The sequence below is a fragment of the Lissotriton helveticus genome, chromosome 10, assembly GCF_964261635.1.
Source record: "Lissotriton helveticus chromosome 10, aLisHel1.1, whole genome shotgun sequence".
Classification (NCBI taxonomy): Eukaryota; Metazoa; Chordata; class Amphibia; order Caudata; family Salamandridae; genus Lissotriton; species Lissotriton helveticus.
The window spans coordinates 595,454,798-595,598,976 of record NC_136071.1 but is presented as its reverse complement, the minus strand read 5'-3'; the positions used below and the strand labels follow the sequence as shown (position 1 = coordinate 595,598,976).

Below are 144,179 nucleotides of genomic sequence, written 5' to 3'. Positions count from 1 at the left end.
TATAACCTATGGTTTTTTCAGTGAATTTTCAAGGTTTTGTAAATGCTAATTCCTAACTATATATGGTCTATAACCTATGGTTTTTTCAGTGAATATATATATATATATATATATATATATATATATATATATATAAATATATATATATATATATATGTATGTATATATATATATATATATATATATATATATATATATATATATATATATATATATATATATATATATATATATATATATATATATATATATATATATATATATATATAAATCCAAGCACAAGCAGCCCCCGACCCTACAGGGCAGTCTCTTTATCAAAGGGCATGGAGCAGCCCATCCTTAGTCAACACGACAAGGAAAACAGAGAGGCCCATTTCAGGATACAAAGCATTTATTCCGAAGGCAAAGCAGCACATATTTCCAAATCCTTACGCGTTTCGGCAGTTGCCTTGATGATCACAGGTGGAAATCCTTAAAGTGCAAAGTGCATGCTTTTTTGTACTTAAAGTCACATGACCAGTTCTTGAAAAATACACATCCCATAATGCACTGTGCTGTTACTAGTGAAGTGTCACATGGAAGCTCAATAGATCCTCATTTTTCTTTAATATTTTCAGTTCTTTCTCTGTACCTGCATTGTTGTAACAGGGCTATTGTTCATGCATGTTGTGCTCACCGCAATAATCATCATATTTTGTACAACATAATATGTCATAATATACATTTCCATTTCATCACAAAGTACTATGAGTCATTCCACTGAAAAACATCACAGCAATGTTAATAGGTAGGCGTGACCCAGCAAGTAAAAAACTGCAATTGTTTGATTGTCACCACTATCGGTGTGGGTCTTACCGCTTCCCTGGCGCTTTATGTGCACCATGTTATGCTCCCTAGCAACAATCGCAATGTGCATATATCGCCAGAGGCTTGATATTAAAGGCCTCTGGATTTTTATGTTAGCATATTCTGCAATAATATTCTCCATGATGTGTCTTGTGCATAGACATATGATAGTACAACTTTACATCATGTGAGGGCTAGGATCTCCCATTTGACTCCATTGAGATGAAATGTGTTTATTTGTATATGATTTTCCTTTACACATAATGTTTGCCTCTTAAGCACCATGATAAGCCAAGGCTCGATTATGGAGGTATTTGAACTAGTAATAATGTAATCATTGTGGACCCCTCTATTGGTAGAAGTGCGTTCCACTCCTCCATAGCCCCCATTCCATCTCATCAACAGTGTGGAAAGAACAGCATGCGCCCATCAGATCGCTTGCTGAACTAAGCCGGACAAATCGGAGTCCAAAGTTCTTCGGAATGTAAAATCAGAGTCCAAAAATCCTCCAAAATGGCATTTCTAAAATCAGTAGCATTGGTGCTGAGGGATATTTACCCCCTTTGTTGTACTGAGGATGTTTGTACTCCGATTTTGCCGAACCAGAGAACGTTAGACTTCAATTTAGCCCTAAATATCAACCCTGAGATTTGTTCCAGCTTAATTCAATGTCGGGCTCGAATTGAAAGTGAAGGTTTTTGCGCTGGGCTGTGCTTTAACTTGATGGCACTAGGAAACCCAGGGGGGCATATTACCAAGGGCCTTATCGCCGCTTTAGCGGGAATCTTTCCCGCTAAAGCCGCGATAATTTAATCGCCCTATTACCTAGCTGTTGCTAACACCAGTTAGCAACAGCTAGTAGGAGATAGTGAGATTCTGGGGGCCCACTTTGCATGTCAGCGATATATATCGCTAATGACATGCAAAGTGGGCGTGCCAAGATGTTAGCGACTGGAAACAGTCGCTAACATCGCTAACTCCTATTACCAACTTTTGGAAATAATCGCGCTAAGCGCGATTATCTCCAAAAGCTAACGCCTGCCCAGAGCAGTTCTTAGCCATGTTATCCAATGGTAGGTGGATAACATGGCTAAGAGCATTTGCTTGGTAATGCATGAATATCGCTGACTTTTCAGAGCTATTCATGCATTTTGGCTGATTTTTATCGCTTAGGAGATAAACCTTGATAATAGCAAGGCTCCTAAGCGATAAAAATAGGCGAAGCACGGCGATATAAATATAGCCGCTAACCAAGCTTAGCGATATTTTTCGCTTATGCTTGGTAATATGCCCCAGGATTTCCTATCATTGCTGTAAGTCTCATGCTAGGACGTTGACTCGTTCTAGCTTAATGGTCAACCATTTCAACCAGTCCTGTGAGGCCTTGAATACATCAAAGGCTGAAACACGTCGACCAGTTGTCATTTGAAGAAGAAAATATCAAGACAAACATAACAAATGTATTGTTGCTTTGGGGAATACATATTAGTTGAAAGTTGTCCTGTGTGACTTTTGGTGGATTACATATTTTTGTGAGAGTTTATTAGAACCACCCATTATCAGTTGTTATGGAAGATGTGGTCAGGAGAGCCCAACCTTGACCTTATTTCTGCTTTATGTTAACAGCTGTGTGTATGTATATATTAGTCGTGTATATTAATCTTTTTTGTATGTGATCATTTGGTATTTGGAATGCAACATATACACATTCTGAAAAAGAACTGTTTCACAAAAATGTAAAAAATCAAATAAATGGTGTCTACAATTTTTGCATGGAATAAATATGTGGTTTTGAGAGTAGTTGTTTAGTGTAATATTGCCATAATTGATTGAGTTGGCTTTCCAAGAAAATGTATATTGTTTGGTTTAATTCATTTTGCTCAAAAGTATTTTTACTGCACCCACTTTCTTCTCTTTGTGTAATTTGTTGTCCAAGAGCAGCAGTACATTTTGGGCACTCTCCAACTTTTTTGTAGCAAGTGGGTAGGCAGTAGAATTTTTTACTATTTCCACCGTGGAAAGTAACTCTGCAAACAGAAAGAAAACATTAAAAGCAATTTTAAAAATTACAATATATTTCAACATTACAAACAAGAAATTCAAATTCATTCAAAGCAAAACTTATCCATAGTTACAAATGTGTGTACATCTCTTCATCGCATTTTAATCCGATTGGTTCTTCAGTATCTAGTAACAGGATATGCATAGACTTCAGTCTTCATCGACTTTCTCTCTGTCTCCGCCACTTACACTTTCAGGGATAGAGCTCAATTCACTGTATTTTATTTCCCCCCATGTGTCACGTGAAAGTGTCTAGCAACTACATGACTGGTGTCATTATTTTTTATAGCCCTGAGATGCTGTAAGGTTTTCTTGTCTACTGAGAGTATTGTACTTCATATATAGATTTTAGGACAGGATAATTTTAACATGTAGACTACATGGTCACTTTGACAAGTAAGAGACCCCTTGACTATACGCCCAAATTAGGAATCAAAGTCACTGATACTTCGATATGCCTTACATTTATAACATTTGGCAAATTTTTCACTGTGATTGAGCCAGATCTCTGTTTCATCTTTATTCTCACTCTTAAAAAATTGATCTCCTGTGGACCTAGACCTCTTGAATGTTATCTACAGTCTTCTGGTTTTACTGACATCTATGGTAGTTTTGCTTCTCAACAGCAATGTTCACTCAGTATCAATCTTTCTGATTCATGCTGCCACTGATAGGTAGTAATAAAGTGACAAACATTGTAATCGTCTTTTGATTTTCTGTTAGTAAAGTGGGCCTCTTCATCCCACTTTTTCATGCTTTCTTGTGCTACACAGTATCTCATTTGTGTGTCCTCTTGCTCTAAACATGGATAGCATTTCACCCTCTATAGACTAATACTGAAGTTCTGTGCTACAAAATCTTTTTGCTCTGAGGAGCTCCCAAAGGGTGTACTCTTTTTAAGTGCTTCTGGGTGGAAGGTACTGGTGTGTAAAGTACTATTCCCCACTGTAGGCTTCTTGTAGAGGGTAGTCACTGCTCTGCTGCCCTCTATCCAAGAAACTCAAGTTGGCTTATGGTACAGATTCAGATTTTTCTCATTTATCTCCATTACAAACTCTTCTGACTCCTCCAAGCTCCCCTCTCAAATCACGAACAGGTGATATATGGAGTGAACCCAAGGGACAATATGGTCGGCCCACTTTTCTATTTTTGGGCCATTGACCTGCTCCTCTCACCAGCCCATATGCAAATTAGCAAAGCAGGAGCAAAGCAGTAGGCCATCACTGTCCCTCTCTTTTGTTCATACAGCTCATTACTGTATGATTTTTAAGAGCATGCCAGTACATTGATAAAGATTTAAAGGACTACTCTCAAATCATTTGCATGCTGCATGCAAGTATATAAAGTTTAGTCTTTAAACAAAAGTTTTTTGAACAGCAGATATGCCGAACTCACATATTTGATAGTGATCTCATATTTAATAACGAAGAAAAAGGCAACTGGGTTAAATAAAACATTTGCCTAGGATCACACAATTTGAGACCAGTTTATGGGTCAATCGCTTTACAGTTCGGTTGAGTAGAATTTTCAAGTCACTGGACCTGCAGATGTAATAATGTTTTATGATTTTTTGAGGCCTGACAAATAATTGATTGAATGTCAATTTCTATGGGGAGCAGCAAACCGAAATCATAAAATAGACAGTGGCGCAAATCCATTTTATAGAAGGCTCCTGAACATTATGAGAATGCACATGCTCACTGCTAATGACCATTTATCTCTTTTGCCTACAAAGACAGATTCACCAAAAGACGGTGTAGCTTGCTGCTACAGGCAAGTGATGGTCGGGTGTTTAGTAACTGCACAGGCTCGGAACTAATATCTTAAGCCTTGAACTTTAAAAGAGCAAGAAAAAAGTGTAAGTTATGTTTTGTCAATTTTTCCTCTTTTTACATGAAAACTAGGTACAGTCTGCAGAAGTATGCACTCGAATATCTATATTAAAATCTAAGGATTAGAAATCAGAATAGAAACACTCATGTAAGCTGTAATTTTCATTTCTACTGTTTATGCCACATACCAACAAACAATCTGACTTCTATCGGCACAATGCCATGAATCATTCTCACTTCAAATGTTTTTCCCAATGTTTGCTCGGAAAGACATGAAGAGGTGCCCCAGATGCAAGCCATATATGCAAGCTGGCAGCCATGGGAGTTGTAATTTAATAAATTGCTCCAGTGCTGAATCTATCCTACAACAGCGAGGAATGCTGGTCATTGTAGTGTCCATATCATGTCTTTAAACAAAATGTCAGTTCACGAAATATAGTGTGTGCGTAGTGGGAAGCTAAGGAGCAGGAAAAGGAAAACAATACACAAACATGTATTAATACATAGAAACAAATCAAATGAGAAGCACAATGGTTTGAAATGCAACCGATTATGGCCAACACTATCAAATATGTAATAAGAAAACCACATAGCACATAGTTTTCTAGGAGCAAAATACAGAAAGCTGTGACATGGAATACTTAACACGTTGCTGAGCAGCAAGACAAGAGGCTATTACTTCCTGTTGACTGCAATATAAAGACTAAGCTAAAGACTGATTGTAGTTTGTGATTGAGGGTTTGCTGCAGAGTATAGATTTTGTGATCCGTGGCTGCTATAAAAAAAATTAGGGTTGTGTGGAACTTGCGAACTTCCTCACTGTGGAATTCCGCGGAGTTACATAAAACTCTGCGACATTCCATCGAGTTGTGTGCATGGGCGGAATCTAGCACGTTGTACTGACTTTTAGAGCCGGGAGCTTGTTCTGAGCTGCAAAAGCAGCTCGAACGGCACAGACAGCACTCCAAGGGGTGCTGCTTTCTTCTGCTGCTCGAGTGGATTTTCTACTTGAGCTGCTGCTTTCTCACTGCAAATTGTCACAACCGCACACGTTGAGAAAATCTGGCTGGGTACCGACCTAGCACCGAAAATTGCGCTAGGGGCTGCAAAATCTCGCTCTTTGTGTGTACGAGAAGGAGGTGGCGCTGATAAGGGAACCATAAAAAGTTGGGCTGGGAGCCCTGCATTTTTGTTTGGATGCACATATAACTGTGGCTGACATCCAGTTGGGAACTCTTGTCAATCCCATGACCTGTGTTGAGGGACTATCATATTTGGAGTCACTCCTGCTGTGACAGACAGCCTTTCAAAAGGGAGAGGTAGAGGAGAAGGGTGTACTTCAAAAGAAGCAGACACCCAACATAAGACTTTAAAGTACCAGATCCTAAATTGCATCTGGTATCTGGAAATGGACTATAAGAAGGTCAGGTCAAGATCCCAAACATTTTTCATCTGCCAAGCAGCCATATGAACTGTGTGATGAGGGGAAGCTCTGCAAGACTTCTGCCTGTGACTAGGTCTGATGTTCTCCCTGCTGGGTGAGGGGTTACCACCCAGGGAAACCAAGACCACCTGCTCTGGAGCCTGAAGCACCAGTGCCTGCCTGCTTGCCAAGACCAGTGTGCCCTGTGAGAAAGAGGAGAGCATTGGAATGAACAAGGTCCAGTTGGGAGCCCAGCCGAGTAGACTCCCGGCGCAAGGTGCGAAGAGATGGCTGCTGTATCGATCGGGTCATTGCCTGTGTGCAGGTTCAAGTTGGCAACCCCCGTATGCCAGGAGAGGGCCGCCATCAAGACAGTAATGAGCGGAGTGCCATGTGGGGCAAGTAAAGCCTGTGCTGAGCTGGTTACAGTGACCCTGTACACCAGCAGGGACTGCTGTGAAAGACATTGCCAGATATCGAAGACCAAAGCGTGTGCGGAGCCTAGATGCGAACCCGTATGACAGGAGGGGTCGCTGTGGCATGGACTACCATGTGGTATGGACTGGTGCTGTGGTTCATTGTGTTGCGGCAACCCCATATGCCAGGAGGGGCTGCTGATATATAAATTGCTGTGAGGATCTAGCCATCGCGCGAGAACTGTAAAGTTGCATGACTCCTAGGCCACAATGAAGCATTGAGGATTGTACCCGAAATATCCCCGTGAACTATGGAAGTCGCTCTGGGTACATCTCCACATCACTGGGTCCTGGTTTGGAGCATTGGAAACCAAACCTCCCGTCCGTTGGGAAGCACAGAACTTACAGTGCAGGAGGAGCACCTCTGATCGCTTTTGCAGCCGGTTGCGTAAGCTCAGTGGAGAGCCTGTGTGCATGGGAATGCAATGCGTCCCTCATGCCGCTGACTCTTAGGAACAGGATATGAGCAGTGTGTCCATAGGTGGGGTACTCGCAATGCTCCATGCACACGTGCAACATTCACAACACTGCAAGCTTCTTCACTGCTGGAGCGGGAAAGACTGGTTTTCGGGACTTGGGGCGCTCGCCACTAAGGGTGTTGCAGCACCAAGACACTTTTGACTATCTTCCTAAGAATCAGAGCAGACCTTTTGAGTTAAGGCCTACTAGTCCCAACTAGAGCCTTTGAATGCTCGTCCACAGCTACCACTGAAGTGCAGAAGGGGTTCTTGGTCCGGTTGCTCAGGATCCATAGTAGGTCGGGCCTAGTAAAAGGTCAGGAGTAAAAAGCCTCAATCACCACGGTTAGGCTCACTAATCCCTACATGCCCCGTGGCCCTCTAAAAGGGGGTTAGACAGTAAGCTATTCACTAGATCTGTTTTTAAGACATCTGCAAAGGTGGGTTAATGAAAACATTGTCTTCCCTCTAGAACACCTGGTCTTCCACGGTAAGCAATCTGGTTTAGTAACATTACTGCTATTCATTTAGAACCAGAGATATACATATTTGTCAATAACTGGACAAAGTGAAGCTTTCTTGTTTGCTTTGCAATTGCCTGAATAATGGGGTACTCCTCGCAGTACCCACTTTTCCATCCTGCATTTAACTTATACATGAAATGTGTCATCATATGACTCCTTAAGAGGGTACAAGTTAGAATGTAAGAGCCACATAGGCCAAAAAGGCATCTCTTTGGCAATATGAAAAGTTCTTAGTTGAAGATTAGGAGGTTTACAAGTTGTAGGAAGCAAGAAAACAAAACTACCCTGAGATAGAGTATGGTAACTCTCTTTGCTGTCGATTCTCTGGTCTCCATCCCCCTAGCATTTAGTTACGGCTTTTTTTGTAACCTGCATACTTCAAACCTTTTACGCATCCGTTCCTCCCTTCCTTCTTTCGGTGGTCAACTGTCCTGCAATCTTGTCTTCTGCCCTGCTGTCTACACAGAAGCAAAAACAACAATTGATGAACAGAATGCAGAACAATGTCATACAGTCACCCCAGTACAGAGATCTGGGCCTAAATCCATCGTTTTTTGCTCACCATGCCTTCCAGTTTGAACCCAGCCATATGCAAATCAGTCTTGACCCTGTGCCGCAAGGGAACAGTCCAGCCCGAACTGCCAAGTCAGGTACACAGAAGCAGCAGCACTATGGAATGCCAATTTTTCTGCATTTTGGCTCCCATGACTCCAGATCACCCACCCCACAGGATGAGGAAAAGAGAAGGACTGGGGCTGGAGTTGCAAGACCTTGAATGGTTTGGCAATTGTCTAACTCTCACCCTTTCAGTCCTTTATGAGCTGCAAAAGTGGTGCCTGTCGGTAGCTGGTGAGGAGGAGCTGCAGCACAGGTGAGGCCCTGCACATTGCAGCCTCAGGCGCATGTTCAGCTATAGAGATGCAATTGCAGCCATTTGCTGTTAGAAAGAGCTGAATGTGTGATGAAAATGAAATGATGCTGAGGTACTGGGAATATGCCTTTAGATTTTTTCTTTCTTTCATTAAACCTATTTCAAAGTGCTAAGATATTTTTTAGATTAGAGCACAAAAATACAGCAAGTGTGTATTTTGGCCACGATCAAACAGTTCGTTAAAGTAGGAGAGCCGAGAGTGAAAGCCCATTTCTGCTTGATCTGAAGGCTGTAAAGGTACCCTCAAATTGCGTTTTTGTGATTATACCTTGATACTGGGCACTGTTATTTCTCCCCCGGGTACAGTCCATTTTAACCACACACTTACCAGCAACATTCATGTTCATTAAATATTCCAAATCTTATGAAATGGGGCGCAGAGTAATACGTTCAAAAAGTGATTGCCTAAGAGTACACATTTAGGTCAAACGGGGAGACCATGGGTAAAAACCATGGGGCAGATTTACAAGCGCCTTGCGCCACTTTTGCGTCAATTTTAACATGGGAATAATGACGCAAAAGTGGTGCAAGGGGCTTGTAAATCTACCCCCCTGTCCCTGGGTCCAGATTCACAAGTTAGTCTACTAAACCACAACTGGGGTGACAATGATTCTGATGGCAACACCAAGAGACTACATTTCTCAAGCTGTAATTTCTGTTTTGGTGACCATTACCATGACCTATTGACTTATTTTTGCTTCTGGGCCCTCTCAAAGTCCACATTTATTTGTGTGCTTATTATCATTTCCATATATTTTACAACGCATGATGTTTGCTATTTCATTTATGTGTATTCACAGTGTAGCAGTATTTTGTTCTAGGTCCATAGTTGTTTCAAAAGTTCATATATTGTGTGTTCTTGCTATGTGTATTTGCATTGAAGTGGAATGGCTGTGGGAGTGTAGGAGAGTGTGCACGCTTTTGTTGACTCTACATCACAGATCACAAGTTTAATGCTGGAAAATGTTACATAAGTCTGTTCTCGAGCCTCTTGCGAGAGACTTATTCCAGGCATTCCAGGAGGCACGTCCACGTTACAGCTTACATCAAGGTCCACCAGCAACGTGCTATCAGCACCTATGCAGAAAAATGACAAAATGAAGACTTAGAGTGGTCTGCTATGCAGGGAGCAGATAGCATAAGGATGAACACGATGGAAAAGTATGCATGTGCACCATTTCGGAAGGGGAAACAACCTTTACAAAGCAACCATTACATTGCACTACACTTACAACGCAGGCATTACATCGCAACAACCTTTACAACGCATGACACTACAATGCAGGCATTACAACACATACCATTCCAACGCATGACACTACATCGCATGTCACTACAACGCAGGCATTACAACGCATACCATTACAACGCATACCATTGGAGTTAGAACAGTAATATTTAACCCCTACATTATCCAACACTTACCCTACTTTTGCACCCCCTGGAGTTAAAATAGTAATGTTTACCCCTACACTATCCAACACTTACCCTACTGTTGCACCCCTTGGAGTTAAAATAGTAATTTATATCCCTATACTATCCAATACTTACCTTAAATGCAATGCAATGGTATGCGTTGTAAAGGTAGTATGTGATGTAATGGAATGAATTGTAAAGGTCGTATTTTAAAATGCGCTGTAGTGTCATGCGATGAAATGGAATGCGTTGTAGTGGATGTTGCGATGTAAAAACTGTGCTGTAAGAGCATGCGTTGTAACTGTATGCATTGAAACATACATGCTTTAGGAAGCTCCTAATTTTGGCACGATTTGGGTGCTATTGTAGACATTAGCTAGAATCAGGGAAGAACGTAACTGAGTGAACTGATTCCAACTCCGGTTTTATTAAAGAGTGTCATCAATCATGCAGCCAGTTTTCAAAATATTCGCATGTATTGCCTTCATTTTACTTCCTACAATGCGTATATCTGCAGCTACGCCTTTTCACACATCCCACACTAAAACTAGGCATTAATACATATTTAAAGCCTTTTAAAATTATATTGTGGATTTCTTATGTGTATGTCCATCAGGGAAAGGTGGTCCAGTTACCTACATCTAAATAAAATGTATTCCTGACCGTCTCTGGCAGGATTTTATTGTTACCCAATGCACATTATCTCCAGGTAAATAATGGGAAATGCGCGAGTCGCAGCCTGTATTTCTCTCCCACCCAATCTGGAAACATTTGTTCACCTCTATCCTGAGAGCCATGCAGAATCTACTGGGCTGCCTTTGGAAGAAGAGGAACTTGCAAAAATCGTGTATCAGTGGGCCTTAAGGGTTCTGTTAAGGTTGGGTTTTTAGAGTACTCAGTACCTGTATTAAGCCTGCTAACATGATTCCCTAATATTTCTATAAAACGGGGAAAAGAGAAATAGATTGTGAGACCCTTACTTTCGTTTCAGTAGCAGAAGTTGGTTACTGCATGGCTGCCAATTAGGAGTCGCAGCTGTGACTCCTGGCATGCCACTGGGGATCCCTTGGACAGGCTTCATGACCACTGGCCCAGAGGTGACACAATAAGTGCCAACCACATTGGGGGTATGGGTTCCAACCTCCCTGCACTTTTTTTTTAATACACACACAGTTAATAATATTGTATTATTAACTGTTAGTGTAGTAAACAAGGAGCACCAGGAACTGAAAGGAGACCCTCACTGGCGGCTAAGTAAACAAAAATAAAACAATAAATGTAGGTTGCGTGTGTGCTTGCAGGTGAGGGTGTGTTTGAGAGAAAGCATGTGTATGCGAGAGAGCATGCAAATGTAAGTGAACATGTGTGAGCATGTGTGTGTGAAAGTGATTGTGAGTGACAGGTAGTGAGTGAAAATGAGTGTGATTGATTGGCAGTGATTCTAATTGAATCAGGCGAAGTGAGAATGAGTGAAAGTTAGAGGGACTGCACGTGAGAGAGTGGCTGCCTGACAATAAATAAGGAGTAGTGTGAGGAGTGTTAGGGAGTGTGAGTGAGAATGAGTGAGGGCTAGTGAGTGTATGCTTGAGTCAATAAGAGTTTGTCAGAGCAAGTGAGAATGAATATGAGAGAAAGTGAGTGCGAGAAAGTATGACTGAGAACACGATTTAATGTGACTGAAAGACAAGTGAGCAAGTGTAAATAAATAAGTGACAATTATTGAGTCAGAGTGAGCAAAAATACAGAATTGAGAATGAGTGGGTACAAGTGTGAGTGAGAAAGTATGAGTGAGTCAGAATATGAACGAGTGTGAGAGTCAAAATGAGTGAGAATGAGTGCGTAACTTTGAATGAAAATAAATGAGTGTGAGTGAGTGAATATAAGTGTGCTTGAGTGAGAATGAGGTGTTAATCTTGCAATTTTGCTATTGGCCATGGCATACTGAAATTCATTCTTGGCTTATACAGTCACCCATGGCAAAATACTGGTGTTGGCATACTAGAGGCAATTCTTAGCATGACAGGATCCTGTGACAAAATACTGTCGTTGGCATAGTGGAGATAATTCTTGACATAGTAGGCACCAATCATAAAACAACGGCGAAGCAGATAAAATTCTTGGCATATGGGCACGCTTGAAAAATGCCGGAGCCGGCATATTTGAGGGCATTTTTTTGCATGGTGTCACCCGTGACAAAAAACTAGCCCTATCACATTGGATGACACTCTTGGCATAAGGGAGAACAATTGTGCTATATGGAAGTGGGCAACCATAACAAAATGATGGCCCTGGCATACTAGAGCTCATTCTTGACAGATGGGTTACTGACATATGGATCGCATTAATGGCAAAATACTAGCACTTGCATATTGTATGTAATAGTTGGCATGGAGGCATCTACGTAAAAAATGCTGGCCTGGGCACAATGAAGTTAAGGGGGTACCCACAGCACATTTTGAAGAAAGAAAATATAGGATCAACTCCTGGAGAGCTTCAGGTTTCGTCAGCTTGGCACACTAAAAAGGGCATGAATATTTAATAAGAGCCCTATCACAGCTTGGGATGTCTGAGCAATTTATTCGAAAATGTTCCTTTATAATGCACTATCTGCATTAAAGCATTAAACCCAATCACTTTCAAAGATCATGTCAGCACTGTGCTATAGGCGGTATCTAAAACAGACATCTATCTGTATTTTGTTGTTATAATAACCATACGGTTATTATGAACTTCATTGATGCCAATTACAGTCATGCCGTCAGGGTAAGGCTCATGTGACCACACTTCCTTGAACGATTCAGGGTCAAAGATCATATGCTGTTGTTATTAACGTTCATGGATTACTGGGCAATATCAATTGTGGTGAACCCTGTTATTTACTGTTGGTGTTTTGGGAGTTAAGACTATTTCATTCCATTCGACAACAGAGTTGCTGACTTTGTAAACGAGGTCTTAATGTCCTCCTACGTCGACGACACTCACATTCAGTCAGTCAGTCAAAAAACTTTATTCGATGGGTAGCATTAAAAGACAAGACTTAAAAGCATAAAAACAATCATATTTAAAAAGATAAAATAATAAGTAAATTTATGGATATCAAAATTCAAATTTGGGGCGCAAATTCACTTGATATATAGCTCCATAATGACACAAAAATTACAAGATATTAATAATACACCATTTATACTTCAAATATTGCTTTAAGATAAAAAAAAACCAAAAAAAAAGCTACTTTAAGTCATAGATTTTATCATTTTAAAACCTTGACAAATGTGGCCTATAACAGAGGAACAGTACCACTTAGGCCCCATTAGGATGTTGGGCGGATCGCTACCGCCCGCATGGCGGTGGCAATCCGCCCGACATCCTTCCCCGCCAGCCACCCATTTCCCCCCCCACCATATTAGTATGGCGGAGGGACAAGTCGACTGGGCAGAAAAAAGTTTAATATGGTGGCGGTGTCTGCTAGACACCACCATCCATATTAGGATGGGGCGAACACATGCCTTTCGGCATGCGGGAATCTCTTGCGGGGGCCCGTTGCGGGCCCACAGGGATTCTGGGGGTGGGGAGTGCACATGGGGGGTATCTATGGTAACCACCTGCAGTTCCATGTACAACATGGCAAGCACCGCGCGGTGCCTGCCACGTTGGGCATGGAAGTGCACAACATGCCTTCCTGGCATTGCAGCAGGCGGTGCTGAGAGCACCGCCCGCCGCAATGTCAGGAGTGCAGGATGCGCCCGCCAGTGTGTGCCGGGGCATCCTAATGTCAGTAACGGGAACCACGCACCAATGGCGGGCGGTCCCAATGATAGGATGGCGGGCGGACTTTGTCTGCCTGCCATCCTAATGACCCCCTTAGTCTCTAAAAGTAGGAGGCGATGCAAGCAAGTAATATGGGAACTGGAGCCAAAAGAACACAACAGAGTCTGTAAAAAATAAAGTCTGGGCTCAATATAAAAGCCACAGAAAAACAGGAAGTGAGCAAGTGTTTGTTTGGAAGTGCTATCACAAGGGCAAGATGGTAGGCTGTGAAACCATGTGCCCTGTTGGGGATGGGCTACCAAAAAGTGCGAGGTGCCTAGTCTAAGACTAGGTCAGATAAAAACCATGCTCTGGGTTAGAAACCCCAAGGAGATAACGTTCAAGTCCCTCCACTTGTTTAAGATTCACATAGCGGGCTACTGTAGACAAAATTCAAATTACCTTTAGTAGCCAAGGGAATTAAAGCCGCACCGCCCTATGCGTCACATCAAAGTATAATCAAGTAGTAATTGACAATGTTGCCCACCTCAATGGTCCGCTGCTCGTAGACCATACCCTATGATAAACAACTCATAAACAGAGAGGCAACAAAAGCAACAAGACAATAAGTACAATTATAATTCTAGAGGCTTCGGTGTTGAAGATGTATGCTTCTTTATTGCATGAAGTCAGAAAACAACAGCGCAGCCAACGCGCTTCACCCTGAACAGGGCTTTATCAGGGCATAAAAAAATCACACTCAATTAACTTTTTTAGGCAAAACCGTCATTCAAAAGGTACCAATGGCATTTCACTAATCATGCCTTGTAATCGGAAGAGTCACATCTACCATCCAGGCGTGAAGTAAACCTAGCACGGTCCTAAGTTACCAGGACACGATGCCTGTTCCATACAGGAGCAGGGACCAATCTGTCCTATCCTGTGGTCCTAAAATCCCTAAGGTCACAGGGATAATGGTTTGGTACCCAAGCCGTGTTCGGCCAAAGTACATGTTTCTATCAGATCCGGAATAGACCACGGGATAGGCCATTCCAGGAATTGCTTTTGTTACCGTGTTAACCTCAATGGCATTTCTTAGGGCTAAGGTTTCAACAGAGGACAGGGATAGTGTCTCTTCAACACATTGAGGTGGACTATCATCGCAATATTTTTAGAAGAATGGATAACCTACTCCTCAGCTGTAATAAGACATTCTAACTTGGGCAGATTGTTGTCAGTAAAATGGGGCCTGTTGATAACTTCACAAAAATCCCTTGGGTCTCTAGGTGCAGAGGCAACTTGTAAGTCATTCCAGGCCTGCTTCACGACCTCCACTTTATTGGATTGCACGATGGCTTTTGAATGCTGACGTAAGCAGTCTCACTTGTGCCATATTTCATGGAGAAGCTTTAAGGGCCTCTTTTAACTGTTTTAGGGCTGCAGTGCAGTTGGGACTACACCAATTAAAAGTGCGGGGTTCTTTAGGTTTCAACTGAACAACCAGCAGGCTGGATGCATGTTCGCAGATAACGCTTCACCACATCCACAGGGTTAGCACCCTCCAACAAACAGGCCATACTATCTGAATAACTCTGAGGAATTACGTTTTGAAGGAATTTGCTATGGTCAACATTATCCCATTTAAGGCGAATGCTCTTATTTTAGAGAACTTTAGTTGGACAATTTTACCCTTGAGGTTTCAAAATAGGATATGATAAAACTATAACACACTTACGGTAGAGGGGAAAATGTAGGACTTAATTATATATGGGGCTATGTTGTGAGAAGAATGATAAAGTCAATTGTGGAACCACTTCCTTTGCCAGTAAATTTAGGCAGGTAGGGTCCACCGGGCACATGCATCATTCTCAATTGTATTGGCAAACGGTGCGAATAGCAATTTTCGGCCGTTTGCGAATGCAATTGACAAAATTGGGATGCATCATGTTTTTCGCAATTTTAGAAATCGCAATCATGTTACGATTTCTAAAATTGCGATTGCATTTAAGAAATCGCAATTTCAGATTTCTTAAATGCAATGCATGAACATTTTAAATTTGCGAATTCGCCAATAGGGAGAGGTAAATTACCATGAAGTTGACCTTCATGGTAATTTGCGAAAACTTTCAAAAATGCACAAAAGTGCATTTTTGAAAGTTTCATTTTACACACACACATGCCCTTGGGGCATGTGTGTGTGAAAAATGCACTTAAAGTTATATTTCAGGGGTGCAGGGGGGTGTCCTTTGGACCCCCCCTGCACCCTTGAAATTGCATTCTCAATTTGCGAATCGCAAAATGCTAATCGCAAATTGAGAATGACTTCCCATTCATTCCTATGGGCCTCTAGGCCCATAGGAATCAATGGGAAGGGATTCCTTAATTGTGATTCGCAAATTGTGAATCGCAATTAAGGAAACTTAAGAAATCGCAAAAAAAATGCGATTTCTTCATGAATAGCCTTTTGCGATTTCTTAATTGCGATTCCTTAATTTTCGCAATTAAGAAATCACAAACGGCAACAATGATGCATGTGGCCGCACTTTCCTTAGAATAATCAGAACTAAAGAGTAAATTGAACTTCGTGATGCTTTGATTCAAAATATCCGTGAACGAGGTGTGCAAAAAATGTGTTTTATTATTGTCCGACTCATCGGAATTCCCGCACATTCCCGATAGGGCAGGTGGAGCCGTTAAAGTCACCCATCCAGAGAATGGCCTCCCTATTCAGATGTCTCATAAGGTAATCTGAAACAAATTCATGCAAGTCCCTTACCAAGTCGGTGGGGTGATTAACAAAATAGCTGAAATAAAAGTTGATCAATAAAGTGTCCAAAAACCTGAGGATTGCAAGTCGCAAAATTTGAGAGCAAGGTGAACACCACAGCTTTTCCACTTTCAGATGAGGATTCCTTTGGGAGACAGAATCCTTAAACTTCCCTTTGATCTGTCTGAGACAGATGACAAAGCCGGTGAGCAAAAAAATTGAAACCCATCTATGTGCTAGTCCTCAAGGGCCCAAGTCTCTTGGCAACGTACATCAAAGTCCTTGATGAGCTCCAACCAGTCATTGTTATACAATTTATTCCTGATGCCGGCAATATTCCAGGACATAAAACAAAGGTGTCCAGCATGGATGCATGGATGCATATTCCAGGGTAGATAATGTGCCTGAAAGATCTTCAGTGTCAGGAACAAAGCTCACCATCGAACAAAGAGACAATGGTGCCCCTAGATCACCCAGTCAATCAACCTCTGAAGGCCCCTCTAAAACAGCAAAGCAATTGGGGTGAGTGAATGCAGGAGCAAATCAAGTACAGACACGACCTGGGGCTTCTGCAACAATGAGAACAACAAATGTTGTCGGTAAAAGTTACCAAGTGGTAATGCATGAATCAAGCCTGGACCTTTTGCGTGTTGGTCAAACCTGTGTAAAAGTTGACCTACCAGGCGCTGGTTTTGGAGGTTTATTACTACACAGTCACCTCTGGTGGTCTTCTGAGAATGCCCTATCCACCCAACCCTCCTAACCATGATAATTTCATCTGCAAGATTTGTGGGCCAGCCAGAGTTTGTGTTACACCAGAGAGCGACTATTCCAGTTCTCTTGTTCAGCTTCGGTGGAATGCTTTCATGGATAATGATGTATGATGTACACTCCCGGGGGAGTTGCAAACGTTCCCTGCACTCTGACCTCAAAACCGAGCTGCGTCTTGTGGGGGCTGTCACATGAGAGAAATCCCCATTGGCCAGGTCAGGTAAAACGCGGCTCCGGTTAGGTATGACTGGAACCAAAGAGGTTTCACTGGTAGGTAACATACCCATTTGATTTGGGGAGGGAGTTTATCGGAGGCAGAGAGTAAAGTTGAAGAGGTTGATGAGACATTTTTTGAGATGACTGGTGTTGCATAGAGATCACTTGCAAATGGTCCCCTAACGACTTGAGCTGGGAGAGGATCTCTTTGCAAAAGTCCAACATAAAAGATTCCAGGTTGGCAAAAAAGTGTTTGCACACCTCCAGTAGCGCAGCTTTAGTGCCTGAGCCAGTATTGGGATCGATATTCAAAGGGGGGCCTTCAGGCTACGTAGGTAGTTTCTTCGCTCCTACCAATTTATTTGTGGTTGTATTATTACATCTTTTCCTCTTTGCTTGTAAAGAGTTAGGGGCCTGTGAAGGAGCATTATTTGCGCTGCTGAAAGAGTTATTAATGGCAGCAAACAGTAAACTTTACATGACAGCCCAAGTCAATGACATACCTTGAAGTGTTGCGGGGATTCTGCCCAGGAACAGAACTAAGCTTGGGACCACAGAACCTTGGCATTTAGGGACGGAGTTACCATATCAACGCGGTATCTATGAGCTCATGTCCAACTAGTTATAGTGCCTCACGTGCGCTCCTAACCTTACCAGAGGAAGAAGTGTATTGGCACCCCAGACACACCACACTCGACCCTCTCAGGGATCGCGGTAATAGGACACACCCTTTCGCTCTCCCACTCGTACTTTTCCACAATAAGATCTAAAGACCTACAATGTAACCCTTACTACTCCAACTTCAAAAAAGACATCAAACTGTACCTCCTCAACAAATATTAGGGTCCATAATACCTACCTCTGACACTGTCTCCCACTCTATGCCCCCGCCAGGCTCACCTCTATTGCCCTTCAATCCTCTCCCCTCCCCATTCACCCTCCTAACTCCCCTCCCTCACGCTACTCTTCCCCTCCCCCTAAAACTCCTCCCTGCCTCTATCTTTACATATGACATCTAGCCTTACGCACGGCCTCCCACTGATCTCCTATTCTCCTAACTCCTACTCTCTTTGTCCCCCACCTTTATCTTTTCTTTTTCACTTTCACCAACCCACCCTAGCCTAATTACTCACTACCCACTTTAGCTTAATATAGTACTTTTGTAAATAGCACTCGTACGTATCTTCTTTCTTTATAATAATGGTACATATTGCAATGTTTTTGATCAAATGTTTTGAGTACCGTACCTCCTCACACTACTGTAAAGCGCACTGTTACCCCTGGGTCTAGCCAGTGCCATATAAAACCTTTAAAATAACTAAATAAATAAAGATAAACAAGACGACAAAGGAAGTTTAGAATATTTATTTAAACTATTGTGCTCTAAAATGCAGTATTCGTGCCACACTTAGAAAACAAACACATACTAAAAATACTGTTAGCATGGTCAATAAGTGGTGTACCATTAAAAGCCCTGTCATGTTATAAGACAGATCTAACTCCCCTCCCCTTCTACTGAAGCTAAGTGATTATATATTAAAGATCTCTGGGACTCGTGGTGAACCCCGTAGCTTAGCATACATAGCTGGATGCTCTACATTTTGGTTGACGCAGTGCTCTTGTCTCTGAACTCTCTCTCCGTGTGTCTTTTTTGGACTTCTATGCTCATCTGTATGACAAGACATATGTGCTCACAATCAACAGCTGCATTCTCATGTTATGTCTAGGTGCTAGTGCCTGACCAGAGGAAAAAACAAGGGATATTGATATTTTACCTTGTCTGTGGTGTGCAGACTAAATCCAGGTAAAAGAACAGAACACAAAAACATACACAGGTTCTGTGTGAAAATACGATGTGGCACAAAAGCAAGAGTAAATATATAGTAACATGTGCAAAAGAAAATGCTGCCTATAACATGCACACTTTGGCTAACATAAGGAAAACTACAATGGGCCATGCAGGAATCACACAACAGAAGATGCTGAGGGAAACTTCAAATGGCTCCTGAACAGCACCCGTAAAACCGTAATGCATGCCCTCATCTCTGACAAACTGGACTGCAGGAACCCACTCTATGCCAGAATTAACAAACACCTCAGCAGGTTACTGCAAAGCATCCAGAACTAAGCAGCCAAAACCTCCCACGTAACATGCATATCAGACTGGACGTCTAGGAGCTCCACTGGCTTCCTATACACAAACATGCACAATTCAAACTCCTCACTCTCACCTTCAAAGCATTATACAACATTGGGCCAGCCTACCTCAATAGTCGCTGTCTCCTTTCACAAACCACACATATATCTCTGCTTGACCAGACTCTTATTTTAGACATCTCATGAATACACAGAACCAAATCCGCAGGTCAGGTCTTCTCCTACATCATTCCTAAATGGTTGGAACATCTAACGCTACACTTCAGACCTGGCTCTTCGAATAGCCCGTCCACCTGGCCTAGGCAAGGCCAGACCCTTTTTGTGTCAGAGGGGAGTTTCTGGATTGAAGGAAGTGCACCAATGATGAGAGGGTCAGTGGTAGTCGCAGAGGCCAAAACCTTCCGCATGTTGAGGGAGTTGTGTTCGCCTGACGTGATGTCAGGCATTCAATAAAAAAGGCCTGCCCTCTTGTTCACATCGGTTATTAGGAGAATTAGAACTGTGTGGTGTACCAATATTTTATATGCCTATGAGGCATACGAAGAGGACCTCACACATGGCAACTAGAACTGCTCTGTGGCTCCAGCGCACGTGCCAGAGATACATTGAACCCTGCTTCACGGTGCAATGGCGGTACGAGCACGCCCGGTGTTTTGGGCTGAAAGGTGCTGGCATGGCAGCCCGGGTGAGACCCGGCCAAGGTGCGGGGGGACTCATGGTGAGCCCCTCCCCGGCACCCCTCGAAGATAGTAAGTGGGTGCGGGGTGGGTACAGAAAGAGTGGGCCCCATATTTACGACCTTTCATGATGCCGCCGAGAGGCATCTCCAGCAGCACCTGGAGGACAGAGAGTGAGGTACCAAAAGAATAAGCTAATACAGCACACCCATAATCAATATACAGTAGGTCCTAGACATAACACAATATTGTGGACCAATATTACTCCAAATTCAATAAACAATTCCAATAGTCTTGTAGTGACATAAAGTAATCCAAAGTTCCACAGGACAAGATGAACAGGTCACGAAGCTTCAGTATAAAACGTTCCTTTTATTATTTTGCAAACTCATATCCAAATGAAAAGAACAGCCAACACATGTTTCGTCTGTACTAGATCAGTACTAAGACTTTCTCAAGGCTATTAGTTGATTATTTGGTAGTTCCAGAATCATATCAAGAGTGAAGAACAGTCGGTCACTATTACGTAAAAACTCTCCACGGCGTAATAAACTAGGTATCAGGGCAATCACCATTGATGGATAAATGTGGTGAGCTGACCATATGATCCAATCTTAGAAACGCAGTCTAGGGCCGCCCCAGCCCGAAACCAAATCCGTTGAAAAAGTTGTATTATACAAAAACTCCTAAATGCGGTGAAAAATCCTCTTATGTAAACGCCACTTTGGGGTAAGAAGATAGGGAGCCCGTGGATATCCTCCTAGAACAAGTGGGTGTCAGGTAGCACCAAATTAAAGTTGACACGAGGATGGACCGACCGTAATACGTCGAGTCCTCTAATACTATTGGGTTTGTTTATCGAATTTGGAGTAATATTGGTCCACAATATTGTGTTATGTCGCGGACCTACTGTATATTGATTATGGGTGTGCTGTATTAGCTTATTCTTTTGGTATTTGTACTGGCAGGTTGATTTTTCAACTTGTTAATAGCACTTCTGGGTAGTGAGTGCCTTTAGCTTGCTAAGCACCCCGCTGTACATACAGCAACTGTTTATTTAACACGCCATTAATTGTGTTTGCAATATATGTTCTTTTTTATGTGCAGTTTTTCCCTATTAGGGAGCACTACTACCTTTTTGTGTAATTGGAGAGAGAGTGAGGTGTTTAGATGAGGAAGAGGCCCATGCTCTGTTGGAGCATTTTATGGTGTGACAAGTTGGGACATGCTGCACTGTCGTCCTGCACGAAGTGAGAGTGTGCCCCTCAATAAAATGGAAAGCTCTTGCACTGCAGGGACCTACATACAGGCCACTTCTGTCCTATGCAGCGTTGCATAAGAGGGGAAAAAGCTGGTCAGGTGCAGGTGGTCATCCCAGCGAGAGCCCCAGATTTCCAAGTACCAAGCAGCTACCAAAGGAGGCGCAGAGCTGATGCCCCTTCCTGGGGACGAGGGGGAGTTCGAGATAGCACGACTGCTCCCTACATGTAGGACCACATGACCCCAGCACATCAGTTTGGTGTGATCATCCCCAGTATATGCTCATTGCGCACATCAAGCCATTGAGCCTTTCATTGTTGAGGGACTGCTGTCGGCCCAAGGACCTAAATGGAAGTTATAGTGGAACGGTCCAACCTGTACTTCACAGTGAATGGGCTGGAGGAAGAACAAAAGAGGGCCATGCTGCTTCACAGGGCTGTTTCTGGGATCTACAAGCTGTAATGCTTTCTGACGGAGGTTGGTCCCCGAAACACACCAACCACACTATGGTGAAGGTACTCAATTCCCATTTTGGGGAGATGGCCAATCTGGACTATGAACGGTTCATATTCAGGAAGACCCACCAATAGCCTGGAGAATACATTGAAGGGTTCCATGCTCATCTAATGGAACCGGCAATTATCTGCTCATTTATCGATGAGACTGAGGAGATTGGAGTGCAGATAATCCAATGGAGCCGCTCCAACAAACTAAATGAACAGATGCTACAAGAACCTGTGAAGCCTCTACCTGACATGCTCACCCTAGGACAGCCAAAGAGCTCTCACGAGCCAGGGTCCTCCACATAGAAGCTGCACTCCACAAGTGTAGGAAGGTGGATACCTGACTATAGTTACCCCAGATTTTTTGCCTAGTGTTTAGCTGGTTTTCGACTTAGTTGGCCTGGGATCCTGCTAACCAGGGTCCCAGGTTATCTGCTCTCTCCTTAAAATGGACTCCATGTACCCTAGGTACATCACCAATTTGGTACTGGACACCTTATCCGCCCCTGTACAATGCACTATAGGTGCCCAGGGCATAGGTGCATCCAAGGCCTACCAGGGGCTGCAGCATATCTTTTGCCACCCCTGGCTGGCCATTCAAAACTACACAACTGGCTGATCACTCAGCTGGGGCAAGGTGGTGTAATCACCCCTTGCTTAGATATAGTATACCTGTATCTAAACCTATATCTAGACACATATATACCTATCAGTCACTCCTATGGCAGGCCTTAACAATCCTGGAGGCAGAGTTCTTGGTTTTATGTGAGATGGTGCTCTAGCATGAGCTGAGCCTGTCTGCAGAGTTCGGAACCATTTCCTTACTGCTGTTCCTGGATATTGCCATACCATATACTCTTAAGTGCATTATAATCCTCGCGGTTATTGCTAACTTTGGTTTGGCTTTATCAAAACATGTTGCGTAAGGTGTCATACACTTTGGAATACTACCCCCTCGCCAGTTCTGGCGACGGGGGTAGCATTCCACCCTTCTAGAGGGAGAAGACATGTTACTTTGCTTAAACACGGTTAATCCTAACCAGAGCCTAAGCATCACAAAATGGATGATACTGCCCCGACACAAGTCTGGTCTCCTGCTGCTGACCGAAACCTGGCAGGGGAGGCTTGGACAAAGAGTTTCCTGTCACAGGGAGGTGCTACACCACCCCAGACAGGAGATAGTGGATTGGAGCAGGGAGGGTTGAAAGAAACTAGACTGCCTGGGGCACACAAGGTGTCCCATGCAAAATCCAGTCAAACCGGTTCTGGGGCACTCCAGGCCCAGCTCTGGCGTGAAACTGGACAAAGGGAAAGGGGTGTAACCACCCCCTTCCAGGGTCCCAACCACCCCCTCCCAGGGTCCCACCCATAGGAGGGACCTAGCAGGTAATCCAGCCCCTGGATTTGGAATAAAGGTAGGAGCTGTGCCAATGCACATCAGATTATCCTGACTGAAACTTATGAAACAAAACTCTGGACCCTTCGACATCCTACTCGACGTAGAAGACTGAAGAATCTCCCTTGTGGTCAAGGAGTGACCACCCTGTGCAAACAGGTACCATCCAGCGCCCAACGGTTTGCTCTGTTCCAGTTCCCGCTGGACAAGGTGCCCCCAGAATTGGAGACATCATACATCAGGCCAACTTCTCACAACAAGCCAGTGCAGACCGAACTGGTCAACCTGGTCATCCAGGGACGAACCAGAAATAAACCAAAAGGTTGCCTTGCACCCCAAGGATTGTGCAGATACTACGGAGGGCCTCAACATTGACAATCTATATGCCTCACTCGAGGCAAGAAGTGAACAGTATGTGGCAAGAACAGCCACTTCGCAAGAGTCAGCAGGATCATGTAAACTGCCACCGTAAAATGTGTAGACGCATACACTGGTGAGCTAGATAGAGGAGAAGACATGGTTGATGTCACCATGAATGCTACTGTTCACACAATACAAGATGTAGGTGCCCGGTTTTTCTCTATTACCAACCCATCAAGGTGCTCAGTATGAGTGGGGGATGCGGAAGCACTAGTGATCTGTAACAAGGAGGCTGCACGGTGTAACAAGGAGGCTGCACGGGGGTATAGGGACTCCCCGGTAGTGGACTGGTGGGTTGTTGACTCTGATGTTCCCCCCTCTCTCCCACCTACCCAGAACGAATGGAGCTCGGACGATCAACTCCTGTGGCCCACGCATGAGGAGGAATTAGGGAACGGCTCCTTTAAATGGGCGTATGAGGAAGACGAAGACACACCTCGGGATGACGTACACATGGTAGGATTGGCCAAAAAGGAGGAAGACGAAAAACCAGCGTGTGACATCACCTTGGAGGAGTTTGGAGTGGCGAGAGGAGTTCGAGCGGTGTCGGAAGAAGGAGAATACCGGAGCAGAGAGACGAGAGGAGAGCCGGGCGGGAGTGTTGCAGTGCCAGGAGGCCAATGTCTCCACGAGTCGCCGAGCCACACTCCTGGAGGACTGTGGCTTCAGCAGGTACGACAGCGAGTGTTGGGTTGGGTGGGGAGACGGGGAAACTCGTCTCGTTAGCCGCTCAACCGTCGTGCATCTGTTGAACTGTTTGTAAATAGCCTCTCCTAATCCCCCCCCTGTACTTCCCCCTCCTCTACCCAAACACGCTGTCCTCACTACCGCTCCCTGCACTTGTTTTGTATATAGTCATTGAGTGCAAACACCTATTCAGCGGTGCTCCCCTCACCCCCTGGTACCCTCTGGGAAAACACATGCAGAGAACCGATTTCTGATCAGTGCTATATTTCTTTCTACATCTTTGCGGTGACGGAACCGAGGAGAAGTAGAAGTGGTTCAAGCCAGCGAGAAGAGCCAAGCCTAAGAAGATCCCTACGGGACCACAGTAACCACGTATCCCGCAGCTTATTCCCGGGATAGACTCACAACTCGCAGTAAAAAAACCTTTACTGAAATAAAACCATACTTACCCAGATCGAGACTCTGACCCCTTACTACAACCCCGCCACATGATCACAGATAGACTCACAACTCGCAGTAAAAAAACCTTTACTAAAATAAAACCATACTTACCCAGATCGAGACTCCGACCCCTTACTACAACCCTGCCACATGATCACAGGCTCAATCAATTCAGGGAAGTCCAAGTAAAACTGAAACTCTGAATGGCGCTGCCTCCAGCCAAAGTTGAAGCCTTTGCGTATGGACAAAGGAAACCACTCGCCATGGTCGGACAGTTCACAGTTACGATCTCCGATGGGGCGCATCAGACATCTGCACCAGTGTATGTCACACAGGATTGAGTGGGCACGCTCCTGAGCTGTCTCACAGCTGAATAACTGGGGCTGGTACAGTTCACACTTAGAGTACACAAGGGGCAATCAAAAACATTCAGGAAGAATTCCAGGACCTCTTAGAAGGAACAAGGTCCCTGAAGAAAAAGCCAGTTTCACTTCACATAAATCGATCAGTTTAGCCGGTAGTTCTAAGATACCGACGTATTGCATTTAACCTCGGGCTGAAGGTGGAGGCTGAGTTACACAAAGTCGAATGAGCAGACATAATAGAATGAGTGGAAAGTCCTACGCTGTTGATTTCCCCTACCGTGGTCACCCCAATACCCAAGAAACTGGAAAAGTGCGACTGCACATCAACATGCGCCTCACCAATGTTGTCATCAGGGAGAGGCATTTGACGGCCACAGTTGATGACAACATCGAAGAATTAAGTAGAGCGGGGTATTGTGGAAGATGGGTCTCTGACCAAGGTACAATCAGCTCATTCTAAACCCTGTCTCTAGATACATCACAACCTTCTCCACACACGGGATTCAGTCAGTTCAAATGGCTCAATTTTGGTATTTCGAGCGTGGTGGAGGTAATTCAAAACGCTATTTGTGAGGTGCTGGCTGGGTTGGACGGGTCTTAAATGTCAGCAATCACATCCTGGGTATGCCAGAACCCTGGAAGAGCAATAGAAGGTCCTCCAATGCCTCAGAGAGAAATGTTTGACACTGCACTGAGAGAAAGATGCCCTCATGCAGAATGGAATTAAATTCTTCAGATATCAATTTTTGGCAGAGGGTGTGGACCGTGATCCTGAGAAGGTGAGACATGTCAAGACAGCGCCTGCCCCCACCAACATCTCCTAACTGTTAAGCTTTCTAGGGATGGCAAATTACTGTGAGAGATTGATTAAGGTTCTTGCCACTCTGACTCAACCCATGCAAGAACGTACAAAATCGACCACACCATGGGTCTTGGGTGATGCTCAGGAAGAGGAGTATCAATACACAAAAATTGCATTGTTGGCCAGCACCACCTTGGCCAACTCTGACAACGCAAGTCACCAGCCATTTGCCTGAATGCCAGTCCAATGGGGCTGGAAGCTGTACGGTCGCATCAACCCCTGTGAAGGGATTGGGCTCCAGTAACCTATGCCAGTTGGATGCTGACCTCAAATGAGCAGAGATATTCACAGATTGAAAGGGAGGTGATTGCGGTCCACTTGGGGTGCCAACACTTCCACCTCTACATGTATGGGCACCTGTTACTGATCTACACCGACCACAAGCCTCTGGTACCCCTGTTCTAGGGGTCATCCTGTCACCCCCTAGCCCACATTGAGGAATGGATACTTCAACTGCAAGAGTACAACTTTGAACTGGAATATCAGCCGGACCCTCCCCGCCTGTCCCCGAACTGACACAAACGTCGAGCCTTATCTATAGGACTTGGCAATTTCTGCCGTCCTGGGACACATTTTTAAAATAAAAAAGTTGGGGAACGGATTGCATAAAATTAAAGAAGAAGGGGCACGACATGCCCACTTCAACTACTTTTAAAACCAAAGGGGATGATGGACGGAGTGTTGAACAGTACAAGCACTCACCGCCAGTCACCTGATCTGGATTTAATCCATTATCATTCTTTAGCTCACTCCGCCACCCCAGTTCAGACATGGCCATATGCAAATCAGTCTGACCCTGTGCCTCATGGGAACAGTCCAGCCAGAACTGCCAAGCTGTGTCTTCCCTGGACCGGAAACAAGCATCCTGGGACCGGTTTCTGGCTAATCAGCCGTCATCAGCCAGGCTAGCTTGAATCCAGTGACAAAGTGAGCAAGGGACCCACGTCTGGGCATACCCTGCCAACTTAGGGTGAACAAAGCAAAATCAAAGGGGATGTGGACTGAGTGTTGAACATTGCAAGCACTCACCCCCAGTCAACTGATCTGGGTTTAATCCATCATCATTCTTTAGCTCACTCCGCCACCCCATTTCAGACATGGCCATATGAAAATCAGTCTGACCCTGTGCCTCATGGGAACAGTCCAGCCTGAACTGCCAAGCCATGTCTTCCCTGGACCGTGAACAAGCATCCTGGGACTGGTGCTCTCCATGCCACTGTAGTCAAGCTATCCTGGCTGATGAGGGCGGAAAGCCCGAAACCGGTCCTAGGGTGCTTGTTTCCAGTCCAGGGAGGACCTGGCCTGGCAGTTCGGGCTGGAATGTTCCCATTGGGCGCAGGGTCAAGACTGATTTGCATATGGCTGGGTCCAAACTGGGATGGCATGGTGAGCAAAAAAACGATGGATTTAGGCCCGATCTCTGTACTGGGTTGAATGTATGACATTGTTCTGCACAGTGGCGGCTGGTGACATTTGAAAGTGGTGAGGCATAAAAGTTAGGCAAGTGAAGCGAGCAAGCATAATAAACATATGTGTGGTCCAGGTTGGATCTTCCTCCCAAGAAAAAGATTGAAAGGTATTGGGGAATGGTGCATTTTAAAGCAAACAAATTTAGTGTGAAAGCAAAGTATTTAAAGCAGTGGAACGTATAGTCTTGTAACATTAAACACATTAAAATCTGCCTCATATTTTACTGAATTATTATGTTTAACAGTTACTTGTAGTGTGCAAATTGTACAGCACAACTACTTCAGCCCTTTATAGTGTGTTCTTGCCCAGTGTCTTGCACTGCATGGGCACCAACGTTAGAAGAAAAAGCTCTAACCAGGCTTCAGAAAGCAAGCACAGCTGCTGGCAGCAATAAGTCTTATAGAAATATGTGCAGACAGGTCTTAAGTCTGATGAAAAAGTGGAAGCTCTCCCAAAGAGCAATTGTAGCTCCTTATGTTGCCCATTAAATACTGTGCATTACTGTAAAATAGGCTAAGGGCCCTGGGAAGCACTGAATTAGAATTCATCGGTATAAAATGCAGAAACCCGCGAGGAGAAGTAATTTACATACTTTGAGCTTTTTACACAGAATAAATAAAAAGGGAAAACAAGGCCACTGTACAACATTGTTGTTACACCCCAGATGAGTTAATATGAAACCCATGAGCTTGTTGAATTGATTTTGTGGCAGATATTGGGCACAATTAATCACTGTGAAATCAAGGAAGAGCTGTATTGAAAAATTAACCTGGAGGTGCATCCACGACATGTTCAATGAGAAATATTTGTTTCAGTAAACCAGCACCGCGCTCTTATCTTGTTAAAACAGAGCAGATATGTCGCAGATCAAAATCTAGTTTTAACTTTCCATTTTCACCTCTCGTACTGAAATTACTGATGAGCAAAATCGTTTTAAAACACAAGGCTGGGAGATAATGACAAGAGACTCATGTGGTGCCTAGAAGGATCGAACAATACGGTAGTTATGCAAATACCTCCTTCATCACAGTGAAGGGGCCTATTTATGATATGACATCTTGTGATAGGCACTAACTTAACGTGATCTGGCACACACATTATCCTAGTTTGTTTTCACAGTAATTCTGCTCAGAAACTACAAATGCAGGTTCTTTGAGGGCATTATTTATGTATAATCAAGATTGTTTGTAGCTAAGATATATATTTTCTAAGTTGATTCGTTTTGCAAAAGATTTTTTTGGCAGTTTCACTTTTCGCACAGATCCCATGTGCGTGTTCCATGTCATACCACCCACCATCCTGGTATTTTCAACCCCTCGTAATGTGCATTTTCGGCCACCTAGTTTGTGCCTCCACTTCGCTGCCACCCAGACTAATGCATGGTAAAATGCCCTGAATATATATTTCAATAAACTAATGGTAACTTACTCTACATCAAATAAACCTTTGTTACAACAAGTGAGGAACCAGAAGTGAGAAACCAAGCAAAGCCACCCACCTGCTCTACATAGACCGTACCTCAAAAAGGAGGAGTTCAGATTACCAATACTGAAGGTAACTTTGCAAGCATCGGCCGCCCAAGGACACTAATACCTTACTTAAATTCTGCCAGGTGCTCGCTTCTAGGCGCTTGGCTCGGTGTAAACTGGCGTCGTTCAGCCCGATCGAGGAAGCAAATAAAATTAAATAAACTTAATAAAGTCAGTATCCGACCGAGTTAAATGTATAAATATTGTCTGACTTAGAGAAAGTGGGTTCAGATTGACACCCCTAAAATCCGCGTTGAGATTTATAGTCACTCAACCTAAAAAACCCACACAGAGACGCTGATGTTTTAGCGTACGCAAAGCGTGACATTCATGGCTTTAGCTGTACTGCGAAGTAATAAAGACGTCTGCAATCCTATTAGTGCCACACTTATGTCCTACTTCATAGCCCGAAGGTCCGATTACACTTCGCACCTTTCTTTTCGCCTCTTGTCGGCCGCGCCTCCCGTCTCATTCGTCCCTTCTATTCCTGCCTTGTAATCGCCCCGCCCTCCTTTCGGCTGGCCACGCCCTTTCCTCTTTCTCCGCCTTCCCTCAGTCCTCCGCTCCTCCTCTGTTGCTAAAGATGGCGGCTCTTCTGACGCGCTCGGTGTCTGTCCTCCGTGCAGGTGCGCTCCTCTCCTTTAAAGTTCTTCGTGCATGGTAACGGGGCTGGACTTTCGGGGGACCTTCATTGCTTTCCTGGAGGTCGCATGGGGCCGCGCGGTGCCTCGAGAGGGTCAAAGGGAATGTTGTCACTGGGAAGCATATCCAGGGTCACCGCTTCCACACTGCCAGCCTTGATCAGCTTCCTGCCAGTGACCCGTGCTGCGAAGATCCACCCTGTAGACGCGGGTTGCAGTGCCTGGTTGGTGTACCTGTCCAACCCTATGCCATGGTGTCTGAAATAAGTCACTGATTATTTTCAGTGAAGTAGAAACGCACACAACGTTTCCTTAAAGGCTTCCCACCTTCTCAGAAACAAACACCGTTCGGATGTTAAACGTTTTCTTATGTGTAGGGTGCAGCAACTTGCACACGAATTTTTTATAAACTCTTATTATTTTTTAATATGGCCAGCTCTCCCACAGTTTGCTTTAAAATAATTGGGGAAAAGGGCATGTAAAGCAATCTGCTCGTCAGATTGTTTCTGTTAGAGACAAATATGTTTTTGATTTGTATTACCAAATGTTTTATGGCCTTGAAATAAAAATAGTGGACAGGTGTCATCCCCGTCCCAATGTCCACTGGCAAAGCGCACTTATGACCCCTTGATATTCGAGGGATCCTCCCGCTCTCGGGTAAATTGAATATGAAGCGAATTCTTTGTTATGTGATGGGTCTGCAAGGTGTATATTTTGTGTGGTAGCCGTATATACCCAGCATTTAAGAAAATGAAAAGCCGAGGTTTGAGGGCCAGTGTGTTCATTTGTTGAAATAAAAAAAGCTGGTGTATCCGCTTGCAATTTTTTTTATTTTGACAAAGTTAAGTGCGGGGAATGGTTTGTTTTTCAAAAGTTAAAAGCATGTATTTCACAGCTAAATGTGGCTTTTCTCCAGCTTATAAATCCAAGGAGGTGTCTGGTGGCAGAGGGCTGGATTTCATAATATATTCAAATAGAATATTTGCGTTATAATTGATGTTTACACTAGAAGAGCTATTGCTTATGCATTTTCGTTGCGCCTGTGACTTCAGTTTCTAGACTTCTGTGGAGAAATGTCGTCATGAATGTTGATAAACCTTTGTATGACCTTATCCCCAGGGTTCCCGAAGGCAGACAGTTCTTAGATTTGTGCAACCTATCTGCTGATGTACCTCTACACCCTATATAACCCAAGTGGTAAAACTGCTTTACAACCCTGTTCAATCAGGACAACTGATGTCAACTGCTTGGGATTGTGAGAGACCTTTGTAACCTTAACTGTCTCTCCCCCCCCCCCCATTTCTCCTCAGTAGTTCCTCCCTGTATAAGATGAGGCGTAGAACGTATACACAAACCCTATAAATCTGTCTAGCGATGGTGGATACAGTCGGGACTGTAAGATCTGTTTATTTGAGCTTTTCTAGAGTGTAAAGCACGTGAAGTCACCATCAGACCCCTGTGCAGTTAGTGAAAAAGACTTGTGTGTCAACATCACTCAACTGTGCATATAATACAAAATATGCATAGATTTAGTGGATTTTTTAGATATAAGTTGTAAAGTACATGTATATTAAGAGAAGCATAGCAATACTATATAATATACATCTGTAAACTAACACTTGTTAACCAGTGTCTAGATAAGGGACTGTGCCATGTTAGAGTATACTGTTTTTTTTTCTTGAACCCGAAGACTACATTTTAGATAACATAGGCATTCTGGGACGCCTGTGAGTTTAGTTTTAAACAGAACAGTGCTATATATTTCCCCTGGTCCATACAAGCATTTTGAATAATTTTTTAAGACTGAGGAGAGGATGGAAAAAATGAAAGTAAGTGGAATGCAAGAAGTGAAGAAAAATGCCTTGTAGCATTTGAAAACAGTGTAATGTGTGTTTTGGACTCACCAGCTCTATAGTTCACCAGCAAGCCTCCTTTTCTGCATCTGCAGCTAAATAAATGCTACCTTCCCCCACGGAAGAACAACCTATACTTGCTTCCCCAACAATAATTGCTACTCACTTTTCCTGGGTGCCCACCTCCCTTATGATTAGTCGTACTATCGCTGGTAAAAGAAATGGTTGTCTTATTCCCTTAACTTTTCTAACATCCCCAGCCAGTATGAGTGCGCTATAGTTTCTGAAGCAAAAACGGAGTACTGGCAAAATAGTGATGAGGCCTCCAGGAGCCTTCCTCACCCCTAAAAATAAAGATCTACAAGCAGCAGTGGGCTCTCTTGCAACTGACTTCATAAAGGGGGCCGTACCTTAATCACTTGTTTAATTTTATAGCTGCGGGAGCTGAAATGCCTGCTTCATGGAGGGGGGCAGAAATTATTTGTATCTATAAAAAGGGGGATAGGAGAGATCCTGCCAATTACCGCCCTATCAGCTTGATAGACCTACTGCAAAAAATTTATGCAAGGCACCTTTTAAATAGAATACATTTATGGATCAAAGAAGGGAATGTACTTTCTAAATTCCAAGCGGGATTCAGAACGAAAATCAGCACAATAGATCAAGTGTTCAGGTTTTGTTGTTTGAGCTGGAAATACATCAGTCTAAAGAAGGGCCATTTGTATGTGGCATTTATTGACTTAAGAGCTGCTTTCGACCTCATCCCCAGGCATCTGCTGGGGAAAGCACTTGACTAACAGGGATTACCCGCCAATATCTTAGAGCAGTTAATAAGATTACACCATGATAACTTCGCTAGGGTAAGGTGGAGCCCAGGGGGTGAATTAACGAGTCCTATCCCCATAAAAAGAGGAGTGCGCCAGGCGCCTACCCTCTTTTCTTTGTTAATGATGTTCCCTTTTATTTAAGTAAATGCAGAAATGATTCACCTAAACGGGGGGGGGGGTGTCGTCCCTATTGTTTGCGGATGACACCATTCTAATATCCCAAACTGAAAATAGTTTACAGTGTCTCCTCAATTCCTTTGCCTCTTATTGCAGTGATAAAGGATTAGAGATAAATGCCAGCAAGACCAAATATATGGCCATAAATCCCCACAGCTCTTTTAGAGGAAATCTGGTCCTAGGCAACCAAAAATTGGAATACGTACAACATTTTAACTATTTGGGTGTCTCACTCGATTCCAAAATGCAGTGCAAAACTCAAATCGAAAAAAGCAAGCTACTCCTAATACAGAATAGCCGCCCAATACTAAAAAGGCACGGGGATAGCCAGGACAAAGCAGTGCTACCTCCACTCGAGGTGTACAGAGCCAAAGCACCAGCAGCGGCCTTATATGGGGCTGAATTGTGGGGCCCTGTATGTAAAACATCATTTGAGGTGAAAGAAAACATATTCTACAGATCTCTCCTAAAGATACCTGTGCGTACCCCTACAATCCTGATGATGTTAGACCTTAAGATGAGGCGTACTGACCATCACGCAATACTCAGACCACTAATGTTCTGGGTACGGTTATGGACCACACCGGCACTCCTTCATTATAGAGCAGCTTTAGAGGAGTTAAAAGACCTGGATATCTCCAACTGCATCACATGGTTCACGCACATAAGAGTATGGTTTGAGAGGGTAGGACTGTCACATTTTTGGAATAGTCCTAATGTATTAACCCCTAATTCAAGAAGGACATTAAAAGCTATTTTTTGGGTCCATATGAATGAACCCCAGCTGCTCTGTCCTGACCAGACGGTGGGGGTAGGTGTTAGCGGCAGTGACCGCACGCTATCCGGGTCCCTGACCTAATTGTGCAGGTCCCACAAGAGCAGTCTGCGGAGCACCTTCTTATCTCCCTTAGGGTCACTTCAACCCAAGCAGGACGTTTTTGCCTGCTCCAATACGACCGCATGGTTTAAGGTTGTATGAACACCCATTTTCATAATCTTGATTTATTTTCACTGTGTAGTACGTTTCACAATAGGTCCTGACGAATTGCCATCCTGGCAAGAAACATGTTGGCCTGACCAGGGGGTCGTAGGTAGTTTGCTTCGTACCTCCGTAAGCATTTACTTCCCCCCCCCCCCCCACTATTTTAACCAAGGGCGTTAGCCACCGGAATAAAATTTATTGTGGACTGACCCACCTTTTTTAATTTCACCACCTCTCCACGACTACACCCCTTTTCTTTACCCCGCACACCCGCACGCACCATATGGCAGGAACAAAAGATCTCCGTTAAAGAGCCCCTTTACGGGTGCCCGTCGGACATTGCAGCGCCAGTCTGACGAGGAGCAAAACCCATATGATGAAGCATGACCTCTAGCTTGCTAGATGTGTGAGGGTTTTAGTTCCAACAAGGGTACTTCCCCTTCTTTGGTTCTGTTCTTCTTTCTTCTACTCTCCACACTTCACGCGACAACTCTACGCTTCACTACCCCACCTGGGGAACTTTGTACATTGTTTTGTTAACCAGTCCATATGATTGAACACAGCACTAATGATATATCAAATGGCTCTCTAACTAGAGAATTTCTTTTGTTCAAAGTAGTCCCTCAGTATGAATCCTTCCTGAATGAAGTGAATCCACCACCAGCTAAAACCCTATACCTTAAATTTAGGTATAGAATACTCTTGTTAAAAAGTTGTGTTGCAAGGTGGAGCAAAAACAGCGATGATAAATGTACCATGTGTAGTGAAGGTGGGAGGGAGGACATTACGCATGTTCTGTTCTTCTGCCCTGCCTACAAGGCCCAAAGGATAAAGTGGATTAAACCTCTTTGTATAAATCTAGGAGTGCGGAGGTTCAGAGAAGCAGAAAGAATCCTATTAACAGATACGCACCAGGCTTTAGTATTTGGCATTAGCAGGTATCTGCTAGCAGTGTATTTCATAAGGAAAAAACCGGGAGAAAAAATATGAATTGCTATAATCTTACTGAACATAGCTGGAATTGATTATGTCACTAGGAAATGTTTACATAGCGCTTTTTAATTTTGTTCAAATTTTAACCCAAAAACCTATTTTAAATTATATCCTATACTGCAATAAATTTGATTAATCAAGACATATTGTAACACTTGTATTTAGGCTAGTAGTGATTCATATAATGGTTTTATAACACTTTTATGACTTTATTTTACTGTACTGCCTATGTACTTATATGATACTTCGTGTCGAAATAAAGTTATTGAATTGAATTGATTTATAAAGGGTATGGAAAGTATAGGGGGGTGTAGGGGAGTGAGTTTCTTAGGTGGGCTGTTGAACTATATTTTTACTTCCCCTGATCCACTCTTCCCTTCCGTTGATGCTCCCTCTCGACTCCAGGTTCTAGCGCCGGGATGCTCCAGGGTTACTGCGCGCTCTACAAAAACCTTAATAATAATAATAATAATATTGCACCCCCACAACTCCTTGAGCACACAATGTGCCCATCAAAGGCAGAAGAATCAACATTTCAAAAAGTGCAGCATCTACGAGGACGACTTAACTTGGAGGGCAGGACAGCATGTTGGCCCTTGTTTTTGTCCCCAACTGAATGGTTGAAACTGAGACATGCTGCTTGGTCCCCGCAGGACGATTTTGGTCCTTTGACTTGAACAACATCACATAGCAGGCGCTTCAGATCGGCTGTTAGTGTGTTCATTACTCTGTTTTTTATGGAAGTGCACCGAGAGTGATCATTTGTTTACTTCAACTGAACTTACATAGTCCTTGTGTTTGTATTTTAGGTGCCTTTCAGAAACATGGAGTCGGCTCCGCACAGGTCGCGCGCCTTTTCTCCACCAACAAGCTAATGTTCAGCAACAAAATTTCAGTCGAGTTGGATAGCACAACAGGTAATTTGAGTGGTCTGCCTTTTTCTTTAACACACACAGTATTTGAATGAGGAATAGAACCACAGGGAATCGGAAATCCCCATTCACGACATTTAGTGGGCCTATTTTTCCTTCCACTCAAGAAGAGCGCCACCTGTAATGTACTGAAGGTGAGCGCGCAGCTGTATGAATGAAGTGTTCCAGAGCTCGGCTGAGCTATAAAGGACATGTAGATGTATGAACTTGGATTTTCTACCACTCTTTGGTCACTGCAACCACAGAAGTCTCCACCTTAATACCCAAACTCTCTTAGCAGCTTTAATTGTTTTACACGTTAAAAAGTGCTTACTTCACATAATATATCTCTCGCAACCTTCTGTACCAGATGTTTGTTTAAAAGATGCAAAAAGAACTATTGATGGACAGAATGCAGAACAATGTCATACATTCACCCCAGTACAGAGATCTGGGCCTAAATCCATAATTTTTTTGCTCACCATGCCATTCTGATTTGGACCCAGCCATGTGCAAATCAGTCTTGACCCTGCGCCCAATGGGAACAGTCCAGCCCAAACTGCCAGGCCAGGTCCTCCCTGGACTGGAAACAAGCATCTTAGGACCGGTTTCGGGGTTTCACCCCTCTTCAGCCAGGATAGCTTGATTCCAGTTGCATGGACAGCACGGGACTCGTGTCTGAGCATACCCGTCCCACTCGGGGTGACAACTGCAAAAAGAACTATTGATGGACAGAATGCAGAACAATGTCATACATTCACCCCAGTGCAGAGAGAATCAGGCCTAAATCCATAGTTTTTTTGCTCACCATGCCATTTCAATTTGGACCCAGCCATATGCATATCAGTCTTGACCCTGCGCCCAATGGGAACAGTCCAGCCCGAACTGCCAGGCCAGGTCCTCCCTGGACTGGAAAGAAGCATCCCAGGACCGGTTTCGGGGTTTCACCCCTCTTCAGCCAGGATAGCTTGATTCCAGTGGCATGGAGAGCACGGGACTCACGCCTGAGGATACCCGTCCCACTTGGGGTGACAACTGCAAAAAGAACTATTAATGGACAGAATGCAGAACAATGTCATACATTCACCCCAGTGCAGAGAGAATCAGGCCTAAATCCATAGTTTTTTTGCTCACCATGCCATTTCAATTTGGACCCAGCCATATGCATATCAGTCTTGACCCTGCGCCCAATGGGAACAGTCCAGCCCGAACTGCCAGGCCAGGTCTTCCCTGGACTGGAAAGAAGCATCCCAGGACCAGTTTCGGGGTTTCACCCCTCTTCAGCCAGGATAGCTTGATTCCAGTGGCATGGAGAGCACAGGACTCACGCCTGAGGATACCCGTCCCACTTGGGTTGACAAATGCAAAAAGAACTATTGATGGACAGAATGCAGAACAAATGTCATACATTCACCCCAGTACAGAGGTCTAAGCGTAAATCCATCGTTTTTTTGCTCACCATGCCGTTTGCTGGACTGTTCCCATGAGGCACAGGGTCAGACTGATTTGTATATGGCCATGTCTGAACTGGGGTGGCACAGTGAGCTAAAGAACGATGATGGATTAAACCCAGATCAGTTGACTGGGGTGAGTGCTTGCAATGCTCAACTCTCCGTCCATCATCCCCTTTGGTTTTGCTTTGTTTGCCCCAAGTTGGCAGGGTATGCCCAGACGTGGGTCCCTTGCTTACTTTGCCACTGTATTCAAGCTAGACTGGCTGATGACTGCTGATTAACCAGAAACCGGTCCCAGGATGCTTGCTTCCGGTCCAGTGAAGACATGGCTTGGCAGTTTGGGCTGGACTGTTCCCATGAGGCCCATGGTCAGACTGATTTGCATATGGCCATGTCTGAACTGGGGTGGCAGAGTGAGCTAAAGAATGATGATGGATTAAACCCAGATCAGTTGACTGGGGGTGAGTGCTTGCAATGTTCAACTCTCCGTCCATCATCCCCTTTGGTTTTGCTTTGTTTGCCCTAAGTTGGCAGGGTATGCCCAGACGTGGGTCCCTTGCTCACTTTGCCACTGGATTCAAGCTAGCCTGGCTGAACGCAAAGACAAGGGTGAGCAGAGGAAACACTGGTCCCATACACCTTAGGGGGACAGATCGACATCGAAAGTACCCTTGTGCTCTCCTTCAGTGTAGAAGTCGACGTCGAGGCACCATTCGCAGGAGAAGCGAACAACTTCAGGTATGAAGTCCCATCCTAGGCCGACGTTGACACTATCTCGTAGGCGGTCCAGTTCTAGCTCGCCTACGACGGCGGGAGGCAGTCGCTCGATGTCAACTTTTCAACGTCGACAGAACAGCCCGCCTCCGACAGGCCCTGTGGCGACGTCGACAAGCATCGACGTCAAGCCGGACACCGAGAAGCTCAACGCTGGTAAGACGCAGTCATTCTCCAACTGAGCGTCATAGCAGGCGATCGCCGTTAAGGAGGTAGACGTCGCCTAGGAGAAAGTCGCCGCCGAGGCACTCTGTCGAAGCATCCGTCACCGAGAAGGTTGACGTCGAAGCATCCGTCACCGAGAAGGTTGACGTCGAAGCATCCGTCACCGAGAAGGTTGACGTCGAAGCATCCGTCACCGAGAAGGTTGACGTCGAAGCATCCGTCACCGAGAAGGTTGGCGTCGAAGCATCCGTCACGGAGAAGGTCGACGTCGAGACCACATGGATCTCCCTCGGGGCATAGGCGGTCACCGCGGAAAACATCGCTCTAGATCGACGACGAAGAGATTGACATCGGAAGTCGCAGTCACGGGTCTCCTCCTGCCAAGAGACCTAGGGCGACGTCGAGGGACGAATCAATGCCGCAGGATGTCCAGGTCGTGATGTAGTGTAGTGCCTATATTCCCAATAGGCTCTGCGCATTGGAATAATATATACTATAGATTAGACGGAGGACTGAGGTCTACTAGGTCTCTATCGAATATATTCGACTTAATTGTGAGCGTCAGCTAGCTCAGAGGTCACTAGAAACTTTCTCGAATTCACAAGAAGGGATTAGTTTCTGACAACCGCATAAACATGACAACTTTGCTCCCTCAAGAATAAGGAGTATATCTCCAGAGTCGTGGAAACAATAGATAGATATTTCACTCAGTTAATCATGCATGTTTCGTTTCACCAGAGGTGCAGAGAAATAGAGAGACGGGCGTTTTCAATAAAAAGTATTTATTGAACCGTCTTCTTTCTCATGCAGAGGAAATGAACTGCTACTGGTTGCAAAGTACAATGCGGACAGTACGAAGAGTATTATAAAATAATACTGTAAAAGCATGATATGGTTTTTAAGCCATACAATACATGGAATACATGCACTAATAAATAAAGACTAAAAGTACTCAACTGGGGCTTCTAAAATACGCCTACCCCGGTGTACCTAACCTAGGTCTAGTACTAGGGAAGAAGTAAGTGAGGTGTAGCTTAGTTTCAGTATTCTTTTGCCAAGAACCTATCCAAGAATTCTCTATGGGTCTAATCAGCGCCGTTCCTTGGTTTAGAATGAAGGAGGTCTGGCATCTCTCTCTCAGGACTCGATTTCCCAACAACCCGCAAGGGTAGCTTGGAAACACTGGAGCTGGATTTCTCGGCAAGAGCAAAGACAGCGTCTCTCTCAGTGCGTCTGCTGGAGGGTCGGCTTCCTTCGGCACTTGCTTCGGCGAGCTGTGTCGTGCAGGTAGATAGTCGAACTGCTCCAAACCACCGTGTGTTTGCCTGGGCAAGAGAGGGCATATTTATACCTTAAAGGTGCCGAGTTTGACGTATGGTTGGACATAATAATGTCATCAAAGACTCGGTTCTTTAAAAACTCCATGAGTTCTTGGTTAAATCAATATTCAAGCAAGGGGAAGTCCCTGACTGCTGAAGGCGGGTTTTTCCAAGAAATCGTTGTGGATTTTCCGAACTAGTGGAAGTAGCCATACCGTATTTGGACTGCATAGGCTAAGTCTAAATATGGTTATGATTTCTATGTCTATATAAGGATAGGGTGATTTATACCTATATATGGGCATGAATCGGGAAAATTACACTAGTGTCCTAAATTCATATACAACACCCACTCCACTTCATTATGTTTAACATTACTAAATTATAAGCACTAAAACATATCTAAAGCATGTGTTTACAATCCCACCCAAAATACACAAAAATGCATTTCAACATGGTTGCACACGAAAAATGACCATTTGTACAGTACGCATATAAAAGGAATGCTTTCATCCTAAGCATATAGTATGATATTGGCAATGCTAACTGAATGAATCACGAGTTTACATTTTTATGAAATGGCTCTAGGTTTACAGAAGAAAAAGGTCGAGACCATTCCATAGCAGAATATATGTTATTGTTTTTGAGGCCAAGGTAAAATATTGTCTCTAGGAAGTGTTAGAAAAGAATGTCCTGTTCTCTAAGAATAGTTCTACATTAAGCAGATTACTTTGTGCCAAAAAAACGTAATTTTTGAAAAAGTCAAATCAAAATAGTAGAAAAAATAGAGTTCCAAAGTTAGAAGCTTTGTATTTGAAAAACGAAGGCCGAATTCGGAGTTCATGGAACGCTGTGAGCAGATTTCAAAAGTTATTCTTGGTGTCAGGAGAACATCAAATCGTCTAGGCTGGCAAAGAAATCGTCTACCACAGTAGGTGAAAGTGGAACTACTTCATTAAGTAGATCAATTGTGCACAGATGAGAAGCATCGCCGTCAGCGTCATTCGCATTAGCAATGTTCGCAGCAGATGGTACCTGTGTGCCTGTTGTTCCACGTAACTCGCCATTAGCTGTAGTTGCTGGTGAGATCTCTACGAATGCCGTCATCAGGATTGGGAGCCATTGGGGGCCACACGATGCATGAGCCGTTACCGGACCTAGCAAAGCGTCAACATCCGTTGGCAGTGCTGATGGAAGTGTAAGACCAACATCCAACACACATACTTCTCCGCAAAGGAGGCATCGTAGAACAGGTAAGATGCAATCTTGCCAGATTGGTCTGAATGAGAGAAACCATGTGGTATTCAGATCTCTTAAACGAGCCGAGCCAAGCCAAGAATCTGTGTAATTCTGTCACGGTACCGCATGGCTTGGAGAGCATTCTCCTTGGTAGTCTGGGTATCGTTTGCGACTGGACTTGCCATATCGAAGCAGAAGAAACAAAAATAGAATTCCTGCAAAGAGTTCCAAAATAAGAGGCAGGCCGCCGAACACAGAGTGCATTAAATTTGGAAAAATGCCTAGGACTGCTTCAAAGGGTGCTAACAGTCCCAAAAAAACTGCCTTAAATACATGTACAATACCACTGGTATCAGACATGTTTAAGATACGACCTAACATTTCTGCGAAATGTATGGGACAGTTTGTTGATAATAGGGCATGTATCTCCGCAGAAGTCCCTGCGACTTGCAGATCATAAGTTTCTCTGGACGAGGTCAGTGGCGCAGTTTTTTGCAAAAGAATGGCTTTCATTCTGCTTAAAGTATCTATTCGTATAGAAGAGATATTCAGTGAAGGCCATAACCGCGACTCCCAGTCCGTCTTGCTTCGAGGAAACAATACTTGCATACAACAAGTGACCCTGGCTGACACACTAACTAGATAGGCTATGCCTGACATCATTCCACAACAGCTGTGATCACTCGACATTATGTAGCTACCATTGGATAGCTGCCTAAAAACTGGGTCTATCACTGCTGCTGGAGAACCGTGCAGGTGGCAAGAAAGGTTATTAGAAGAACCCTCGCAAGCTCCGTGTAAATTAATACCTTGACACAAAAGTGTACCGCTTAGCGAGTTCTTACAATTTTTCCACTAAGAAATACCTCCAGGTCGACTTAATGTATTCTTTACCCAACCTTTCATACAGGCCCGCTGGTATGTGTTTTAAGCAATGCTGAAACTGAAAAATTGTCACTGGCTTCGTGATTGTGCCATGTATTATCCATTCCACGACTGGTTTCTTAGAAACAGTTAATGGTAATCTTTCCAGTTTTTCTATGCTCAGCACCGTATAGTCTGCTCCTCTTTGTGCCAAAGAGATTTGTTTATCTGCAAGGTTAAATACAGTAAACAGTGACATGGTGTTGATTAGACGCCATGGCATGTAGCCTGAACGGAGATTTTGTAATGTCCAGCCTTGCAGCATTATAGAACGTAATTAAGACTGGCCATGTTGTAACATTAGCAAGTCCTGCTCTATTATGTCAATGGCAGAGGATACAATGCTGTCCTAAGAATAAATTCTGGAGGACAGAGTCGTTAACCTATTGTCCACTACAGAGGGAGCTTTCTCTAAATTAATACGATCAATTTCTCGTAATTTTTCTGCAGTTTCCATTTGCGTGACTTTCCATGCTTCATTGAAAGCAGAGTATATACCGGCGTATATGAAACATTTTTGACTTGGTTTACGAGGTCCAAGTAGGAAGTCTCGTAAATCAACGCCTTCTTTAAGTAAAGTTAAATGTTTAATTTCTGGAAGTGTGGATTTCTGTAGCCACTCAAGGCATAGTTTTCCTTCACTGTATGTTGTAACTATCCCTGGATGTTGTCTCTGGGAATATCTTGGATCTGGCCTGGTTACTGTCAACCCTTGTGTTTTGTTCAGGAATCTATCTTGACATTTATTCTTGTCTGTGGGCCAGATTAACCATTTTTTCCAATCGGGATTAGTTCTGTTGTAAAATCTGTTTTAGCTCTGCCTCCTCATCTGCAGTGCTATTACTGTCAGTTGTGGGCTTAGGTATGGACGGTTTATTTAACTCTTTTATCTTAGCCATGACAAGGTGTTTGTTGAATAGTATCATTTAAAAACAATATTTGTTCTGGCATAATGCAGGCTCTGAATAAGACTTCTAAACCTTGTACCTGCCAGTCTTTTGTGCCCCAGACAGTTTTTGTCTCAATGTTGTCTTTCCAAAAGTTAAAACCTAATGTAGACAGCTGAGCATAAAAGTTCGCAGAATAAATTTGTTTAGTATTGGTCAACATGTTTTTCATTTCTGTCTTATTTATATTTTTGAAATAAAACGTTTCTGGATTTGTGACATTAAAACCTGAGAAGTATGGAAACTTTTCATAAAATGTTTTAGAGTTGCCCTTTGGCGGCGTTGGACAATGTTCCCATTGATTGATTGTAAGTAAAAACATTTCTCGGATGTGCAAATTTGTGCAAATAATGGTGACCATAATGATTAAAACAATACATTTGTTCATAATCTGATGAACCTTCTAAGTATTCATGTTTAGTGAATTTAACTGCCATTTCTAAATCTGTCATCATATTATTAATAGTTTCAAAGCCCCAATCATCAGAAAATGTGCTGGGTGAAACAAAGTCACTCAAAGAAACCTTAAACTGGTGTGGAATCTTCAACAGTTCCACCGGGCCATAAATGTCATAATCAGTTGTGTCCCATGCTATACCACCAGGTATAGGAACGGCTGTGATGTTCACTGATGACAGGCCTCTTCGCTCACGATGAGATGATTTGTGAGGTTTCAGGAGCAAGTTGATGTTCTTACTTGCTGTGTCCATTGTACTGTATTTTCCATCTATCATCTTTCCCAAACTTAAATCAAGAATGAGCAAAAGTAGGAGAAAAAGTACACCTAACACAATCCAAAATTCAACCCATGGTGAAACCAGATATGTATTTTCAAGCTGATAAATGAGCTCTGTGATTTTTTTCTTTGAAAGTTTTATTTGCTGGCGTAGTTTCAGGTTCACTGGGATCCTCAGAAAATTTATCAAAGTTGATGAAATAGCCAGAGGCAGTTCTGTCAATTGTTGGAATTGCATCAGGATTGTTTAGAATCGTTGGAGCTGCTTCTTCCTTTGTCATATTTGTATAGTCAGAGGCTATATCATTGTAGACGGGATTTTCTTGACAAACTGTTATTTGGGTCTCAAGAGGCACAAGTTCCATGCATTAGTTGCATAGCCCTTCTTTTCTTACTGCAGGCTTATCAAAGGTGATGAGTCTTTCAGTTTGAACCTCTTGTATTGTAGCAAGATTTGGTCGTCTGCTACATCTCGGGTGTCCACTGGGCCTACTACTTATTATCGGCCACATGATGTGGTTTTACCAGGTCGATGGATACGGACCTGTTCTCCTTTCTTCCAGCAAGGGGCGGCAGTAACACTGTTCTTGATCCGTAGTTTGCTAGTACAGGTACTGGTTTTCTGTAAGAAGGCCCAAATTCCTTCTTATCCGCAATCTTTTCTCTGACTAGATCCCAATCTTTGGAATCCAGACAGGCCTTTCTGTGACAGGTGGTTTTTCTTCAGTGGTCGTTGACTTTTGTGTTGTGTTGCTCAGACTTCTTCTTGTTTTATTTAAGTCCTGTAAAACAGCCAAATGGTCTTTAATATCAAAGGGTTTTTGTACCACCACTGAAGTTTGACGATCAAGATCCTGGATGATCATTCTAGTACCAAATAGTAATTCATATGGAGTGATTCCACCCAGAGATTTTCTCGGCAGATTATTAAGACTACGTTGGACACTTATTAGACGTTTGACCCACCCGTCACCCGAACCTAATACCCTAGCTGTTATAGATTGCTTTATGTCAGTTTTTTCTTTTCACTACCGCATTTCCTTCAGGATGGAATGGACTTGAGTACCGCAATGCAACGCTCAAACTAGTCTTGGCCTCTTTGTAAGCTCTAGAGCTAAACGCAGGACCCTGGTCAGAATGCAGCGTGCCGATTGCGTATGTGCCGATAAAGACTCTCAAATCTTTTATAACAGTTCGGGCGTCAGCCGAGCGCTGAGGCCACATCCAAATGAATCTTGTGCAGGAATCCACTGTGACCATGATGTATTTATAGTTGCCATCCTTTGTAAGGGACCACAGTGGTCCAGGTAAACACTCGCTAATGGTTTATCTGAAATTAGAAGGGGCGACTGCGCAGGTCGTTTAACTGTAGAAACTTTCATTTAGATTTCACATTCTAGAACATAGTTTCTAGTTTGTTTCCTCATGCGCGGCCACCAATATCTCTGTTTTAATAATGATACTGTGGCGGAAACTCCTGCGTGTGCAGAGGCGAGTCCTTCATGTGCTGCTAAGATTAGTCCTAACCTATGTTCCATGTTTGGGATTGCCCTATCCCCTACTCCAGGGATTTGAGCAAAAGGAACATTATTTGTATCAGTTATATATGAGTACTTTACTGGAAAGCCTTTTGGGAGTGTTTTACCACTGTCTTTTACTGAGGCAGTGACAGTCTATTTTTGTTTTTGAACGAGTGATTGCAGCTACGGAGGCCGTTTGCACAGCTACCTTCGCGGCTTCATCAGTCAATGAATTCCCTGCAACGTGAACGCCATCACGCTGATGACTCAGTGTATGTATCGCGTGAGTCTTTTGTAGTTCTTTCTGTAATAGAACTACCTGTTCCCAAAGCATTTTATGCTTGATTGTGCTACCTCTTGCGTCTTTGAAACCGTTTTGAACCCAGTTCTGCAGATATTTATTGTAAGACTTGATGCAGTAATACGAATCGCACACTATGAGTGTGGGGAATTCGCAGTCGATATTTTCAAGCGCCATCTTGAAAGCCTGTAGTTCAGCTCGCTGAGCTGTACAGTCTCCGAGTGATTGAGTTTTAGTGACTATTGGTCTAAATTTACCTTCGCGCCAGCGACCTTTAACAATCACGCAGGCAGCACTATAAGCTTGTTTACCCCCAATTGCGGGCTGTGCTGATCCATCTGTATAAATTAAACAACCGTAATGTTCTAGAGGCAGAATCTCGGTTGGCAGAGGAATTCTTGTGTCTTTAAGTAGGGGTCAAAAACGTATTCAATGTCTGTTGCAGCAAGAGAATTAACCCATTGTATCCATCTCGGATGTAAAGCCTTCGCATTTGGAATGCTCGCTTTTGTTACTGCCTCTAAGGCAGGTACAGGTGTAACGATCATTATGCGTTTACCCTGCGCGAGAGCTCTCTTTTGCTACTGCAGTTTGAAGCGCTGTCTGAATCTTTTCTGTTGAAGTGAATTTCATTTCAGCCTGTGTGTACAAGTGTGATTTGTAAGCTATTGGTACCTTTTCACCTTCATTAAAGGTTAGGTATGTGAATCCGCATCTCCCTGGGATGATCCGAATCACAAGGTTGCGTACGTTGTCGCGTGTCTGTAATTGTGTTTTTGCTTACATGTCTGTCTGCACTGAACTCAAACTTTCTGTGTGTTTTTGAGTCCAATTAGTTGATTTGAAATCAGGTTTTATTAGTTCGTAGAGAGGTTTAACCCTTTCTGTGTAATTTAGAACATAAGTTCTTCCAAAATTCAGGAAACCTAGAATGGACTGTAAGTTTTTCAGCGTTTTTGGAGGTTGGAGCAGCGCACATTTTTCTAGAAAGTTGGCTGCTGGGCTTTTGCCTTCACTTGATAATTCGTAGCCTAAGAATAGGACGTTGAGGTGGGCAATCGTGATTTCTTGAAATTGAATTTATACCCTTCAGAAGCAAACCCAAGTATTATGGTGTTCACTCTTTTCAAGTGTACGTCCAAATCATCATCTGTAAGATAGATGTCGTCGACATAAGATAATGCCTCATCATCATACGTTTGTAGTAACTTTGTTACTCTGGCTGAAAATAAACCTGGACTATTCTTGAATCCCTGGGGGAGGCGGCAAAATTGTCGCTATTGAGAAAGCGGTCCAGTACCTACTTTCTGGTGCAATGTTTTGACAGAAGAAACCGTTGGAAATATCTAATGTGGTTTTATATTTTTTCTGCACGATGTTATTCATCAGTACTGCACTGTGTGTTTTGTAGTGCAAAAGTTTTGCAACAAGTGTTTAAATGTCTATAGTCCAAAACTAGACGATATGAATTGTCTGGTTTGAAGACAGGAAACAAAGGATTGTTCATAGATGAGGTGCATGTTTCAATCACCCCTTGGTATTCAAGTTGATCTAAGATCTCCCTGGCCTGTTTTTTAGCTTCTTGCTTAACTGGATACTGCCTCTGTGCAGTAGGTTGATTTTTTTTTTTAACTGGATTTTATGATGAGGAGAGTCCTCATCCTATCCTACGTGATTTTTGTATAATGCTGGAGCCTGGGCTACAGCCCATTTTCTGGCATAGGTGTATTTTTTATGAATTGGAATGTGATTAGAGAAGGCTGACATAATTATCTCTTCACCATGTGGGCACTCCCCGACACATTCAGGTGGCCAGTCTTGTTCAGGTAGAAAAATGTCATAACCCTTAGATAGCTTCTCCCAAAAGAGTGCTTTTATTTTCCTAGTTATGTCCCCCTCCATCCGGAGTGTTACATCGTATAACTTATGCAGTACACTAACCCTGGTGTCGACAGTTTCAACTTGAATGCATTCATTCAAGTCCACTGTCTCCAGATGATCCTTCAAGATCTTGCGAGCTATGGTGACTTCTGCTGCGCTGTCTAGCATTGTCTGGGCCCACTCCCTGTTCTTTAGTTGTGTCCTCAAGATCCTCGGCACGTCTGATCTTTAGACTTGCTACCTTCTCTTTGGTGAATTGGGTCTTTTTATTTTTCAGAACGTGCTGTTCGTCTTTGGACTAAGCGCGTTCTTCCTTTTTGTTCTGATCGTCCTCTTCTTTCAGATTTCTGCGAGGAAGTCTGAAAGGTACGAGAGGAACTTGTATCAATATCTTGATATCTATCAGGTTTTCCCAAATTATCCCTATTTCTGAGGTTATACCTCTTTTCAGAGGGCTCCTTTTTAGGAGACCTGCCTCTGGACTGGGAGCGCTTCTCTTTAGGAAGCGTCTGTTTACTATTTTCCCACTTCTTTTTAGGAGTAGTGAGATTATTATTATTATTATTTTTTTTTCAAACAGATTTTATTATTTTCCACATCAAAAGACTCAAGGCACAATCAGTGAGATTATTTTTAATAAAAACCTTTTCAGTATTTTCTGTTAGTTTGGGGGGAAAACCAGTAAAACCCGAACTATCTCTTCCTAGTTCTTCATAGGATTTTTCAATAATTCTTGCTAGTTCATATGCCTGCTCTTTTATATCATTTTCATTTTAGTTTTTGGCAGATTGCCACGGATGCTGCTTCACCTTTGATGTTAGCTAATAGTATACCCGAGACCTGTTTGAAATCTTTTAGTAACTTCTTACCAAGATTTAAGGCCGGTTCTGGTCCGTATTCATTTTGAATCTGCCTTAGGACGTCTGGCATTACCGCCATAGACGGAACACCATGTGTTTTTGTGTAGATTGAAGCAAAGACTGTACCCCAAGTGTCCCAGTCCTCTATGTGCGGTGCAATCCCCATTGGTAAACAGATTGTTAGAATCCTGTGTTTCTCATGAGGTGTACTATTGGGAAATACTGCCTCTATTTGAGTAAATTTTTGAGCTAACCAGAACGGAATTTGTTTCTTTTTTACGGGCAATTTACCAATGACTGATTGTATAGTCTGTGGTGTAATTTTGTTCGTGTTCCCCTGATGAGGGGTGTGCTGTGGAATCCTTATAGCAGGTTGGACTGTTAAAGTCCGCACAACATATTGAACCAACTGTCTATGTATTTTAATTAATTGTTTTAGCTGAGCTAATAGTTCTGGACCTGTCATTTGTTCAATGGCAGGATGTGATGTATAGCTGGCTAATACCGGCCATGTTGCTCCTGGTCTACCTAGTGGACCGAGCCTGGTAATGTGATTTAGATGTTGTAGGGCGCCTTTAAACCAGCGCTGATTCTCTTGGTAAGTTAGTGGAATTTCAACGTCCTCGAAAGGAACGTATTCCACTGGAGGTTCCTCTACTTTGTAGTAGTGGAACTTGTGTGTTACTGGATTTGCTGCAGGAAACCGAATCCATGAATAGAATACCTCTGTCTGCCGATATTCATGTCCTCCTGACTCGGTCATCGTACCAGCAGCACGGAAGAACCAGACGGGGGCATCATAAGTGCTGCAGCGGATGCCTCTGATGTCGCTGCCCAGTGATATTCACATGGGATCTGTGCCTGCCGCTCTTACTGGCAGAGACTGACGGGTTTGAAGCCAGAGGCTCAACATAGGATCCTAAATCTCCCCTTCAATGGGACATCGCTTTTCGGTTCTCATGCTGACGACGAAATGTCTAGAATGAAGACCGAACTAGACACTGTAAAGGTGGTTGTGCGGGAAAAAAGGAAAGACTTCAGACAACGCTATCGTCCCTATGACCGACGACCATACCACCAGAGGGTTCAAACCCCACAGTGGTCTTCCAAACAACATCAGGGAAGATCCCAGTCAAACCAGCATCGTCCTGGTAGAGGACAAGGAGGAATCTCCAGCCAATCCACACCTGCTGCCAAGCAACAACAGAAGCAGCGAGTGCTTGCTTCCCCTAGCTCCGTTACCCACTCCTGTTGAGGGGGGGAGCATCCAATTTTACTGGTAAGAGTGGACCAAAATCACACTAGACAAGTGGGAGCTCATTATTGTGTGGAATGGGTACTCCATCAGGTTCAAGTCTCCGCCACCTTCTATTCCTCCTTGAAAGACTGGCATACATCACATAAGTCTTCTGAGAGAAGAGGTTTCCGCTCTACTCCTATATGAGGCCATCGAGGAGGTCCCATGGCATCAACGTCGACAGGGAATCTATTCCCGATAATTCTTGGTCCCAAAGAAAGGTCCAAACAAGGAGTTCAGGCCTACACAAGATCCCAAATAAGGAGTTCAGGCCTATACTGGATCTAAGGCTTCTCAACAAGTTCGTTCTGAGAGAGAGGTTCAGAATGCTGGCGTTACATCAAATAATCCTGCACTTACATCAAGGGGATTGGATGTGCTCTATAGATCTTCAAGATGCCCATTTCCACATCCCAGTCTCTCGAAGGCATCAGAAGTTTCTAAGGTTCCAGATTCAATCAGGACACTTCCAGTTCACGGTCCTGCCTTTCGGGCTAAAGTCGTCCCCTCGCACATTCTCGAAGTGAATGACAGTTATAGCTGCGTTCTTAAGGAGGAAACAAATCTTCGTCTACCCTTACCTAGACGATTGGCTTCTCAAGAGTGCGTCTCCAACTCTTCTGCAGAAACACCTCGCTTGCTGCATTAATTTTCTGCATCAGTTAGCTCTGCACAATAAATTTAAAAAAATCCAACTCTGAGGATACATTACCTGGGCACAACTTTCGATACTGTAAACACAAGAGCTTATCCTTCGGAGGAGAGACTATCATCCCTTCTCCACAAGTGTCAGGCTCTCCTGAAGATACCTCATGCCACTGCCAGTCAGGTTTAATCTCTACTGGGTTCGATGGCCTCGTGCATTTTCTAGTCCCAAACGCCAGACTTCACATGAGACCCCTGCAGCAGACTCTAGAGGATCAATGGTTTCAAATCTCCAAACGCTGGGAGGACACTATAACCCTCCCTCTGTCTGTCTGGCTCTCCATCAGGTGGTGGATGCGACAGACTCATCTTCTGATCGGAGTTCTCATTCAAGAGGAAGTGCCCAAGCAGACCCTGGTGACGGATGCATCCCTTCAGGGATGGGCGCTTACATGGGGTCCCTACATATTCAAGGTCAGAGAGAGAACAGCTATACCACATAAACATGCTGGTGCTCAGAGCGGTGCATCTGGCTCTTAAGGTGTTTTTTCCTTCCATCAAATTGACTGCTCTGCTTGTTCAGACGGACAATACAACAACAATGTATTACCTGAACAAGCAGGGGGCACCAGGTCCAGACCCCTGTCACTGGAAGCGCAGGCGATTTGAAAGTGGCTTCTAGCATGAGACATGAAGATCTCCGCAATTCACTTACCAGGCGTCCTTAACGTCCGAGCAGACGGCCTAAGCAGGCATTTCGCAGAAGCACACAACTGGGTGCTAAAACAAAGTGGCGCAAGACATTTTTCACAGCTGGGGAACACCAGACCTAGATCTCTTTGCGGACGCCGAAAATGCAAAATGCCCGTCTTTGCCTCCAGGAACCCTCAACCAGGCTCCAAGGGGAATGCTCTGTTGATAGACTGGTCAGAGCCATTACTCTATGCCTTTCCACCAGTCCCCCTCATTCCCCTAGTGATAAGGAAACTGTACCAATCCAAGACAGAGATGATCCTGGTTACGCCAGAGTGGCCTCGCCAATGGTGGTACCCGGACCTCCTTCATCTGTCCAAAGTACCACACAGGAGGTTACCATGTCATCTGGATCTACTGACCAAGGCGAGTGGCAAGGTGTTCCATCCCAACCTGCCGTCCCTGAGTTTACCAGCATGGCTCCCGAGTTCATCCAATATGGACATTTATGTCTCTCTCAAGACTGCATGCAGATCTTGAACTGCATGGAGACCTTCTACGAGAAAGTCTTAGGCTTTTAAGTGGAAGCGTTTTTATATGTGGTGTACTGCTGAGGGTCACAACCCTATTCGAGGTCAGGAACAGGTACTGTTACCCTACTTACTGTATTTGGCCAAAGCAGGTTTGCAATATTCCTCCATAAAGGTTCACCTGGCTGCGATAAAAACATATAGAAAGTCCCTCACACAGGCTTCTTTCTTTCAGATGCCAGTTGTTAAGGACTTCTGGAGGGTCTAAAAAAGGACTACCCACCAGTTAGGTCTCCTTCTCCTTCCTGGGAGCTTAATCTGGTCCTCTCTAAGTTAATGGGTCCCCTATTCAAACCTATCAACAAAGCCTCCCTGCAACATCTTTCGTGGAAGACTGCATTTCTCGTGGCAATCACATCTGCTCGCAGGGTGAGCGAGATACGAGCCTTGTGCTCTTCAGAGCCTTATCTCGTTATCACGTTTTTCATGCGAACAGAGTGGTGCTTAGAACTCACCCGAGGTTCATTCCTAAGGTGGTCTCGGAGTTTCACATCAACCAGTCAATAACTCTTCCTACTTTCTTTGCAAACCCTGTCACTCCTGCTGAGAGCATTGCACTCTCTAGATATGAAAATGTTACAATTTTATCTAGATAAAACAAAGAGTGTACGAAAGGTGGACACGCTGTTTGTTAATTATGGTCCATTGAACACTGGTTTTCCTGCCTCCAAAAGGTCCATTGCTAGATGGATAGTGTCATGTATCATGTTATCCTATCAGCTGGCACACAAACAGCTCCCGGGCAAGCCGAGAGCTCATTCTACTCAGGGAAAAGCTGTTACGAGAGCGATGTGTAGTAATGTACCTATTCAGGAAATATGTAAAACGTCCAAATGGCGTTCGGTGCACACTTTTGCACGCTATTATTGCCTGGATTCTGACACTCCAGCTGATGCTAGGTTTGGACAAGCATCCTTGAGAAACTTGTTTGGGTAATATGTTTTGTTAGCAGGTTATGATATGCTGGTATTCGTCCGCAGGGTATGGGGATGGGCTTGCTACTCTAATAATTGCTTATGACGATTGATAAGTATCCCCTGGCAGAGAAGGATAAGTTACTTACCTGTAATCCTAGTTCTCTTCCTGGGGTATACTCATCAAAGTCATAAGCGACCCTCCCTCCTCCGATGACGAATACCATGGCCATTAATATGTATCTGTTACCCATGCTGTGCTTACACTGTTATAAGCCGTCCAAAAAGAACTGACCTAACTGTCACCTGTGGTGCATGATGGGAGCCTGGGGACTCCTGGAGGTCTTAAAGGCACAGCGCCAGTTTTTTCCAACTGTTCTATATGCAGCCTCTCTAGGCTAATCTGCCTCTGATCTTGCCTTTTTACTTTTGAAAATAAAGGCTGTGTTTTCAAAGCAAACTGAAAGGTTTCTTTCTCTGTATCATGAAAATATCATGATTTATGTTTCTTTATTAATTTCAAATGTAAAAGATTTACAATGCAATTGTGGCATTTTTGAGCCTAGTAATATGTTTTTAGACTGCATGTGTGTATATATGCATATTACCTATATATATGTAGTGTGTGTGTGTATATATATGTATGTAGGTATATGCATATAATTTGTTGTTGCTCCGTGGGTCCACATGTGGGCGGGACTATTCAGTGCTTATGACTTTTGAGTATACCCCTGGAAGAGAACTAGTATTACAGGTAAGTAACTTATCCTTTGTGTTCTTGTATGGATGGTCCACTTTGGGAGTGATATTGGAGTTGGGGTTTTAGTTTTCTGACTTGTATTGATTTGCATTCTGCTAAAGAGTCACACCTCTAATAATATCTGAATGTAGGTGGCTGAAATTCCTTTTTGATCTCCAACACACTGAACCTATGCTTTTGCTGTCTTCCAGGAGTTGCTTTACTGACCATGAAAAGCCCTCCTGTCAACAGCCTGAGCATGGACTTCCTGACGGAGTTCACCATCGGCTTGGAGAAGTTGGAGATGGACAAAGCTTGCCGTGGAGTCATCATAACGTCGGTAGGACTGGTGTGCCTTCGGACCACGAAGGGGGATATGGGGGATGTTCAAGCAGCCACACTGCAGCTCATTGATAGAACCCCCTCAGAGTCATTATTTGCTATTTGTAGCAGTTCGTTTAAAAATGTTTCTTTCAAGACCTTTATCTTTTTAGTTTGGTTTAAAGCAAAACATTTTAGATAACGCTAAAGAGAAAATGGAAATGAGCCATGTAATTCAAGACCTCTTGTGCTTTTTACTAAAAAGGGTTAGTGTGAAAGATTCAACACTTACATTGGGTGCATACCCTCCTCCTTCAGAGTGAGGTACTTCAAGAGAATGCAGGGTTTCACTGCTTGGTGAGTGAGAGGGCGTCGTCACTTCATCATTTCACACCGAGGGTCCAGTTTTCTGCGAATGTGGGAAGTAAATAGGGGATTTTGTGAACATGAAAAGCATACTGCACTTCCACTCTTTCTTGATCTCCTCTTGGCGATAGCACAATCCAGTAGTTCGATTAGCTTTGCCTTAGTGTCCCATCAACCGAAAGCATGGGTCACGTGTCTTTCGGCACCAGTCAAAAACGTAATTGTTGATCATTACCCCTTGCATCTTCTAGTACCCCAGTAAATGCACTTTGCTACAAAGCAAGGAGCAGAGCCTAAACTGTGAACTCCGTATTTACTGGACACAAGATATTTGATTATTCTTTATTTGTTGCATTCATCTTTAGTAAGACTGAGTATGCACCTGACACACGTTTCAACGGCTTTGCATCCGCAGAACCATCCATTTCATAAGGACTATTCTACCCATAATATTCTTGTTCAAGCATGGTCCATTTTCTGACAGGCTCTTAAGAGCATTCAGTGACCCCATAATATTGTGTGCACTGGTGTATTCAATTTTTTTTAGAATAGATATCCCCAGATATTTGAGTGCTTGTCGCAGTGCAACAGTAACTTAGATGGTCTCAGGAGATAGGGCTAATGTTTTTTTTCTTCTTTTTTTCTTTATTGTCCTCATTTGCCTTTCCTTGAAAAAAATAAAATAAAAAGGGCGATACCAACCACCTTGCACGGCTTAAAGGCGTGATTTGATATTTTGGTAGTAGAGATGTCCCAAAAGAAGCAAGGGTGCTTGCTTTTAACTCAATCTAGTAGGGCTAATGTTTACCCCAATTACCTTGGAATATAGCTATCTGGTCAATCCTGTTTATCAAAATAAGCATCTTTGAAATGACAACACATGGTTCCCTTAAATACCATAAGATAATATCGACCACCGGAGGGATAATATAGCCCTGTTTAGGAAGGTAGAGCTAATCCTCACCTTTCATCTCTATCGGCAGTTGTTTTAGCAGCTTTTACAAATAAGCAAATGAAGTGGGAGACAGTGGATATTCCTGTCTGAAGCGTCATTAAACCTGTCATGTCTCTTGAGTAAACTCTTGTGTCTTCAGCTTCGCTTTTAGCCTCTTGTACAGTTTAACCCACTCCTGCATGTCAGAACCAGAATATATAATTTTTAAGATATAAAAAAGATGTCCTCAAGCTAGGGATTTGCTATCCAAGGAAGTCTGCCTTTTCCCTGACTTCGTCCATTATGTGGTTGAGGAATCTAATTTTAGCATATTTGCGGTGCACGGGAGTAAATCCCAGTTGGTCACTGTGTTCCATTTGTGCCACATTTTGTTTTCGGTGTTGGTGGAGCATAGAACAAGGTCTGTATTAAGAGCAATTGTGAAGTGTTTGAATTTGCCAATTTGTTGATATGCTTTGTAGTCAATCTGCCAGGTTCCAAATTTCATTATAGATCTTCATTTCGAGTGTCCTCGCATTGCATTCTACTGCTGTCCACTTAGCAAACAAACTTTCCTTGGCCCAAGAGAGGTAGGTGCCCTTTCATGCCCCAAACAGCACCACCTTAAATATTTCCTACTTCAGTTCAGTGTCCTCCAAACTACCCTTATTTTCCCTAATTTTGTTATTGGCATTTAACAATGACCGTGATTTGTGCACAAATTGACAAACTCATTGTTATGAGCACTACAATCAGATTAGGAACATGTACATTGAGGAATATGACCTATCCATATGATAGCCTCATACGTTATAACTTCAGATATTATTCTATGAAATGCAACACTGCTCCCACCAAGAGTAATTTGCTTCTACTCCTTTTCCATAGGCGAATAGGAGTTTAAAACCCTTGAGTGAAGTACTTGAATTGAATCTGGCATAGCTTGGCCAATAACGCCTGCTCCAGTTATTCCATTTGTAGTTCTAGCCAGTGCCCATTATCTAAAGGACAGAGCTATCCTACTCGAGTAGACTTAAGGGTCATTGTTAACGTTATCTTAAACAAGTCTTTATATTGTCGTGCCACATAAGAGGATTGTAGGAATGACCTTTCTCAGGCGTATCTTAAATCTTTGAAGAGTGGGTTAATCTCATCCTTTCAAGATGTTCTATTTGCCCCGGCATCTGCAAGATTTATGGTATTTTTAAAAAAATTAGCAGGACGGGTTTTGCTATAATATGGATGTGATCTTAAGCAGGGTAGTGTGTTATGTTCGTTTTGTAAGTGAATTTTGTATATGTGCCAGATGTGACTAATATTTTCAACTCTTGTACGTCAGGCCTGTTGAATTTAACTGCTATCAACAGTATTGTTTGCAATAAATAAATTTGTGTTAGACCAATATTGGAATTGCATCAGCTCTGTTTGACTTTCCAAATAAAGAACTGTTAACTGAATCTTTTGTTGTATATTCTGCATATTAGTAGAATTAAGTTTAATTCCTGCAAGTAATATTTCAGTGCCCATAAAAACACTTCAAATGAGTATTTTCATTTGCTGAATTAGACATTTTTGGAGCACTGGCAAACCCACTATTGACATTTTCGGTAAATGGTGAATTGTATCTGCGGACCGGAGGTGAAAATTATGCTTTGCTTCCTTCGTTTTTATTTGACAGCAGCCAATTCTGAGTACCATCACATAACTATCTTTCCCATGAATCTTAGGGAAAGAGAAATAGAACATTTTCCAATCAACACAGGGTAAGTCTCCTCAGAGTCCATTTTCTGTGTTCAGGCCCCCTCTTTCTTCTTTAATCTACAGAGGTAAGTGCCTCCTCAGCTCTATGCATGTTTTTAGGCCATTACATTGTTTTGGGGGCTTTGTTTTGTGTTTGCTAACCTTTTCTCCCACTTGCTTTGCAAAGGGTTACACAGGATCGCGATTCAGCGTTGCTCATTCGGTGCTGGTATTATAATACTTTTGCGGACGTGTGTGCATTTTCAAAGGGGTCCTCCACACACACTAGAGGGTGCGTTTTTCGTCTATTGGGACCAAAGAGTCCCTGGTAAACACCACGTTTGTGGTGCAGAATTCAGTTGTTTCTGCTGGTATGGCTGCCTCTTGAACCTTGTAAACTCTCTGCAAATCACTTCAGCCCGCACCTTTTGGAAGGATTACGTCCCCACTGGGGTCTGTGTAAGCAAGTCTGCCTCTGTTAGCATGTGGATGCTCCCAACAGTGGTATGTACTGCTCTTCGGACTCCTAAGCCCAAATGCTATTGCAATTGACGCCGTATTATTGGCAGGTTCAGCACCTGCTTTCACACCGTGGGGACATCCCAGACGCTCTGCCCCTATTAACAAAGGGCTTTATGCCCTAGGGATTACCCCTCTGGAGAGCATTTGATCTCCAGTCGCTGTTTACCGTGCCCAAAATGCTGCAGAGCCCGCAGCTGCCTTATAAAGTATACTGAGTCTTCTTGGCCATAATAATGCACCACTCTGGCCGAAGAGTGAAATCCTACACATTTCTCCTCTGATGAAGAGTTTTGCGATGCTGTGGACACGTCTTTCCACCAGGGATGGCCTAAGCTGTAGCATCTATAGAGCACAAGCTCATGATAATGGCGCTTCAGTAGTCTACTGCTTCTTGCCTAATGGACCCTTCGCCCCATGCACAAGATCCCGCACTGCGGGCAGCTATGCCTGTTAATCTCTCACAAAAGATAGGGGCTTTAATGCATTTGATCCTTTAAAGAGAGTGTTCCTATTCCAGCCATTGCTCACAGACGTCCCAGTCACAAGCTTCGACTCATTCCCCCCCCCCCCCCCTAACCCCTCCAGGGTTCTTTCAGGGGTTGCCTCACCCCAGTCTGTGAACGCATTCTCTCCTCTCCTTCACAGGTTGAATCCCAGGCAGAGGATTCTCGTAGGGATTCTGATGGAGACTCGAGCCCCTTTTGGCCATGGCGTCCATCCCCAGAACTGGATGTATCCCTACCACAATCTCACCCCACGGGCACCTCAGATATGCTGAACCCCCGATGAGTTGATGCACCCCCGATGAGTGGATGCACCCTTGTTCCTCCGAGTGGGCTCCAGCAGCCAAAGTGATGAACTATGTCGTAGGACAGCTTAGAAAGTTGCTAGAAAAGAGACCCGAGTACCCCTCCCGGCAGAATGCCCCCACCCTTCCCTGGAATGCAAAGTAGCCTTAACCAGCTAAATAGATGCGAGGATGGCTACCTTAGGCAAGTGTATCAAAGATCCTAAGAAGGGTATATATTGTTCCTGGCGCTTATGCCAGGACAAATTACTGGATGTGGCAGGCCCTGTTACTAAGATCCTCGATATGGTGGAGGAAGCGAAACAGTCTGGTTCTCCTATTTCCCCGGACTCTCTCCAAATGGGCACAGCATGCAATATGTTCCTGGGCAATGCTAATTGCTCCCTGTCCACCGAATACCGATGATCCCTACAAATAAAAGTAGATCCCAAGCTGGGAGATCTTGCTTCATCTGAAGCGGGCCCTGTGACACCAGGGGGACCCGTCAGAGACCTCTTTGTGAAAGAACTGTGCAAGTTTGTGGGAAAAAGTTACGTCCCTGGAGAAGGCCCAAGTTTCGTTGAAACTCATTTTTCACCCTCAGATTTTCTCCGGGGCTGGTCGAGGTAGAGGGCGCTCTGCCTGCTGCACGGCCTCCATCCACCCCTCCAGAGGTCAAGGCTGTCAACGTGGTCAATAGCAAGACCAATAAAAGTACAGCAATTTCTACCCGTCCAGAGAACCTTGCCATAGGAGCGGTAGAGGAGGATCATGTGGAAACATCCATTCCACTGACTCCGGTAAATGTTCTCCCTTCTTCCCACCTAAGAGTGGGAGGTTGCTTGGCTCAGTGCTCAAACAGAAAAGCCTCACATAGAACGCATGGGTCCTACAAACCATTATGGGTTTCCATATCGAATTCTTCGTTACCCCGGGACAAAGGCAACTTCCTCAACCTCTCAGGTTATCGGAACAAGACTATGCCGTGATATTCCAGGAGGTGGAGGAACTGCTATCCAAAGGGGCGGTTAATCGTACCTCCCTTCCTCCCAGGGGATTTGTGTGCAACCTATTTCTAGTGGACAGGAGGGTCCAGAGAGTTCTTCAATTCATCTGGATGGCCAAACTTACGAGTTTGCTTCCCTGCCCTTCTATCTATCATTTGCGCCTTGGTGCTTCACCCAGGTTTTGAGACCAACCATGGAACAGTTGCCATCCCAAGGGATACAGCCGATATTCTACCTGGACGATATCCTTATTATGGATCAGTGCTGGGAGAACCTCTGGACACATTTTCAAACATTGCAGCTGTTGGGAACTCTGGGGTTTTGTCATCAACACGAAGCAGTCGATGCCCTTTCAAACGACTACCTTTCTAGGGCTTGTCATAGATTCTCGCCAGCCTACTCTGAGCCTTCCGACAAAGTGGCAAAAAAATCAGGCATGAGCTCCCCAAGACACTTGTGAAAGAACGAACCGCCTTGAGGCAAGTAGCATGGCAGGTGGGCCTCTTTTCCTTGTCAATTCAGGCAATTTTTGAGTCCTCTACACTACAGGGCCCTTCAACGCATGAAGGCGCAACATCTCTTCTGACGGTTCAGTTGAGACAGGAGGTAGACGAAGAAATTAGGTGGTGGCACTCGCACATGGAGTCGTAGAATGGGAGAGTGATCTTCGGTTCGCGCCCGGACATCATTATCGAGTCGGGCGCCAGCAGAGAGGGCCGGAGTGCTTGCACTGCCAAGTTATCAATGGGGAGGAAAGTGGTCCTCTCAAAATCGACAGTTCCACATCAACTATCTGAAACTCCTGGCAGGTTCATTCGCAGGACCTGCTGGACCAAAGATAAGACTCAATGCTGCGTGTTGTTGAAGATGGACAACGTGTCAAGCTGTCTGTTATATCTGTCACCTAAGCGGGACACGTTCGAGGATGTTGGTGAAACTGTCCACGGGTTTTGTCACACTATTGTCTGGACCGGAACATCTCATTAGTCGTGGAACATTTCCCCAGGAAGGCAAATGTGGTAGACCATAATTACAGATATTTCCAAGACTCGAGGCTACGGAAACTTCCGGTTGATTTTAAAAGCCAATCACAAGAGATGGGGTCCTTTCTCTGTGAACCTGTATGCTTCTCAGGTGGATCACCCGTTGGAGAGATTCTTCCGCTGGAGACCGGATCCCATGGCAGGGCAAAGAATGCATCCCCCAGGATTGGAATTGGGAGAAGGAATACGCATCTCTCCCATTCATTACGATCTTTCTCCTGTCGGCACAGACGAGGTGGGCAATCAAAAAGGAGTTAAAGGGGGAAAAAATATACAGGGGAGGCCGCCCCCCCACTCAAACAGATTCCAACAATAGAAGGCCCCACCTAAATTGCACCTATCTAGACTCGTACGTAGGATCTGACAATAGTATTTTCACCTTGTCCTCTTAGTGTGTTGATTTTCACTACTATGCTTCATCGTGGTGCCCTTTCAACACTTAACAAACTGTCATCACAGGTCTATACTAACTCGTGAAGAAATGTGTTGTGTAAAGAGAGAGTACCTCACGGTAGCAACACCCGAGGGGGTAACTGACCAATAATTGCCAGTCTACCCACTTCTCTCTTTTTTTGTGTGCGGGAAAAGATATACAAAAAGAACTAATGTGCTCCCTTTTAACAAAACTCATATAGTGAAGAAAAAAGCGGACACCGTAAAGTGTGCCCACTGCACTGACCACTAATGTGCTCTCAGAACCCCAGTGAAAACCCCCAAAAATAAAGTTTTCAGAATTCTCACTTATTAAAACCGGGTGACGCTTACTGGCCATCCAATTTTATTCCTGGCTGAAAGCATTCCCGCTTAAAAATGGTTACCAATACACCACAGATGAGGTGCCAATTGGCAGATCTTGTGGTAATAACCCTGATCTAGAGATCGCAAGTCTAATATTCAGTTCTTCTGGAACTCTGTTAGTGTTACCCAGTCCTTCTTCTGGATCCCCAAGGGAACCCTCACCCTCTGTTATCGTGGGTCACTTGTTTCATATGGTGTGGAAGATTATTGGAAACAATGGAAAGTCCCAGGACTTTCGTGGAAAGCTCAGTGCCTCTTATCAAAGGCATGAGCAGACGGCACCACCAAGACATCTCGCTCAACATGGTCGAAATGGTTGGGTTGGTGTCTCCGGAGAGACTTGGATCCCATGGGATCAAGAGTTGTTTCAGTTCTGAATTTCTTGTCATCCCTGGCATCCAAAGGTATGGCTTATAGATCTGTGAGCACTTTCCGTTCAGCTATATCTGCTGGACATCCCCCTATTGATGGCTATCAAGTTGGGAAACATTCTTTAGTCTGTAACTTTGAGAGGTTTACCCCGTTCACTTCTGCCAGAACCAAGGTATTCAGTTCTTTGGGATGTGAATGTTGTCCTCCACCTTTTTTCTCTCTTGGAAAAGTATTAAATACCTTTCCACAAAAGAACTTTCGGGAAAACTGACTATGCTGCTGTGCCTTATCTCCTGAAGGGGTGTTTCCTATGTTAAAGCACAAGAGATTACAGATGGTGTTTACCCCGGAAGGGAATACTTTTCATGTGTCTAGACGCAGAAAGTGCCATTCACGGCTAATCTCTCAGCCGCCATGTGATGACCATCTACAATTTTGTGTTGTGAGGTGTATTACACCATTCGAGCCCATGACTAAGAAGTTCACGCCTCCTGGTGAATGACAACTTCTCATTGGCTTGCGGAAAGCGTTCCATGCAATTTCTTCCCGTACCATTGCTAGATGAGTTAAATGGATAATGCAGGAGGCTGGAACTGACATTTCTAAATTTGGTGCTCATTCTGTTAGAGGGGCCCTGGTGTCGAAAGCCTTCTCTCTGGGGGCTAGATTGGAGGACATTTTTAATTCGCCAGATTGGTCCTCAGATTCTACCTTTTTTAAAAGGTTTTATTTAAAACCAGTGGTAAATATGGCCTCCCTCATCGATAGAAAGCTTGAACAAGCATACGCTTGCACCACAGATCCTGACATAGAATGAAAAATGTCCTAGCTAACGTAACGGAAAGCTTGAATTCTATTAAGAACACAACGGCAAGGATTATCTCACCCTGGAGTTACTCTAGGTCCCACCCAGTATAGTGGGGACACATTAAAAATGTTTTCCTGAACAGTGTATGGTAGGAAGTATCAATTTCTCTAGGAATTTTGCAATCAGTTGTTTCTGGTATGTGATTATGAACAGTATTGATGATATGGAGTAGTATTGGTTAATCTTACTGTGTATAGTTAATCTTACTGTATATAGACATGCTGGAATTTAACGGAGGTCAGATTAGTTTCAAGAAATGGATTTATTCTCCAGGGAATGAATCAATCATACAGGAATAACTTCGGAGAATGAATGGACCTTGGTCACGGAAAGGAAGAGGGGACGTGAACATAGGGAAAGGTCTATGAGGGGAATTACCTTGTGTTGATTGGACAAAGTTCTATTTCTCTTTCACCAAGGTTCATGGGAAAGAGAGTTTTTTGATAGTATTGTGAAATGGCTGCTGTAAAATGAAAGCGAGGAAAGCAAAGTATAATCCTCGCCTCCGTATCCTCCATAGAATTGAAACTTTGTTACGTTAGGACTTTTTTCATTACGTTCGGAGTCTAGGAAGGTGCACTTTATCACAAATGCTTCTGGTCATCATACTGGTGATCCTAAGGACTCGGAATCTTGAAGTTGCAAAGGTCACGTGTCATTTGTTTTGGAGAATCTATCTTCTACATCAGATGGAGCTATTGCCTGCCTTGTGTCCTTGGTCCCATGCCTTCCTGTTAGACACTTTTGAAGCACACTGAAGTTGAGTGTACTGTAAACATGAATTTTCCGTTTAACTTATTCTTTTTTAAACATTCAGAGGAATGTCCAAGGCCAAGAGGTCTCAAGGGGATGTCTTATGCCTCTCCTAAAGCTTATTTAGAATTAATGAACTGAAAATATATGAAACTGACAAAAAATAATACAATAAACTCATAAAAAAACCTGCTAAATAAAATGAAAACACAATATGCAAGCCGGTTGTTTACAAAAAATAAAAATGTTATAAAGGTCTTAGATTGCTTATCTTATAGGAGTGCCATGCAGTGTAAATATAGGGGTTGATCGCACCACAGCTCTTGGCAGTGCACAGGAGACTAACATGTTAGAGGGATCTACACACACCGAAACATCTTGGTAGCGCAAATGTGACCACAAGTGGAGCTCAGGTACAACGAGGTATTGAGCACCATGAGCGGTGTAAGGTAGCTAAAGGGAATACTTTGCAGGTAAGACTGGCGGCAAAGTGGGGCAGATGGAGTTGCATTTCTCCAAGAAGAAGAGAAAGAGAAAGTCTTACAGCGAGATGAGAAATCAAAATACAGGAAGAGCTTCCAGTAGTATTTGTTAAAAATAATGTAAGCAGTCTGGAGTAATCCCCCGATAGCACTTATGTCAATTAGTAATATAATAATATTGATTGAATTTTGTTTCTTTCAAGAAACTTGGTTGTACCTTCCATTACAGTGTGTTTATTTCCATCCCCGATTGAATGTGGTTTGTTACTAGACTGTTTTTCTGCTTTTTTTCAGGTCACATGTTCATCTGCAGATAGAGAAGCTTTGCTTTTCAAAATGTTCACCTCAGTCTCTCAGAATGAGTTGGTGTGCGCTTGAGCAGTAATGCCTCAGATGCTTTCAGAAAATAGCTGCTAATTTCCTTTTTGTGTATTAGTCATGTCCTGCCCCACATGACCATCACTGCACTTGAATACCTGTTGTATGACAAATGTCCACATAGTACAGATATAAGAATTCCGTATTCTCGTTTCATTCCGGCAGGTAAAGTTAACAATTTTCATAGTTGGTAAGATTTGTGGAGAGACATTTCCATAAAGGTAATTTATTCCCAAGTTTAGAGTTTCCTCGTTGGGCATTTCTTTTCTTCCTCTTGGTGTAGTTATGCTAGTGCTATTGACCACTAGCCTGTCCTCCAAGACCGCAGTCCCAGTTAATCTTGACTGGGTTGCCAGTGAATTGAGAATTACGAATGCGCGAGGAGGCATTAGTGTTGAAAAACAAAACGAATGCACAAGCTTTATTTTTCCCTGCTTTGCAATAGCTTGAGAACAGTCCCCGCTCTGTAAATATGATGGTGCTGGAAGGTATGCCAACTGGGTTTCCCTCGTTGTCTTTTTTTATTTTTCCACATTACTGCAGTGTGAGCTCCTCATAGTGATCATCTCTTAGCACACACCATACTAATAATATTCTTCCTTTATGTTGCAGGCACTTCCCAGGGTCTTCTCAGCTGGCCTGGATATCACAGAGATGTGTGGAAAGAGTGCTGAGCACTATGCAGCGTTCTGGAGAGCCGTGCAGGAGTTTTGGCTGAAGCTCTACGCCTCCAACATGGTCACCATCGCTGCCATTAATGCAAGTGGCTTTCACGGTTTCTGAAATTTACAATGCATGTTGTTGTAGTTAAGGGCCTTGTGGGTTGTCCTGATTTGGGAAACAGCCTTTACTCTGAAGTTCTTACTCTATTACATTTTACACGCAATTTTTGCATCGTAAAGACTGCTGGCACGCAAGTATTTACAAGACAACCATGCTTTTGAGGGTAATTAAAAGGGGTTTGGGGGTGGTCTCGCCCCCCCTCCCATTTATAAGATGTTCAAATAGTACCGAACTTTTAACCGAAAAAGGATATTAATTTAATATATTAACATTTAATGTATAATTTTAGAACAATAGGTGGCAGTGTTCGACTAACAGGATTTTTTAGTAACAGTAAGCGTGGTAAAAGTATGCGTTGTAGAGGAATGCATGATGAAGGTGTTTCTAATGTGAGTGAATGTGAATGCGTGACAGTTTTATGCGTTGTGAAATCGGCGATGTAAAGATATACGTGGTGAAGGAAGGCATGTTAATGTCATACAAGCCCTGATTGCAGAAACTTCTGATAGTTAGTAAACGGTACTGTGGAGATGGGAGAGATCTACACTTAAGCCAGAGCAAATGAGCAATTCTGGGTTCTAGACATGATTTGTATACCCTTGTTCTCATGGCCTAGTCTAGAGCGGTACTTGTTTTACCGCTTTGTAGCTGGTATATTTTTAGGGCTCGGCATCGAGCCCTATTGCAGTTGAGTTAGCTCTCAAGGGAGGACAGAGCGGTGCACGAGCCGACCAGGCTTTGTGGACGCGCTTAGCAGGCCGGCCGAAGGCAGCACACATACAGAGACAGACGCGCAAACACAAAAACACACACACGTACACACGCACACACACACACACACACCCTCCCTCTCTGCCGCGCCCCCTCTACCCCCACTCACCGGGCTCTTTCCCTCTGCAGGGGGTCAGTCACGGCAGCAGGCAGACTCGGTGTCTTCTCCCGGCGATCTTCAGCTGATGTGCACGCTCACGCTGCGTCTCGTGCGCGCCCACCACGCTGTTTCGCGCCCGTTTTTGTTGCTTTTCTGTTTTTAGCAGTCTCGTTTTAGCTCACCCTTCACCTTTTGCACCATGTCTTTCCCTTCATCTCCTTTCTCCTGCGTTGATGTTTCCGGCGTTCATGCATTATACTAACCCCCTCGCCCCGCCCTCGTCCACACAACAGAACCCCCTCCTGTGCGCCGCCGCACGGCCACGCGCATTCCATGTCCTGCACCCGGTGTTCAAACAAATGTATTTGAAGAAAGACTTGGTGAACAATAATACACTGACAATCGCATAGCATTCAATTATGACCAGCACCTTGAACTGCCAGTTAACAGGGCATGTGTTAGCACTGCTTGCCGCCACCTTTGAGATGACACGGCTCTAGCAGTGATAGTTGAATACAGAATTATTCACTTGTACCGAGAGGCAGCAGCACCTTCATGGTCTTAATCCGAACCCAGGCTGCTTGAAGAACGCCATGCCTCCGAGCTCGGGCTGTCAGCAGCACTGCGGAGGCTCGCCTTCCCGCGCCGGCAGGCTGTGATTTACTCCACTGGAGGAGCCCGTCTCTCCTCTGCTCCTGTTGTAGTCCTGCTTTGAGGCACGTGGAGGCAGGAGTGCAGCCGGTGGCCCCATCTTACCAGTGCGCGTTATCTGCTGCGGAGGGAGGCGCTTTTATAGGCACTCTCCGTGCTCGCTCGGCCTGCAGTCTCCTGCAAAAGCGCCCTCCTGGGCAGGCACAAAAGAGGAGATGCATACACCCCGTTTATTTAAAAGCTGATGAAAGGGGACAGCTCTTGTCGATGCATGTTGGACAGGCCGCATGGTCGGGCTGCCCCCCTCCCCGCAATGGGACCTGGACCCTGGCTCCCCCTGCATCCCCAGCCAGAGTCCCCGACGACCACCCGAAGTACACTGCAATCCCTCACCCACAAGACACCAGCTCCGGACCCAGCTGGCCCGGGTCACCATCCACACCACGGCCTCGGCCCAGCCGCCATCTTGGGGCACTGCAGCACGAGGCCGCGTGGCCTCAACTCGACCCTCACCCGGGGCCCGGCCGGGCCCGACATCGAGGCACCAACCTCCCCCCAGGAGGCAGAGTGACCACTTGGCGAGTCAATGGGAGAAAGGAATCGTCAACGGCTCTCCTCCGCCAGGTGTCGATCACCCCCGGCCGCCTGGGCGCTGGCTCCGCCCCTGCTGAGTGTCTGGACTCCCTCATCCCGGACCTCCCGGCCCCCCAGGCGCGAGGGTCCGGACATCAAAGGGGACCAGACCTATAACTGGGGCAGGGCCAGACCAGGAAGCCAGTTGTATCCTGGAGTCGAGAGACCCGAGAAGAACTCATCCGTGACTGGCCTGCTGGCGCTGCCGCGGCCCCCTGCCTCGTGAAACCATCATCTGGGCCTGCTGGCGCTGCCGCGGCCCTCTGCCTCGTGAAACCATCATCTTGGCCTGCTGGCGCTGCCGCGGCCCTCTGCCTCGTGAAACCATCGTCTTGGCCTGCTGGCGCTGCCGCGGCCCTCTGCCTCGTGAAACCATCGACTTGGCCTGCTGGCGCTGCCGCGGCCCTCTGCCTTGTGAGACTATCAGCTTGGCCTGCTGGCGCTGCCGCGGCCCTCTGCCTCGTGAAACCATCGTCTTGGCCTGCTGGCGCTGCCGCGGCCCTCTGCCTCGTGAAACCATCGACTTGGCCTGCTGGCGCTGCCGCGGCCCTCTGCCTTGTGAGACTATCAGCTTGGCCTGCTGGCGCTGCCGCGGCCCGATCCACAGACACTCCAGCTCGAGGATTGTGAGCTCGCCTCTTACCACTACCCGTACCGATCCGGCACCAAGACTGTCCCGCTACCCCCTTTTCCCTACAAAGACTAGAAGTGAGAGGACCCCCGGGTCCGAGATATCCTGTATCGCTGTTATCCTTGCCTTACGAACCTTATATAAAGTATTGAACTCGACTTGGTGTGGTGCCTGTTTGTGGGGAGGGAGGTACTTGTCTGTACGATCGCCGGAGACGGTCCCCCTCGGGGATCTCTCCCTCAGTACCCGGCCGACCCTCAGGGTCCCCGTCTAACATTGGTGGCCAGCGACGGGATCCGAACCTACGCATAATCGTACAGAAAGTCACTCGACCCACGGCACACGACCACCATGACAACAGAGAGCGGAACAACGGAAAAATTCCAGATGGAAAAATTGGAAGACTACAACCACCGAGAACTGAAGCAATATTGCATGGAACTTGGTCTCCCAACCACAGGTCTGAGCACGAAGGAAGACTTCAAACGAGCCCTAGAAGCTTGGGCGGAAACGGGTACGGCCGTACCCCGAACACAAACAACCGAGACGAGCCCCGCACCAACTGAAGAAAGAAGAGCGGGTCTCTCCCTGGAAGAGATCCGAGAAAGAGAAAAAAGCAGACTCCACGAGTTAGAACTAGCCCGACTTCGCTTGGATGGGGAACTCAAGCTGGCGGAACAAAAAATAACTCTGGAACACTTACGGCTCCGAGAGGAGCGAGAAGAGAAGCAAAAACAGAGAGAGCTAGAGGAAAAGAAACTAGCGTACGAACATGAGCGCAATCTCAAAGAACTGGAGATCCAGAAACAGAATAAAGACCTCGGGCTCCCCGAACGACCGACCCTGCCTGCCTCTACCGAGCCCAAGGTTCACATCCCCAAAGATGTCATCCGGGAATACCACAAGAACGATGATATACAGCAGTGGTTTAAAGCCTATGAGGTGGCAATGACCTCCCACCGGATTCCCCGAAGCGACTGGGGAGCCGGATTATGGGGGAGGTTTGTCAACGAAGGGCGGGACGCCCTGCTGCAACTCCCGGACCAGCTGATGACATCCTACGACCACATGAAGGCCGCCCTCCTCACTCGATACGGGCTCACACCTGAGATGTACCGCCAACGGTTCCGCGACTGCAAACGGATTCCGGGTACAACCTGGGTGGAGTACGTGAACTTCTTTAGCCGAGCCTTCGAGGGGTGGATCAAGGGCAACAAAGTGACCACCTACGAACAACTCTTTGACCTTATCGTATGGGAGCACCTGTCGAACAACTGCTTCGTGGAGCTCCGCCAACACCTCTTGGACAGTAAGCTAACCGAACCTCGACAACTCGCCGCCGAAGCCGACCGGTGGGAAAGCACCCGAGTTGGCCGGAACGGACCCAGCGAATCATCCAGACCGTACCCAGGGCCCCATCGCCCCCGAGGAGGAGGAGGAGGCCAGAGTCGGGGGAGAGACCCCGGCCCCTCGTCACCCCCCAGGAGCCCATCGACCCCGGTCGGCCGAGGAAGCCCTGCCATCCGGGCCGGTTTTCGGGCCCACGTTATGTGCCACAGATGCCTGCGACCCGGCCACTACGCCAGTGATCCCAACTGCCCAAAGAATCCGAACACTACCCCCCGCCAGGTCGCAGCGGCCGCCCTAGGGGAAGAACTAATCCCGGAAGACCAAGAAGAGTACGAGACCGACCCCTCTGAATGGGCTCCCGCCGCCATGGCCCTGGCCTGCTTAGGGGAGAGAGAGATGATTCCGCGGGCCCCCCTTCCCGCCAACACGCAGAAGTACAGTCAATGGGTCAACATTAATGGCCGCCGGGCGGGAGCCCTCCGCGACACCGGGGCCAGTGTAACGGCGGTCCGACGCCATCTCGTCACTCCAGACCAAATCCTGCCGAACATTCTCTGCCCTGTCCGCTCAGCAGACAATTCCGAAAGCCTGTGCCACATGGCCTGCGTCCCCTTCGAGTGGGGAGGAGTAACGGGGATGTTAAAGGTGGCTGTCCGCGATGATGCCCCCGTGGATTGCCTCCTAGGAAACGACCTCGAAAGTTCTCCCTGGGCAGCTGTCGAACGGAGGGAACACCTGGGGATGCTCGGCCTCCCCGAATGGGTCTGCGTCACGACCCGGTCCATGACCGCCCGCGCGGTCCCCAGTCTAGAAGAGCCCGAGTGGCCGGAACCTCCTCCCGCGCTCATCCCAGAGGAGGCCGCCCCAGAAGCCAGCCCCTCGACCCAAACAGAAGAAGGATCCGACCAGCTTCGGGACGTCCCTGACCTGGCACAATGGCGTCAGGAGGGAGGCCCCACTCAGGAACAATTCCGGGCCGAACAGAAAACATGCCCCTCTCTCGAAGGACTCCGGCAGCAAGCCCTGGCCCAGAGCACAGGGGATACCTCGGGGGCCCACTGGATCTACTGGGACCAAGACCTGCTCTACAGCGAGCAGAAAATTGCAGAACTAGGAGCCAGTCGGGTGCTGGTGGTGCCCCTTCGCTTCCGAGACTTCCTCCTGAACTTAGCCCACGATGTCCCCCTTGCCGGACACCTGGGACAGGATAAAACCTACGACCGCCTGGTGACCCATTTTTTCTGGCCCCAAATGCGAAAGGATGTCACCAACCACTGCAAGGCCTGCCCCACCTGCCAGGCCAGCGGAAAAAGTGGCCGAAAAATCAAAGCACCTTTACAACCCTTTCCGGTCGTCACCACCCCGTTTGAACGAGTGGGAATAGACATTGTGGGGCCCCTCGACCCTCGAACAGCCCAAGGACACCGGTTCATCCTGGTCCTAGTAGACCACGCCACCCGCTATCCCGAGGCCATCCCTCTTCGGACTGTGACGGCCCCCGTGGTGGGCCGAGCTCTGATGGGGATCTTCTCCCGGGTGGGGTTCCCCCGGGAGGTCGTCAGTGACAGGGGCACGAACTTTATCTCCAAATATATGAAGTCTCTCTGGCAACAATGCGGGGTCACCTACAAATTCACGACCCCCTATCACCCGCAAGGAAACGGACTGGTTGAGAGGTTCAACCGCACCCTCAAAGGAATGATTATGGGCCTAGAAGAACCCCTTCGACGCCAGTGGGACGTGCTACTTCCATGCCTCCTGTTTGCCTATCGGGAGGTCCCGCAGAAATCCCTCGGTTTCAGCCCATTTGAACTCCTGTACGGGCACCCCGTCCGGGGCCCCCTCAGCCTAGTCAAGGAAGGTTGGGAGCAGCCCCCCCAGAAGACTCCCCCGGACATCTACAGGTACCTCCTGGCTCTCCGCAACCAGACCCGGCGGTTCCGAGACACCGCCAAAGCCAATCTCGAGGCCAGTCAGGAGGACATGAAGAGGTGGTACGATCAGCACACGTCCTCCATTGAGTTCGAACCAGGACAACAGGTCTGGGTGATGTCCCCGGTTGAACCCTGCGCACTCCAAGACAGATGGTCCGGGCCCTTCAAGGTGATCGAACGCAAGGGGCCCGTCACCTATTTAATCGACATGGAGACTGCCCGGAACCCCCTACGGGTCCTCCATGCCAACAGGCTCAAACCCCATTTTGTGCGATCCGAACTCAGCCTCCTGATGGCTACCGATAATGGGACAGAAGAAGACTCCGAACCCCTTCCGGACTTACTGAGGGTCCTCGAACGGGATGGCTCAGTGGAAGGGGTCCAGCTCTCCGAGGCCCTGTCCCCGGAGCAACGCCAAGACTGCCACACGCTCCTGAGGCGGTTCGCCTCCCTGTTCTCCCTCACCCCCGGAGTCACCCCCTGGTGCCTTCACGATGTGGACACCGGGGACAGCCCTCCTATTCGACACCGGGCGTACCGCGTACCCGATCGGGTGCGCGGCTGCATCCAGACCGAGGTGTCCAAAATGCTGACCCTGGGAGTGATCGAACCCTCAGACAGCCCCTGGGCGAGCCCAGTCGTCCTGGTTCCCAAAGCGGCCGCCCCGGGCGTTGCCCCTGAGCTCCGGTTCTGCGTGGACTATCGGGGGCTGAATGCAGTTACCAGGACCGACGCTCATCCCATCCCCCGGGCAGATGAGCTAATTGACCGGATGGGGGCCGCCCGCTACCTGAGCATCTTCGACCTAACAGCGGGCTACTGGCAGATCGCCCTCACCCCTAGGGCCCAAGAACGTTCCGCCTTCTCTACCCCGGACGGGCACTACCACTTTAAAGTAATGCCCTTCGGCATGAAAAACGCCCCGGCAACGTTCCAACGGCTGGTAAACCAGGTACTGGCGGGCCTGGAAGACTTCAGCGCCGCCTACCTGGACGACATTGCTGTGTACAGCCACCAGTGGACCGACCACCTCCGCCACCTGCGGGAGGTTCTACACGCCCTCCAGCAAGCCGGGCTCACCATCAAGGCCAGCAAGTGCCAGGTTGGCCAAGGGTCCGTGACCTACCTGGGACACCAAGTGGGAAGCGGGCTGGTGGCCCCTCTCCAACTCAAGATTGCTGCCATCCAGGCCTGGCAACCCCCTACGACCCAGACGGAGGTCCGGGCCTTCCTGGGGCTCACCGGATACTACCGGCGGTTCGTGAAGGACTATGGCAGCATCATGGGGCCCCTCACAGAGCTCACCTCCAAGAAGGGCCCCAAAACCGTCAACTGGACCCCGGACTGCCAATCGGCCTTCGAGAAACTAAAGGCCGCCATGTGCACGGCCCCCGTGCTCCAGGCTCCCGACTACAGCCGGGAATTCATTGTGCAGACGGACGCCTCCGATCATGGTGTGGGGGCCGTCCTCTCCCAACTCAACGCCGAAGGGGTCGACCAACCAGTGGCCTACATCAGCAGACGCCTGCTGCCCCGAGAACAGCGCTGGAGCACCATTGAGAGGGAGGCCTTCGCCGTAGTCTGGGCACTCAAGAAGCTCCGGCCCTACCTCTTCGGCACCCACTTCCGGGTGCAAACAGACCACCGACCCCTGCAATGGCTGATGCAAATGCGGGGGGAGAACCCGAAGCTGTTGCGCTGGTCCATCTCCCTGCAGGGGATGGACTTCACGGTAGAACATCGTCCAGGCCAGGACCACGCCAACGCCGACGGCCTGTCACGCTTTTTCCGCCTCAGCGAGGAGAGTCCCCAGGAAGATGGCTGACTCTCCCCGCCTTCAGCTGGGGGGGACGCATGTTGGACAGGCCGCATGGTCGGGCTGCCCCCCTCCCCGCAATGGGACCTGGACCCTGGCTCCCCCTGCATCCCCAGCCAGAGTCCCCGACGACCACCCGAAGTACACTGCAATCCCTCACCCACAAGACACCAGCTCCGGACCCAGCTGGCCCGGGTCACCATCCACACCACGGCCTCGGCCCAGCCGCCATCTTGGGGCACTGCAGCACGAGGCCGCGTGGCCTCAACTCGACCCTCACCCGGGGCCCGGCCGGGCCCGACATCGAGGCACCAACCTCCCCCCAGGAGGCAGAGTGACCACTTGGCGAGTCAATGGGAGAAAGGAATCGTCAACGGCTCTCCTCCGCCAGGTGTCGATCACCCCCGGCCGCCTGGGCGCTGGCTCCGCCCCCTGCTGGGTGTCTGGACTCCCTCATCCCGGACCTCCCGGCCCCCCAGGCGCGAGGGTCCGGACATCAAAGGGGACCAGACCTATAACTGGGGCAGGGCCAGACCAGGAAGCCAGTTGTATCCTGGAGTCGAGAGACCCGAGAAGAACTCATCCGTGACTGGCCTGCTGGCGCTGCCGCGGCCCCCTGCCTCGTGAAACCATCATCTGGGCCTGCTGGCGCTGCCGCGGCCCTCTGCCTCGTGAAACCATCATCTTGGCCTGCTGGCGCTGCCGCGGCCCTCTGCCTCGTGAAACCATCGTCTTGGCCTGCTGGCGCTGCCGCGGCCCTCTGCCTCGTGAAACCATCGACTTGGCCTGCTGGCGCTGCCGCGGCCCTCTGCCTTGTGAGACTATCAGCTTGGCCTGCTGGCGCTGCCGCGGCCCTCTGCCTCGTGAAACCATCGTCTTGGCCTGCTGGCGCTGCCGCGGCCCTCTGCCTCGTGAAACCATCGACTTGGCCTGCTGGCGCTGCCGCGGCCCTCTGCCTTGTGAGACTATCAGCTTGGCCTGCTGGCGCTGCCGCGGCCCGATCCACAGACACTCCAGCTCGAGGATTGTGAGCTCGCCTCTTACCACTACCCGTACCGATCCGGCACCAAGACTGTCCCGCTACCCCCTTTTCCCTACAAAGACTAGAAGTGAGAGGACCCCCGGGTCCGAGATATCCTGTATCGCTGTTATCCTTGCCTTACGAACCTTATATAAAGTATTGAACTCGACTTGGTGTGGTGCCTGTTTGTGGGGAGGGAGGTACTTGTCTGTACGATCGCCGGAGACGGTCCCCCTCGGGGATCTCTCCCTCAGTACCCGGCCGACCCTCAGGGTCCCCGTCTAACAATGCTGTCAATCAAAGACGTAATAGAATAGATGCATTCATGCTGGAACATGCCAAGGTCCTTTCTTTGAGTGTGTCACCGCGCCACAAACTCCCTCTTTTGCTTTACGTGAGATGTTTGCGAAGGACACCCAGACACTCCTAAAACTGACTAAATGCAGGCATATCTGGATGTAACGCACCGAGCCTACTACAGAAGACAAACTTTCCCCTCCCTCCTTCCTTTTCTCCCACTCATTTCTTTCTCTTTTAATCTTTCCAACTTTCTTTCCTTCCATCTCCCTTCTTTCCCTCCTCCTATGCCTTATGTTTTTCCTTCCATTCTTCTTCTTTCATCCTTTTAATTTCCATTTTCTTTCTACATTCCCTCCTTCCTTCCCTCACTCTTCCTGGCATAATTTCCTCTCTCCCTATTTGTATCCTTTCTTCAGTCCTTATTTCGCTTGCTATCTTTTTCTATCATCTTTGACTTTACTCCTTTAACTGATTCTGTCACTTTCATCCTTCATGTGTGCCCCCTTCTTTTCTACCTCCTTGTGATTCTTTACCCTCGTTTTTTCCTTGCTTTTTTTACCCCATTTCCTCACTCCTTCCTTGCATATCTCCTTCCTTGAGTCCTTCAATTCTTCCTTAAATCCCTATCTTCTTTCCGTCTTCCCTCCTTTCTTGCACATCCAGTATTTTATTTCAGCTCGTTCTTCCTTTTTAGGTCTCGGCAGCGAGACCTATTGTTGTTAAAATGCCTCCCAAGGGAGACAGACAGGTGCACAAGCCGCTTAGGGTATGTGGACGCGCTGTGCAGAGTTGTGAGTGCAGAGTTGTGAGTGCAGAGTTGTGAGTGCAGAGTTGTGAGTGCAGAGTTGTGAGTGCAGAGTTGTGAGTGCAGAGTTGTGAGTGCAGAGTTGTGAGTGCAGAGTTGTGAGTGCAGAGTTGTGAGTGCAGAGTTGTGAGTGCAGAGTGCAGAGTTGTGAGTGCAGAGTGCAGAGTGCAGAGTGCAGAGTGCAGAGTGGTGAGTGCAGAGTGCAGAGTGGTGAGTGCAGAGTGCAGAGCAGTGAGTGCAGAGTGCAGAGCAGTGAGTGCAGAGTGCAGAGCAGTGAGTGCAGAGTGCAGAGCAGTGAGTGCCGAGTGCAGAGCAGTGAGTGCCGAGTGCAGAGCAGTGAGTGCCGAGTGCAGAGCAGTGAGTGCCGAGTGCAGAGCTGTGAGTGCCGAGTGCAGAGCTGTGAGTGCCGAGTGCAGAGCTGTGAGTGCCGAGTGCAGAGCTGTGAGTGCCGAGTGCAGAGTGCAGAGCTGTGAGTGCAGAGTGCAGAGCTGTGAGTGCAGAGTGCAGAGCTGTGAGTGCAGCGTGCAGAGTGCAGAGCTGTGAGTGCAGAGTGCAGAGTGCAGAGCTGTGAGTGCAGAGTGCAGAGCTGTGAGTGCAGAGTGCAGAGCTGTGAGTGCAGCGTGCAGAGCTGTGAGTGCAGCGTGCAGAGCTGTGAGTGCAGCGTGCAGAGCTGTGAGTGCAGAGCTGTGAGTGCAGCGTGCAGAGCTGTGAGTGCAGCGTGCAGAGCTGTGAGTGCAGCGTGCAGAGCTGTGAGTGCAGCGTGCAGAGCTGTGAGTGCAGCGTGCAGAGCAGTGAGTGCAGCGTGCAGAGCTGTGAGTGCAGCGTGCAGAGCTGTGAGTGCAGCGTGCAGAGCTGTGAGTGCAGCGTGCAGAGCTGTGAGTGCAGCGTGCAGAGCTGTGAGTGCAGAGCAGTGAGTGCAGAGTGCAGAGCAGTGAGTGCAGAGTGCAGAGCAGTGAGTGCCGAGTGCAGAGCAGTGAGTGCCGAGTGCAGAGCTGTGAGTGCAGAGTGAAGAGTTGTGAGTGCAGAGTTGTGAGTGCAGAGTGCAGAGTGCAGAGTTGTGAGTGCAGAGTGCAGAGTGCAGAGTGCAGAGCTGTGAGTGCAGAGTGCAGAGCTGTGAGTGCAGAGTGCAGAGCTGTGAGTGCAGAGTGCAGAGCTGTGAGTGCAGAGTGCAGAGTGCAGAGCTGTGAGTGCAGAGTGCAGAGCTGTGAGTGCAGAGTGCAGAGCTGTGAGTGCAGAGTGCAGAGCTGTGAGTGCAGAGTGCAGAGCTGTGAGTGCAGCGTGCAGAGCTGTGAGTGCAGCGTGCAGAGCTGTGAGTGCAGCGTGCAGAGCTGTGAGTGCAGCGTGCAGAGCTGTGAGTGCAGCGTGCAGAGCTGTGAGTGCAGCGTGCAGAGCTGTGAGTGCAGCGTGCAGAGCTGTGAGTGCAGCGTGCAGAGCTGTGAGTGCAGCGTGCAGAGCTGTGAGTGCAGCGTGCAGAGCTGTGAGTGCAGCGTGCAGAGCTGTGAGTGCAGCGTGCAGAGCTGTGAGTGCAGCGTGCAGAGCTGTGAGTGCAGCGTGCAGAGCTGTGAGTGCAGAGCTGTGAGTGCAGAGTGCAGAGCAGTGAGTGCAGAGTGCAGAGTGCAGAGTGCAGAGCTGTGAGTGCAGAGTGCAGAGCTGTGAGTGCAGAGTGCAGAGCTGTGAGTGCAGAGTGCAGAGCTGTGAGTGCAGCGTGCAGAGTGCAGAGCTGTGAGTGCAGAGTGCAGAGCTGTGAGTGCAGAGTGCAGAGCTGTGAGTGCAGAGTGCAGAGCTGTGAGTGCAGAGTGCAGAGCTGTGAGTGCAGCGTGCAGAGTGCAGAGCTGTGAGTGCAGAGTGCAGAGCAGTGAGTGCAGAGTGCAGAGTGCAGAGTGCAGAGCTGTGAGTGCAGAGTGCAGAGCTGTGAGTGCAGAGTGCAGAGCTGTGAGTGCAGAGTGCAGAGCTGTGAGTGCAGAGTGCAGAGCTGTGAGTGCAGAGTGCAGAGCTGTGAGTGCAGAGTGCAGAGCTGTGAGTGCAGAGTGCAGAGCTGTGAGTGCAGCGTGCAGAGCTGTGAGTGCAGCGTGCAGAGCTGTGAGTGCAGCGTGCAGAGCTGTGAGTGCAGCGTGCAGAGCTGTGAGTGCAGCGTGCAGAGCTGTGAGTGCAGCGTGCAGAGCAGTGAGTGCAGCGTGCAGAGCAGTGAGTGCAGCGTGCAGAGCAGTGAGTGCAGCGTGCAGAGCTGTGAGTGCAGCGTGCAGAGCTGTGAGTGCAGCGTGCAGAGCTGTGAGTGCAGCGTGCAGAGCTGTGAGTGCAGCGTGCAGAGCTGTGAGTGCAGAGCAGTGAGTGCCGAGTGCAGAGCAGTGAGTGCCGAGTGCAGAGCAGTGAGTGCCGAGTGCAGAGCAGTGAGTGCCGAGTGCAGAGCTGTGAGTGCAGAGTGAAGAGTTGTGAGTGCAGAGTTGTGAGTGCAGAGTTGTGAGTGCAGAGTGCAGAGTGCAGAGCAGTGAGTGCAGAGTGCAGAGCAGTGAGTGCAGAGTGCAGAGCAGTGAGTGCAGAGCAGTGAGTGCCGAGTGCAGAGCAGTGAGTGCCGAGTGCAGAGCTGTGAGTGCCGAGTGCAGAGCTGTGAGTGCCGAGTGCAGAGTGCAGAGCTGTGAGTGCAGCGTGCAGAGTGCAGAGCAGTGAGTGCAGAGTGCAGAGCAGTGAGTGCAGAGTGCAGAGCAGTGAGTGCAGAGCAGTGAGTGCCGAGTGCAGAGCAGTGAGTGCCGAGTGCAGAGCTGTGAGTGCAGAGTGCAGAGCTGTGAGTGCAGAGCTGTGAGTGCAGAGCTGTGAGTGCAGAGCTGTGAGTGCAGAGCTGTGAGTGCAGAGCTGTGAGTGCAGAGCTGTGAGTGCAGAGCTGTGAGTGCAGAGCTGTGAGTGCAGAGCTGTGAGTGCAGAGTTGTGAGTGCAGAGTGCAGAGTGCAGAGCAGTGAGTGCAGAGTGCAGAGCAGTGAGTGCAGAGTGCAGAGCAGTGAGTGCAGAGCAGTGAGTGCCGAGTGCAGAGCAGTGAGTGCCGAGTGCAGAGCTGTGAGTGCCGAGTGCAGAGCTGTGAGTGCCGAGTGCAGAGTGCAGAGCTGTGAGTGCAGCGTGCAGAGCTGTGAGTGCCGAGTGCAGAGCTGTGAGTGCCGAGTGCAGAGCTGTGAGTGCAGAGTGCAGAGCTGTGAGTGCAGAGCTGTGAGTGCAGCGTGCAGAGCTGTGAGTGCAGAGCAGTGAGTGCCGAGTGCAGAGCAGTGAGTGCCGAGTGCAGAGCAGTGAGTGCCGAGTGCAGAGCAGTGAGTGCCGAGTGCAGAGCTGTGAGTGCCGAGTGCAGAGCAGTGAGTGCAGAGCAGTGAGTGCAGAGCAGTGAGAGTGCAGAGCAGAGAGTGCAGAGCAGAGAGTGCAGAGCAGAGAGTGCAGAGTGCAGAGCAGAGAGTGCAGAGTGCAGAGCAGTGAGTGCAGAGTGCAGAGCAGTGAGTGCAGAGCAGTGAGTGCCGAGTGCAGAGCTGTGAGTGCCGAGTGCAGAGCTGTGAGTGCCGAGTGCAGAGCTGTGAGTGCCGAGTGCAGAGCTGTGAGTGCCGAGTGCAGAGCTGTGAGTGCAGAGTGCAGAGCTGTGAGTGCAGAGTGCAGAGCTGTGAGTGCAGAGCTGCGAGTGCCGAGTGCAGAGCTGCGAGTGCCGAGTGCAGAGCTGCGAGTGCCGAGTGCAGAGCTGCGAGTGCCGAGTGCAGAGCTGCGAGTGCCGAGTGCAGAGCTGTGAGTGCAGAGTGCAGAGCTGTGAGTGCAGAGTGCAGAGCTGTGAGTGCAGAGCTGTGAGTGCAGAGCTGTGAGTGCAGAGCTGTGAGTGCAGAGCTGTGAGTGCAGAGCTGTGAGTGCAGAGTGCAGAGTGCAGAGCAGAGAGTGCAGAGTGCAGAGCAGAGAGTGCAGAGTGCAGAGCAGAGAGTGCAGAGTGCAGAGCAGAGAGTGCAGAGTGCAGAGCAGAGAGTGCAGAGTGCAGAGCAGAGAGTGCAGAGTGCAGAGCAGTGAGTGCAGAGTGCAGAGCAGTGAGTGCAGAGTGCAGAGCAGTGAGTGCAGAGTGCAGAGCAGTGAGTGCAGAGTGCAGAGCAGTGAGTGCAGAGTGCAGAGCAGTGAGTGCAGAGTGCAGAGCAGTGAGTGCAGAGTGCAGAGCAGTGAGTGCAGAGTGCAGAGAGTGCAGAGTGCAGAGCAGAGAGTGCAGAGTGCAGAGCAGAGAGTGCAGAGTGCAGAGCAGAGAGTGCAGAGCTGTGAGTGCCGAGTGCAGAGCTGTGAGTGCCGAGTGCAGAGCTGTGAGTGCCGAGTGCAGAGCTGTGAGTGCAGAGTGCAGAGCTGTGAGTGCAGAGTGCAGAGCTGTGAGTGCAGAGTGCAGAGTGCAGAGCTGTGAGTGCAGCGTGCAGAGCTGTGAGTGCAGCGTGCAGAGTGCAGAGCTGTGAGTGCAGAGTGCAGAGTGCAGAGCTGTGAGTGCAGAGTGCAGCGTGCAGAGCTGTGAGTGCAGAGTGCAGCGTGCAGAGCTGTGAGTGCAGCGTGCAGAGCTGTGAGTGCAGCGTGCAGAGCAGTGAGTGCAGAGCAGTGAGTGCAGAGTGCAGAGCAGAGTGCAGAGCAGTGAGTGCAGAGTGCAGAGCAGAGTGCAGAGCAGAGAGTGCAGAGCTGTGAGTGCCGAGTGCAGAGCTGTGAGTGCCGAGTGCAGAGTGCCGAGCTGTGAGTGCCGAGTGCAGAGTGCAGAGCTGTGAGTGCAGAGTGCAGAGCAGTGAGTGCAGTGCAGAGAGTGCAGAGTGCAGAGAGTGCAGAGTGCAGAGCAGAGAGTGCAGAGTGCAGAGCAGAGAGTGCAGAGTGCAGAGCAGAGAGTGCAGAGTGCAGAGCAGAGAGTGCCGAGTGCAGAGCAGAGAGTGCCGAGTGCAGAGCTGTGAGTGCCGAGTGCAGAGCTGTGAGTGCCGAGTGCAGAGCTGTGAGTGCCGAGTGCAGAGCTGTGAGTGCCGAGTGCAGAGCTGTGAGTGCCGAGTGCAGAGCTGTGAGTGCCGAGTGCAGAGCTGTGAGTGCCGAGTGCAGAGCTGTGAGTGCCGAGTGCAGAGCTGTGAGTGCCGAGTGCAGAGCTGTGAGTGCCGAGTGCAGAGCTGTGAGTGCCGAGTGCAGAGCTGTGAGTGCAGAGCTGTGAGTGCAGAGCTGTGAGTGCAGAGCAGAGAGTGCAGAGTGCAGAGAGTGCAGAGTGCAGAGTGCAGAGAGTGCAGAGTGCAGAGAGTGCAGAGTGCAGAGCAGAGAGTGCAGAGCAGAGAGTGCAGAGCAGAGAGTGCAGAGCAGAGAGTGCAGAGCAGAGAGTGCAGAGCAGAGAGAGCAGAGCAGAGAGTGCAGAGCAGAGAGAGCAGAGCAGTGAGTGCAGAGCTGTGAGTGCAGAGCTGTGAGTGCAGAGTGCAGAGCAGTGAGTGCAGAGTGCAGAGCAGTGAGTGCAGAGTGCAGAGCAGTGAGTGCAGAGTGCAGAGCAGAGAGTGCAGAGTGCAGAGTGCAGAGAGTGCAGAGTGCAGAGAGTGCAGAGTGCAGAGAGTGCAGAGCAGAGAGTGCAGAGTGCAGAGCAGAGAGTGCAGAGTGCAGAGCAGAGAGTGCAGAGTGCAGAGCAGTGAGTGCAGAGTGCAGAGCAGTGAGTGCAGAGCTGTGAGTGCCGAGTGCAGAGCTGTGAGTGCCGAGTGCAGAGCTGTGAGTGCAGAGTGCAGAGCTGTGAGTGCAGAGCTGTGAGTGCAGAGCTGTGAGTGCAGAGTGCAGAGCTGTGAGTGCAGAGTGCAGAGCTGTGAGTGCCGAGTGCAGAGCTGTGAGTGCCGAGTGCAGAGCTGTGAGTGCCGAGTGCAGAGCTGTGAGTGCCGAGTGCAGAGCTGTGAGTGCCGAGTGCAGAGCTGTGAGTGCCGAGTGCAGAGCTGTGAGTGCCGAGTGCAGAGCTGTGAGTGCCAAGTGCAGAGCTGTGAGTGCCGAGTGCAGAGCTGTGAGTGCCGAGTGCAGAGCTGTGAGTGCCGAGTGCAGAGCTGTGAGTGCAGAGTGCAGAGCTGTGAGTGCAGAGCTGTGAGTGCAGAGCAGTGAGTGCAGAGCAGTGAGTGCAGAGCAGTGAGTGCAGAGCAGTGAGTGCAGAGCAGTGAGTGCAGAGCAGTGAGTGCAGAGCAGTGAGTGCAGAGCAGTGAGTGCAGAGCAGTGAGTGCAGAGCAGTGAGTGCCGAGTGCAGAGCTGTGAGTGCCGAGTGCAGAGCTGTGAGTGCCGAGTGCAGAGCTGTGAGTGCCGAGTGCAGAGCAGAGAGTGCAGAGTGCAGAGTGCAGAGAGTGCAGAGTGCAGAGTGCAGAGTGCAGAGTGCAGAGAGTGCAGAGTGCAGAGCAGAGAGTGCAGAGTGCAGAGTGCAGAGAGTGCAGAGTGCAGAGCAGAGAGTGCAGAGCAGTGAGTGCCGAGTGCAGAGCAGTGAGTGCCGAGTGCAGAGCAGTGAGTGCCGAGTGCAGAGCAGTGAGTGCCGAGTGCAGAGCAGTGAGTGCCGAGTGCAGAGCAGTGAGTGCCGAGTGCCGAGCAGTGAGTGCCGAGCAGTGAGTGCCGAGCAGTGAGTGCAGAGTGCAGAGCAGTGAGTGCCGAGCAGTGAGTGCAGAGTGCAGAGCAGTGAGTGCCGAGCAGTGAGTGCAGAGTGCAGAGCAGTGAGTGCCGAGTGCAGAGCAGTGAGTGCCGAGTGCAGAGCAGTGAGTGCCGAGTGCCGAGCAGTGAGTGCCGAGCAGTGAGTGCCGAGCAGTGAGTGCCGAGCAGTGAGTGCCGAGCAGTGAGTGCCGAGCAGTGAGTGCAGAGCAGTGAGTGCAGAGTGCAGAGCAGTGAGTGCAGAGTGCAGAGCAGTGAGTGCAGAGTGCAGAGCAGTGAGTGCAGAGTGCAGAGCAGTGAGTGCAGAGCAGTGAGTGCAGAGCAGTGAGTGCAGAGCAGTGAGTGCAGAGCAGTGAGTGCAGAGCAGTGAGTGCAGAGCAGTGAGTGCAGAGCAGTGAGTGCAGAGTGCAGAGCTGTGAGTGCAGAGTGCAGAGCTGTGAGTGCAGAGCAGTGAGTGCAGAGTGCAGAGCAGTGAGTGCAGAGTGCAGAGCAGTGAGTGCAGAGTGCAGAGCAGTGAGTGCAGAGTGCAGAGCAGTGAGTGCAGAGTGCAGAGCGCAGAGTGCAGAGCAGTGAGTGCAGAGTGCAGAGCAGTGAGTGCAGAGTGCAGAGCAGTGAGTGCAGAGCAGTGAGTGCAGAGTGCAGAGCAGTGAGTGCAGAGTGCAGAGCAGTGAGTGCAGAGTGCAGAGCAGTGAGTGCAGAGTGCAGAGCAGTGAGTGCAGAGTGCAGAGCAGTGAGTGCAGAGTGCAGAGCAGTGAGTGCAGAGTGCAGAGCAGTGAGTGCAGAGTGCAGAGCAGTGAGTGCAGAGCAGTGAGTGCAGAGCAGTGAGTGCAGAGCTGTGAGTGCAGAGCTGTGAGTGCAGAGCTGTGAGTGCAGAGCTGTGAGTGCAGAGCTGTGAGTGCAGAGCTGTGAGTGCAGAGCTGTGAGTGCAGAGCTGTGAGTGCAGAGCTGTGAGTGCAGAGCTGTGAGTGCAGAGCTGTGAGTGCAGAGCAGTGAGTGCAGAGCAGTGAGTGCAGAGCAGTGAGTGCAGAGTGCAGAGCTGTGAGTGCAGAGCTGTGAGTGCAGAGCAGTGAGTGCAGAGCAGTGAGTGCAGAGCAGTGAGTGCAGAGCAGTGAGTGCAGAGCAGTGAGTGCAGAGTGCAGAGCAGTGAGTGGAGAGTGCAGAGCAGTGAGTGGAGAGTGCAGAGCAGTGAGTGGAGAGTGCAGAGCAGTGAGTGGAGAGTGCAGAGCAGTGAGTGGAGAGTGCAGAGCAGTGAGTGGAGAGTGCAGAGCAGTGAGTGGAGAGCAGTGAGTGCAGAGTGCAGAGCAGTGAGTGCCGAGCAGTGAGTGCAGAGTGCAGAGCTGTGAGTGCAGAGTGCAGAGCTGTGAGTGCAGAGCTGTGAGTGCAGAGCAGTGAGTGCAGAGCAGTGAGTGCAGAGCAGTGAGTGCAGAGTGCAGAGCTGTGAGTGCAGAGTGCAGAGCTGTGAGTGCAGAGTGCAGAGCTGTGAGTGCAGAGTGCAGAGCTGTGAGTGCAGAGTGCAGAGCTGTGAGTGCAGAGTGCAGAGCTGTGAGTGCAGAGTGCAGAGCTGTGAGTGCAGAGTGCAGAGCTGTGAGTGCAGAGTGCAGAGCTGTGAGTGCAGAGTGCAGAGCTGTGAGTGCAGAGTGCAGAGCTGTGAGTGCAGAGCTGTGAGTGCAGAGTGCAGAGCTGTGAGTGCAGAGTGCAGAGCTGTGAGTGCAGAGTGCAGAGCTGTGAGTGCAGAGTGCAGAGCAGTGAGTGCAGAGTGCAGAGCAGTGAGTGCAGAGTGCAGAGCAGTGAATGGAGAGCAGTGAGTGCAGAGTGGAGAGCAGTGAGTGCAGAGTGGAGAGCAGTGAGTGCAGAGCAGTGAGTGCAGAGCAGTGAGTGCAGAGCGCAGAGCTGTGAGTGCAGAGCTGTGAGTGCAGAGCTGTGAGTGCAGAGTGCAGAGCAGTGAGTGCAGAGCAGTGAGTGCAGAGCAGTGAGTGCAGAGCAGTGAGTGCAGAGCAGTGAGTGCAGAGCAGTGAGTGCAGAGCAGTGAGTGCAGAGCAGTGAGTGCAGAGCAGTGAGTGCAGAGTGCAGAGCAGTGAGTGCAGAGTGCAGAGCAGTGAGTGCAGAGTGCAGAGCAGTGAGTGCAGAGTGGAGAGCAGTGAGTGCAGAGTGGAGAGCAGTGAGTGCAGAGTGGAGAGCAGTGAGTGGAGAGTGGAGAGCAGTGAGTGGAGAGTGGAGAGCAGTGAGTGGAGAGTGCAGAGCAGTGAGTGCAGAGTGCAGAGCAGTGAGTGCAGAGTGCAGAGCAGTGAATGGAGAGCAGTGAGTGCAGAGTGGAGAGCAGTGAGTGCAGAGTGCAGAGCAGTGAGTGCAGAGCGCAGAGCTGTGAGTGCAGAGCAGTGAGTGCAGAGCGCAGAGCTGTGAGTGCAGAGCTGTGAGTGCAGAGTGGAGAGCAGTGAGTGGAGAGTGGAGAGCAGTGAGTGGAGAGTGGAGAGCAGTGAGTGGAGAGTGCAGAGCTGTGAGTGGAGAGTGCAGAGCTGTGAGTGGAGAGCAGTGAGTGCAGAGTGCAGAGCAGTGAGTGCAGAGTGCAGAGCAGTGAGTGCAGAGTGGAGAGCAGTGAGTGGAGAGTGGAGAGCAGTGAGTGGAGAGTGGAGAGCAGTGAGTGGAGAGTGGAGAGCAGTGAGTGGAGAGTGGAGAGCAGTGAGTGGAGAGTGCAGAGCTGTGAGTGCAGAGTGCAGAGCAGTGAGTGCAGAGCAGTGAGTGCAGAGCAGTGAGTGCAGAGCAGTGAGTGCAGAGCAGTGAGTGCAGAGCAGTGAGTGCAGAGCAGTGAGTGCAGAGCAGTGAGTGCAGAGCAGTGAGTGCAGAGCAGTGAGTGCAGAGCAGTGAGTGCAGAGTGCAGAGCAGTGAGTGCAGAGTGCAGAGCAGTGAGTGCAGAGTGCAGAGCAGTGAGTGCAGAGCAGTGAGTGCAGAGTGCAGAGCAGTGAGTGCAGAGTGCAGAGCAGTGAGTGCAGAGTGCAGAGCAGTGAGTGCAGAATGCAGAGCAGTGAGTGCAGAGTGCAGAGCAGTGAGTGCAGAGCGCAGAGCTGTGAGTGCAGAGCTGTGAGTGCAGAGCTGTGAGTGCAGAGCTGTGAGTGCAGAGCTGTGAGTGCAGAGCTGTGAGTGCAGAGCTGTGAGTGCAGAGCTGTGAGTGCAGAGCTGTGAGTGCAGAGCTGTGAGTGCAGAGTGCAGAGCTGTGAGTGCAGAGTGCAGAGCTGTGAGTGCAGAGTGCAGAGCTGTGAGTGCAGAGTGCAGAGCTGTGAGTGCAGAGTGCAGAGCTGTGAGTGCAGAGTGCAGAGCTGTGAGTGCAGAGTGCAGAGCTGTGAGTGCAGAGTGCAGAGCTGTGAGTGCAGAGTGCAGAGCTGTGAGTGCAGAGTGCAGAGCTGTGAGTGCAGAGTGCAGAGCTGTGAGTGCAGAGTGCAGAGCTGTGAGTGCAGAGTGCAGAGCTGTGAGTGCAGAGCGCAGAGCTGTGAGTGCAGAGCGCAGAGCTGTGAGTGCAGAGCGCAGAGCTGTGAGTGCAGAGCGCAGAGCTGTGAGTGCAGAGCGCAGAGCTGTGAGTGCAGAGCGCAGAGCTGTGAGTGCAGAGCGCAGAGCTGTGAGTGCAGAGCGCAGAGCTGTGAGTGCAGAGCGCAGAGCTGTGAGTGCAGAGCGCAGAGCTGTGAGTGCAGAGCGCAGAGCTGTGAGTGCAGAGCGCAGAGCTGTGAGTGCAGAGCGCAGAGCTGTGAGTGCAGAGCGCAGAGCTGTGAGTGCAGAGCGCAGAGCTGTGAGTGCAGAGCGCAGAGCTGTGAGTGCAGAGCGCAGAGCTGTGAGTGCAGAGCGCAGAGCTGTGAGTGCAGAGCGCAGAGCTGTGAGTGGAGAGCGCAGAGCTGTGAGTGGAGAGCGCAGAGCTGTGAGTGGAGAGCGCAGAGCTGTGAGTGGAGAGCGCAGAGCTGTGAGTGGAGAGCGCAGAGCTGTGAGTGGAGAGCGCAGAGCTGTGAGTGGAGAGCGCAGAGCTGTGAGTGGAGAGCGCAGAGCTGTGAGTGGAGAGCGCAGAGCTGTGAGTGGAGAGCGCAGAGCTGTGAGTGGAGAGCGCAGAGCTGTGAGTGGAGAGCGCAGAGCTGTGAGTGGAGAGCGCAGAGCTGTGAGTGGAGAGCGCAGAGCTGTGAGTGGAGAGTGCAGAGCTGTGAGTGCAGAGCTGTGAGTGCAGAGCTGTGAGTGCAGAGCTGTGAGTGCAGAGTGCAGAGCTGTGAGTGCAGAGTGCAGCGCTGTGAGTGCAGAGTGCAGAGCTGTGAGTGCAGAGTGCAGAGCTGTGAGTGCAGAGTGCAGAGCTGTGAGTGCAGAGTGCAGAGCTGTGAGTGCAGAGTGCAGAGCTGTGAGTGCAGAGTGCAGAGTGCAGAGCAGTGAGTGCAGAGCAGTGAGTGCAGAGCAGTGAGTGCAGAGCAGTGAGTGCAGAGCAGTGAGTGCAGAGCAGTGAGTGCAGAGTGCAGAGCAGTGAGTGCAGAGTGCAGAGCAGTGAGTGCAGAGTGCAGAGCAGTGAGTGCAGAGTGCAGAGGAGTGAGTGCAGAGTGCAGAGCAGTGAGTGCAGAGTGCAGAGGAGTGAGTGCAGAGTGCAGAGCAGTGAGTGCAGAGTGCAGAGGAGTGAGTGCAGAGTGCAGAGCAGTGAGTGCAGAGTGCAGAGCAGTGAGTGCAGAGCAGTGAGTGCAGAGTGCAGAGCAGTGAGTGCAGAGTGCAGAGCAGTGAGTGCAGAGTGCAGAGCAGTGAGTGCAGAGTGCAGAGCAGTGAGTGCAGAGTGCAGAGCAGTGAGTGCAGAGCGCAGAGCTGTGAGTGCAGAGCTGTGAGTGCAGAGTGCAGAGCTGTGAGTGCAGAGTGCAGAGCTGTGAGTGCAGAGTGCAGAGCTGTGAGTGCAGAGTGCAGAGCTGTGAGTGCAGAGTGCAGAGCTGTGAGTGCAGAGTGCAGAGCTGTGAGTGCAGAGTGCAGAGCTGTGAGTGCAGAGTGCAGAGCTGTGAGTGCAGAGTGCAGAGCTGTGAGTGCAGAGTGCAGAGCTGTGAGTGCAGAGTGCAGAGCTGTGAGTGCAGAGTGCAGAGCTGTGAGTGCAGAGTGCAGAGCTGTGAGTGCAGAGCTGTGAGTGCAGAGTGCAGAGCTGTGAGTGCAGAGTGCAGAGCTGTGAGTGCAGAGCGCAGAGCTGTGAGTGCAGAGTGCAGAGCTGTGAGTGCAGAGCGCAGAGCTGTGAGCGCAGAGCTGTGAGTGGAGAGCGCAGAGCTGTGAGTGGAGAGCGCAGAGCTGTGAGTGGAGAGCGCAGAGCTGTGAGTGGAGAGTGCAGAGCTGTGAGTGGAGAGTGCAGAGCAGTGAGTGCAGAGCAGTGAGTGCAGAGCAGTGAGTGCAGAGCAGTGAGTGCAGAGCAGTGAGTGCAGAGTGCAGAGCAGTGAGTGCAGAGTGCAGAGCAGTGAGTGCAGAGTGCAGAGCAGTGAGTGCAGAGTGCAGAGCAGTGAGTGCAGAGTGCAGAGCAGTGAGTGCAGAGTGCAGAGCAGTGAGTGCAGAGTGCAGAGCAGTGAGTGCAGAGTGCAGAGCAGTGAGTGCAGAGTGCAGAGCAGTGAGTGCAGAGCAGTGAGTGCAGAGCAGTGAGTGCAGAGCAGTGAGTGCAGAGCAGTGAGTGCAGAGCAGTGAGTGCAGAGCAGTGAGTGCAGAGCTGTGAGTGCAGAGCTGTGAGTGCAGAGCTGTGAGTGCAGAGCTGTGAGTGCAGAGCTGTGAGTGCAGAGCTGTGAGTGCAGAGCTGTGAGTGCAGAGCTGTGAGTGCAGAGCTGTGAGTGCAGAGCTGTGAGTGCAGAGCTGTGAGTGCAGAGCTGTGAGTGCAGAGCTGTGAGTGCAGAGCTGTGAGTGCAGAGCTGTGAGTGCAGAGCTGTGAGTGCAGAGCTGTGAGTGCAGAGCTGTGAGTGCAGAGCTGTGAGTGCAGAGCTGTGAGTGCAGAGCTGTGAGTGCAGAGCTGTGAGTGCAGAGCTGTGAGTGCAGAGCTGTGAGTGCAGAGCTGTGAGTGCAGAGCTGTGAGTGCAGAGCTGTGAGTGCAGAGCTGTGAGTGCAGAGCTGTGAGTGCAGAGCTGTGAGTGCAGAGCTGTGAGTGCAGAGTGCAGAGCTGTGAGTGCAGAGTGCAGAGCTGTGAGTGCAGAGTGCAGAGCTGTGAGTGCAGAGTGCAGAGCTGTGAGTGCAGAGTGCAGAGCTGTGAGTGCAGAGTGCAGAGCTGTGAGTGCAGAGTGCAGAGCTGTGAGTGCAGAGTGCAGAGCTGTGAGTGCAGAGTGCAGAGCTGTGAGTGCAGAGCGCAGAGCAGTGAGTGGAGAGCGCAGAGCTGTGAGTGGAGAGCGCAGAGCAGTGAGTGCAGAGCAGTGAGTGCAGAGCGCAGAGCTGTGAGTGCAGAGCGCAGAGCTGTGAGTGGAGAGCGCAGAGCTGTGAGTGGAGAGCGCAGAGCAGTGAGTGCAGAGCAGTGAGTGCAGAGCAGTGAGTGCAGAGCAGTGAGTGCAGAGTGCAGAGCAGTGAGTGCAGAGTGCAGAGCAGTGAGTGCAGAGTGCAGAGCAGTGAGTGCAGAGTGCAGAGCAGTGAGTGCAGAGCAGTGAGTGCAGAGCAGTGAGTGCAGAGCAGTGAGTGCAGAGCAGTGAGTGCAGAGCTGTGAGTGCAGAGCTGTGAGTGCAGAGCTGTGAGTGCAGAGCAGTGAGTGCAGAGCAGTGAGTGCAGAGCAGTGAGTGCAGAGCAGTGAGTGCAGAGCAGTGAGTGCAGAGCAGTGAGTGCAGAGCAGTGAGTGCAGAGCAGTGAGTGCAGAGCAGTGAGTGCAGAGCAGTGAGTGCAGAGCAGTGAGTGCAGAGCAGTGAGTGCAGAGCAGTGAGTGCAGAGCTGTGAGTGCAGAGCTGTGAGTGCAGAGCTGTGAGTGCAGAGCTGTGAGTGCAGAGCTGTGAGTGCAGAGCTGTGAGTGCAGAGCTGTGAGTGCAGAGCTGTGAGTGCAGAGCTGTGAGTGCAGAGCTGTGAGTGCAGAGCTGTGAGTGCAGAGTGCAGAGCTGTGAGTGCAGAGTGCAGAGCTGTGAGTGCAGAGTGCAGAGCTGTGAGTGCAGAGTGCAGAGCTGTGAGTGCAGAGTGCAGAGCTGTGAGTGCAGAGTGCAGAGCTGTGAGTGCAGAGTGCAGAGCTGTGAGTGCAGAGTGCAGAGCTGTGAGTGCAGAGTGCAGAGCTGTGAGTGCAGAGCTGTGAGTGCAGAGTGCAGAGCTGTGAGTGCAGAGCTGTGAGTGCAGAGCTGTGAGTGCAGAGCTGTGAGTGCAGAGCTGTGAGTGCAGTGAGTGCAGAGTGGAGAGCAGTGAGTGCAGAGTGGAGAGCAGTGAGTGCAGAGTGGAGAGCAGTGAGTGCAGAGTGGAGAGCAGTGAGTGCAGAGTGGAGAGCAGTGAGTGGAGAGCAGTGAGTGCAGAGCAGTGAGTGCAGAGCAGTGAGTGCAGAGTGCAGAGCAGTGAGTGCAGAGTGCAGAGCAGTGAGTGCAGAGTGCAGAGCAGTGAGTGCAGAGTGCAGAGCAGTGAGTGCAGAGTGGAGAGCAGTGAGTGCAGAGTGGAGAGCAGTGAGTGCAGAGTGGAGAGCAGTGAGTGCAGAGTGGAGAGCAGTGAGTGGAGAGTGGAGAGCAGTGAGTGGAGAGTGGAGAGCAGTGAGTGGAGAGTGGAGAGCAGTGAGTGGAGAGTGGAGAGCAGTGAGTGGAGAGCAGTGAGTGCAGAGTGGAGAGCAGTGAGTGCAGAGTGGAGAGCAGTGAGTGCAGAGTGGAGAGCAGTGAGTGCAGAGTGGAGAGCAGTGAGTGCAGAGTGGAGAGCAGTGAGTGGAGAGCAGTGAGTGGAGAGCAGTGAGTGGAGAGCAGTGAGTGGAGAGCAGTGAGTGGAGAGCAGTGAGTGGAGAGCAGTGAGTGGAGAGCGGTGAGTGCTGTTGAGGGCAGAGCGCAGAGCGGTGTGTGCTGTTGAGGGCAGAGCGCAGAGCGGTGTGTGCTGTTGAGCGCAGAGCGCAGAGCGCAGAATGCAGAGCGGTGAGTGCTGTTGAGTGCAGAGCGCTGTGTGCTGGCAATGTAAATGACAATGCCATTTATTTATGATTTAAAGAAAAAAAAGAAATGTCATGAGCAATGCCAATAGCTCTACCTTTAATGATGCCGAGACCATTGCATTGTAAATGCTTGTTGATCATTGTTATTGTGCCACCTAAATGCTGTGCCTCTGGTTTGCCTCATTTCCGTAAGCAAATCGAGTTTCTGCCCAGGCCATCACCACCAACCTTACTAGATGGTTTGCCTGTGCAAAAAATGCTATTTGACTCCAAGCGCTAAAGCTCACCAACTGCTTACTCTTCAGTAGTCTGTGAATACCTAAAAGTCCAATTTAGAATTCACACATTTGTTGCATAGAGGCATGCAGTGAATACATATATGGATTTTCTGGTGTGGATGCCTGGGCACTGAGGACCTGAGTTGGCCTTTTATTATAATAACACCATTTTAGAGCAATTGGTATCAATTATCAAAATACTGCCAGATGAAAACAAACCCTGAAGCACTCCCTATCAACACCTCAAGCACTGCCCCCTTTCCTGGGTATTATCAAATGTTCCAGGAATGCCAGTAACTAACTACACCTTAAACATACCTTACCTTTTCACCAAGTATGGCTGTGTAAGTCTGTATAAATGGGAAATTATTCTGTCATACCTATGTTGGACATTCTTAAGAATAACGTGAATAGCCAATTTACGATGATTAAATCAAATGGGAAACAACACACCCTCCATAATCTTTCAATTACCTTCATTATTTTTCCTTTTGTCCACAAATCACAAATGTAAAGTGAAGTTTTAATCTATTAGACATATGGTATCAAAAATATTTAATTACATGAGGCATCTAATAAGCGTTAAAAACATAGAAACGTACCCAAGCACACTAACCATTCATTAACGATTGCTTTCATTTGGTGAAGGGAAGACTTAAGGGCAAATTCAACATTTTATTATACGGTCAATTCCTTGCCAATCTGTGCTCTCATATCCAGTCCTCTTGTATTAGTCTATATTTCTGCAGTCTATATTTCTACATTCATTACTCATTAAATTCAGAACCTGCTCTCTATAGGTTCACTTGCAAGTGCCTAAATTGTGAAGCTGTACAGGCGATCCCATCCCCAGTCTTTTACATGCATGAAAATCTTGAAGAGACTGATCATACAACATAGTAAAAGGGGCGGTGAATATGCATGTCACAGGCCGGGCTTCAGGCTTTCTGTCCACAGGAATTGTCTGTTTGAAACAAAGCTCGATTTCTCCATGTGTGGTTGAGATGTTACACCATGGTGGTTGTGCTTTTTAATTGCATGCTTTATTTACAAAATTAGGTGTTCTTTTAATTCCCCGTTATTGGGTGGCCGGTAGCAGTACATCTACGGCACAGTGAAGCTCTGATGTCACCTGTAGACAGTGACTGGGTCGAAGGGGGGTGAATGAGTGTCCACCCTACTGTCATACTATGACTGCAACAAAAAACAAAGTGATGGGCAGAACGCATGAATTGATCGCAGCCACTGGCGGTTGCTCAGTTATTTTTCAGTCTACTATTTTTGTCGCATGATACTCTAGAGAGAGACCAGACATATGCAAATCAGTGTTGCTCCTGCTCCAATAAGGACAGTGCCGTCTGCACTGCAAAATCAGTTTCCCACCCAAAAAAGAGCACAAGCAACTCCAGACAGGTTTTGGCCAAGTTAGGCCTCTAGTATATCTTGAGTCCTGTGTCACAGTGAGCAAGATACTTAAATCCGGGAAAACCTGTCGACCTTAGGACTTCTACTCCTTCAAACATCAAAATGATATGCTTGGATTAATCTTGTATTGAAATAAATTTGGGAAACCCAATACACCCTTGTGGGCTTGGGTAATTAACGTTAAACAGGCAAGGGTGCAAACAAGGGATTTGTTTAACTCAATAGTTTATCAATCTATATCTTACATAAGATGTCTCCTCATAACATCGCACATTAATTGACAAAATGCATGCGCATTATTTGTCTGAAGAAATAAATTCCATTAGCCAGGTGTATTTCTACTTAGGGGTTCAAAACAATTCTCACATACATTGATAATTGGTATTCCAGTTGTACTAGATAAATTAACTAGTCATCAATTCATAAATGCCCATCTCCTTAATGTCAAACATGGAGTCTGTCCTATACATGGGATCTGAATTTGGCTAAATGAATTTAACAATAACTAAAAGGAAGATTGGAGTAGACGTTGATGTTTCAGTATCTGTTGTAATACATCTGCGAGACCATCTTCAGGACACAAAATATGTGTGAAGATCCGAGAAACCTTGGTCAAGAGTCGAAAACTGATATATTGTGAGTGGTCTCTTCAAATTAGTGTAAACATATTTCAGTTTAAACTTGAAGCCTCCCTTAGAGGACTCGGGCAGTAAGCTTAATCAGTCTTTTGAAGTTAGTTGCCTGTGGCATTTGTCAGCGTTCTTGTGCAGCATTTCACGGCAGTTAGAAGCCCACTCCCAGATATAATACAACGGAGACTGAAATGTTGACATTAACGAGATGTGTATTTATGGGTTAATCTTAGCCACTGCTAGCTAACAGCTGCAGGTACTGATCTCATCACCCATCATAGTAACGGGCCTCTTTTCTATCAACGAGAGTTAGTTTCTAGCCATTTTGGCTGGTAAATATTATATAATGAGGATTCCATTGGTTCGAAGCTCCAAGTTGGGCAGTATTGAGCACTCACAGCCTTGCCAGTGATTCTTATCAGCAGAAGAATACAGAGCATTCTATCTCCTGCAGGGCATGGTCTTTTCACAAAGGTATAGGCAACCGTATTAAGGATTTGTGGGGCCTTGGGCATGCAGTATTTTGCCTCCCGAATGTTCTCCGGTTGGAAAAACTTTCAATTATCCTTTTTCAACCAACTGAAACTCTTGTAATGTAAACCACTATTGAATTCTACTGTAAGGCAGCCCAGTAGTAGCGAAAGAAAGGTTCAACAAGCTGATTAATTACATTTTTTTTCCTGGATGTAAAATATGTTTTGCGTTGCGAAAGCAATAGAATCCATCAATCAGAACATTTGTAAAGCGCACTACTCACCCTCGAGGGTCTCAAGGTGTGTGTGTGTGGGGGGGCGGAATGTTGCTACTGCTCAAATAGCCAGGTCTTGAGTATTCTCCTGAGGTCCTGGGTCTGCCGTAGGAGGGTGGGGAGGGTGTTCCAGGTCTTGGCCGCGATGTGGGAGAACGATCTGCTGCCGGAGATCGCTCTTTGGATGCGGGGGATGGTGGCGAGGTTGGTGGAGCGGAGCTGGCGGTTGGCTGTGTAGAAGGTGAGACGTATGTTGAGGTATGCCGGTCCAGAGTTGTGGAGTGCCTTGTGGGTGAGGAGCTTGAAGGTGATCCTCTTGTTAACTGGAAGCCAGTGCAGGTCTATAAGGTGGGGTGGGATGTGGCCGCGGCGAGAGATGTATAGAATTCAGTCTCTATTAAGCCTGTTCAACCCACTGAAGAAAATACATATTAAGGACCTCGTTAAGGTGTTTTTTTTTTATGTTGTTGTATAGTACAGACATATATTGCATCATGACGGTCTTCCAAATCATAACCAGCCTTTCATCAAATACAAAATCTAGGTACATATAGCATAAAAGAAGAGAGTCCGCCAGTTAATGTGTTGTGTGGAAGAAAAAACAATGAAGGAGAGCAATACACTCTCATTTGGCATCTTCGGGTGACCGATTTCATTTGTAAAATACAATTAAACAGCAGAAAACAATGTACAGAATCATCAAATTGTGTTCCCAATTGTGGCACAGTGAACTGCATTTTATGGGTAATGACTCGTATCTAATGACATTTCCAGGTTTAATGGAACCCAGGAGGAAGTGTGTGTGGGTGTGTATTGGGGGCGGGAGTGTTATGCCTAGTTTGTTGGGAGGAGGCATAGTGTAGGGATCAAGCTGTTGGGGATTGAAGTGATTCCCACAGAAGAGGCAGGCTGAGCAGGAGGGCGGGAAGGGGAAGCGTTTGGTGTGTGACCGTGTGTCGAGCCGTTCATGCCCTAAGATTGTTGGCGAGAGTCAGTCACTGATAGTAAATAATTACAGAAGGGCTGCCATAAGTCCTTCATTCTGGAAGATGGAGGCTGGAGTGAGGTGTATAGTTCATTGGTGGTATCGCGTAAGTCAAACCCACGAGCCAGTCTTTAACAATTGAGGTTGGGGGGACTTGTCTCCTTCCTCAGTGCAGGGCAATCTCCCGTTGAGCAAGTAGGAGGGCCATCCATGTGTTTCGGTGGTTGCTTTTTGGGAAGTCTTGCACATAACCCAATAGGGCTGGAAGGGTGGTCGTGATGAGGTCCACCCCTACCATTTGGAGCAGGCAGGAAAGATCTCTGTCCAGAAGCTTCCAATATGTCTACAGTTCCAAGTCATATGCAGGAAGTTTGCTTCTATGTCATGGCATTTGGATTATTGGGTGGATCTGATGTGGTCGAACCTGTGGTGGTCTGCTGGAGTGATATGTGCATTGTACAAACTTGAATGGGATATGTTTATGGCGATGATTAGGGTATATGGAGCATGTCCGCAAACAGCAGGCAGTCCACACTTTATCCGTAAAGTGGCAACTTGCATCGTTTTCCCAACAATTCTGAAGTTTCTGAGAGAGGATGAGCAATACAGCTAGGTATGTGTGATAAAGCTTGGACACCAAACGAGTGCCATTGTCGTTATCTTTCAAAAGTGTGAGAGGTGTGAACTCCTCGGGTGCCAAAGGATCAGACAGGATCTGCGCATGAAGTGTAGACGTTGCATCACAAAGTGGTCCTTGACTGTTGCGGTGTCGAAGTGTACATCCATAGAATGGGAGAGGACATGTCCATCGGGGAAAAGATCATCAAATATGTGGCGGTTATAGTGTATTAAAGTACTTTTGATGAAGGTCTTACAGATGATAGGATGCCATGGGTTATCAACTGTTATCAAGGGGAGTTTGTGCCAGGCCCAACATGTGGTGTATAAGCGTTGTATGTCATTGGGGTCTAGGGAAAGACCCTTCGGTAGGATGGAGGCAACTGATGCGGGCTGGTCGATTTTTCCAGTTTGGTGTATGGGAGCCTGGCATCTTTGTGAAACTAGTGATAAGAGCATTGGCAATGTGCTGCTAGGTAAAACAGGCAGAAGTGTGGGAACCTGAAATTCCCCTGCCCCCCGACATGGTAAGGGAGAACCAGCCTGTCCCAGTTAATGCAAGGAAGTCTTGTCAGTCCAGATGAGTTTGAATAGTAACCCTCATGAGGTGATGAAAAAAGAGTTGGTTAGGGGAATCTGGATAGTTTGAAATGGGTATAAAAAGCGGCGAAGGACTACCATTTATGTAATCGCAATATGTGCTGCTATGGATAGTGGTAGACCTATCCAGCGTTCCACCTGAATGGTCAAGGTGTCAGCGGCTGGGCGGTAATTCAATCGTATTACTTGTTCTTTGTCACCGACTAGATGGATGCCCAGGTACTTAATAGAGCCATCACACCAGGTCAGTGGGAATTCACATTGCAAAGGGGCAGTGGAGTTGGTTAGGGAAATAGTTAGGATTTTGACCAATTGATCATTAGCCCAGAATAGCCCCGGAAGTGCACCTGCTCACGAACCATGGGCTTCAGGTTTTCCTCCAGGTTTCAGAAAAACAGCAGAACATCATCTGCATCGAAAGAGTAGTGGTCCTGGGCAGAATTGTAGACCGTGGTGCATATGATCCAGTTGTGAGGGACCAGAGAATCCACTGCTGTGATAAATAGTAGGGGGGATAAGAGGCAGCCTTGAGTGACAGGGAATGGTTGAGTTAGAAGTGTTAACTCTGAGATGTGCCAGAGCAGAGTTATTACCTCTTACCGTAGCGAAAGGGGAAATGCCTCCGTGTTTATAGACTCCATGTACATGGCCAATAGTCGCCGCTCAAGAATATGATTAAAGTGTTTATAGAATTCCCTGGTGAAACAATCAAGGCTGGGGGCCTTGGATTAGTCAATGCAGTCTATAGCCTGAACGATCTCATCACAGGTGAGGGGTTCGCTGAGGAATTGATGTTGTGCTGTTGAGAGCCACACCGTGGCTATCTCATCAAGGTATGCGGTTTGGGCCAATACGTCATTGGAGAAGAGTTGAGTTATATACAGGCGTGTGTAGTACCGGAGAAGGGTATTCAATACGTTGTCATTGGAAGTTACCCTTGACGAGAGTCTGTGTGCAATTCAGTGTTAATGGAGGTGCCCCTAGGGGGTAAAGTAGCCAGGCCAATGTGTACCCGGGGTGTTCACCCTCTCCATATCTGCGAGTCATTGTATATTTCCCGAGGAACAATACCTTGCGGTCTGCCAGGCCACGGTATTCTGTAAAGGAGTGCTGTGCGCTTAAGGAAGCTTGAATCCAGTGGCAAAGTGAGCAAGGGACCCATGTCTGGGCATACCCTGCCAACTTAGGGCGAACAATGCCAAACCAAAGGGGATGATGGACGGAGTGTTGAACATTGCAAGCACTCACCCCCAGTCAACTGATCTGGGTTTGCTCACTTTGCCACTGGATTCAAGCTAGCCTGGCTGATGACGGCTGATTAACCTGAAACCGGTCCCAGGATGCTTCTTTCCATGTCCAGGGAAGACATGGCTTGGCAGTTCGGGCTGGACTGTTCCCATGAAGCACAGGGTCAGACTGATTTGCATATGGCCATGTCTGAACTGGGGTGGCTGAATGAGCTAAAGAATTATGATGGATTAAACCCAGATCAGATGACTGGGGGTGAGTGCTTGCAATTTTCAACACTCCGTCAATCATCCCCTTTGGTTTTGAAAGAGAAAGTAGACACATGGAGGTGAGAGTAAATTTGAGGAAGTAGAGCGAGGAAAAAAAGGATTAGGAAACCAGGCCAAGAGATAGTGAGAGTGGGGGTAAAAAGTGCCATAGATACCGTTAAGTCAGTAAGAGAGGTTAAGACGAAGAAAGGGATAGATTAGAAAGAGAGATAAGTATAGTTTCCTGAATGTCCCAGTCTCTTTACCAGGGAGGCTTCTTATATTTCGAGGTGTCCTTGCCAATTGCCCAATTTTCCCATGCCTTTAAAACATTTCTGGATGTAATGAAACTCCTAGGAAAAAATCCAAACACTACTCTTTCTCGAGCTTACCTTTGAAGAGTGTGGAAATCTTTTCCTGTGAAAATCTGGCTTTTCAAAAAAGATGTCTTTTCCACAACCTTTGACTGGGAGGCAGCCTTGTTCCCCCCTTCCATAGAGGAGCTCTCTTCCCTTGCCAAACTCCCTTCCTGGTCCACCCCCGGACTCGTTCCCTGGATACTGATGTACTCCGCCCTTCCCATTCTGTGCTATGTCATTCTCCCACTAAATGCTCCCCTCACTCGCTTACTATGTTTCTCCCCTCTTAATGTATTTTTATTATTTATTTAATATTGTGCCCATACATTGCCTGGAAAAGATAATGCTTCAAGGCACCACAACTGTAGATAATTACAAGATAGTATAATAATACTGTGTAGAACATGAATAAAATCCAAAAGTACATAAAAAACTAATACATTGAACAGCAGAATCCTAAAAGTAACCGGCTCAGATTGAAAGCTTGATTAATCACTCTGTTGCTTTGTAAATAGGATTGTGCTAAAGAAGTCCACTTTCATACATAGCTGGGGAGTTTATGTGTGCTATAAGATGGTTTATTGATAGCTGAAATTAAATCTATTTTCTATTTTCAGGGTTCAAGTCCTGCTGGAGGCTGCTTAATGGCAATGGCCTGCGACTACCGAATCATGGCTGATGATCCAAAATTTAGTATTGGACTCAATGAAACAAAGTTGGGAATTGTGGCACCTTTCTGGTAAAATCCTTATTGTAATCACTTATTTTTTCAAGTTTATCCATTTTATTTATTGAGAATTTGTAAAGTGCTATTTGCAGGTAGGAGTTGCTTCTGACTGTATAGCAGATTCGAAGGGAGGCAAGTGGGAGTGGATATTGTGCATGATGGGCTGGAAGGTGCAAGTATTGGTGGGGAGAGACAAATAGTAGAGACTGACTCATTGGAATGTGCGTTTTTTAAGGGCTAAGCTGCTGATAAAAAAGAATTCCTTTTGTATGGTTCGGGATTGTTGCAGTTGGCCTCATATCTCAAGGGTAAGAGGAGGTAATCCCACAAAATAGGAGCTTGACTTGACATTGTATCCTCTAAAGCGCTATCTAGAACATGTTGCCACTGAGAGTAGCGAAGCCGGGTTGGCATATTTTAGTTGTATTACCTGTATCTGGAAAGCGTGTTCTGGATGGAGCTATGGTTGGCCTTGTGCAATGCTTAGTCAGTGAATCAAGCTGTGTCAAATTTGATGTGAGCGTTCATGGTAGACAATTGGTTTTCAAAATGTATCTTGAACGTTTTTGAGGTATGAGATTGTAGAGTAGCATGGCTGCTCTGTTTTAAATTTGTTGGTTTTGCCTTCTGGTTGCAAGGAAATCTGATGTGGTAGATTTTGTTGACTTGCATTGTATTACGGTTTGACCAAGGGCAGACCGGATGTTCAGAGTGAGTTCAGTGAGTTTTCTGGCTAGAATGAGAAGATGGTTACAACTAATCGTTTTAAGTTGTTTATTATATATGTATAAATCTCATAATGGCCTCTAAAAACCAATAGTCAGCAGTTATAAATTGGTCAACAAATATTTTAAGTTGAGTGACAAATCCCATAATGTTGGTATTAGCAGCGAGCGTTCATTGAGTTCATTGTATATGCCTAGCATACAGTTAGCTATGGGAAGTTAAACTTGGCATCCCATTGTTGTTCATCAGTCAAGGATAGATAGTATGAAGTGACTTGCCCAGTTCTCTAGTAGACTTGAGATGTAATAACCACCTAGAGATACACAGTGGTAACTCATCTGCTGTTGAAAACTGGTTTTCACTTAAGAAACCCGTTTATTGTCAAGACGTCTCTGCACTGGCAAAGGACCACATTTCTACGTGTTTGATGTGTTTTTATATGTCATAAGCGCAATGAAAAGGCTACCACCAAAATGTCTGGAAAGTGACATTATTACTTATCTTTAAGACTGACAACAAAGCTAGGTTGGCATGGGACTTAAATTTCATAGAGATTGTTCTTAAACCAGCATTGGTGCTAGATCGGTAAACTTGTTGGTCTACTTTTCAAACTTTTTCCTGGTTAAGCAGACCATGTAAACTCATCTTGGGGCAATAGCATAGGGTCCTACCACTCCTTATCTTTTGTTTATTTTCCTGTACATTCATCTTATGAACTAACACTGGAGTAATGTGTGTTCTGTATGTTTAACTGCATTGTTTATTTTTGAGCCTTCATTGCTCTGAACTTTTAAATTCAAAATAACCCGTACCAACGTCTGATCCAACACATGGGTCCACAGCTCATATGTTTCTTCATTTGGGTAATTTATCAAACTTAGGAATTTGGATTTTGACAGAACAGGACATGTGGGAAAAAGTGGCTATGTCCTGGCCGCTGGCGAACTCTAAATAAGACCTTTTGAGTCTTTGTGAGCCTTTACCTCAGCCAACGTTTGTTCTTATTTATTCGTTTGTGATAGCTCTTTATTTGCTGCTCACTGCTGTGATCGCCCTCTCTTTAGTACAATAAGTGCCCACCAAGGGTAGCAGATTCATCACTGATTGTTGTGAAGGGGCGCAATTCTGTATTTTGTAAGGATGGCCCATCCTGTCAAACCCAAATCAGCCCTATTAAAGGTCTACCTGGGCCACAGTGGTGCATCTGGTCAGCATGGAGATCTGATTATCCGGGAACCTGGTCGATGCAATTCTTAATGACCATAATTATTTTAGATAATTCTAGTAAACCTAAGTATTGTCGGAGTACTACTTGATTCATAGGTCTGGATACTGCACTTTTTTTCCAAGATTTGCCCTCTTAGGTGGCAAAATTGAGGTGCCTTATGTGGGTTGCCGAATCACTCATCAGTTACTGGTGAGTTCTAAGGTTTTTATCACCACCCTTTTCAAACTGTTGCCCCACACCAGTTTTGTGTTAGTCCGGTCTACTTCTTAAATAAAAAAACAACAACAAAAATAGAGCTGTAGACGTATTTACTCTGAAAATAAAGTACAAATTGCGGTATCATTTTTGCTTCATGTAGAGCGATCCGCCCCATCAGCAAGGTCTGTTTTTTGGCTTTAAACCCTGATTAATGGATTTATTGATTCAACATTTTTTATGTGAACTTGCTGCTCCCTGATGTTGATTTCTGCACTTGGGGTTTTGGGCTTTAACAGTGTACTGTTATGCCGCAAAGTGTTATTGTAGCACAGTGGGAAATAATGTTGAGTCTAACATAAGATTATTTCTGTCCTCCTTTGCCTTACTAATGAATTGCCTTGATCTATGTAAATGCTCTAACTGTATTATCATGCAAGGTCCTGATCTGCCTTACTATTGTTTATAATGTTACTAAAAAGTCAAAAAAAATAATAACATCCCTATAATAAGGCCACAATGAGGAAAAAGGGGCACACTTTTGGAAATAAAGTTTAGTGCTATGTTAAAAAAAAAAAAAAAAATACAATGTCAGCCGGACCTCAGCCAAGGACCAGGACAGTGGTTCTTAAAGTGTGGTCCATGGACTCCTAGAGGTCTGCGATACCTACTCAGGAGGTCCAAGGGCTCCATAACTTTTTTTCCGCATAAGGTATCCATGCTTAATTTGTTCCCCAGCATCCTGGGTATTCTAAAGATACCCAGGGTTTGTGGATTCCCCTGGATTGGACCAAGAAAATAGGCAAAATGTAGCAAAATAGAGTTTTGGGGAAAAAAAGGGAATACGTGCTCCAGATAAGTGTTTTTATTCCCTAAAAATGCCATACACAGACGTTTTACTGTACTAACGTCACCATCTGCCCATCTTTCAGGAACTTGCAGAGCTGAATCGGAAAAACTAATTTTGTACCACAGTTTTGGCATTTTTCTAAGAGGTAGCCTATTTCCCCTATTTTTTTGCGCTCTCAACCTACTTCCAGTTTGTGGTGAAACCAGTGTGAAACCCATGGGTGATCCAAGAAAGCTACAGATTTCTAAAAAGTAGACCACATTCTGAATTCAGCAAGGAGTTATATGTGTAGATCCCTCAAGTTTTCCCCAAGGAAAATAACTATTGAATAATGAAATATTGAAAATCAGTAGGAAAAAACAGGCATTTGTGACTCATCTGTAACGTTTTGTCACAGTGGTCGATTTACCAAAGCAATATACCATTACGTCCGCTAGGCCCTTCTGTTTGCGGGGGTATATAGGGTTTGTAGGCTCTCCACTCCAAGAACCAAGGGTATTCAGAGCAAACAACTGCGCTGCACCGTACAATGGTTTTTCATTGAGTACTGAGTATAGACCAATTCATATAGTAAAATAGGCAGAATGAAAAATGAATGTTTAGGAAACCTTTGTGTTTCTGAAATGGGCACAAGATATGGAGTTTAGTATCGGTGGTTATTTGTACATCTGTGAATTTGTACTAGTGTATGATTTATAGGGTATTTTTTTTAATGTGAGGTTTTTTATACAACAGCTTACATTTGAAAAACACAAATACAGTGAAATCCAATTGGTAATAACACATGTTTCCTGATTCATAATAGTTCCTCACTTGTGTGGATAGGCCAGGTGCCCACGACAGAAAAGGGCCCAAAACGTATTGTGGAGACATCAAAATGATCTAATACAGAACAACCTGCTTTTGCTGGGGTGGCACTGGAGTTTTAGGTCCTGGGCTCGGTGACGAACTAGGCAAACTTACCAAACCCAGACATTTCTGAAAACTAGACACCTGGGGCAGTCCAGGGAGGTATGGCTTGCATGGAACCCCCAAATCTTTTTTTAGACAGAATCCCCTGCAAACCTCAACGTTGGCTCAAGTCACATTTTACTCAGGTCATCAGCAAACATTACACATCAATGTACTGGAGCTCATAGCAATTTAGATGGCTGTAAAAGCCTTGAATGAAAATGAATGAATGAATGAAAATAGGACTTATAAAGCGCACATACACCTACGGTTTCTTAGCGCTGGGGTGGGAAGGCTGGCCAGTGCAGATGGGGTGGGCTAATTGTAGGCTGATGAAAAGAGCCAAGTTTTTAAAGATTTTCTAAACTGAGCATAGGATGGCAGGAGGCGGAGTGCAGGGAGAAGGGAATTCCAAAAGAGAGGGGCATGAGTGAAAAATCTCAAGCCACCGTGTTTTTTACGCTTGAAAAGACAGAGAGTGAGAAGATTGGGGCTAGAAGAGCGAAGGTCGCGCTGAGGAACATAACTGTGTAAAAGGGAAGAAATAAAAGATGGTCCCTGGGAGGAAAGAGCTTTGTGTGTCAGGCAGCCAAGTTTGAAGAGGCTACGCTGTGCAACTGGGAGCCAATGAAGATTCTTTAAAAGGGGCTTAGTGTGAGTGAATTTTGTTAGGCTGTAGGCCAGCCTGGCTGCCTGATTCTGAATAAGCTGGAGGCGTTTGGATTGATATGCTGGTATGCCCACGTATAGGGCATTCGCATAATCAATGCGTGAGAGCACGAGTCCTAAAATGACCTGTATAAGAGCCACATGAGAGAGGATTCTGCTGATTTTGCGGATACGACGTAAGTGATAAAAACAAATGGATATAACTGAGTTAATTTGTGCCCTCATAGAGAGATCCTTGCAGATGGTAATACCAAGGCTCTTTACGGAGTCAACAGGGGAAGGAGGGGGACCAAGTGAGAGTGGCCAAAAAGTAGAATTCCAGGGGTTGCCTAGGGGACCGGTAAGAACTAGCTCCGTTTTGTCAGGATTGAGTTTGAGATGATTCAAACTCATCCAGGAGCTGATGAAGTTCATAACAGAATGGACATTTTGAACAGAGGAGGGGGAAGGGTCAATACTGAAAATTAGCTGATGGTTGTCCGCATAGTTGAAAATAGTGACAGATTTATGTTTAAGCTCTGAGATGAGTGGACGGATATAAAGATTAAAGAGGAGTGGTGAGAATGAGGAGCCCTGCGGGACTCCAGGCGAGGTGTTTTCACGCAGAGGAAAAAGGAGGGAGGGACACTGCCTGAGTGCGATCCTGAAGAAAGGAGGTAATCCACTTCAGTGGCAGCCCCTGGATGCCGGCGTGCTCGACACGTTCAAGTAGGATGTTATGGTCTACAGTGTCGAACGCCGCCGATAAATCCAGGAGTACCAAAGCTTGGGAGATGTTCTAGTCAGCCCCCTTTCTTAACTCCTCATGAACGGCCAAGGCGATGGATTCAGTGGAGTGCTGAGGCCTAAAGCCGGCCTGATGGGGGTCGAGGAAGTGAGTGGATTCAATAAAAGCACTCAGGCAGTTAACCACATAAGCTTCCAAAACTTTACCCAAATAGGGGAGGAGGGAAATTGGGTGAAAATTTGAGAGGACAGCTGGGTCGGCTCCAGGTTTTTCCAAAATGGGCGAGACCACCGCTGTTTTGAATGAGAGGGGAACTATCCCTGAGGAAAGGGAATTGTTTAACAAAAAAAGAGGGGTTATGGAGATGTTATGATAGATTTCACGACTAATGTGGGAAGGGCAACTATCTTGAGGGGAGCCCGACTTAACTTTCCCTAGAAGAGAGAAGAAATTGTAGTGTAGGAAACATGAGATAATGGGCCGGGTTAGGAGAGGCCATGGTGAAGTATGAGATGGTGACAGTGGTGGGGATACTGGTTTTGATATTTACGATTTTTTCGATAAAATAGCTGTTAAGTGAATCGCAAAGGGGTTGAGAGGGCGGGGACTTAATGGTGACACGGTCAGGTTTGACCAGTTTGTCCACAATAGAGAAAATAGTTTTTGATTTGCAGTTGGAGCTGAGAATTTTCGCAGAAAAGTATGCAGCTTTGGCCTTCACAATGGCTTCTTTATACTCATATAGGGCATTCAAAAACAGGGATTTTTTGAGGGGACAGGAGTGAAGCCTCCACTTGCGCTCCAATTGGCGCAAAGCAAGCTTCTTATCCCTCAGATCTTTGGAAAAAAACAGAGTTGTGCGTCGTGAGGTCTCTTAGTTTTTAAAGGCTTAAGGGGGGCAAAAGTGTCTCTTGCCTGGGTCATCCAGGAAGAGAGAGCTTCAGCCTGTAGGTGAGGTGAACAATGGGGATCCAAAAGATCGGGAAATGCGGAAAGGGTGGAAGTGAGGTTAGTGCAAATGGAGGGAATATCTACGTTTTTCCAGTTTCTAACCCTGGTGGAGGCTCCTGTATGTGTGACGGTGGAGGTAGGGAGACTGATGGAAAAGGAGACAAGATGGTGGTCGGACCAGGCACAAGGAGATACCCGGAGGTTAAGGATGTCCAGATTGAAACTCCAGGCTTGGTCCAGGATGTGTCCTTTTGTGTGAGTGGCTACTTTGATGTGTTCAGAAAAGTTAAGCCCAGAAAGCAAGTCCGTAAATTGCTTTGAATGAGGGCTCTCAAGAGGATCATGAGGCCAATAATTAAAGTCACCTATAATGAGGAGCCTGGCGTAATTAATCACCAGCTCAGCAACCAAGTTGCTAAAGAATTGGACAAAATTTAAGGAGGGATTGGGTAGGCTATAACAAAGAATGCATGCCAAAGGAGAATATTTTGAATGCAAAGTAGCTACAAGAATATCCGCCAATGGGGAGAGTGGGAGTGTAATGGAAGTGAAAGAGTGAGGATGGGCAATGATGGCGGCAACTACCCACCCCCAATCTTCCCATCTGGAAGGTTAGCCTGAAGGTTATAGTAGTTGCCAGGGAGGGCAGTCAGAATGTCTGGCATGGACTCAGACGAAAGCCATGTTTCTGAGAGAAACAGGATATCGGGACTGAGGGTGTTAAGCAGATGGAAAATCTCAACCTGGTGTTTAGGTAACGGGCGGGTGTTTAAATCCCAGCTGGAAAGTTTGGTGGGAGCGGATTTAAGGCGAGTGGTAGCAGTGGAGGGAATCTGAGGGGCATTCAGGAGTGCAGGAATAGGGGCGGGGCATAAGTCTTGTAGGGTATTAAAAGGAACTACAGAGGGCAGGGAGAAAATCCCAATTGAGCGTAGTCTGCTACGGAGCACACTACCAATAGGCCAGATGCCCTGGAGAGCCTGGAGCTCTGCAGAGGAGTAAGCAAGGGAAAAATGGCCAGGGGGTAGGGCCCTGGGCTCTGGTCGGGCGCAGACGGGCTTGCCTTTGGCGCGCGTCCGCTGCGCGACTTGTAGAGCATCTGTTTAATGAAGGCAGAGCAACCAACGGGTGAGTCAGATGGGAGTGTCGGCGTGGCGAATGGGCCCGGAAGTAGTGAATCACTTCCGGGGCCCGAAATCTCCTCCCTTGTCCCTCCACAACAAACCAAAGACTTGGCGGTGGACCGGGGACTGTGGAGCCGGTAGTGGCGGTACGAGCGCAAATTAAGCCCAAAGCAGGTAAGAAAAAAATAACGGAGTCACATTTAGGTTATAAAAGTACCTGTAAAAGTACCTGTAATTAGTTTTTAAAAAGCGATAACGCCCTAAATCGGCGTTCGCCCAAATCAGTAAAATGCCTGGTTGCAAGCGCGCAAGCCTTCCTCTCCGATACAACCGGGAAGACCTATCCTTTTCTGAACAGACAACATGACGGTAATTAATTACATTAAAGAACAAGGAAGAACACACAATACAGTAGCCTCAGCTGGCAGGACATTTGGCACTGGGCTGTCCACCATTACATCCACCTCTTGGCGGAGTATCTCTCGTGAGGTAGCAGTTCTGTGGTGGACTTGCTTAGCAGGACGCAGCAAGAAGTCCACAAGTAGGAATTCCACACCAAGTCCTCCACTGCTACTTCCAGAGGTGGAGGACACTAGAGATGGACCTGTTCACCTGCAGAAAACACAAAATGCTAAATCTTTGCCTCTAGGTACCACCATCCATAGTCCATGGACAATGCTCTTTGGATGAATTGGTCTTGGAAATTTGCATACTCTTTTCGGTCTCTCCTACTCATTCCCTATCTTATCAAGAAACTCAGACATCCGATGATTATTCTAGTAGCTCCCACCTGGGCCCAACAACCCTGTTTCACAACTCTTAGACCACATACCAAATCTGCTCACTCACAGCAAGGGCACGGTTGGGCATCCAAACCCTATACAACTCCACCTGGCAATCTGGATACTGAAGTTGTCGCATTTAGGTACTTTTAATTGCCACCAGCGTGTATGGACATTCCAAGGGAGGAAAGACGCCCAAACACAATAGCTTGTTATACAGTTAAGAGGAAACGCTTAGTACACTACAGTATAGCCCAGCACATAGACCCTGTTGCACATATGGTACAACAGATAGAATGCTATTTGTTACATCTAGAAAATTCACATTTAGTTTGCACTTCCATTCGACTGCACCTTGCGGTGATTGTGGCTTATCTGCAAAACCGCAAGCATCAATCACTTTTTTGAATACCAGTCATTAATGCTTTCATGGAAGGATAGAAAATAATTATTCCAACATGTGCTACATTGGTACCCTTGTGGAATTTTAATATTCTTACAAGGTTGATGTCCACACCTTTTGAACCACTGTAATCTTGTCCACTACAATTCCTGTCATGGAGGAAGTTTGCTTTTCTTGTTCATATCACCTCTCCAAGAAGGGTTAGAGAGATCCGTGCTCTTACCATAAAAGAGCCTTATTTTCCGGTTTTACATGAAAAAGTGTGTCTACGGACAAAGCCCAAATTACTTCCAAAGGTTGTCTCTCCTTTCCTTTTCCACCAAACACTTGATTTACCTGTTTTCTTCCCTAAGCCTGAAATGTGGCAGAGAGAGTACTACATTCACTTGATGTTAAAAGGGAATTAAAGTACTACATTGACAGGATTAGACCTTTTAGAAAGACACAACAGCTTTTTGTGGCTTTCTCAAATCTTATAAAGGGTAACACCATTGCACAAAGGATTTTGAAATGTAATAAAATTTGCTACATCAAAGCGAAACTAACTTTAGTAACAGTTCATGTGCACATTCTACCGGAAAGACAGCTGATTCAATGGCTATCTTTGGCAAAATCCATTCAGCTGATATTTGTAAAGCAGCTACTTGGTCGATTCATCGCAAGTTCCCTAGACACTATTGCGTGGATGTAAAAGCAAGGCAGCAGTGTCTTGTGGGAAAACAGTCCTACAGACTCCATTTCAAACATCTGCACCTAATGATGCCTAAAGCCGCCACAAAAGGAGTACTGCTTTACAGTCTATGCATAGTATGTGTATCTGCAGCCAAAACATGCTACGAATGGAGTATGTTACTTACCTTGTAAGTATCTATTCATAACATGTAGTGCTGCAGGTTCACATGCGCCCTCCCGCCTCCCCAGCAGGCATACGCTGGTGTCAGAGTTACATGTATCATACATTATATATATATATGAATATGTGCATATTTTTTGTTTATTACACACATTTGCTCTTGTATATCTTCAATAGCTCCATCCTCACTCGCAAAAATGGTGGGGAAAAATCAACACTAACAACGGAGCTGTTGAACATGCGCATTCTCTGTAAGAGGAGGAGACAACGTCACGTCAGCAATAAAATACTTCTAGAAAAACAAATTGTAGAGTCCGTTCCCAACACTAGATGCCCGGAGTGTGCATAGCATGCGACTCTGCGGCACTGCACTCTACATATAATTGCTTACAAGGTAAGTTACATGCTCCTTCCTTCCATTCGCTCGGGTCGGCGTCATATCCTGTGAGGGCTCATTCCCATTCACCATCAAAGCCAAAAGCCTCCTTGCATTGTCCCCTCTTTGTGCTGCTTGTTCACATACTCTCTGAAATCGATCAAATGCAAAATCTCAAAGACAAATATTTAAGATTCATCTGTACGAGGCTTTGCCTCTCCCCTGCCACACACTGCTTCTGTTTCTAGCCGCCTCAAGTCAGTTTCTGTCTCTAGTATTTCTCTTTTGAAGTTTGACTTTAACATGTATGCATTCAGTGTACACATGCTTCGCGTGTGGATCTTAAAGGCTTTCTATTCAGTGTGTGTTACCAGTCAAACCATCAGTAGTGTTAAAATATGTGACTGTATGGTCCCTGACTAAGCCCTTTTTATTAGCCAAGTGAAAATGCCCCCTGTAATCACCACTTAAGGACTTTAGTTCGCCTACTGCCTCCATTCAGTGTGTATCAAAAATTGGCAATGATGTTCAATGTTGCATCCTGTATATTCCACATGTCATCATAACCCTCATCTATGTGGATTGCATAACCATAACCGGTCTTGAATGTACTGTGTGCACGGAACAGTAGTGTGAGAATTCAATCTCATCAGTGTTCAAACAGGTCCAGACCTCAGTGAAATGCCAATCCAGTTTCCAGGGAGTTGGTTCAGTAGCCCAAATGGTGGTTACAAGTGGCAGAGGAGGAAAAGATCTATGTACTACCATCCAGCACTTTGTTACGGGTCTTAATTGTAGTGAATAAAGCTGGTAGTTTTAAGACCATGGCAATTCTGTTTATGCAAAAATCCACTTTCTATCTTCAACTTTCACCACCTAAGTACTACTTCCATGTGTGTTCAGCGCTATTGTCTTCAAGAGATCTTCTACCATCATTGGAGTTAGTCTCGGTGCCTGTTCCATATCCAGGTGTTGTTTTTCCAAGTCCACAGCTATGTCTTATTTTGTGACTGTTGAGTCCATCGCATTATCCTGGGTTTCCTGCCCTCCCGTTCCCTCCTGTGACAATTGGGTCACCATTCTACTTTGTTCACCTTGGAATTGTTCCCTGGTGACCTGTGCGTGTTTCCTGTTTTTGTCTAATGTTTGCTTTCCAATAGTGCCCTCCTTAGTAGCTCCAGTATTCTACATCTTGTGGTCTTCAGCCCAACGCTCTACCTATTCTCTCACTAACCCACATCAGTGAAGTCGTGGTATTTCCTGTCCTCCAATACTCCCATCTTAGTTTTAAAGAGCGACAGGTACTTGAGGCTCAATATTCAGCTGTACTTTTTGGCCTATTTGGTTACATGCGAAAACACAAAATGCTAATTCCTCGACTCCAGGGACCTTTACCCACGCTCCATGGGCAATGCTTTAGCAATCAACTGGTCACGGACCCTTGCTTACTTCTCTACCCCCCTCCCCGACCCTCCAAATATCATTCTAGTATAGGTGCTTCATAATAGCTTTGAAAGACCGCATTGTAACCTCATCTTTGAGCGTTATCTACAAAGGGAATTATTGCTTTGGCACATGGAGCCAAATCCTTTGGATTTCTGTAAAATGGTAACTCTGTTGTGAAATTTCAGAAGTTTGGCCCAAATGTCTCCACAATTAATGCTTTGTTGCTCCTGTGTCGACAAGACTGTCATGCCCTTTAAGACATTAAAAAGGTGGATAATCCCCTTTTGCTATGGGACACCCTTTTTCCAGAGATCATAATAAAATTCCAGTTTGAGGCTCTACTATTTCTCAGCCTACCCACCATTCAGATGTTGTAACACCTAGCGTATCTTTCTACATCCATGACTAGAATTTCTCATGACCTGGATGTGATTCTGAGGAATGGTACCTCTGCCTTTAACTTGCCCACAGTTTTCTCAAGAGCTGATATCCTCTCCTCACTTAGCTAACCGCGTATTGCCTTGTACAGTTTTTCTCTCACTAAGCCATATAATTTCTAGCCATTGCATTGAGACTGTGATAAACACTTTTTAGACTGTTGTGGTGCAATTCCTGGCTGAGGTCACGTGCTGAGCCCTGGGCCCCGTTACCCATGCACTGCCGTTTGCGGGTGGTGCCAGCCAAGAAACCTAGTCCACAGACTACCAAATTTGTGATACTTTGCATTGTATTGGCCTAGAGTCAATTTGCTATGAGTTGGAAATTTCAGAAACTTGTTAAACAAAAACATGCTGAGGCAGAAAGGTACTCTAAAGTTACATGGCACCAAACGTCAATGAGGAACCTTGGGCTTGAACATGTGACTCTTAATATATGCATACTTGATTATGTGTGAGTTCAACTGACTCAAAGAGATGCAAGCATTTTGTAAATTCATTATTAAGAAAAGGTTCATTTTCGGATCCGGGAGTTACATTTTGCTTCTTTTTCATCTGCGGAGCGACAGTTCACTGGGTGCCATTGATGCATTAGCGAGATGCATTTCTGTTTTTGACGTGGTTTTTAGTTTTCGGAACAGAGGGCTAAACTCATGAAAGACTTTTGATTTACAATGAGATTAAGAGGCGGTCTGACCAGAAGTGGGAGGCATTCATTTTAGTCGTGTCGAGTTCTGTGGTCCAGATGAGAAAAAGCAAGGACACTTAAACACTGTATTGTTGTAGTTTGCGTGCAAAGAAGTGAACAGAAAAGTTGGTATTGTTGGATGCGTTATAGAATTATTTACAGCGCGGGGACACACTTGCTAGTGTAACCAGGCGCTCTACAAAATACTAATAAATAAATAAATAAATTATTGAGGTGAAATTGATATCATCTTTAGTTCACATACTACTGTCCCTTGTTATGATGACTCTTTTTGTGTTAGAAAGCTTTTTAAGGTATATCCTGCTGTCTTAACGAAGAGGGGAGGTTCAAGTGATGCCTCCTCTAGGTATGTTAAGTTTTCAAGTAATGTGTGAAACCCTAAAATACCTTGGTGTCGATAAACTGTTTTCCCCCCTATCTAAGTTAGATTCTAAAGTCATTTTAGAGTATCTAGCACCTTGTTAATGGATACCACTGTAGTCAAATGGTGGGCTCCAGAATAAAGGTTGCCTGCATTGGCACTGGAGGAGAGAATGTCTTTATGAATTAGGAGTTTTGTGGAAAAGTAAATTTTGCCATGTTCTGTGTCCCTACGTGTTCCCCATGTTATGTTATATGTGCATGATTAATATGCATATGTATTCCCCATAATCGATTAAAGACGCAATTACAGTTGTGTCCATCTCTAGTATGCCAGTTCCCAGTTTTCGTGAATACAACGAATATTAGGCCTATGTAAAGTTACGTTGCCACGTTTCAGTGTGCACGTTAATTCAGTAAAAATCCCCGTTTCTAGGCCTCAAAAGGGCCCGGACTCAGATTCAGCTCCTGTCTCCTGAAACCCTCTCCGAGGAGCGATACAGCCCCCACCTGTATCCCTGACCCTTCACTTACTTCCTGCCTCACAGTGCCCGGCTCGGCCTGGCTCTGCCTGCTGGTCTGCCAAGAGTATGTTATGATTCTAGTTATCTGTCCAGCTCTCCTTCTCTGCATTCCTAAGCTACTGAATCGCATCAATAGTTTCCGTCATGGTCTAGCCTTTACGTCTCCATGAAAGAGAAATACTGTATTAATGGTCATTTAATATTCCTCAACACGCACTACATGTAGAATAATGCATGCACCAGTCTTAGAGTCTGTTAGCCTTTACCCTGATAACTTTTGGATTCTATCAATATGTTCTCTAAACATCAGATACTAGATAGTGTTTAGGTACATGTCGCTCTGACTCTCCAGACTTTCATCTCTCCTTCTAGCGCAGAAGTCATAGCCCCCAGTTCCTCCTAGTAACACGTCATTGCCAGCTTGCGCGCACCACTAGGTTAGAGGTCCCGGCTCCTTAGGTAGCCCCCTCCATGTTTCCGCCCCATTTATGACATATTCTGTTACGTTTACATCACATGTCTATGTATACGCCCTGTTCACGCCTCTTGTTACACCTACTTTCTGCCTTATCTTTCGCGACTGCTACAGGTCCTGCCCACTGCTACGCCTATTGTATTGAACATCATGTATTTTGTTTAACTATATATGCTTGTGCACTATTATTAAAAGTTGCTAGCCATCCCAGATCTTGCCCGTGCAGGTTGTCCTGTTCCTGTCCTTTATGCTGTATTAAACCTGCAAACTCCGACTACCTCGAATCTTAACTCTTATTTATTGAGCTATCTGTTATTGTATATCCAGTCAAAAATAGAGGTATTATTTATTTATTTACCACATAATGGCGCCCGAATAGGGACTTGCCCTTTCCCCACGCGCCGGTGAAGCCACGCAAGCCCCCTGATCCTCTGCAGCGGTGACGGAACCATACCGTGCACGTGCAGATATTTCTGCTTCAAGTATCCCTCAGGCCCACGGAGGAGACGGAGGTTGCGGTCCAGCATCCAGACGAGGCGGTGGAGGAACGCGGCGAGTCCCGACCAGAGCCCAAGCCGAGAGTCCAAGGTCCGAGGTACCCGGAGGCCCACCCGTAACTGAAGTCCGAAGTTCGTCCGTCCGGCGTCGAAGCAGTCCAGTCCAGTCCGAGGCCTTCCGTTCTTGCTGCCCGGTGAGTACCGTTGCTGGGGTAGTATCTAGACAGGGTCAATTGATTTGTCTCTGGTCCGTGGGTTTGGGTACGCAGATCCAACACGAAGTGTCCACCTAGGTGGATGCGGGTCCTGACGTGTCTCTTTATGAGACCGGTAAGTTTCGTACTGTTTTAGCAGTGCATCTAGTTTCTGTTCTAGTCCGTTCTGTTCTCGAGAAAATTCTGTTTTCAGTATTCCAGGTAGTATTTTGTCCGAACTGTTATCCTAAATGTCATTCATGTATTTCAATGTCGTGGTATGAAAGTGGTGTATTGTATTGTGTCTAGACTCCAGCCCAGTCATGCCTTTGTTTTCCAAATTACGTCAGTTAAGAACTAGAAAAGGTCTGTTAGAAGAAGCAGTTCCTGTCCCGCCGAGGGACAGTCCAGGTCATTTTATGTATCAGAAGCATGGCATAAGTGCCATATTGTACCTAGATTTATGGGTGGAGTACACCAAACAGTTAGAAGAAAAGTATAGATGGCCCGTATCAGGTACGTGGGATGCCGAGTGCATCATGCGAGTAGAAGAAGCATTATGGAAAAAGAAAGCCAGACAGTCACAGAAAGATGCCATCGAGTTATGGCGCAAAGAATCTCATAAAAGAACAGAAAAAGAAATCAGAAAGTCAGAATTAAGTAGAGAATCCACAGAAAGAGCCCAAGAAAGGGAACTAATCGAGATAGGTGAACAAGTTAAAACCGAACAGTCAGACAGACAGAGAAATGCCCTCATTAAGGGTATGTATCCTCTTCTTGCCGAGGGCTTGCCAAAAGCAACCCCGGAAGCATCCAGTAATTTTCCGCCACCCTTAGTTCCGACCAAGCTACGTCACAAACCGACCGCAGCTGATATTTTTCTCTCGTCCTATTTGGACGACACAGTCCCAGAATATGCAAATCCTGTTCCACCAGCTCCTGTAAATAATGTAATTCATGGTCCTCCAGCCACCGGGGCACCTGTTACAGTACCTGTTACGGTACCCCCGGTCCAGCCCGTAGTACAAATTCCCGCCACATCAGCCACTCTGCCAGCACGAAGAGTATCAATCGACGATTCCAGCTTAGGGGCCGCGGGAGGAGGTCCTCCTGGTACACCGCCGCCAAATAGACGTTTAGGAGCAGTCGAGTTACATGAACGTGCGTTACAGCGTACGCCCAAATATCAGTCCATTGCAGAAATCAGACGAGTTCTCACTGAATGCTGTTATGATCCAGTCCCAGGCGAGGATAGTATGGTTCTATATTCCGTACGTATAAGACAGGTGTCCGAGTATTTGGTCACCCTACCGAATATGAAAGAAGATCTAGACAGAATGTATCGTTTCATTCGTACAGGACAAGACCCAGAAAGTATTGGTGAAGTCATGTCTCTCAGGAAAGCTGAGATCCAGTTCATGTTATTAAAGTTTCTGATCAATTGTTTAATACGGGAACAAGATTCCCCGACTAAAGATCCGATCGAAATGAAAGTTCTGACAAGGTGGAGTGATAATATAGCCGAGGGTAAGCACAAGACACTCAATAGTATAGAGAGTATGTACAAGAAAATACGTAAAGAAATAATAAGGTTACATGAACAACGCAAAGAAGCTCTAGGAAGCGAGAAAGAAAATGACTCTTCTACTGAAGAGGTAGACGACGAGAATACCGCCAGAATAGCGTATGTAGGTAAATCTAGATTTCCAGACCGACATTTACGCCTAGAACACAAGAAAGTCTTTCATCATCCAGCACCAGAACAAGGCTCTCTAGAACAAGTATTTCAAGCTACCGATCACATTCTGAAATCACGAATCGGTTATAGTGAATTAAGTACTATGCATGAACAAGAACTAGCCCGATCAGCAGTCCGATGGATTACTGATTCTACCACTTTTCCAGACGAAATAGTGGCACACATGTTTCTGAAACTGCCCCCAGTCGAGCAGCGACTGGTGGGTATGTATATGATCCAGCACCTCATTACTCTGTATGAGGGTCAACATTCTGATCCAGGTCCGTTACATGATATCCTGAACGAGTTACTCCAGTATAGATGGAAAGGTTTAGGTACCGATTTAATTAGTGTAATTCTAGAACAGCACCATAAATATAGAACGTTTCTGAACCCACATTTTGTTCATGTCTCACCTCCAGAAAGTAAACCGTTTTACATAGATAGACAGCACCCGTTACGAGAAGTACACCCAGTTAGGACAGAGGGTGGTGAAATGCAACGAGTATTTGTTTACACCCCAGTTACAAAGATGGAACTCTTAGAGATGAAGAAATTAATTCCCTGTCACGACAAAGATCCAGCAGGGTTCCATCGAGAATTAAAGGACATGCTCCGTATGGGAGAATACACGTATCCAGATATTATTAAAATGCTAAAAGTCCTGTTGCCTGCGGGCATATACGAAAAACTCAAGGAAAAGGATTGGGAGGTGGGAGAGAAAAAGATTGATTGGACAGCTCTAGAAGCTGAAGATAAGATACGAGTACCAGGTACCGGTCTTGGAGACAAATGTAAAGAATTACCTGAACTATTGATACAAGTTTTGCCTAGATTAATAGCCACTAAAAAGGAAGACTGGGATGCGATCTCAGCCTGTAAACAGAAACAAGACGAAGACACTAGTGATTTTTATTCTAGATTTGAGAAATGTTTTATAATAAACAGTGGTTTGAAGACGAGTAGCGAGTCATACCCTCATCTTTTTGTTACTAAACTAGTCGAGAATTCAAGTCCACAAGTTAAAAATCGAGTTTTGAAAGTCGAAAGTACATGGCAAGCTAGTACCCCGTCACAGATGTTACAGATGCTCCAGTATCACCAGAATAGAATCAGAGAAGAGCAAGAACACGAGAGAAGACGTATGAAAGACACAAAAATGAAAGTACTAGTTGCACAATCTGTTCCTCAAGACAGTCAGAAGAGGGGTCCGAACCAAGCCAGTCATCCTGCAGCTCCCGTTAAAGGGACATGCAATTATTGTAAACAGCCAGGTCATTTTATAAACGAGTGTGCAGTTCTGAAACATAATATAGCCACTGGTAAAACTAAAGAAAGACCGCGTCCGCCTAGACAAGAACAAGTTTCACAGACTTCTCAGCCACAGAATGCACAACAGACAGTTACAGCACCGCAGCCTATTGCTGCAACTCAGCATGTTACACAGCAGATGTACCAGTATGCACAGTCCGAGTATCCAGAGTATCAAGCGTATTCATGAAACAGCCTAGAGAGGGAGGTAGGCTTGCCTCTCATCGAGATTCCTGTAGATCAAGAAGGTCCCTATGTTCACAGTCAAGTATTAGGGAAAGACAGAAAGTTTCTGATTGATACAGGGGCAAGTAGGACGACTATTAGTCACGACGAGGTTCCAGGGGCTCCGCTCTCAGGCTCTAGAAATGTTTCCCTTGGATTTTCAGGAAAGCCAATTGTTAACGAGATATCAAAGCCAGTTACTTTAGAAGTTGGTCCATTGTCCCGAACTACTGATCTATTGCTTACGAAGTCATGTCCAGAAAATTTGTTAGGCATTAAAACACTGAAAGAATTAGGTGCAGTTATTTGCTGTTCCCCAGAGGAAATACGTTTGTTTTTACGTGACTTCAAGGGTCACTATGTATTACGAGATTTTGATCCGAGATTGTCTAATGTTCCGCAGCATCTATGGGCGCAAGGTCCAACTGATGTTGGTTTCATGCAAATCACACCCCATCGTGTGACTCTCAAGCAAGGTGTAGTGTTACCACGAATCAGACAGTACAGATTGCCACCTGAGGCTGTAGCAGCCTTATCCAAAATTATTGATGAGCTTATGGCTCAAGGAGTAGTTGTAGAAACTGACTCCAATGTATGTAATTCTCCTATCATTCCAGTCATGAAACGTACTGATCCAAATGCACCCCCAGTATATCGATTAGTGATTGACCTTCGAGAACTCAATAAATGTATCATTCCCCAGTACCCAGTTGTTCCAGATATCTCATCTCTATTGACAGCTATTGATCCTGAGGCAATATTCTTTACCGTAATCGACCTCAAGAATGCATTTTTCAGTGTTCCAATTCATCCAGACAGCCAGTACCTTTTCGGTTTTTGTTTAAATGGAAGGAGCTATAAATTCACACGAGCTCCTCAAGGATTCACAGAAAGTCCTAGTATTTACAGTCAAGCACTTAAGAGACAACTAGACAACATTCACATGCCAACTGACACTGCCCTGCTCCAATATGTCGATGATCTACTGATCACAGCCCGTTCTGAACGTGCTTGCGAGCGAGCATCACTTACAGTTCTGTATTTCCTAGCCGAGATGGGGCACAAGGTGTCCCCTTCAAAGCTTCAATTCTGTGTCCAGCAAGTGATCTACTTAGGCCACTTACTGTCCAAGTGGGGTAGGCAGTTGACACCCGGTTGCATCCAGTTAATAGCGAGTCTTCCTCAGCCCAAGACACAGAAGGAGGTACGAGTTTTATCGGCCTTACTTCTTACTGCAGACAATGGATTCCTCAGTATGCATTTCTAGCCAAACCACTGATACAGTTAACGACACAGGAGGCAGCCGTATCGACTGTTCTCCCTTGGACATCTGAACATACACTTAGTTTTAATGAGTTAAAGAAAGCTTTATGCCAAGCACCTGTTCTAGCTACACCGAACTACAGTAAGCCTTTTACACTTTTTGTCACAGAACGTGATGGTACAGCATTATCTGTTCTCACACAAGATCAAGCCGGACAATACAAGCCCTGTGCTTATTTTTCGAGCACACTAGATCCAGTAGCCCAGGCTCTGCCTGCGTGCCTCAAGTCAGTTGCAGCCACAGCACTAGCTATCAGACAAAGTGATTCCATAGTATTAGGACACTCCTTGACAGTACAAGTTCCACACTCCGTGGAAGTTCTTTTAAACCGAACACAGACTCAACACTTGACAATTGCACGTTTAACAGGTTATGAACTGACACTGTTCCAGCCACACATAGAAATCAGACGCTGCAACATTCTAAATCCTGCTACACTGTTACCGTCAGTTACTTCGAATCCTGCCACACATGACTGTGTGGAAGTAGTTAACACTATGACTAAGCCAAGACAAGATCTGACAGATATTCCATTACCAGATCCCGACCTGACACTTTATGTGGATGGTTCATGTATGAGAACAAGTACAGGAGAACTAGTAGCCGCGTATGCAGTGACTACTGACACTGAAGTTATTGAAACACACCGTATTGACACCCTGTCTGCTCAGGCAGCAGAGCTAGTCGCTCTGACACAAGCCTGCATACATGCCAAGAACCTGAAAGTTAATATTTACACAGATTCACGCTACGCATTCGGAGTTGTACACGACTTTGGAGTGCTCTGGCAAGAGAGAGGTTTCATGACTTCTCATGGAACCAAGATTCAGCATGGTTTCCTTATTCAAGCTCTGTTAGATGCAATACATTTACCGACATCTATCGCTATCATGAAGTGCAAAGCACATACTAAAGTCACTGACATTATTTCCCAAGGTAATGATCTAGCGGATCGAACAGCCAAGCTTACAGCACAGACACCAGACACTCCAGTTAACAAGACACCGACATCCACTCTAGAACCGACTACTTGTATGACAGTTAAGGACCCTACTCAAGATGTCATAGATATCCAGTTACATGCTACTCCTGAAGAAATCAAGAAATGGTCCGAACAAGGAGGGGTCCAGACAGATCAGGGATGGGTGACGAAGGGAAAAGCCACATGGTTTCTCCCCGACTCTATGGTTCAAGTCATTATCAATACCGCACATAGTCCAGCACATTTAGGAGAAAAAGCCATGTTAGACAGTATCCAGAACATTTGGTTTAATAAGCATTTACGAGCTGCAGCCAAGCAGAAAGTCCGTACTTGTATGATATGTTGCCAGTTCAATCCAGGTAAAAGTGTCCCGGTGGAACAAGGTGGATTCCAGCCCCCTGACCACCCTTTTGAAGTCCTCCAGATGGATTATATTCAGATGGAGCGATGTCGAGGTTTCAAGTATGTCCTTGTAGTTGTATGCGCTTTGTCCAGGTGGACAGAAGCATATCCAGTCCCAGATTATACAGCCGCGACCACTGCCAAGCAGTTGGTTCGTGAATTCTTCCCCCGCTATGGACTCCCTAGGGTCGTGTATTCTGATAACGGCCAGCCATTCTCATCCGAACTAATGAAACACGTTTCCCTGTTGTTAGGGTACCAGTGGAAGTTCCATTGTGTACGCCATCCAGAAGCAGCCGGTCTCGTAGAGAGACATAATCAAACCCTGAAAATCCGTATTGCCAAAGTATGCAAAGAGAAAGGTGTAGACTGGTTAGTAGCTCTGCCAGTCGCTCTGTTCTATATGCGCATGGTCGCACATTCCAGATCAGGTCTGTCCCCTTATGAGGTCGTATTCGGCCGCCCCCCGAATATGTGGGGTACACCCAGACCCCGAAGTATTACCGATGTTTCCAGTAATATGCTGACAGATTACCTAGCTTCCTTGATGTCTGCCCTACACTCTTGTCGTTCACAGGTTGCCGCTGCATTTCCCGACAATACTGAAGTCAAGCCACACGAGATCCTTCCCGGCACCCTGGTCCTCGTCCGCAATTTTGATCGTTCAAGTCCGCTGGAGCCTCGTTGGAAGGAGCCAAAGTTAGTCCTTCTAACCACCCGCACTGCCGTCAAGTTGGAAGGCAGGAAGGGGTGGGTGCACCTGTCGCATGTCAAGAAATTTCACGGACTCCGACTAAAAACTGTTTCCAAGAACATTTCCAAGGATTGTCAAGATTTTAAAGACTGCCAAGATACTATTCTTAAGGACTGTCCCGCAAATGACATTGATACCAAGCCCTCCCTGTTAGAGAAAACTCCGCAGCAGGAGTATAAAAGTAAGCTCCGGTCTAGTAAAATAAGTCAGCCAGTTTAATTGTCTAAGTCCTCCCCTAGGTGAAACGGTTAGACAGGTATCTGACATGTATGAAATAGACCCCCATAGTGAGAGAGTTAGTCAAAACTCAATCCGATGTATCGTTTTTCTAAGTTTTATATTGTTTTTAAGCTTGATGATTACCTGTACAAGTTATGCATTTCATTTATGTTTTCCAATTTCTCATGTAAATAAGTTTTCTAATGCTACAGTAGAGCACACGTTTAGTGATCTGCCTCCTCACGAACTATCCTATCGTCTTGCTATGCGCAACAATACATTTATCCGTATGTTACATTATTCACACCAGACCAGCAATGCCACTAATTGTTGGGTGTGTGGTCGACTCCCCCCTTTTCAGACACCGAAGGGAGTTTTGCCACTGTTTCCTTATCCGTTTTCACATAATGGTTCATGTGGAGCCTGGTCCATGTTAACGTCATCCTCAAATGATATGTCCCTTCTGAATAGTACATGTTTTCCAGACAAGCAAGGTCTTCCCCACAGAACACGGTTAGATCTAGAAAACGAAGTTTATAATTTGGGTAATTATTCTTCGAATTTTATGGTCCTGAATGTTCAGTCTGATCCTACTCCAGACTTACCTGCTATTTCAGTACTACCAGTCAAAGGCGAATTATGTGTCCGAAATAATGGTTCCGCACATGTAGGACATAGTGATTGTACTACTATTGTCAAGTATAGTGACAGTGGGAAATCTATTTTCAAAGCTTCACGTCATTCTTATTTTGTTTGTGGTCAGACCGCATATGTTCGTCTGCCCCTCGATTGGGATGGAACCTGTTACATTGCCTTCCTACTGCCACCAGTTTTTCTAGCCCCGTCTGATTATCACAGGAACACACATCTAGTACACATTAGACATAGAAGGGAGATCGAGTCCCCAATTGTCGATCAAACTGAAACTGCTCTAGAACAGTATACAGATTTCAATAAAGGTTTCTTCTTCTTTATAGGACCTATCCAGAATAGTAAGTTAATCCGTAGGTTAACAAGAACCCTTGAAGCAGTAGTGAATGAGACTGCCTCTGCTCTAGGTAACTTAACCGAAGAGCAATCTGCTATGAGATTTGTCGTGCTCCAGAATCGTCTCGTTCTTGACGTCATACTGGCCGATAGAGGAGGAGCATGTAGAGTCATCGGATCTAGTTGCTGCATTTTCATTCCTAATAACGCGCCGTCTGTTTATTCAGCTATAACCAGACTTCATAAAATTGCCCATCAGTTACACCAGAATCCAGGCACCTGGACATGGTCCGGTTGGTTTTGGAGTATTATTTCCGCCTGGGGATGGAAAATATTGTCATTTCTAGGTATTGCAGTAGCGATCATATTTAGTTGCTGCCTCTGTATACAATGTGGCCCTGCGATTTGCGGCATTTGTGCTACCTCTTGTATTCCTAGTCCCAAGTCCCGTCCTAGATCCCGTTCCAAGAAAATTCGAGACGAGCAAATGATACTGTATGAAATGATAGATGGTATCATGAATATTGATGTTTCCTGGTGGAAACGTAGTGACAAGGAGGGAATGTGGAAAAGTAAATTTTGCCATGTTCTGTGTCCCTACGTGTTCCCCATGTTATGTTATATGTGCATGATTAATATGCATATGTATTCCCCATGATCGATTAAAGACGCAATTACAGTTGTGTCCATCTCTAGTATGCCAGTTCCCAGTTTTCGTGAATACAACGAATATTAGGCCTATGTAAAGTTACGTTGCCACGTTTCACAGTGTGCACGTTAATTCAGTAAAAATCCCCGTTTCTAGGCCTCAAAAGGGCCCGGACTCAGATTCAGCTCCTGTCTCCTGAAACCCTCTCCGAGGAGCGATACAGCCCCCACCTGTATCCCTGACCCTTCACTTACTTCCTGCCTCACAGTGCCCGGCTCGGCCTGGCTCTGCCTGCTGGTCTGCCAAGAGTATGTTATGATTCTAGTTATCAGTCCAGCTCTCCTTCTCTGCATTCCTAAGCTACTGAATCGCATCAATAGTTTCCGTCATGGTCTAGCCTTTACGTCTCCATGAAAGAGAAATACTGTATTAATGGTCATTAATATTCCTCAACACGCACTACATGTAGAATAATGCATGCACCAGTCTTAGAGTCTGTTAGCCTTTACCCTGATAACTTTTGGATTCTATCAATATGTTCTCTAAACATCAGATACTATATAGTGTTTAGGTACATGTCGCTCTGACTCTCCAGACTTTCATCTCTCCTTCTAGCGCAGAAGTCATAGCCCCCAGTTCCTCCTAGTAACACGTCATTGCCAGCTTGCGCTCACCACTAGGTTAGAGGTCCCGGCTCCTTAGGTAGCCCCCTCCATGTTTCCGCCCCATTTATGACATATTCTGTTACGTTTACATCACATGTCTATGTATACGCCCTGTTCACGCCTCTTGTTACACCTACTTTCTGCCTTATCTTTCGCGACTGCTACAGGTCCTGCCCACTGCTACGCCTATTGTATTGAACATCATGTATTTTGTTTAACTATATATGCTTGTGCACTATTATTAAAAGTTGCTAGCCATCCCAGATCTTGCCCGTGCAGGTTGTCCTGTTCCTGTCCTTTATGCTGTATTAAACCTGCAAACTCCGACTACCTCGAATCTTGACTCTTATTTATTGAGCTATCTGTTATTGTATATCCAGTCAAAAATAGAGGTATTATTTATTTATTTACCACAGTTTAAGAATTTAATTTTAACACCTTTTCTGGTTGCTCTGGTCAGTGGTTTACTAGACCAGAAAACTAAGCATAGTAAAGGTGCTCAGGAGATGCCAGCAGAGAAATGGTGATATTTTGCAGCAGTCTTTGAGGGTGGGAAAGCAACTAATCTTGTGACTGCTACTTACCCATCTGCTTGTAAAACATTTGCCAAAATACTATTTAGGAATCTCTATAATTGCCCTTTCTTGTATTTTGATGTTTTTTACTCCACCAGTGAAGGGCTCCGTAGCAGTAATGATTTCGTTTCTAACAGATTGTAGACTTTGATGCATGGTGGGATGGATTGGCCAATGGATGCTTGCTGTATCCCAGGAGAGGCTGTGGACACTGCAGTGTTTTGAAGCACTAAGAGCTGAATCTGCACACTATACATAAGGGAACATGGAGCTGTGGAATGCCTCTTTATGGTGTCGCACTCGTGAGACTATCCCATTCCTCAAATGCTGTGATTAACCTCTGCTTTAAAATTGATTATAGTTTCTTTGTCGTGCGTTTTCCATCTAAAATACTTCTAAAGATCATGCCCTACATTACATATGATGAACATTGAGCTGCTCTCCGCCTGGTAGATTGATTGCAGAGATTTTCTCTGGACAAGGCAAAACATCGGAACAAGCTTCAGCTTGTGAAAAACTGTGCCAGTAGGATAGTGATCAACCCTTCTAGATCTAGCCATTCTTCAAGCTTCAGTGGCTTCCTATTAAAGAATGTCTGTCAAGGTTCTGTGCTTGGTTCACAGAGCCTTTATGTGGACATATCCAAGATTTCTGCGTAACGTGTATGCCCCTACCAGGCAGTAACTCTTTAATTTCTTATTGGCCGACCATTCTGTAGTCTAGGATACCTTAGATTTGAGGCACATCATTCTCTGGATCTGCGCGTACTATGTGGAATATTCTTCACCATGAATTATGAAAAATTGCCTTCGATTTTCTTCCAGAAAACTATTAAGATTTGGCCTTTCATATTTGTAAGGAGGTTTGTTAAGTTATACCACAGTCGCTGCACCGGTTTGTACCGACCCAACTCCAAGATCCCTCTTAAGCACAATGCAAAAGCACAAGCTGGAGGCTGGAATGAATGTATGCGTTTTTCACTTTGCAGATCAGTATTCTGACATTCATTCAGTCTGAATATGTTAAGGTTTTTCTCTTACATCAGTCACACTGCAAATTCTGAATTGCAATTATTTTCTTTTCTACAATATAACAATATACACCAACATCTTATTTCCTATTTCAGGTTTAAGGACACTATGACAAATACGATTGGAAACCGTGAGACTGAGAAAGCCCTTCAGCTTGGGTATATGTACAGCCCTGAAGATGCCCTGAAGGTGGGCTTGGTGGATCAGTTAGTGTCTGAAGACAAGGTGCAGACAGAGGCCTCTACTAAGATGTCCGAGTGGTTAGCCATTCCAGGTAGGATTTGTTTGAAAATTCCACATACAAGTGTGTTTTTAAGCATCTCCTCTGTTGGCTTGGGCTTTGTCCAGAAAATCCCTCAGCGGGACCGGCCTGTGTGGAAGTACACAACTTGAAAATGTTTGTGACAGCAAATATAATAGGTCAATTTTATTAGACTGTTGTGTGAGTTTTCTGGTGAAGTTTGTCTGCGTTATTGTGACACGTAGGTTTGAAGTATATCATGTGTGGTTGTTTGACTGTCATTGGTTAGTAAGAGATGGAGACTGTTTTTTTTAGTTTACCCTACTGTGTGACAGGAATATTAATGCATGTTTACAGTACAACATAAGACAACTTAAAGCTCTATGAAGGAAATGTCTTTCATCTTATTCTCTCAATCTTCCATCTCTAAATGATGCAACAATGCTAAATTAATGAATTATATTTTCCTTGCAATTTAACACACTTGTTCAAATTAAAAGAGCTTGCCCATGATTGGAAAAAGTCATCAATTTGAATTGTGAAAGTATGAACTTTTGGGCTAGACGTTTTTTTAATGTGCTGATTGTATACTGTGGTGATGACTTTTGGAACAGAAGCATGAATTGCAGAGCGGGAACGGAGTCTGGATTATCATGCACACATCATACTCTGGTGCAGGAGCAGTAAAGGAAACCTCTTCCTTTGTTTTAATAAAAACAACAAAATTACTATTACAAAAAAAAATATGTTAAAATAATGTTTGAGTGATATCTTTAAATCATGCATGCACACAGGATTGAAGTGACAACTAATTGACAAGGTTAGCTGCAGCTAAAGAAGTAGCAAGAAATAACATTTAGGCTGCACATTTTTTACTTTCCATTATCTAGCACCTTGTCGGCGGGGGGGACAATAGCTTTAATAAAGGTAGCAACAGACTTTCCCTTCGTTCATTCTAAATACACCCTATGTTTTCAAAGACATGCAATGTGTTGAGTGGAACTCAACATTTGAAGACATTTGTGTTTTTTAGCTTTGTATAACTAGATAACCCCTCTAAAACATTTAACTCACGTTTATATCCTCCGACAAATACACTTTTAATGGATGTAGCCCACATTTCTGTAACTAGGTCGAAGAATCATGCTCTGAGATACCCAGGTGATCCTTCATAAAGGTTCAGGGAAAAGCTAGAGTACTTATGGTAACACTTCAGTGCTATGGGTTCACTCTAAATTCTTCAACCCTTGGTATTTACTGAAGCCTGACTCAGTCTATCAGGTTATTGGATCACACATTTCAGTTTTCACTGTGGGCCCAACTGCAATGCATCAAGACAACTAACCCCCAGATTCATCAAAGTCATGTTTTGCGAGTCCTTACTAGCGAATTTTAAGGATTCGCTATTAAAGACTCGCAAAACGGGATGCATGTAGAAATCGCAATATTTTTAGCGATTTCTACTTATTCCTTATTGCAATTTCAAGGGTGCCAGGGGTGTCCAAAGGACACCTTGTTGCACCCCTGAAATGGTAATGTACACTGGTGTTGCGCACACACATGTCCCAAGGACATATGTGTGTGTAACATACAACTTAGAAAAATGCACTAAAGAGCATTTTTCTAAGTTTTTGCTATTTACCACGTAGTTAGACTTCGCGGTAAATAGCGGCCCCAAATTGCGAATTCGCAATTTTGAAATGGTTCATGCATTGCATTTAAGAAATCTCAAATTGAGATTCCTTAAATGCAATTAATCGCAATTTAGCGATTTCTAAAATTGCGATTTTTGCATTTGGGATGATGCATCCCAAATGCAAAAATACCGCTCGCAAAGGGCCAGATTCTCAGAATCTGGCCCTTTGCGAGCGGATTTTGGTTTGTTGAATCTGGCCGATAGTGCTTACTGCTGCCCCCTCGTTTCATTCCAAAGCTCAGCTTTCTATGCTAGCCAATTGTACACCACTCTGCAAACAAAAATCTTTCCCTTACATTTACCTGTGATGTTAGCGCATGGTTGGTAGACCCCATGCTCTATGTACCAAGTTGTCACTCACAGGTGTGCGCACAACTTTGCCAGATGCTGCCAAGGGCAACCGCCCATCTTTAAAAAGAATGCAAGGGCACACATTCTCATCACCACCATTGGGATCATAAACCAAAATACTACTATATACAGAGTCCTTTTGAGCCCTGTTTCTCTTTGATTCATCCCAGACTTACTTGTTTGAATTTCTAGACTCTTGGGCAACACACCATAAAAGGACATAACTCTCAAACTCCTTTCTCTGGTTCCAGCATAAATTAGAGGAAGCAGTACATGAAGAGTGTAACTATAAGTCACTGGAAACAGACTGGCCTTCTCAACAAAACAGATAGCTTCCTTAGGGATCCACAATATCTCTAGGACAAGGCGAGGAGGGGAGTGGTTCTGCATACATTTCAAGGTGTTCATTGCAGTATATATGATCTTTGAAACTTATGTCGCAAGTAGATACGCGACTGTGCCCCCAATGCGTAAGTACCCGTCTTTTTGTGAACAGTAACGCTAGGGTTATGAACCTCCTTGCATCCTCGCAAACATTATTAACAAAACCAAGCTATAACACAGTCGAGTTCAGAGGGATAACTTGCCATCTATGTTAACGTTGTTATAATCTTGTTTCAGTATTTATTGATTTAAAGGCACAACCACACCAGGTGTAGAAAATCTGCATATGTGGCTTTGCATCTAGATCTTAAGCCACCTTCTCTAACCCCGCTATCGTCTGGCTAAGTGGCAAGTGGTAGTTTCTGTGGAAGAACTTAAAATGTATTATACACAATCTGCTGCTGGTTGAGAAATCACCGGTCGGCACACATCAGTAGGCCCAGTCTGCTTCTGACATTGGGCAACGTGGCTTAAGGTTCCATTTGTCTTTCAAGAGGGCTTAAAATTATTGGAACTTTGGATTGCATGGAACTGCATATTTGTGTGATAAGGCCCTGAAGGGTTTTGCCAGCATACAGTAGTGTTAGTGTCCTGATTTGAGGGTGTTTATCTGGGAATGTGGAGAAGGCAGCCCTGCATGTGGACTGCAGCTTATATTACACCAAAATATTACTATGCATATATGGACTTCCCCACTGCTGTTATATAGTTAAATAAAAACATTCTCTGGGAGAAATCACAGAATCTAGAAAGTTTCAGTTTGTGTAGCTACACCTGTGATTTCCCTTCCCAGTTTGGAATGAACTTGGGTTGATACAGGAGCACACAACTGGGTGAATATTAAGTCAGCGTTCTACTGCGCATTTTCTCCTATTCTAGAAAAAGCAAATAACTGTATCAATTTCAGACCTTTTGTTCCTGGTCAGTGAATTGCAGTGCAATTGGTGACGCAAGATCTTTCTCAATTATTGTATGTGGTAAGTTTGGGGCCGGGTTGTACTAATTATGAGCTTATTGCACATGGGTGCAAAGGCATTATCTAAGCCTAGGGTGCATGCCGGCCTAGGTCATTTCAATCAGCAAGGACCTTAGTATTGTAAAGAAATGTTAGGGGATGTTATTAAATAAATAAAAGAACAACACATTGATGAATGAGATGCTTGAATTAATCTTAGCCAATGGCATTTGCACTGGGTCGCATTCCAGTCCATCGTATTTTCACACACCATGGCCATTCTAAACAAAAGCCCAACTTATGCAAAACAGTACAGACCCTGTTCCTCATGGGAACAGTGAGTTTCGAACTGCCGGGCGAGGCACTCTCCAGAATGGCCGACAAGCAGCCCCAGACCGGGTTTGCCCTACTTGGGGCAGGTCAGCAGGTTTTGCAGTACTTGGTGGTTGTCAGTAGTGTAGCTGGAGTCCTGTGGTACAGAGAGCACAGGAGCCACGTTTAAGCATACCCTTCGCACATAGCTCATCAGTTGAAACTACAGCAAAGGTATGGATAGAATGCTTGAACCATTCTCAGCCACTGACAATTTCTCTGGGCCACATTCCAGTCCATCATTTTCACCCACCGTGCCACTCTAGACAAAGGCCTGCCTTACGCAGTTCAGTACCAATTCTGCTCCTCGTGGGAACAGTCCATCCTGAACTGACAGGTGAGCCCCCTGCCAGAAGGGACCTCAAGCAACCCTGGACAGGTTTGCCCTACTTGATGTTTGTCAGTGGGCTGTAGCTTGAGTCCTGTGGCACAATGAGCAGGGAACCCATTTCTGGGCATACCCATCGCGCTTAGGCTGTCAACTGCTACAACAGATAAAAAAAGGCTTTTGTGGGGGGGACTTGTTTGTGGTCATTTTCATCAATATTGGTTGCTTGCCTGCCAGAGAGGGGCAAAGCAGATCAGTGTTTAATCGTACCTCAAGACTGATTATCGACACACCATAGCATCTCTTATTGTTTGCAACTAGATATCGGGTAACTCCGTTATTTCACTTACTCCATACATCACATAACTGGATAGTCAAGGGGACCGTTCTCCTTATTGGGAGTAATAAGGCAAGACATTTACTCCAAATTATATTAAGGTCTGATTCTTCCCGATAATAGGAAATAGGTTATCCTTGGAGACTGAGATAAAGGTCGCCTTATCATTTGCAGACAACAATGTGAGAAATGTATGGTCTGCAAAGCGGAGGGTGCTATAGGAGTAATGCTGGGGCAGTCAGTCATCAAAGCTTTATTTCGATATACAAGATATCATAAAAGCACATACAAAATATAAGGAATCACAATTCATAGATATTACATGTTAAAAAGTAGAGTACAATAAAAACATTCATATTACAAAATTATTTCATTCATTTCATAACTTTATTTCGATTTCACAAAGAAATCATAAAAGTATACATCAATATAAAACACCGGCAACAATAAAACCACGAATCATATTTACATAATTCTAATTTTCGTAAACATTTGCTGATTTTCATAAAACAATCACTATGAGTTCCTGATAGCATGCGCTGATCTGAAATGGGTAGGAGAATTGATAGTACCCTTACCTAGGGGGTATTTGTGTAAGGCTGTTAATCTTGGTGGGGGAATAGGTAGGGTACTTGGATAAAAATCATACAGATCCCAAACGGAGATGGGGCCATCATTTTCGTGGGGCAGGGAGGACCGTAAGTGGGGGACTGTGTGCCTGTCCCTAAATTTAACTAGAACTAGGTCCCCGGGAATTTCTTTAGCAAAAGACCCTAACCAGCCCACCCTTCTAACACTCAAGATACCACCATCTTTGTTAGGTGGGAGGGGTCTATTTTTTGATCGCCAAAACAGGACCTTGTGCAATAGGTCCTGGTGTCTTTCAGGTCTCCCGTGGGTGGGTGCAGGTACTCCTGCAAGAACGAGCACAAAGGGGGCGGCTTCTGGAGGCAAATCTATACAATCTACTCAAATCAAATCAAATCAAATTTAGCTTTATTCGATTTATCTGGAGAAATCATAAAAGCATACAAATACATTTTATACAACAAATTTAAAAAGTTTTCCCCATCGAGAAATTTATAAAGAGACTATAAAACAATTTTCCATTTGTAAAAAGTAAATGATGAAAATATGGCCGGAAGCCTCGTGTTAAAGCGGCGAATACAATTTAAACATGTAAGGTTTACATCATAGAGTTTCTGTATTTCATCACTGACGTTAAAAAGCGAGAAACAACAAAGATGACATACACCTCATCAAGCAAGAGTAACTTCAGATATGCATCTTTACATGTTCTTATGCCCCAGCGTTTAAGCAATGGTAAGAGGAACAATTTCCTTGGGGCAGAATACAGATTACAGAAGAACATAATGTGAATATTACTTTGTGATGAATGATCATCGCATGGGCAAATTAGATTCGGCGAAATCCAATCGTTTTGTTTTGGAAGAGTGACCATACGGAAGAAAGTGCCTAACCGCAGCCTAGTAAGAAGCATACGAGGATAAGGTGCAGTTTCAATCCTGAGGTACAATTGTAAACCTTCATTAGGGGTAATTTTTTGGTAACTCAGGGTGGTATTTTTGAGTTTCTCGGTGTCCCATCTGTCACTTTCCAGGTGTGTAATTAAAAGTTTTTTGAGCGCTGGCCTAGACAGATGTTCTAGGGACTCTGGGTCATCATAGTATTCAGGATGTCCAATTTTAGAGAACATCAGCCGGACGTGTCGTAACCATTTGATTTTGGGTGCAGCATCCAGGTTCATACAGTCCGTGATGAGTTCTCTATTAAATTGGCATTCCATAGTGGTCCAGATTTTGTGCCAGAGCAAACACGGTGATAGCTTTATAGTGTCGCTAAGGTATTTAAGGCCAGTCTCAATATGGGTAATAAAAGTTGAAGTAAATTTGCTCACACCTAGTAAATAGCGAATAAAAAGATTCTCACAAGTTTGGAGTGAGGACACATTTTCAAAGCCCCATAGGCCTGCTCCATAAGTGACTGTCGCTACACACTTTGCTTGGTAGATCTGTAACATCTCGGCAGTTGGTTTGCCCCCAATTTTGGCTGCAAAAGTTCTCAGAGCCCCAATAGCACGAGTAAAGGCAAGCTTCCTAGCAGATACTGCATGTTTCCAAGCTCCTTTCCTCTCGAATACAACACCCAAATAACAAAAAGTGTCTGTACTCTCAATTCTTTGCTCGTCAAGATGTATCGAGCATTGTGGCTTTTTGTTTTTTTGGGTGCATGGCATGGAGAAAGTTTTAGAGATGTTCACTTTCAGATTTCTTTTCCCCATGTAGGATGAGAATTCAGTTACCGCTCTTTGCAACCCTACCTTGGTCCTGGACATAATTGCCGCGTCGTCGGCATATAATAGGATGGGTACAGGCCTACCATTAACGGCTGGGTAGTCACTTGGCTGATTTATTAGATGCTCTACAATAGAGTTAATATAAAAGCTAAATAGAAGGGGCGCAAGTATGCAGCCTTGCCTAACCCCTCTATTTATAGCAAATTTCTGAGTACATTGCCCCTGGGTCCCGAACCTCACTCTGGCGCCGGCATCTCTATACAATTCTTTTATAAATACGATAATGGTAGGATCCACCCCAATATGTTCCAATGTTGACCAGAGCTGCAGATGATCCACACAATCAAATGCTGAGCTAAGGTCAACAAATGTGACAAACAGGTCCCCTTTTTTGGCCTCGGTATATTTGGACATCAATAGAGAGAGATTTAAGCATTGTTCCTGGGTACCCAGTCCCTTTCGGAAGCCGTATTGGAGTTCCGAGATGACCTTTTTTTCTGTCTCCCAGTGCTGAATTCTCTTAAGGACGATCCTTCCTGCGATTTTCATGAGGCCGTCCAGTAAGGATATAGGACGGTAGCAAGCAGGATCGTCCCTGTTTCCCTTTTTAAAAATGGGCACTACAATTGCGTCTGACCAGGTGTTAATTAAGCCGCATTTGTTTCCCATATTTAAAACGTTAGTTAACAGGGGAGCCCAAAATTCAAGATTTGTTTTATAAAGATCCACTGGTGTGTGGTCGGGGCCAGGGGCTTTCCCTGAGGGGCTTTCCCTGATTGCATTTTCAACTTCTGAGGTGGTAAAAACCAGATCAATTGGGTATGGGGATACTGGGTGGTCACTTAACAGATAATCCTGAGTTGGTTTGTTCAAGGATGAGATTACCTTTTGGTGGTTCTGGGTGTCCCCCTGGCTGTTGATGTAAAGTTTGCCATAATGTTCTACCCAGAGCTCTGCCGTAATTGCTACATCCATGCAGTTGTCCGTATCATTAGTGTTATATACTGATCTTATAACTTTCCAGAAGAGGTTAGTGTCCTTGTTCCTGGCAGCTTCCCCCAAAGCTTCCCAGGCCTCCCTTTTCATCGTTGCTTTCCGATGATTAATTTCCCTCCTGTACTCTCGTCTGGCCTCGGAAATTTGAACCCTATTTCTCGGAATGATGTTTAAAGCTTTCTTCAAATTCTTTAGGGCGACTGTGCACCTGGAATCAAACCACCCGCCTGCATGTTTCCCATTCTTTTTGTAGCTCTTGGTTAAAATGTTTTTTATGTACAGTTGGATATTAGCAAAAGCTGCCATAATCGCCTTAGGATCAATATCTTCCTCTAAACAGACAGATATGTCTGCAAAGCAAGATGATATGAAGTTGTGAAAGAAGATTATAGGGTTCAATTTCTCCCACTTTATCACATAGCCATTTATCTTTGTTAAGGTAACCTCTAGTGGAATACAATCTACTCTGTTAGGTTCTGCTCTAGAAGCAGAGTAATTAAATAACACCGGTTTACGAGCAGTTTTGGTAGCAGTTGGAGGTTGTCTCTTGGGAAGTTGTCTATCGGTAAACACATTTTTTCTGGTATTGCTCACAGATTTATCGATGTGCGATGGGCAGTTGGAAGGTGTACTTACAGATGGAGCAGTTTTTGTAGTGTGAGGCACTTTGGGAGCAGTAGGGAGAGTAAAGCAATTAGATCTAACAATCTCTGCGGGAGGAAAAGATTTATCTTTAATGATAGTCTCTAGGCTTGTCAACCTGTCCCCTAAGATGTTGATTTGGTCAAGCAGGGGTGCTATTACAGATCTTATCATCAGTTCAAACTGGGGCAATAGTTGCAGATAAGGGGATGCTACTTCGTCATCCCGAGTTTCAGTGTGCGTTTTAGGTGAGATAGAATTCATGGCAGGCGGTGAGGAATCAATATAGAGTTTTTGTATTTTAATATCTGTTTCGTGTTCATTAACCCCTACGTGCTTCCTCTTCGCACTTTGGCCATGTGACAGTCCACTAGCTTGGCTGCTATCCTCCTTGGGTGATAGGCGTCGATCGCAAGGAATATCTGCGCGATGGTCGATAGTAAGGCCTTTTACAGGGGAGGGGGCTATAACAGGAAGAAAATTAGTCCCGCACAAAGCATTTAGTTCCTCCCAGTAAGACATTTTTTCCGGTCTGACAGGGGTTTGTGGGAGGGTTTGAATTGAATCTAGCAGTTGACGCCAAGCATCGCTATTTGTTTTGCTGATAGTGCTGAGGGTTCTATGCTTTTGAGTGTGCGTGTCCATTTCCTTGGCCGGGCATCGTATTTGCATGAAAATTGGATAGGCCCCCTTTGATGTCATAAATCATGTGATGTAACTATCTTGGCGGAACGGCAAGCCCATGAGTCTTCTACAAGTGTAAATAGGCACTATACCTTCTCTTATGGGGATGAAAAGGGGGGGTGGCCCGTCCCCGTCCTCCTCGTGCCGCTGAGGGCCCGCCCTTTGCCCGGGCTTAGCTCGGCGTCCCGCGAAGCGGGGCAGAGCGCTGTTTATGGCGCCTCCTGGCGCTGGGTGCGTCACAGAAGCTGCGCCGCCGCTGTGGCAGCCGGGAGTTGTGGTCCCGGAGCGGCGGCGCTGATCCCTGCAGCTGGTGACTCCTGGCGGTGGCGGCTTCGATGTAGGGCTTCCTCTCCCTGCCCCCGGTAAGTGGTTTGCTGTCCCCCACGCTCCGCCGGGCAGAGCGTGGGGGGCAGTCTTTATTCAAGTGGCAGTTGTGTTAGGGCAAATAAAATTGGACAAAGGAGCATCCTTAACTGGTGCCTTATACTATCATGACTATGTCAAAGCGGAGTGCATTTGCATGAAAGTGCGCAGTGGCACAAGTGTAACGCTATTTGATCCAATTAATAAAGGTAATGGTGCTCCTATTGGTTAGAATATAAACAAGCATTTGCAATGCAATAGGTCTCGCATTACTGAAAGTTTGAGCTATTGTTGCAAAGAATAATGCAACGCCAATAGCTCAAACTTTAAGTATTGTGAGACCTATTGCATTGCAAATGCTTGTTTGTGTGCGAGATGGCCTTGGAGGTGGTAGCCGACCCTTCCCTGGCTCCCCCAGTAAACAAGGCCTTTCACAACAAACACACTGGTGAAGAGAAGGCAGCAGTGATCACACCCAAAGACTATTCAAGCTTAGGCTCAACAGACTTGGGAAAAGGTGTTTGCCCCGTTGACTTGGCCAGAAAGACCTCCCCCCTCGCACATTCTGAAGGCCCAATGACTTCAAGCACAAAGGTTTTCAGGGAGCTAGAAAGAGTGAAACGCTAAAAGCCAACAGCAGGCTACCGCCCTTTCAGATAAACACATATACTCTTTACAGTAATCTTAAACACATACAGAAAGGAAGGCAAATTAAAATTAACTTTTAGTTCAATATTGTGTTTATTCTGATGATATTTTCGTATTTCATCCATCCCAAATTCTTTTAAGCAATGAATCGAGATCTTCTTGTATCTAGTTGCCTACACATGTTTCACTTTAATAAGGCTTCTCAGTTCTTGGAGTGATGCATCTATTAGTTAAGATCCCTGATAAGTATGAAGCTCCTTTTTAATATGTCTTCCCGTATCCGGACCAAACTCATTCGGGTCTTTAGTTAAAATTAAGACTTTGTGTCAGAACGTTTATATAAATCCACCAATTGCCCTGAACTCAAAACGTGAGGTTCAATTCTTTCTGATTCTAGGCGCTGCGATGCACCTTTATGCTTTTTTGACAAAGTCGCTGGCTGCTCGATGCAAATGAATTTTTCTGATATTTGAAATCCTTCCATATAACATTATGCACTGAAGCACAACTGTTTTGCCGTAGAACGGATGATCAAATAATATACTCTTCATTAGCGCATTACTTCCAGTCTGAATGGCTTATTTTGAGGAAGAGCTGATGCGGATGCCATCCAATGCAAACAGTATGTACCATGTGAGATTATTATTGCATTATCACATTATCAATTGCACACGTTGATGCTAAAGGCACTCTATTTTAGTGACATAAAAAGCTACTGGGATTTTGGAAGCCTATTTACTACAAATGTGTCTACCGATAGCCAAGCACAGAGAAATGAAACTCGTCAATTAAAAATAACAGAAACTAAAGGACATCAAATGACAAAAGAAACAGGAATCTGCTGGAAATGCTACCAGGGAGTCACCACATCACGACTATTATGGAGTTACAGAGAAGCGGATAAGTGACAGGGTAATTGCAACAGTTTGTGTCAGTACAAAACACAGAATAAGCATCTGTGCAGTGACGTTTGTTTCAGGGTCTTCTTGTGTACTGCCGGGTGTTCCTTAAATTTGGCCGCCTGTCAACCCAAATTATTACGTCCTTCTTGCACACCATTCATCCACACTAAATTCTGAGCACACAACCCGTTCTAGCTAGCATCTTAGTTTTAACAGACGCATGCTGGGAGTTGCACTTTTAGCTCATTTCCACTGAAAAAACGAGACTGATGCACCATAAGCCGGTGATTTGTTGGCGCACAGAGCTTGTTCCTGATCACATCTAATAACCACGAGGAAGCACTGAGCCAGCCAACAGGTGGGTGCCACGGTATCACAAGGGGATCGGAACAAGGGCGCAAAGAGAAATAAAACACAATCATTCGAGACGCGGTTTGAGATAAAAAAACAACCGCTCGGGAAGAGGTTCCTGTTAAGGACATTTTGCAAGGAAGGCATCGATTACCTCTCATAAGACGCAGTGGTGGGTTTTAGGAATAAGCTGCTAAACAGAATAAAACTTCATTGGCCACTAAGACTGCCCTTTCGTGGCTTGACAAAGCGAGGATCAAGTGATGTCCAAAAGGTCAAGGGTGTTCAGCAGGAGCACTTGTTTACCTGGGAGCTACAAGGCTGTAGCCAGTGTTTCTCCAGCACAGGATCTGCAGCCAGGCATCCTAATAGAATCGAGCCCCCAGCTCCTCTGTGGGAGCAGCGCAGTCACGTGATGCCATCTCGGCCTGCCGAGGAAATTTAAAGGTGCAGCGCTACGCTCTGTCCACCACCACGTACACTCTGGCAATCTCTCGTGCAAGGAAAACACAACAATATGATGAGGCCTGAAGGTGTGGGTGGCGGCTAAGGGTTTCTCTGCCAAACAATAGACCAAGGGAAAGATCAAAATGACCAGATGTGGTAATCTTCTGAAGTATTCTATATGCGGCCACTTTAGAGCGGGGCCACACGGGGCCAGGGCCCCAGCTCTATTTGTCCTGTCTCCCTCTCCCCCACAACAGCTGTTGACATGAAGTGACACAGACCTAAAACGGACATGGTATGGTGCCTTGTCACTCGCGTTAATTTGTCCAACAACCTTTAATTGCAAAGCAGTGGTATTTGCTTTAAATGTTGACATCAGACTTATTGTGTGTGTGTGTGTGTGTGTGTGTGCGGTGCGAGCCATGTGGTTTCAACTATCGCACGCGTGTCTGGGCGCGGTAATTGAAACCACATGGCAGCGGTGTGGGTAACCGACACCAATAGGCCATGGGCGGAGCAATGCTCCCGCCTTTGGCCAATTGCGTGCTGTCTTTGATAAAAAGACGCACGCAAAGGCCAATAGTGTGGGCCAAAAGGAAAAGCTCAAGCGTGTACGATTCCTAGGTCCGTTTTCAAACCCCCTACAAAAAGTCTCTCGATGCGCCTACCGTTGCAGTGCGTAGCACTGCTTGCGTGAGACCTAAAAATTGGAATTCCATTGTAGTGAGTCAAATGATTTACTTGCATCCAGGAGCACAGCCACTACTTCCCGTTCTAGATTCAGCTGATAAATTAGGGAAACAATGATGCCAGGCTGTGCCTGAGGGATCTAGCGTGAATAAAGCCTGATTGATCATTCGGTACTAATTTGGTGGCAAGTGGAAGCAGGCTATTATTTTTGCAAGTATTTTAGCATTCATATCGATGCGAGATAGTGGCTGATAGGAGCAATGAAGGTGCGGATCTTTGCCTGGTTTATAGAGCATACTTCGGTTATGGAAATGAGAATTTGCCATGCTTGCCCTTCCTTGAATAGTGTTGCATAGGCTGTAAAATTGTGTTAAACCCCACGGACAAGGGAATACTTTGTGAACTACCACAAGGTACATCTGGGTCTGGACAGTAATGTCCCTCTCATGGGATTAACTCATAATTGCATGATATTGGTGGACAGTTAACTCACTGTTCTGGAAATTACCGATCCGACGTTTACACCCTGCCAATTTCCATGCACCTTGTAATGGGGCTACTTAAACTGCCTCGGGTAGGTCAAGAGGGATGAAAGCCTAGTTATCCCATCCCACCAACATCTACATTGGAGGGTACTTCACTGCACCTTAACTGCAACAAAACTCAGATAATGCAAGATTCCATCAGAATATATCTTCTAGATATAACCATTTATTCAGTGCCACTGAAAGCTTGTGTTAATGTTACTATCATAATCATTTGTAGATTGAACTATGCCAGTGCACGCTACATTTATCTTCCTGAGTCGGCTATTTACAAGCTTCAAGGTGTTCAAAATATGGTAGCGTGACTTGACATGAATTATCAGTAAACTTGATAGGTTCTTTGAGACTCCCCTTAAGTGGCGCTGGTTGCCAGTTTCTAGAAGGATCGATTATGTGGCACTTTGCTTTGCTCACAAAGCCTGTTATAAGACAAGCACAATGCTGCGTGTGTATCCTGGAATCCATCGATTTCTTATAAAATTGCCTCATATTTAGGAGTAAAGAATATTAGGAATTATCTGAGGAAGTAGTAGTCCTGTGTTATGGTAACTATGGAAGAAAATCGAATAGAAGAAATTAAATTCATAAACCTTACCTCATCCTCAGACACTCTGTTAATGTTGCTTATGTGTTCAGTCCCAAATTTACGTGATCCCTTCATTTTATCTCTTCTCCTCTGCTATCAGTCCTCTGTTTTAGAAAGGACTTGAAGGATTGATAGAGAGGATGTTCCTTCTCTTTTGTCGCTTCCTCCATTTTGACTGCACACAGTCTTGGCTTGCACAACGTAGCACACCTTTCTGAGTTTTAGAAGGCTCTTAAGTCCTCTATTTTATTGATTATCTTCAAACCTTTTCTGATGTTCAGCGCCATGACGCCTGAGGGAATTTGTTGTATTTTATTAGTAGCAATTCCGCTCAGCACATATCTTGCTTGTATAGGTTTTACATTTATTGAGTGATTACCCTCATGCATTAAACACAGGGATGGTGGCAAATTTAGAAGCAATCGAGCAAAAATGATAGTTAGCAGCCGTTGTCCTTTGGAGAAGAAGCATTGTCACTTGTGAGGTAGCTCAGGTGTCTGACGCCTGACCTACAGCTAGATTGAGAGATAGCTCAGCTGTGTGAAGCCTGAACATATAATTTATGTCTAACAAGAGGCATACCCAGCCACCTAAAGGCAAACGTCTCTGATCAGTTTCTCATAGTGCATTGTAAAATTGTAGAAGTTGCTTTAACTTCATACCATGTGGTGTTTCTCTGGAACGTATTCTATGCAGAGGCAGTACACCATCACCCCTTATGTAGGGTTTGCATTTCTGTGTCCTTCCTCTTCAAGTTAATGTAGTTTGACAGCGAATTGCTTGTGAAACATTATTGTGCTGTCAAACTAAGTAAAAACCAGCATCATTTTGGCATGTGTAGAATGGTTACCTATGCAAAGTCATGGCCCAATAAAAGCACTACATTGTGCACTATGTGTTCCAGTGTTCTAGAGACATTGTTGTTACCATGTTGCTTGCGTTCTCTCCCCCTTGTGGTCCATTCAAGGTTGTCTATTAATCTACTCATGACAGGCTAATCATTATAATTACTATAGTCATTGAGGAACATCAATTATAGAGAATATGGCTTTTCTAAAAAGAATTTTGGAAACATTTGTAACAAATGTTACATTTTATAATGCACATTGCCCCATCAGGAGAAAAACAACACTTATATTTTAGTGTGTTTCACACATCAAGTTCTGGGCTTCAAAACAAAATTGAGCGTGGTTGTTGGAATATTACCATATACAATTGCGTGGCACTATTTCTACTTCTGTTGGAGTGTCCTATTGCAGGACATTGGAACTCCGCCACATGTTCTATGTGTTTTGGAACTTGAAAGAATACTAGTACGTTGCATTTAAGACTATGCAATTTGTAACAACGTAATTTCAAGGCAACTACCTTTTGCCATTTTGTTAGGCATTGTGACTTTTTGAATGGATGTAGCTCAGTCCTCTCATATGAGAGTTGCTCAATGTGGGGTGCTAACAACCATTTTGTTTTAGTTTAGAATAGCACAGATTCCTGGCAAGGTAATTTACGGGTGGTAATATTGCCAAGTTATTAGCAATCACTAATTCAATCTCAGCAGGCATGGAAAATGCATTTGGAGTCAATCCTAAGACCTGCTAATCATGCATAACATAACATGTATTTGTAAAGCGCACGATTAGAGAAGGTTATTTTGCCACTGAATTACAGATGTTTGTTGCCCAACTCAATGGTACTCATTTTTTTTTAGAAGGAAGAAAAGCTGAGTGGACCCGCCAGAATTTGAACCTGTGGCCATCAGGTTGAACACAAACCCTTACAGTGGACGCTTTAGTCCACTAAGCCACCAGCCTCCGCATCCAAAATAAGGAGTGGTAACCTACTAAGCACAGTATTCGGAGACTTGCACTTGTGCGACCTTACAAAAGCATATGTTGCAGGGTCCTGATGAGTAGGCAGAAAATGCACCCTTGATCAAATGTCAGACACAAAATCTTTCTGAAGATGCTATTAAAAATATTTCTTGAGCTTGCCATTTCAAAAAGGAATGTTTCAAAGAATTGGCAACAAAGAGTTGTCATATTGGAATAACTTTGCAAAAATTGGATCTAAAGTGCTTTAGATTGAAATCTGTAGATGCTGCTTTTTGGTTGTTAAATCACTCTTTAAAGATCCCTGTCAGTAGCTTATAAACATTGTCATATTCCCTAAAGCATGTTTGTTGTTATCTTATGGTGTTTCACCAATATGTTTTATACACAAAATGTATCACTCTATTTTCTTGTATTGCCTCCAAGCATAGTTCCTCTCTATTGTTTGAAGTGTGGGCTCCGCTGTCATTGGCTGACCACCCCACCCCTTCCAGCCCAATAAAAGTTCAGGTCTAGGTGCACCCCTGATTGACCTGCTATACTCAGTGGTGCCTCGGAGGGGTGGTGGTACCGGGCAATCCTAGCTAGAGGTGCACCGAGACATACCAACTTACATGGTGCCACCGTGTGTCACATGATATCGGCGTCCATCACATGGTCATCCGGTGAGCAGCTTATATCGCATTGTGTACTCACACTCAGCTGGAAACTCCTGCAGAGAGCAGGTTGCCAGTAAATTAATTGGCAGTTGTGCGCCGTCGATGACCATTACAAGGTGCAAAATCTCTCTAGGATATTGACAGCAGCCGCAGACGCTTTGTTGTTTTGGTCTTCCTTGGGTCCAGCACCAAGCCCTGCCACTTTCCTCTCACGGTCAGAAATCTTCGTAAGTTGGCACGTCGGTGTACCATTAGTGCAGAGATGTGAACTCTGCAGTTTCAGTAGATTGTGCCCCATCCAGTAAATCGTTGTATACTGTTTGGGATTTTGCAGTGATTTGTCGTGCAGCGCAACCAGATATGTCGTAGTTAATCTTGAATGTTTTCTTTTGTAATGCCTTACTGTGAGAAGTTGGCCTGATGTGCAGTGTTCACTATTCTAGTGATCACTATATATCAGTCCAAACAACCCTTATTGATGATTGGTTGTAAGTCAACCTTATAGACCAGCTATCCTAGTAGCATGGATACGAGCAGTCTAAGGCTAAGACTCTAGAGGGCGTGTTAAGCCAGCTGTTTTACCATCACATTACCCCTTGAACACCCAGTGAAAGGACACCACACAAGTGTTATGAAAATAAACAATGTATTTATTAGAATCACAACAACCCTGTACTCTTTATGAGGACAGGGTGCTAAGCACACAACAAAACTCTTATGAAAATACTTAAGTTAGCACGTTATACACAAATGCCCGAGGGGCACGAAAAACCATATACTCTAAAAGTGGAATGCGAAATTACTAGCAGGTAAGTACAGTACTAATAGGCTTTGGAATCGCTAGGACTTGACTATAGAATCGTTAGATTACTTCTAGGAGGCCTAGGGGACTCGGGTGCAGAGTGTGCACTCTCACGCGGGATGCGGGACAAAGTCTATGGAAGCTAGTAAAGGCAAAGTTAGTGTTCACGGGCGAACCCGACCTGGTAGGGAGAAAACGACAGTGGATCCTGACCCTAGGATAGTGAGGCTATGCTGGGACACCGAAGTGCCGAAGTTACCTAGCCCAGGGGCTGCAGCTGCATAGGTCTGAAAAGACGTCGGGAATCTCGTTGCCGGACCAGGAGCCTGGAAGAAGGAAGTTGCTGGCAGGCGACCAGTGAAGGAAAGTTCGATGGATCCAAGCCTGGATCAAGGAAGAAGAAAACCTGAAAGCAGAGGGGACCAAGTTCTTGAATCACTAGCCAGTGATTAAGTGGGCACCAGGATGGCACCGGGCGAAGTCACCGCAGTCAGGTGAGTGGGCGCTGCTGGGCTCTGCAGTCTCTCGGACCAGGAGGCGTTGTCGGCGACCAGGATGGAGGTGCGAGCTGTCCCACGAAGGTTCTTGCTGTCGACGTCGCTGGACCCAGGATTGGGCAACAAGTCTTGGCAAATGCAAGGCCCACACGGTGGACCTAAAATGGCGTCTTAGCCGGACCAGGAGGGTCCAGGGTACTTCTCCGATGGAGGGAAGCAAGGGCCAGTCTGGAGCAACCAGACTAGCAGCAGTGATGTCGTCGGGCGTCGTTCAGAAGGCCACAAGCCAGCGGGCTAGTAGCCAAACAACGCGGTGAGCAGCAAAAAGCAGAAGGGCCCCACGCAGATCGTGGAGATGCTGGGAGGCTGCACTTCGGTGCTGGAGCTGCTCAGGGTCGGGGCTTCTCGGACCCCAAAGCACTCACCAGGAAATTACTCGGCGGGCTTGCTGTGCAGAAGTCGTGCAGTCTTGAAGATGGCTGGTCCCTCGAGGTCTCGTCACACCCACGAATCTCAGCGTGACTGATGATGTAGGTAGAGGTCAGAGGTGCCAGGGAAGCCGGTTCTCGTCGAGCTGGGCAGTCTTGATCCGGAGGAGAGACTTGCAGCAGACCGCAGTGTTCTTAAGATGGTGCCTGCGGATGCAGGGTGACTACTCCTTAGTCACAAGGGAGAAATCTTAGGAAGAAGTCTTGAGTTCCTTTCGTGGAAAGTAGTTTCAGGATTCAAAGATGATCTGTTTTGGAAGGGGGCCAGTCCCTACCTTTATCCTGTAAAAAGGGGCTGGCACGCGACTAAGTCCTGCCCTAGGGGTGGGACTAGGAGGGGGGTGGTTACACCCACTTCCTTGGCGGGCTTTTCCCCAGCACAGGGTCTGGAGTGACCCTGGAACTGGTTCCAGCCAGCCTATGCACAGTGAGCACCGGGGTGCCACGTGCAGTCACCTTCCTCTGTAGCCCTGCCTACCTGGAATACACAAAACCCTGTCTGGGACGGTGCTGGCACCGCCCCTGGCAGGAAACCCTTTGTCCTTATCTCCTGCTCTGGGAGGACTCCCAGCAGCAGGAGGGCAGACTTGTGTCTCGGTGGCAGCATCCATTTTGTGGATGCTAAGGCTCTGTCTGACTTTACCCGGGGTTACAGGTTACATACATGTCGTGTCCCTCTAGAAGGGTGGAATGCTAACCCCGTCGCCAGAATTGGCGAGGGGTTAGTATTCCAATTCGTATGACACCTTACTCGACATGTTTTGATAAAGCGATACCAGAGTTGGCATATAACCGCGAGGATTATAATGCACTTAAGAGTATATGGTATGCGATATCATGGAAACGGCTAAGGGATGGATCCCGAAAGCCGCAGACAGGCTCAGCTCATGCCAGAGCACCATCTCACACGATTCCAAGCACTCTGCCTTCAGTATTGTTAAGGCCTGCCATAGGAGTGACTGATAGGAGATCTGTGTGTCCATTTTTTAGGGTTAGATATAGGTATACTATATCTAAAGCAAAGGGTGATTACACCACCTTGCCCCAGCTGTCAAGCAGCCAGTTGTGTCAGATTTGGATGGCCAGCCAGGGGTGGCATAATACATGCTGCAGCCCCTGGTAGGCCCTGGGTACACCTATGCCCTGGGTACCTAAGGTACACTGTACAGGGACTGATAAGGTGACTCAGTATCCAATTTAGATATGTACCTAAGGTACATGGAATCCATTTTACAGAGAGAGCAGTAGGCCTGGGGTCCTGAATAGCAGGGCCCCAGGTCAACTAAGTCAGAAAACCAGCAAAACACCAGGCAAAAAGTTGGGGGCAACCATAGTCAGGGATCTACCTTCCTACACTTACCCAACAGGAGGAATGGATACTGCACCTGCTATTGAAAGCGTGCATGGGAGAGGCAGGCATGCACGATCCCATACACTTGTTCATTCTTTATTTGCCTTAAGTTGTATGATCTGTATTGTATAGGTTTACTTTGTATGATTATTTTTTAATTGCCTTTGTATTGTTTGCCATTGAAAAACAGTGGCACGTTAATAAATGTGCCAATAAAATTATAGAAGTAAAAACTAAAAGCAAATAATTGATGTAATAGCTACCAATTTGTAGAGTTGCTTATATTCCATTATGCTAGATTAGAATGACTTTGGCTGCTCTGCTAGAATAATTGAACATAAACTATCATATAAAGCACTGAGCTTTCTTTGTGATTGTGAGACTTTTTGTAGCGAAAAAGTGTGCCTTTATTTCAGCACAGTATCAGGTGTGGCGAAGCAAGTGATTTGCTAACAATTTATCATTTAGACACAGACTTCAGCTTACAAACGTAATAGCTAACCTGAGGAGCCTAGTACTGCTTCTCCATGTGGTTACTAGCATAGTCTTCACCTAAAAGTACCTTACACAGAGCAGACTATTTTCCACTGCTATTCACTTTCTCCTCCCCTCTTCCCCAGTTACTTTGTTTTCTCTTATGTGAAAGCTTATGGACACGCCTGGAGAGCTGCAACTTGTAACACTGTCTTATTTTTTGCAGACCATGCTCGCCATCTGACCAAGTCCATGATGAGGAAGCCCACGCGGGACCGACTTGTTACTCACCGAGACGCAGACATTGCCAGCTTTGTCAGCTTTGTCACTAAAGACTCCATTCAGAAGTCCTTGCAGGTTTATTTGGAAAGACTGAAGCAAAGAAAGAGTTAAGAGCAAGGACTCTGACACATTATTTGACCACCAAAACCTCAGGGCACCACTTGGGGATAAAGGGTGGAATGACTGTTGATTTTAAAATTAATCTAGGTTCTATCTCATCCTTGACTCTTCATATAATGGGTACACTGCCTGTTTCAGCATTTGCTCTTTTATAGGGACAAACACCTCCCCAACAAGTACATACTTAAGTGTATTACCCTGGTCCCTTTTTTACACAAATACACACTCACACTTGCCTTCTTGCCACCATCCTGTTTGTTACTTATACTTAAGCATTGTGAGATCGCGTTCAGGTCGTAGCGCAACACTCATGTTGAATTTCATCTCAATTTTACACTGACTTTTTACAAGCTGCTGGTGTTAATCTAGCACCCTTTTCTTCTCTTGCACCAAGATCTGATGCTCTTTTCCTTCACTAGACCCTAAACCTATCCATGACTCGTGGTTTTCCACAGAGCTTGCATAGTTCACCCCACCTAACTTTACACTAAGGCCTATCCCAAAACCAGGCATCTTGAGAAAATGCCAGGTTTTCAACTAGCATTTCAGAATGTGCTAAAGTGCCCTTTGCTCCGAAATGTTTAATGTATTTTGAATTATTAGTCTGAGTGCTTGGTTCCTAGAGTTGTGAATAGATGCGTTTTGTTAAATTTGTGTCCTTTCTCTGTAACTGGTGAACCCTCCGTTATTATATTTTTACTCCTTGTGCTCTGAAGTGGATCTGCGTGTTGGCTTCTTCAGTTCTTGAGGGTCAGAATGCCAATGTGTTAGACTCTGCGAGCTCTGTGTTTGCATTGTTACTGTTTTTCATTATGATGCATAAAGACCTGGGGAGTGCATTTATAAGTTTGCCTCTGAATCCTTGACACTGCCAGGCATTTTCATCTGTGCTGCTGTGAGCGCTGGTATCTAATTAGGTGGGAGTGCTGATGAATATTCGATTCTGAAGGCCATGGATTTATTAAAACCAGTGTCTGTAAGAACCTGAAGTCCTAAGAGTTTTAAAGACCAACGTTTAAGTATTCATTCTTGAATAACATTTGGAATCTGATTTTTTTTTGTCTTAGATAATTAATAAATCATTTTTGGGAGACGCATCTTGTGAGTTCTTCTATAATGTAGGTTGTAAAACTGCAGTGGTAACTAAACTCTTCCTGAAAATGTTCTTACAGAGGTCAAATCAGTCCATAGACATACACATGCTATCCCAAAATTCTCATGCCCTGTTGCTAGCGATGAAGGCATCTCTCGCTGTTTCTTGTATGCAGAAGATAACCAATCTCATCGGGAACATCACAGAAAGTGTATATGCATTCGAATATGTAAAGAAAAGAATGAGCAGGCTCCATCATGCCGATGTACACCCTCATACCACCACTAGCCTATCCATCGCCTTAACTGCCTAAGTGGCCATACTCTATAAGGACACTGCAATGAGAAAAGCTGCGGGTTATGTTTAGGGTTTCTCTAGTTTGGAAATGTGACACATTGTATAGTTGCTTATTTCAAATCATATCATATTCAGTTCAGGAAATTGGGTTTTGGCATATTTGACGAGACCAGCAAATCCAAGACAACAATACTGTAATGCATAGTTTCTAGAACCACATTGTTAAATGATGCCTTTGTTAGCCTTCCTAGCTGAAAAAAACATGATCTGATTTTTAGATGACATGTTTAAATGTCCAAAACATAAAGTGTTGTTAAACGAGGTGTTCAAAGAGAAACAGATTTGGAAAAAAAAGGAAGTTGACAAGTAGTCTGTTTTAATGAAGCAGTCATTTGAGGTTCAGAGAGAAGCAAACCATCCTTCAGGTTTTTGAAAGAAACCTTAAGTTTGCTTTGGAGAGCAATATATCAAAGGTATTGTAGCAAAAGCGGAACCACCTCTTGGTCTTATGTATTAGTGGTATCCAAATTCCTCTTAATGAGTCATTATCCATCCAGCTTGGATCCATGTTTCTGGAAGGAAGAAGTTTGCACATAAATTATTCCAAATTTTTTATATATATATATTAATAAGTTCTTATGTAGTAAGAGGGAGGGAACATTGATAAATATCTGAGTTCGATCTTTAAGATGGAAAAACAATTCATATATAAATTGGAATCATTAAATTAATAAAATAATCTCCCCCCAACTAATAAACAAATAGAATATACCTCAATAGAGGATTAGATTACTTTGAACTTTTAACTAGGAGCCCTTCTTGTAAATGGATAT

At 46.0% G+C, this 144,179-nt stretch overlaps 1 protein-coding gene across 1 annotated transcript; it reads left to right on the top strand.

The window, feature by feature from the left end:
* The first annotated feature begins 29,743 nt into the window (after window positions 1-29,743).
* Window positions 29,744-143,050, top strand: ECI1 (enoyl-CoA delta isomerase 1). Its single transcript, XM_078663119.1, has 7 exons — window positions 29,744-29,861; window positions 35,518-35,625; window positions 52,830-52,957; window positions 63,601-63,747; window positions 96,171-96,292; window positions 121,715-121,893; window positions 141,781-143,050. The coding sequence occupies exons 1-7, from the start codon at window positions 29,819-29,821 to the stop codon at window positions 141,945-141,947; spliced, it is 894 nt and encodes a 297-aa protein (XP_078519245.1). The 5' UTR covers window positions 29,744-29,818; the 3' UTR covers window positions 141,948-143,050.
* The last annotated feature ends 1,129 nt before the right edge of the window (window positions 143,051-144,179 follow it).

Coding starts and splice junctions, on each gene's coding strand:
- ECI1 (XM_078663119.1), top strand. CDS start 29,819: ATGGCGGCTCTTCTGACGCGCTCGGTGTCTGTCCTCCGTGCAG. Junction 29,862..35,517: donor GGTGTCTGTCCTCCGTGCAG/GTGCGCTCCTCT, acceptor TTTGTATTTTAG/GTGCCTTTCAGAAACATGGA. Junction 52,958..63,600: donor GTGGAGTCATCATAACGTCG/GTAGGACTGGTG, acceptor TTTATGTTGCAG/GCACTTCCCAGGGTCTTCTC.